The 132,936-nt window shown below is 42.3% G+C and overlaps 4 protein-coding genes across 6 annotated transcripts; 2 read left to right on the forward strand and 2 right to left on the reverse strand.

Moving 5' to 3' along the window:
* Positions 1 to 4,652: 4,652 nt before the first annotated feature.
* Positions 4,653 to 17,210, forward strand: GHITM (growth hormone inducible transmembrane protein). 3 transcript variants are annotated; one of them, XM_062579723.1, is made up of 9 exons: positions 4,653 to 4,742; positions 6,398 to 6,556; positions 8,253 to 8,352; positions 9,334 to 9,445; positions 10,791 to 10,932; positions 12,561 to 12,669; positions 14,253 to 14,441; positions 14,996 to 15,167; positions 15,924 to 17,210. In XM_062579723.1, the coding sequence occupies exons 2-9, from the start codon at positions 6,428 to 6,430 to the stop codon at positions 16,009 to 16,011; spliced, it is 1,041 nt and encodes a 346-aa protein (XP_062435707.1). In that variant the 5' UTR covers positions 4,653 to 4,742; positions 6,398 to 6,427; the 3' UTR covers positions 16,012 to 17,210. The 3 variants fall into 3 exon arrangements, with proteins under 3 accessions (XP_062435707.1, XP_062435708.1, XP_062435706.1); XM_062579724.1 differs by having other exon boundaries at positions 4,684 to 4,726; XM_062579722.1 differs by lacking the exon at positions 4,653 to 4,742 and adding an exon at positions 5,111 to 5,132.
* Positions 17,211 to 49,646: 32,436 nt separating this feature from the next.
* Positions 49,647 to 95,388, forward strand: CDHR1 (cadherin related family member 1). Its single transcript, XM_062580001.1, has 17 exons — positions 49,647 to 49,707; positions 50,441 to 50,536; positions 59,165 to 59,310; positions 60,150 to 60,200; positions 61,538 to 61,627; positions 62,136 to 62,222; positions 63,961 to 64,077; positions 65,758 to 65,901; positions 69,626 to 69,704; positions 72,540 to 72,640; positions 74,315 to 74,518; positions 77,449 to 77,601; positions 81,098 to 81,262; positions 83,417 to 83,484; positions 86,470 to 86,698; positions 87,617 to 87,871; positions 94,281 to 95,388. Exons 1-17 carry the CDS (start codon positions 49,647 to 49,649, stop codon positions 94,818 to 94,820), a joined length of 2,586 nt encoding a protein of 861 aa, XP_062435985.1. The 3' UTR covers positions 94,821 to 95,388.
* Positions 95,389 to 99,383: 3,995 nt separating this feature from the next.
* Positions 99,384 to 102,955, reverse strand: LRIT2 (leucine rich repeat, Ig-like and transmembrane domains 2). Its single transcript, XM_062580652.1, has 3 exons — positions 102,843 to 102,955; positions 101,680 to 102,461; positions 99,384 to 100,231 (listed from the first exon to the last, which is right to left on the reverse strand). The coding sequence occupies exons 1-3, from the start codon at positions 102,953 to 102,955 to the stop codon at positions 99,384 to 99,386; spliced, it is 1,743 nt and encodes a 580-aa protein (XP_062436636.1).
* Positions 102,956 to 110,620: 7,665 nt separating this feature from the next.
* On the reverse strand, positions 110,621 to 120,535 carry LRIT1 (leucine rich repeat, Ig-like and transmembrane domains 1). The gene is made up of 4 exons (XM_062580580.1): positions 120,414 to 120,535; positions 117,474 to 117,940; positions 114,087 to 114,392; positions 110,621 to 111,606 (listed from the first exon to the last, which is right to left on the reverse strand). The coding sequence occupies exons 1-4, from the start codon at positions 120,533 to 120,535 to the stop codon at positions 110,621 to 110,623; spliced, it is 1,881 nt and encodes a 626-aa protein (XP_062436564.1).
* Between the last annotated feature and the right edge of the window lie 12,401 nt (positions 120,536 to 132,936).

The following is a 132,936-nucleotide window of genomic DNA, read 5'->3' on the forward strand; positions in this document are numbered from 1 at the left end:
CCAGTCCCTTCGGGGCTGCTAGCCAGCAGTCCAGCCCCACAAGGGCACAGCAGCCAGGGACCTCCCTGCCTTATGCCGTGGCAGCAGCATAGTTTGGGAAATTTCATTCACGGGAAGCAGCAAGGCTGGAGAAGGAGGCGAATCGGTGCACTCTCACTCTGCTCCCCCAGCTCCTGCCCCGCCAAGTGACAGGGCACAAGGTCTGTCCTGCTGCCTCCCAGCTGCCATGCAGTCCTCCCGCATCAGGTTGGCAGGCTTCAAGGACTCTCAACTCCCTTCACAGTGGTGCTTCCTGCTGCTGCAAAATATATAATTACATATTAACCCTTTAGTATCAAACTGTGTTTGCTCCTGCCTAGATAAAATTACAAAATTTCCAGCAAATGCAAAACCTGTTGCGGGTGAAAACATGGTCTGTTAAAATTATAAGAAGTTGTAGATCACTAAAAGTTCTGGTTTATCCTTTTGATTTCTGAAGAAATGTTCACCCATTTCAAAGTATGTTTGTGATTTTTATTTTTTGAATATTTTGGGGTTTTTTTTCAGAAATGTCATCATTTCTATACATACTGCCTAAAGAAAATACGTTTAATATTTTCTAAGCACTTCTTACTAGTGCATATCAGCACCCCTGAAAAAAAAGTGTGTCCTTTAAGAATCACCTTTATCTTCACATTTCACAGAGTCATAGAATGGTTGAGGTTGGCAAGCACCTCTGGAGATCGTTGGAGAGGTCCAAGCCTCTGCTCAAAACAGGGCCAGCTAGAGCAGTTACCCAGGACCATGCCCAGTCGGGTTTTGAATCTCTCTACTGATGGAAACTCTACTGCGATTCTGGGCAACCTCTTCCAGCGTTCGATTACCCTCAAAATAAAAGTTTTTTCTTGTGTTTCAATGGAATTTCTGGTATTTCAGTTTATACTCATTGCCTCTTGTCCCATCACAGGTCACCACGGAGGAGACTCTGGCTCCATCTCCTTTACTTCTTCCCATCAGATATTTATACACATTGATAAGATCCATCTGAGTCTTCTCTTCTCTGGGCTGAAGAGTCCCTGCTCTCTCAGCTTTTCCTCCTGCAAGAAATGCTGCAGTGCCTTTATCATCTTAGTAGGCTTTCACTGGACTCACTCCAGTAGCTCCATGTCTGCCTGTCACCTTCCTCAGTCTTCTGGCAATACTCCTCCTAATGCAGCTCTGAATGCCATTGGCCTTCTTTGCTGCAAGGGCATGTCGCTGGCCTGTGTTCAACTCAGTGTCCACCAGGATCACGGGGCCCCTTCTAGGAATGCTGCTTTCCAGCTGGTGGCCCCAGCCTGTTCTTGTGCATGGGGTTATCCCTCCCTAGGTACATACTTTGCACTTCCCTTTGTTGAACTTCTTGAAATTCCTGTTTGCCTATTCCTTCAGCCTGTTGAGGTCCTTCTGAACAGCACAACCACCAGTCTTGTATCATCTGCAAATCGTCTAAGGGCGCACTCTGTCCATCATCTAGGTCATTAATGAAGATGCTAAACAGTGCTGGACGCACAGTGCATATGAACATAATGCCATAAGGGAACAGTGCATCAGAGTTGAAAAGCACATTTTTGTGTGTGTATTTGGCTGCCATCGCACCAATGAGCCTTGCTATCATGCTGCTATCCATGCTTTTTGTCAGCATGTGCTTGAACTACTACAAAAGCACAGCCAGCTGCTGTGAAGCTCTGCAGTAACATGAAGCTGCATGGTGACTGAAGCTATTGCGTCCCTGTCTGAGAAAAACAGTAATTTCACTGTGGCACCAACAGATAGGCTTCAATCTGCTGGTTTTAACTCAAAAGCTGTTAGATGATTTGGGACTTGGTTATATAAGAGGCCCTGTTTTCCCACTTGTGCACAATCAGTGATTTTGCTGGCTAGAGCTTTTTAAAACTGTTGACCATCTTGCAGAAAACGACTATCTGCTAAAACACACAAGTTTCTATGGCAAAGCCTCAACCACTGAATTTTCTGCACTGAGGCCCTTTATGAATTTGGTAGCTTCTGGCAAAACTATTTATTAAAGAAACAATTTGGCACAGAGCTGGATTGATGATCTTATTTGAAAGTCCCAGGAGATTTTTTTACATGATTATGATGCTGCAGTGAGAGAGATAAGTTTGATTTCTTGCATAAATTATTACTATTAATAACAGAATTATAAATTTAAATAGTAATTATTATAATGAATCCTTTAGTACATAACAATTACAGAGTGTTACAATCTCTAAAATAAACACTATAAGCCTCTAAATAAACAACGTATTTGTGGCCTGAAACTGGCAATTTTTTTTGCAATTGTAGAAGATCTTGCGGCTACAGACTTCAAAGTCCTGGATTTTCATTTACTAGAGAAGAAAGTAAATAAGCTGCACAGAAAATAAGAATCAGACCTTGAATCCCATTGGAACTGCCCCCTCATATGGAAGTTCCTCCCTGATAACAGTGCATTCTTCTGCTTCGGTCTCTTCATTCAAATTCTTCTCCAAGATCCTATGTGCTAGTGCATTTCTAGATCTCTTCCGCATCTGATCTCTCTTACCTGTCTTTCATTTGGCAAGCTAGCAGGTCAGTAGATTCCATTTCTTACTGTTTAAAAAAGGAAGCTCCAAGGTATGGGGAGGCTAGTCTCAGGATCCCTAACAGTTTTGCTCTAACTCAATCTATTTCTGTACTTCATTCTTTATTCCACACCTTTTCTGTTATATTTGTCTTTGATCTTGGCCTCAAGGCTCTCGCAGTCTGTTTCACTTGGCTCTGAAGAACCATGGCCATATGTAGTGTTAAGGCTGAAAGAAACTACAGAGCTGTAGCTGGAGTGGGGCTGGAAATGGGCTGCCAAAGCAAACTTAGGGCTGCCAAAACAGTTCTCCTCTGAAGAATACTGCATTTCTGAATAGTCAGTCCCTGACTCGTGGCTCAGACTAGGGTGAGGGTTAGCACTGAGAGACAGACAGAAGTGCAACTGCAATGGGGCTGGAAAAAAGCTGACCAAGGGGCAACGGGACTGCTAAAACAATTATCCTCACAGCGATATGAAGTCTCTGGATGAACAGCATCACTAGCCTTTGGCTTGGCCTAGGTTTGGGCTTAGGGTTAGGGCTGGTGGAAAGAAAAAGCCAGAGGTACAGTTGGAGTGGTGCTGGAAAGGAGCTGCCGCAGGAAAACGAGGGCTGTGGAAAGGACATGAAAGTCCTTTCCCTTGAGAAAGTCACAGATCAGAGAAATGCTGCAGTGCCTTGTCTGCAGCTCAGCCTGGGGTTAGCACTAATGAACAGAAAACAGCGCAGAGCTCCAGCAGGATGGAGGCTGGAAAGAGGCTGCCGGCAGAGACTCCATGGTGGTGAAAGGTCTCTCCCCAGGGGTCGGTTAGGCTCTGGGAGGCCTAGAGCAGCCTGACGGCCGGGCTCCCTGGGGTTGCTGCCACCACTGGAGTCACACAACCCCCCCCCCCCCCCCCCCCCAGCTGCAGGTTCAGTGCCGTTATTTTGTGCTTGACTGGTGTCTGCACACCCGAGGGTCCCCGCCCCAGAGCAGGTAATACATCTGCATGAAGACAGGTATAACCCCCAAATAGGGTTAAAAAGGCAGGAAGAACTACCTCCCAGCTCTGGGTAAACTGCTCAGCAGTAAAGGGAAGCAAACGGAAAGGCCCTGAGCTTTTTGTCCCCCTGAGAAGAGCAAGGCTTCAGTTCACACACGGGAAGCGGCAAAGGGGACCGCAGGCCTCGGCTTCCCAGAGGGGCGCTGCGGGCACCAGCAGTGGCGTGGCATCCCGTCGGCCGTCGCTGGGAGGCCGCAGCAGCCTCACAACCCTGACGGTGGCTGGCCAGCGCCTGCTGGTGTTCGCAGAGAAGCCTCTGCTCCCTGCCATTTTAATGCCTCTGCCAGCAAAGCCAGCCGCTGACAAAATGGAGGGCAAAAGCACACAGAATAACTCAGATTATTACACTCCTTGAGAGTAAAGTTAACTTTTATAGCCTTACTCTCATTTATTTTCACATAGCTAATGCCATCTGCTGGAAAAAAGGAGCAAATCCTTTACAAGTGAGAACACGATAGAGAGGAGACCGCTTTGCACAGGCTGGTAAGGGCAGTGATGCACGTGTGCTGAGCACTCTCAAACACGCACGGGAGAGTCTCTTAATAGTCAGCTGCAACCCATGAAGGGAGCAAACTGGGAACGAGAGACAAATCTGCCCGGGCGTCTCTTCCCTGCGGGGCTGCAGGGGACCGTGCCCCAACGCTTCCCCGCCCCCACTCAAAATGGCAGCGCCTGGGCTCAGGCGCCGCGACAAAATGGCAGCCAGCGAGCACTGCCATCTGTCGAGATAGCAACAGCCGGCCTCTGCCTCCTCGGCAAGCACCGCCGTGAGCCCTCGGAGCCAGCCTTGCCGAGCGCAGGGCCGCAGCCCCTGTGCGCACCACGCGGAAACGAACAGTAAATAGCGCAGAGCCCTAACGGGGAGGGCTTCCAGAAGCTTCCCTGGCCACACTTAAGATGGCTCCTGCGCCTTCCCTGACAACTGCGAGTGACGCTTAGCCCGGCCGCCTCCAGCCAATAGCGCTTGCATGTTCTAGGGTCACGTGGGGCGAGCGAGCCAGTCACCGGAGGCTCGGGCAGCTGCCGCACGTGACTTCCGCTACTGCGGTAGCGCGGCGTCTTTTCGGCTGCGGTGCGCGGCGGTGGAGCGGAGCGGGCTCGGTGGGGCTGAGCGGCGGTGCGTGGGGGCCGGGGCCGCCGGGCTGAGCCGCCCCTTTGGGCGGAGAGGGTGTGCTCCGGGCTGCGACCCCCCCCCCCCTCCATGAGGCGGAGGGAGCGGCGGGCCGGACCAGGCCGGGCCGGGCCTGCTCTGCGCCTCCGTCGCCTCAGCAGGGCCGCACGGCGGGGCGCTCCGTGGGCTGAGCCTGCCCTGGTGGAGTGTAGGGAAATAAAGGCTGCCGCTTCCCGAGCCGAGGTTATGCCCTTCGGCTGTGCTTTACTGTCGTGTCTGCCGTTACAAAGGCCTGTGGGAGAGTTTTGTGCGACAATAAAGCCTAACAGTTATCGTATAGTACCAAAACAGGCGTTTGGGGTGCTGTAGCTTGTGGGACTGAACTTTTTCCTCAAGGTACCGGCCTAGTTGGCCTCCCTAGAGTAGAACTGCCTTTCTTATGGTATGGGGTAGGAGTAACATTACAATCTTGCTGCTTTCTTTCCTAGGAGGAATGCTATAATGATGATAGTGTTTTATAGTATTAAACTTTTGCCATTGCCTGTTTTTATTCTTAATTTAATACTTGAAAATAATCATTTTCTTTTAAAAAAATGCAGGAGTAACTGTAATTTTTGAAAATTATTAGCTGAGTGGGACATTGAGGTTTAGTAGAACAAACGTGTCTCTGAAAATACTTGCCCTGAATAAGTATAAATAGCATTTCATAACTGATCTCCAAAGCAAAGTTTTTTTTTTCTTTTTGTAGTGGCAAAATTATTTTCCTCATTTTTTGCTTCTCTGCAGTTTGATCTGCAATGTCTACTGCTATGAGTGCTCCCTTTAAACTTGAATGAAAAGTTGTCTTTGTTCATTGTACTCTTAAATTATATTTGACCCTGTATGTAAGCTATGAACAGTTGTTAGAATAAATATACTGGTGGTTGGGGGGTTATGGAAAAAAGAGGATGTATGTAGATGTAATTAAAATATATGAAACTACAAAAACTTTTTCTTTGTAAGTGGCATGCAGTGTTTATAGAACTAAGCAAGCAGTTTGAATATCACCTGTAAGGTATTCAGACTGGTCTTTACTTGTCCCAGGATCCTCTCATGTTTCTGATGTTTACTAAATGTTCTGTCTATAAAGCTAGCTAATTCTTCAAAAAGATTATTTAAAAAATTTTTTTTAATGAAAAAATGTCTCTCTAAATCCTTTGCCACCATGTATATTATACTGTGTGCTCACTTGGCTTAATACTTAGGTGAAGGTTGTGTAAATTTGGAACAGTGTGCTGTTTGGCAGACAGAACGTTGATGCAGTAGTGTTTCTCAAAATGGAAATTTGTTGCCAAAGTAACTCAAGCCTTTAACTGGATGGCCTTTATGGGTACGTAATGATGCTTGTAAAGGTGTAACCCGTATGTATGAGAAGTTGTATTGTTCTCCTGTCAATTTATTTTATTTTATTTTATTTTTTTACGTGCCCTGTTGCGGTAGATAAGTGAGAGTGAAGTGGGAGACAAATACAGAGCCAGAGTGTTCTTGAGTTACAATACTTCAGCATTAGTACTGTTTCTATTATATAGTGCAGTATAGTCAGGCATGAGTACAAAGTATACCTCTTTGTCTGAAAACCATGTAACCAAATAATAAAGTATATTTTCCTTGTTCTCTTACAGGAATTTTGTGTATTAACCACTTAAGCAACCATGCTGGCTGCAAGGCTAGTATGCCTGAGAACGTTATCCTGCCAGGCTACTCGCCCTGCCCTTATTCAGGCTTCCCCAGCTTTAAGGAACACCAGTATAAAAGCATACAAGCTGTGGCAGCCTAGCCAGGTAAGGTATTTTTTTCTAATGTTTCAAATTGCTTCTATATTAGAGGGTTAAATCTTTTTCCAAAAGAATCACTTTGCAGATAGTATCTCTTGTGAATGAACATGAGCCTTTCTACTTGTTTATGGGGTTCCTGTGCTAAAGTGAAGGAAGAGTGTTAATTAATTAAAAAAGGGGATTTTAAGAGAAATTCAAGTGGTATTTTCTGTTCCACTCTCAATTCTTAGAAAAGTAATTTCACAGCCATAATTAGTAATAGAGAAACCTCACTAGATAAGATGGGTAGGAATGCTTGTCTGAGAACCCTGCCACCTCCATTTCCCATTTCTGAGTAAAAAACTGAAATTACATTTTACTTTTAACGAAATACTTATCTTCAGAGCCAGAGTGTTCTTGAGTTACTGTACTTCAGCATTAGTACTGTTTCTATTATATAGTGCAGTACAGTCAGTCAGTTGCAATGTGTTTAGAGCTCCACCTTAGGTTGGAGAAGTTTCTGAACTCTGGCAAACTACCTTTGGTCTCATCAGTAGTGTCAAAAGTCAACTGTTACTATATCTAAGAAACATTGTTTTTATTCTTAAGTGAGAGAAGATGTTTCATTTTTGCTGTCTGCACAGATAACTCTCAATTTCCTTCAAAGAGTTTCTTCAAAGTTAATCTTGTTAATAGACTGTTGCACTATGTGGAGACATTGCTCTTTTGTCACGAACTTGTCAAAGTACCTTTGGCAAATTCTATTGACTCCTTTCTTTGTCACATATTTTTTTAAAGCATGCTAAGCTTGCAGGTTATTTTAAAAATATTTGAGGAGTGTTGTCTAATTTTTGCCTTTGAGCTAGATGTTAGATGCCAACTGAGTACATTGCTAGTCATCCTGGATTTTATCACTCTTAACTGCTGATTCTAACAATATATGTATATTTCCATTTTTAGTTTTAAAACATAAGCTTGTAGCTTGAAGCTATCCCCCCACTGGTTAGGTGCCTGCATAATGATTTCAGAAGTTTCCTAGCTTAAAATGTGATTTCTGAATGTAATTATGAATTTGTTCTTGATTGCTTTTGCATCTTACTAAGAGTTTGATAGAGCAGCATACTATAATTTTTTGGAGTGTGTCAGCCTTAAGTTTTCATTTCACAGACCTTCATTAAACTTGTTCTCTACATCAAGCCTAGATGTGTGAAAATGGAGAATTTATGCTGTTCTCTCAAATGTAATGTCTGTAAACATAACTGTAAGTTGGAGTTCATCTCTGCTTAGTACAGAGGGCAAGAACATGTAGTTTTTTTTTCCCATAAAAAGGCAAAATAAAAACTGAAGGCCTTGTTTAGTACTGTGGAAATAGAGTAGAAGAAAAGCAAGTGTTTAATCTTTTTTTTAGCAAAACCTAAATGCTTTGGATATTAATTCACAGCATTGGTTCTATGCTTTCAGAATATGTAAATACATAGAACAATTCCCTGCGTATTCACCAAGGCTCTTAAACTTTCATGTTAAACTGTTCTCCTTTAGCAGAATTGTTCCATGTCTTAAGAGGTATGGACAGATGAGCAAGAGACCAACTAGCAGTTTTAATTGTAGCAAATAAATTGATTTGCCTCAAGAATCATTTGTCATTAGTCTGTAAATACAACGTACAAGAGATGTCTTCTTTTCTTTCACTGAACCTTTCTTATGTTACCTCTGAATCTAACAGTGTTATGCCACAAGAGTAAGAACAGGTGTGAGGCGTGGAAAAATTGGCCAAGAAATCAAAGCAGCAGCATTTGAACCATCTGCAGAAACTGCACTTAAAGGTAGAGTAGCTCTACTTTAATGAATATGCTTGAAATTTAAGCTGAGAAGGGGACACCTTTTCATTCAAACTGTTAAACAGACTGGAAAACAACTGTTTAAAGCTTGCTAGTGACCCCTCTCAAGTGTCTCAAGTCTGTTTGTCTGCTTGTCTTCTTGTAATGCTTAAAGTTGCAAATACCTCGTGGTACAGAGAAGTTTCCAGTTGTCTCTTTCTTTGAGCTTCTATTGAGAATTTTTTCTGTGGATTACAAAGGGATTGTTTAAATAGCAGTGTTCTGCAAAATAGACTTGCAAATCTTCTGCTATAGAACTGAATTGATAAATAGCATTTGTCTAGATAAAATCTTGTCTCTAACACATTAGAAAAAATATTCTTAAAAGAATCTTATAGCTGAAAGTATTTGGTCTCAGCTGTTCTTACATTGATTATACCAACATTGTATGACTGATGCTTTTAATTGTAGCCATAATCTGGTGCCTGTGACTATCAGGCAATGTGTCTAAAGAATCAGATAGTAGAAACTGATAGGGAATATGTTACATTGTTGCCTGTGAGTGTTAGAAATCACTTTTTGAACTGAGTTGGATCTAATTGTTACCAAAGAGCTCTTAACGGAGCAAACATTAAGGATAGGTCAATCAAAAAGACAAAGAGGTCTAGCTTTTCTACTGGAAGTCTTACCAGCTAGTGTGTGTTGGCATTTCTGTTATAGTAATGAAGGTCAGTGACTTTGGCTAGTCTCCTGTTTCTTGCTCTGTTTTACGAAGCTAGATTGTGTTGGCAAGCTATCTAGAGTGCTTCAAATCCAAATTTTTTTTAAGAATTGACAACACAATAACTCTTGAATAACTACCGAAGTTAAGTGAAGCTTTAAGAAGCCCACCTTGGATCAGTTATAACTGTTATGACTAATATACAATTTTTTTTCTACTTTATGAGAAAACGCATTCATGAGAGCATATTTTTTTTTTTCATACAGCTGACCGCCTGGGAAGATTAGTTGTTGCTGGAGGGGCTGCTGTTGGCCTGGGAGCTCTGTGTTACTATGGAATGGGCATGTCCAGTGAGATTGGAGCTATTGAAAAAGCTGTGTAAGAAAGATGGCTTATTCTTTTAAGACTGTATGAAATGATGCCCTCCCGTACTTATATCTGCCTTTTCTCTGTGTGGTGTCTTCCAACATACATATGGCTTGCCCTTTTTTAAGCACTGAACAAAAAGCCCTCACCTCTGTGCATGCAAGATCTTTAAGCATAAAGTCAAAAGCAAAATTTGGGTAACTCAAGCTTTTATTTGTATTGACTGACTTGAGTTTTTTTTGTATTGGCAAATTCGAAACTTCATTTCAAAGGCTATATACATACTTTTCATGAGGAGTGCCACAGGTAATTTAGGAAGGGTACTCAGTCTTTTGTAAACATACTGGTTAGGAATACATCTTACTAGTATTCCTGTCTGTTCATTAAATTTCCTTACAACATTGTGTAAGGAAATTGAGGAGAGAATTTCCTTTGAGCACATTGCTTATGCTAGCATAAAGCTCTGCTTGTGAAGAATTTCTGTTGTACTTAAAACTTGGATAAATTACTTCTTGGTTAGCAAAAACAAACTGCAACAAAAAGCTATAGTTTTTTTAAACCTAAGGTAGTGATAAGCTGGAGTTTGGGACAGATGAGTACTGGAGATGCTTTGATTTGCTTTCTTCACACTTAAGAGTTGGAAATGATCATCAGTATTTATCGTTAATGCTTGCTACTTGTAGCTGTGTGAAATCGTTCATCAAAAACTACTGTTTGTAGTTTTTTTTTCTTCCACAAGCATTCAAGTAATGAGTTAAGAGTAAATGGTAGAAAATATGTACAGCTTGTTTATTGGTGTTAGCTGGGGAAGCTTCCTGTCCGTAATATGATTGAATCATAGTGGAGAGACTCTAATGTCGAGTTCTGTTGCTATTGTTAGAGAGCTCTCAAAATGATGTGTGCATCTTGTGATGCCAGATAAACGTGTTCATTATGACTCAGCATTTGTGAATGGCTCAGCAGGGTACTTAATGCTTGATACACATTTTGTAGATTTTTTTTAAGCTAGTTTAAATTATGTATACCTCATTCCTTTTTTTGTAGTCAAAACATTTATTGTTTCCATATATGCTTCCTCCATAGAGTTGATCTGTAACTAGAATTATTATAATTAGCAGTGTTTCCAAAGAATTGATTGTGGTATATCAGTGTTATGGTAGGAAAGACTTAAAAGGTCAGCCTGTTCCGCCCCCCCACCCTCAGTAAACCCATGGCAGAAGCTGCTGAGCCACACCATTATGAAACCTCCCTGGTATCTGAATCTAATAATGTACTTAATAGCTTTGATCATGTTTTTCGTTGATCTTTATTCTGGTAATGATAATTGCACAACTGTACATTACTGCTTATTTTTCAGTATTTGGCCACAGTATGTGAAAGACAGAATTCGCTCTACTTATATGTACTTTGCGGGAAGCATTGGCTTGACGGCATTGTCTGCTGTAGCAGTGAGCAGATCTCCGGCACTCATGAGTCTTATGACGAGAGGTTCTTGGCTGGTAAGGTCATGTTAAATCTCAAGATGTTTACTGAGAAGCTGGCCCCCAAGTGTGGCAGCTGGTATCAAAAATGCAAAATATAAACTCCTCTGTAGAAGCTAAGGCAAAACTTGAGATACTAAACTCAGTAGTCCAGAGACTTGGAAGAATTCAGCTGAGCAAGGGACCCCTGGGCTCTGGAGGTGATGTTCCTAATTTTCCTTCAGCAGGCATCATAAAAGCCTTGGTAGCTACAAGTCATGGTGTTAAACTGCAGTGATAGAAGCAGTGGGAACTGGATTTCACAGTAATACATCAGTCAAGGTCGGCAGTGACAATCACAGTAATTCCATTACGTAGGTTCAGCAGAACTGTTGAAAGCTTAAACTCCAGAGAACTAGAATGCACCCTGCTAGCTGGCTTTATCAAGTGTTATTAATGTGCTTTTCTTGGTGGGAAATGTACTGAAAGCCTTATAGGGGAATACATGGAGACTTCTGAAATACATCACCACTTTATGCAAGTATTAAACTTGTGAAATAGTGTCCATTCATAGATCCAAAGAGAACATGGTTGTAGGTATCACTGGATTTCTCAGATAGAAGTTGCTTTCAGCATGTGGAGTCATTTTAAGGACTTGAGTTTCTTAAGAGCAGTAGGCATCTTTCAAGGCTTCTGACTGTTAGGACAGTGATTTATAGTTACATCTTTGCAAATACTGGGATCAAAAGCTTGCCCAAGTGGGTCTGGATGCCTTAGATGTAAAGACGTGTGAGTGGTATTGTATCTCCTATCTTAAATGATTCAGTAGCTTTGAGTAGCAAAACTGCAAATATTTTGGATTACTTCTTGCTTGTTTGAATTTTAAGAACAATTGCTTCCGAAGACAGGAGTGCTAATATACCAGAAGTTGAAAAGTACTGTCTTTAGTATCTGATTACATAGTGGACTTGCACCTTGTAGGTGCAGGTCACACATAACTGGGCACACTCTTATGCATTCCTACTCCAGCCTGTGCCCTCCTGTATACCTCTTTGAAAGCTGTCTTCTGTCTTTTGCCAAGGCCAAAATGATACTGGTAATCAAATCACACAGGCAAACTGTCTATAAGATGTCTGCTGAGTACCTATGCAGTAAGTAGTGGAATGGTAATTCCAGTATCAACATAATTCTGCAGAGATTAATTTAATAGTGAATCCTTCGTGATTAACTGGAAGCTGAACCTTTCAGATTAGATTGTTAGCTGCTGGAAAGTTCAGTTCAAAAGCAGCAGTAAAGGGAGGCAATGAGGTTTAAAAATCAGTGGCAGCAGAAGTGTGTGAACTGAATATTGGCTTTGGGTGGAGAAATGTACAAGAAAAGTAATGTTCATGTTTTGGGTACCTTTATGAGAATGAGTAAGAGGAGGTACTATGTATTTTCCGTGTTCTGTCTTGCACAAGTAGGACATTGTTGCTAGCCTATTCCTGAACTCAGATTCCTGAAAGACTGAGTAGAAGGAAAACGAAAGTTACTGCGAGCAAGGGTTTGCTCTTCTTTCAGAATTGCACTGTTAATTTATAGACTACAAGTTGGAACAGATTTTGGAGGAGAACAGGGACTGTGTGTCCTAATGCCAAATTGAGAAATGTAATGTTGTATTTTTACAGGCAATAGGTGCAACTTTTGCAGCTATGATTGGTGCTGGAATGTTGGTCAGGTCTATATCCTATGAAGATAGTCCAGCAGTTAAGCACCTTGCCTGGATGATGCATTCAGGTATGTGAGTTTTACTTCTCATTATAGAGATCTGTTTCAGAGTGATGATGTTTACTTCAACAAAGCTTTGACTTCTAAACTAAATTTTAGATACTGGTTTAGGAGAGTTAGTTTTCAGAGAGACCAGTGAGAACTCCTGGATGTCAGTGAGCTTTAAGTGTCCACCACACAATTCTGATACTTCATAATCTTGTAAAAAGCCATGCTCAAGTTAAACTTGAGATACAAATATGCCCTGCTGGGTAGAACTAAATAGTTTCATAGTTGTTCTGGCTTGCTGGCCACTTTATGGGACCATAGCTTTTATAAGCATTGTTGTGTACACTTACCATATCACCTCTTTTGTACAATGAAATTGTTCAAACACTGGAATTCTCAATTATAAGAATTGCTGCAGTGTGAAAGTCAAGTATTGCTTGGATCAAGTTCTTCCACAAAAACATACTATTAACACTAATATTTAGCAATAGTTTTGAACTTACTGTAAAAATTTTTCTGCCCTACCTTCAAGTTGTTTGTGCAGTCTTTCCAGTATGCTGCTGCTTGACTTAATAACGCAAGAAGGAAGGTGTTGAAGCAACCTTATGCTAAGATGAACTAGCAGCTGTTCTTGCTGTTTCATGAAGTGTCATTTTTGTGCTGCCCCTTCCACCCCACTCTCCCCCTGCAATCTTGTGAATGGATTGGTTTTATTCCTAGCAACTTTCCTAGAAAAGGAGACTTGTTTCCTAAAGCCTCCTTTTAAGGAGAAAGGCTGGATTTTTCAGCAGGAAATTCTGTTTACTGTATGTATGAAAGAGCTTTTTTTTTTTTTTTTTTTTTTTTTTTTTTTTTTGGGTCTTAGGATGAATCTGGATAGAAGGATATTTGAAAACTGACTAGAAGCAGGGGATCTTAGTATTTAAACTTCAGCTTCTTAGATGCATATGTGTATCAGGTGTATAAGACAGGACTACAGATCAGTTTCTTACTGAAGGTATTAGCTACTTCAGGTAATAGAGGCTTTCATTTTTTTGATCTATTTTGCCAAAAACAATTTATGATTCAGGAACAATGAATGTAAGGCAGTGAAATCGTATTTGTCTCTCTGGAGCTAAAGATTTTTATCAGCTGAGAGGAAATTTAGTCTGATATTAATGTAACAGATGGAGGTTTCATACAAGACATCAGTGAAAAGTCCAGCTTTTGCTTAACTATTTCTTGTAGCAGAACTTTGTCCTGCTTTTCAGTTTTGAGTGTTCTGTGGCTATTGTGTAGCTGATGAGTCTGTGCAAAGTATCTTTTCATTAACTGTGTTTTGAATGGATCGATATGCTGGCTGGTACTAAAGCTTTATTCCACAGACCACCTCCCTGGAGTATTCCCTAAAGCTAAATGAAAGTAGGTCACTTATTTTAAGATTGCTAGTCTATCATGTCTTCATACTGTTTAGATAGATACACAGTCAAGTCTGGTGGTATTTTTGTCATGTAAGTGGTATAGCTTGAGCCCCACACTATCTGACTGAGAAAACATGGTTTTGGCAGGCGGAGTCTTCAACTGAACTGTTCCTAATGAGTTTTGTTTTGTTTCTCTTTGACTAGGTGTGATGGGTGCAGTGGTGGCTCCTCTGGCCTTCTTGGGTGGTCCTCTGCTGATCAGAGCTGCCTGGTATACAGCTGGAATTGTTGGAGGGCTCTCGACTGTGGCCATGTGTGCCCCGAGTGAAAAATTTCTGAATATGGGAGGACCACTTGGAATAGGCTTAGGCTTTGTTCTTGCCTCTTCAATTGGTAAAATACTGTTTTGATACTGTCCCCAATTAAGGTTTGCCTTAAATAGCATTTGTAAGTCTAGCATAGCAGAAGATACTATGTTAAATCTTGTGTTGGAAGCAAACTGTGTAGTTGAAAATGTAGAACTACAATTCTGGCCAATATTAATTTGACAAATGGCTGATAGTGGTAGCTTCTATTTTTGGCTGCTGTGGGTGGGTAACTAGGGAAGGTAGTAAGCGTGAGCTTAGCTTCAGATCCACTCATTCTCCCTTCTGTGTTGCTGGGTGTTGTTGTATAAAAGTCACAGAGGCAGAACTACTTTCATATAAAGAAAAGTACATGATTCCCTAGAGTGCTTAAAAGTACTACATCAACTCATATATGCCTTATCTGCAGCTGTTGTGTGCTGGTGTGTGAAAGCTGCTGGTGTGCAAATGCACTACAAACTGTTCAGAATTTTTGAGTACTCCTTGAAAAATATTTGCTGTAATAGCTGAGGTTTGACCTTATCCAGAGTAGCAGAGATGCTTACAGTAGCTTTTGTTTAATTCTTGTACATGTCCTTTTAGGATCCATGTTCTTGCCTCCTACATCTGCTTTTGGTGCTGGCTTGTATTCAGTAGCTGTTTATGGTGGATTGATACTCTTTGGCATGTTCCTGCTGTATGATACCCAGCACGTTATCAAGCGTGCAGAGACTATTCCGTACTATGGAGTAGCTAAATACGATCCAATCAATGCGTAAGTATTCTGTGTTAGCACAAAGCTGGTCTCGGTGTCTATATTTGCTTCAAATAGTATGGAAGTATGCTTTCAAAAAAAGAAACAAAAAACCTTATATTTTGTTAAACTGTGCAAAAATGTATTGTTGCAAAATGTGACAAATTGTGAGGTTTTAAAATAAAATGTGGAAATAGCTGCCTGAAGTTAAAACAAAGCATCTGCCTGACACTAGAGAAACATGATTAAATGTTACGTGCCTCCAACAATATTAACTTTTTTAGAACACGTTTTTCTACTCAGAAGGGAATTTTTATAGCTGCTCTCTGAAAATACCTGTCAATATCACCTCAAACAAGGCATGTTAACTCTTTTGTAGTAAGAGTAAGTATAAGTCTTATTAAGCAAGTAGCTTCCTTGCTATAGGTGTTGTCTTTCTCATCTTAGGTGAATTGTTTACTTCCTCTGATTTCTGATCATTAAAGTGCAATAATACTACTGATATTTAAAAATGCTTGGAGGTGAGCAGCTGGAAGTACAGCATAAAAGCTGAGGGCTACTATTTGAATGGTATGATGTCTGTCAGGGCTTTAGCAAGTGTCTTTTATTGGTAAACTTTTGATTAAAACAAGGTATAGGTTTTGTATACCAAGTGCAGAGGACGCAGCACAGTTGAGTTTTGTCACAGGCCCTTAAGGGAGGCTTTTAACAATGAACTGTAATGGTGTGAGGCACCAAATACTACTTCTAGATTAACCTTAATTTCCTGTTTCTTAGGTGCCTGCGTATCTACACAGATACACTGAACATCTTCATTCGGGTGGCCACCATGCTTGCCACTGGTGGAAGTGCCAGGAGAAAGTAAATCAAGACTCCTCTCTGCAACTATCTGAAAGATCCAACTTCTAGGTTATCTGCCCAGTGCATATACTAAATAAAAATTCGTGGGTACAAGCAGTCTTGCTGCAGGAGTCAGAAGTTTAAAGCATCTTAGCAAATTATTCTTGGTTCAGTGCAATGTGATTCAGACTTGATAGTTTTTCCTCAAACTCTTTTCAGTTTTGTGTTTAAAATAGTGAGAACTGCTCCTAAGTGTACATTATTTTGGGAAAGTAATTTATTTTTAATATATGGAGTAAAATAATTAGTCAGCTTTTTAGTGGACTTGACAGCAGTTAGTTTCCTTTTTACTGTAACTGCTTAGTAAAAGGAAATAATCTGTAAAGTGTTATCCCTTATGCAAATAGCGACAAAAGCTACTTCAGGAAATGCTGTTGAGATAAAACATGTTTTCAGTTAAGATTGTGTAAAATGATCTTCTAGTGACACATGAAGAACTGAACAAACTGGATACAGCACTATCCAGTTGATGCCTTCTGGGCAGAAACTTCAGAAACGCTTAACTGTTAGAAATCCATTGGCCTGCATGGATGAGGTGACCAAAAATAGAAAGGGGACAGGAAGAGGAAACTATGCAGCATCTGTTCTGTATGAAAACTTCAGTCTTTCTGAAGCACATATGGAAACTACTTGTAGTTTTGGCAACTAGACATGAATTTTCATGTTAACTGGGTATAATAGTAGCTAAGTTCTTCTGATACTAGAATTCTCAAACACTGAATAGTGCTAGAGGGCTCTTTTCCAGTGATTAGATTTCAATATTGCAGGTGAAGCACGGTCTTACGGAAGAACTCCCAGCGCTCAGCTTCTTTCACAAGCTCATACAGTTGGCACTGAGAGGGGCAATTGAGGATGTCCTGTTGTAAACCCAAGTATCATAAATTTACCATACTATTATAGTCTTTCCTTCCTCTGTTTTAACTCTTCTTCAGATTGGTATATTTAGCTGAGTCTAAAATGTTCCCTATCAGTGATGTTGACTTGACGTTAACAAATACCTGCCAAACTCTGTTGCTGTATGTTGGAATAAGAGGTGAGTTCTTGGGCACAAGGAAACTTGGAGCAAATGTCAACAACTCAAACTTTCATTTTCTGATAAATATGCTATGCTCATGTATTGACTTGTGGAACAATAAAAATCTAGCCTCACGAGTTTACTGCTTACTTCTGTGTTAATGGAAGTCTTTCATTACCCTGCACAAATAATCTGGTTTTAGAGTGCTAATACATATGTCTCTAAAGAATCCACGAAGATGACTTCCAGTTTCAGTGGCTATTTGGGGTGTTTCCCAGACAAAGATGCTGATCAATGCTTGCTTGAAGTGGCCCAGTAAGTGTGACTTGTTGGGTACTGACTGCAGCCAGTGCTGCTTTTGTCTGTAGTATGCCGCAGTATTTCTACAGCCTTGGATCCTAAGGGAGGAGCAGTAGATTGTGAAGGACCTTGTGACAACTCTTTTTTTGTCCGTAACACCATCTAACTTCTGATGCTTTTACAGCTGAAAGAATCTCTGTAGTACTTTGGAGGAAGACGTTTCTGGATCATGTCAAGTGTAAGTAGACTGAAGGGTTTATCTCTTCAAGCAATTTCTTAATGCTTAATCAAATTACAAATACTGTTGCTGTAACTGAACACAGCAGTGTGCTTGTCCTGAAATTCTGTCTTGCAGTGAAATTCTCATATCTGTGCAGATACTTAAAGTCTGGGGAAAGTACTTTTTTCTGAATTGAGGACAAAGCTTTCAGAGATTGACTGTGTGAACCAAGAGGAGGTTTCTGGATTGTTTGAAACGGTGAGGTGTAGAACTGGTTTAGCGAGGGAAAACAGTTTGGAGCAACAAGAGGTGTAGTACCTTTTAAGAGACCAATAAGTCAAATAGTGTCTGAAAAAGCACTAGCACTAATGTTATTTTGAAAAGGAGTGTGTGTGTAGAAGAACAGACTTAAGAATTATTTCTTTATACATGCAGTCCTAAGTGCAGAATTAAGATTTATTTTGTCAGTTAAGACAGCTCTGACGTAAGGAGTGATCAAAATCTAAAATAGAGTGCTTTGAGATGAGCACAAGAACAGATGCCTGTTTTTTCCTAAGGGTGAAAGATGAGGGAGAGCTTCTGTCTGAGAGCTTGCTGTTGTGCTTTTCTACTTGGTGCTGCTCTATTGGAGTGTAAACTTTGAAAAAAGTGAAATTTTCTAAAGTTATATCAATTAGACCTAACTAGGTCACTGTTGTTTTAGGAATTTTATTTTGCATTTCTTGCTAAAGAATGGAGAGTTACAACTGTAAAACTGAATTTTAACTTGGGAGACTTTCAAGACTGTATTAAGATGCATGAAGTATGTCTTACTGAGCAACTTGAGTAGAAAATGCAGCTGAGGAAGAACGCCACTGTTTGTTTCTATCTTTCAGCCTTCCTTCCAACCACTGAGTAGTTTCAGAAAGAAATGAGATGTTTTAGATCTTACAACATCTGATGTGTAAAAAATGGCCCTGCAACTAGACTGTCCAATTTTAGTGCTGTTACGAGTGGCCCTACAAATTGGGAAGGGGAAAAATGTTGGTCAACAGTAGGTAAAAATTCAGAAATCAAAGCTAAGGTGTGAATGTGTATACTTTCTCTGAAGATGCTACTTTTTTTGCCCTTGGGGTGCTGTTCACTTTTTTGACAGTTGGCTATAAAGTCACAGAAACTTCTTTTTGCCCTTTGATTCAGTCTCTTGTCTCAGATCAAAGAGGGTTATGCATAATTGTATTCCCTTATTGACTGCTAGTAGAGACCTATATTAGATTTGCAGGGAACTCTTAAATAATTGCTTTAAGCTTAAAGAGAACGAGAGAAATTGGTTACAAAACCAAGCAAGACAGAATGTTTTCATGGTTTCCGCTGTTTCAAGTAAATAACAAACTATGTATTTAAAGAAAACGGTTTTCATGTTAGATGTTAAGAAGCTCAGTAGTGAGGAAAAAGTTTAAGCAGTTAATTTAAATTTTTAAAAGTTTAAGCTTAACTGTCAAATACAGGAGAAAGTTATGTGTTTTTATATAAGTATAGCAAAAAAGTTTCATTAGCCAGAAGCAGTTTATTAAAATCACAGTAAAATAGGGCAGAATTTGGGAACGCTGCTTGGGAGAGGGGCGGGGGAGGAACAGGCCTTCAAAACTCACTACATGTTACCAGGAAATACAGTTGGTTTCCTATTGCGAGAAGTCTTTAAGTCAAGTTTGGACCTCATAGTAAAATGTGAGGTCCAGGTACAGTGTTTAAGAAGCAGCTTTTTTTTTTTTTTTTTTTTTTTTTTTCCCCAGGAGTTAAACAGGAAGTTGTACTGAATGGTTGAGTTACGGCCTTTCTTAAGCTTGAAATGTAAAATTCCTTACAGAAACTGCAAAGCAGACGCACTTGAGGGTCTGTTTCGTCTCATAGCTGAAGCAACATCTGTCAGAACCACTTGTTGGCTTGGACTGGAGTCGCCTTCGTGAGTTACGAAGGAAGAACAGGGAGAGGAAGAAAAGTGGGTTGTTTTTTCTTTGTTTCTGTTCTCTCCTCTAAAGGCAGTGAAAGTGGGAATTTGTGCTCTATGGTGACAGTGAATTCGATCACAGTAGTAGTTCATACCAATGTGAAGGTGGACAGGGAAGTATGCTGTGATTCCAGCTTGATTAGTCCAAGGTGGTAGGACCTGTCAGGAGCAATATGTGGTTTTGGGTTTGTTTTGCCTATTGTGTTACTTCTGATGTACAGTGACACAGAGTTTATGGCTACCCATTATAACATTCCCTCTTAGTTCCACTGCCCGTGATGGCACTTGAACAGCCTGGTGCTGAATTCAAATAGGGCAGATAATCTGCCCTCACTTTGGGGGTGGCAGTTGAAGGATGTCGGGATTCATCCCTCCTCAGGTTCTTAACTGCAAGTGAAGGCTTATGTGGCCAGACTGCTTCCAAAACACTGGCTTGAGTTAATCCTGTCCACAATGCCTGCAGAAAGTTCTTCTGTAGCCTCTTGGTTTTCAAAGGGACTGCCATGTAATTAGTGTATTTTGAAAAGAGGGAAAAAAAAGAAAAAGAGTGTAGGGGTGCTGCCTACCTAATTGAGGCTTTGTGCAGTGTATCCTGCATGTGCCCTTGGGCACAGGAATGTGTGTGTGGGGGTGTTGCATGGTTGGGCAGCAGGGTGGAGGTGTGTGTTGGTGGGGGGCAGTACTTCCCTTGGTAGAGGGCATGCAAGTTGGACAGGGGCTTGCTGAAAGTAGAGTAGTTCCAGCAGAAACAGGTTGGGGAGAGTGAGGACCTGCTTCATTGCAAGGTTCCATTTGTGGTTTGGGGAATTGAAGAGTAATTAAAAATCTGTTTTAAATTCAATCTAGGATAAGATGGGAGAAGCAGAAAGGCAGAAAACATTGAGCAAGCTGGAAATGGAAGACTAGTAGCAATGAACTAGTGTCATCTCCAGAGTCACTAAGAAGGAAAAGTGCAACAAGGTCAAAGAATGTGTAAGTTTAAAAGTGCGTCAGGAGAGGGATTGGGGACAAGGGATTCAATTAAAACACAAATTACTGTAAAGTAAGCAAATCTGACTTCAGAGTCTATTACCTAGAAGTCTGAGATACAATAGCCTTTTTGTGGAAGCCTTTGTTTTATGAAAGTAGCAGCAAATGTTTTATTACACCTTTGCAGTTGAAAAGAGGTTGTTGTTGATTTCCGTGATGAGCATGGGGCTAGGAATTAAGTACAAAAGGAAGATTTTCAGTCATCCAGGGATCTAAGGGATGCATCCTTAGATTCATGTTGCTAACACTTTGTTCAAAAGTCAAAGCATGTCTGTCATGTAAAAAGTAGTTTGAGTTCTTATGATTAAGATATGTTCAAGGCTTCTTTTCTTGCAATTGCATTGGTAAGAGACTGAATGAACTCAAAAATGTAATTTTTGTGTAGTCATTTCTGGAGACAATATGTCAAAATATTACAGGTTTCATCAATCTTGTATGGTAGAATAGTAGTATAATTCTAATGGTAGAAGCTCATGCCATTATAAGGAAAACCTGTGCTTTACATGTGAGAGCGTTCTCTAAGCAGGTTGAAACAGCTGCTTGCAGCATGAGGAAAACAAAACAGTTGGCGCAAAAGATCTTGTTAAATTTAGTGATAAATAAAAACTCTAACTTTGGAGTTGTGGGAAAGTAGGAAGCATTAAGAAATTCCAGGGTACAAAGTTCATTTAATTCAGCTTAGACAAATTATGAATCATTGTAGTTCTATAGGAGTATATGCTGAACTTCCTCTTGAAAGGGTACGAATTGTAGAAACTGCAGACTGTGTAGTTGTATTTATTCTCTATTAGAAAGAGGTAATAATGACAGTGTCTGGGATATAGTAACGTGTAAAAACTGGAGTAAAGAGCAAAACCCAAGTAACTTCTCTTTAAGTTTATGGTAAGTTGAGAATCACTTCAGACTGTCCTGGAGCAGGGTGTAAAACCTTTTTCTCTTTTTCCACAGAGCTTTTACAGCAAATCAATAGTAACTTCCTGAGTCTGTGCCTTGTAATTAATCCTTCGGTATAACTGGCATCTGACATGCCTTTGAGACTCGTGTACTTTGTTCACTGTTGCAAGTTGTGCATATTTATCCTTCTCATAACGAGTCATTCTTTTGGATGGTTTTGCACTATTAGGTGAGGTTTGTAGCTGCATTTATTCTGCTTGTTTATAACTTTCCTCCTACAGGCGAGGTGCTTAAGCTGTTTTAACAACTTTGTCCCCACTTCCCCCATGTTTTTGTGTGTAATTTCTATTCTCTCTCATCTTTCAAGGCGGGATGAGGCCAATTTATTATCATGGTAGCTGTTGGCCTCTGAAGAAAGTATACCAGAATGAGCCAAGGCCTCAGTCCAGGATTACTGGTGTTGGATGTGGCGCTACATGTGAGAGAAATTATGTTTTCTTATTGCACTGATAGTTCTCTGGCCCACTTGCTCAAGCAAGATGCAAGTTAATAAGCTGATTTTGACAACTGCTGGGCCAGAGCTTCACACTTCTGACCAGATGACCAGAAGAGCTACAAAACCTGTTTATGGCAGAAGTTCTGTTCCTGCTGCAAGTCAGTTCTGCAGGGTGAGGGGAAAATGTAGGCACCCAAAAGGGGAAGGATCATCCTTATTTATATTAACTTTTGCTTTAAAAGATTCTAGTCTTTCACTCTCAGCTGCTTACGAAAATACTTTCTTTCCCTCCTTCCTTCAGAAACATGGAAGGAGAATACAAGACACTTCATCAGGTATTTTGTATAAAATAACTAGTCTGTTTACCTAGTGCTTAATTCCAGAAAACTTAATATGAGAAAATGAAGTGGTATGATGACAGATGTCTTGGCAGATATCATGCTTTTCCTGAATAGATAAGCCATTTAATTCAGCTGGCAGGCCTCCAAAGGAGAAAATACTGTGCAGCTGTCAGCCTCTAGGGCTTCTGGGAAGATTTTGTGATTAATCTACATATTGATCTCTCTCTTAAAAATGTAAATAAACTCTGCCTGTGCTGATCGGACATGAGCTGGTGGCAGTGCCTTGAGGCAGGGATGACGGGGGGAGTTACGTCCTTTTGAACAAGCATAAATGCTGTTGCTCAGCGGCTGTGGCTCTGTTCATGGTTCTTCTGTAGACTGTGGGCACGCTGATCGTTCCACACAACCAAAATGAATTTGAACTAAGACCTTTAGAAGCAAAGGCTAAGGTTGTCTACGCTTCTGGAACGGTATGAATTTTAACTCCTCCATCTCCCCCAGGCTCCTACAGAGAAACAGTTGTCCAAGAATGTTTCCTCGTTTGATTTAGTGGTAACTACTTGTGTTAGCTCGCAGGAGCTAACAGTGCCCAGTGAGGTGGATCGTGGCATTTTTTCAATGCAGTGAACACAGTCTGTTCCTCGAAGCATGTATGGTCATCCTAGTTGTATTTATATGGCTGCACAGGAACAGAAGATGATGCACAGTTCATGAAAAAGGATTTTACTTTTAGCCAGAAATTTGGTGGGCTAGCAAAACTGCAGCAGAGCTTTTATTGGAAGCTGAAGTTTTGTCTGAATCAATCTCACTAGGAGACTTAAGTCATGGAATAGTGGGCTTTTTGCATCTCTGTTCAGCTTATATTTCTCATTCCCTTGGGGCACCAATAGAATCAGCCAAAATATCTGGAAGTTAGTTTCATTAAATTATCTTTGGGGGGAGAAAAACTGTTAAATTATTTTTACAAGTTATTCAAAAATCCTGAAGGAAGCAACGTTCTAAGAAATGCAGCTTTTGGTTTTGCAGTTATTCTTAAAACTTTTCTTGTGATCTTTTTCTTTCTTAGAAAAAGATGGTGATGGGAAAGGAGGTGTTGTATTACCAGGAGGAAAAACAGAACATCTTCATCTCTGGACCACAGGATGGTAGATTGGTGTCATCCTGTGTCTGGCCTAGGTAGGATGATGTAGTGATTTTTAGTTTTGCACTTAGTACAGTAAGACTTGCAATTCAGCAGCCATTACCTTAATACAAATTATCATGCCTCTGTTGTCTCACCCTTGCAGTGTTGATGAGTTAGCATCTAGGAAGGAATCTAGTACTTCTGCAAATAGGTAGGTCACCTTAAAATTTACAGGCAGTAAACCTAGTGTGTTTCATGCAGTTGTATTCAATCTTAAGACTTTTCCAGATGTGTTTAGCTGTTTGTTGCAGATAAGTCAGACACTCCAGTTTTTCTGCTCCTGGCATATTGTCTGTTGGCTAACTCTGTTTCCAGGAAGATAATATTGTCATGCTAATTCTTTAAATACAACTCTTGTAATTATAAATTTTCAATAACTTACTGATGTCAGGACCACTGTCAGGAAGTGGCAATATGTAATACATTGACAGATTAGTATTTCATACAGAAAAAACTGTCTTTCAGTTGAAGTTTAGCTCCTGTGTGCAAGTTACTAAAAAAGACCGGCTTTACAGTAGGCCTAAAGAACTGCTCAAAAACTTAACACAGACACATGCAACAACTAGATTGTTTTTACTAGTAAAGTGCCACTAATGTTGTGGTACTTTAGATTTGATTTACTAGTAAAGTACCACTAATGTTGTTTCATGTTTACATAAAGAAAAACATCTAAGGTAGTAACCCATGCCTTGGTAAGCATTAATAATACTGTTTCTGGGCTTAAAGTATTAAAATGGAGGGGTGAGGAGAATTGATGAAGATGTCTTTTTGAACATGTTCTTGTTCGTATTTGGCTCCAAAAGCAGTGTGGCAAAGGATCTAAACATAATCAGTTGGAAACATGGTGGGTGAGAGTATATGAATCAGACACTTGCTCTCCTGGAGTGTGTCAGCTCTACATTATAATTCTGTTCAGAGAATGTTCTTTGCATAGTAAAATGAGTGGGCAAATGTCGGGTTACTGACTGATCTTGGGCTTTGCACTGGCAGGTTATTTACCGTCATAGCAATTAGTGTTCCAGTGCCAGACTACAGGTTTGAACAGCCATCCTCACTGAGAGTTTCCCCAGAATGATTTACTCAGTTGCCTGTGTTGTAAGACCCTTTCTCCCTGTTGTGATGTCTGAAGGTCACTGAGACAGTTGGGTGTTGAAATAAAAGCCCGGTTCTTACTGAAATACTGGGTGGAAGGGGTATTTGAATGCATCTTTTTCAGTTGCAGAGGAAGATCCTTTCAAAATTAAAAGGCGAAGCTATGAAAACTATTTTTAAATTGCTTGCTGCAGCTGAAGATCATTTATAAACAACCTGCCTTATCAAACTCTTCACGTATTTAATATAGTTTTGCTTTTTAATGTAGGCAGAAATAGGAAGGAATAGTCTGTCTTTTGGAGAGCAATTCAAGTTTTATAAAGGAAGCAGACATGCTAAGTGTTATTGTTTTATAGATGTTTTATAGATTTGAAGGCCAGAGCACATTACTTTGTGGTTTACAACAGTGTTGGATTTAGGGCAAAGACCAAGTTGGATGAAAGGTCCAGCGTTTATTACATTGCACCTCACCTTACAGAAATACTCCAATTTCATGCTCTCATCTGCTCTGCAGGCTGAAAATGTATCTGTGAGGCAGGTCTGGCCTTCTTGCTTATACTAGCCAATTGTAAAGACTACTTATGAAAAAAGCGTGTATGATTGCAAAAAGTGAAAATCAATAGTATTTTCCAGCTGCTTATTTAGATCATGACTTAAAGTAGAATTACTTGAAACATCATGGGAATCCTTAGAAGTATCAACTGTAGTCAGTACCTAAGATCAGATTTTAATTTAGTCACAGGGTACACATGTGCTCTGTTTGTTCTCTGGCATACCCTGCAAAATTAGGCATGCCTGTAAAGAAGAGAAAGGAAAATGAGCAGGGTGAGAAATAAGCTGAACGTGTGTTTTAAAGAACAAAAGTTACAGAACTAGCTAGAGCATGTTTGGCAAATACTATGAATGTCTCTTGAAAGAAAGCAACATAATCAAGGGTATAAGGCAGAGAATAGAAACTCTTGACAGGATTTAAGAATAAAAAAAAAAAAGCCTCAGCTACTGCCCATTAAGAAGGAATGGCAGGGATAAACCTTGGAAGGAAGGAAGTTGAGCCTTTAGCATAAAGACAAGGGTTTACATAATAGACCTATGGAGACTCTTGGCAATGGAGAGAAGAAGGGGCAGAGCAAGTGAATCCGCGAATAACTCAACCCCTTGCTGCTCTAGCAGGAGATGAGTGCCGGAAAATGGGGAGACTTCTACCCATAAAGAAAGGCGTTAACTGAGCAGAACGGTCTCACAAAAATCATAAATGAAAAATTTTAGTTTTTTCATCTGGCATATTAAAAATATAAACATTGAAAAGCAGAATAAGCATATAGTGAGCTCAGAAAAAGAATTTGACTGTTTCTCATTGGAGAGGCTACATTTTTATTTCCAATAATATTTATTTTGTGGGTTACTGTTAAACCATCCTGTTTGCGTGGTTATTACCTATATATGGTTATGCCAAGTAACAAAATTAACATTCTGCCAGGAAATCAGGACCTTTTTTTTGCCTTTTTCTTTTGGCAAACCAAAGCAATACAGCTCTTGAAAAATAACTTTGTCTTGTTCAGTGCACAATTTCTATTCCTAACAGATAAAGCAGACTTAATTGAACTACAAGTATGTATAGTGATACATCATAAAACACATGGGAAAATCACCACAGTTACTCCCTTTCTAGCTTTCAGACTCCATGTACTATGCCTGCTGCCTCATGTTTCCCAGACATTTTGGGAGGATCTTAGTTTCTTTAAAAAAAAAAAAAATTGTGGCACACACAACAGATTTGGCCTGAATCCACTCAGAAAGATCCTCACTGACTTTGGCAAGACCGGAATTTAAAATGAGATGTTGTGATTTTTTTAGGTTTTTACAGTGATAACAATTAGATATAGTAATTAAAGACTTCCAGATTTAAGTGAAGTTTGATTCAAATTCACAGGGCAGTAGACTGAACTTGCGGAATTAGTAGGGTTTTTTGTTGTTGTTTTACTTTAGCTCTTAGATGTATTGAAAATGTCTTACTGCTAACAGCTAGAGTCCCTTTGCAGTGTTAGTTATCTCCCTGTATTGGGCAGTGTCCTTCTATATATGTATGAGCTTGCCTAGAATTTCCCCAGTGTGATGGAGATAAAATACTGTAGTTTGAGGTGCTTACCTGGTTGAGCACTACAGTTACTCAAGCAGCCTGATTGAATATTGCAGAGAAACAACTCTTCCACCTATCTTTTTTCCTGCCTTTTTGACATGTTGGATGTCCTGCTGATCTTAGCAAGTAGATTGACTAACCCATGCATGTTCTACCTACGTGCTCTGTTTAGGTTGAATTTTTTTTGTTTTCTTGGGAAAAGATCATGTCTACTTGTTCTATCTGTGCAAAGATTTAGCTTAGCTGGTAAAAATTTCTATATGCTGGAGATTGTGAAGGAAAAAATGAAACATGACGGAAAACTGCCTTGTTGCTGTCATCTTTTAATTGCTATCTCAACAATTGAGAGCTGAGTGCTGAGCTATACCGTCAGCACAGCTTGACTACCTGTGCTAACCTCCTTGTGTTCCTGGTAGCTTTGCTGACAGTGAATACCACCTAGCCTGCTTTTCTCTTTAGTTGTTAAAGCTTGACTTAATACCTGGAAGAATTAAAATAGTTTGGCAGATCACATATTTAAAAATCTCATTTTCTTTTCCTCCCCTGTCTGCAGCTTTGCTGTCATGTGGAACTGGAGGAAGAGGTAACTACCATTGTCTTGGTAAGAGTATCATTTAGGCTAGAAAGCTGAGAGTTTCAGCCTTAATTTTGTGTGGTATAGTACCTTAGACAGAAGAGTTGTTTGCCACCTTGTTAAAATTAGGTGAGTACTTTTCTGGACAAGAATGGACAGAAAAGGCACTCAAGGGTTTTCTCGAGTTGAGGTCGAAGGACTGTGTTACAGCTTCCACAAGTGCATGTTTGAAATGCTTTAGTCACAAATAAGCTGTCTGCTAAAATGGAAGCTTACTGATGGAACTGAAAAGATTATTTCAGGAAAGCAATTCGGAAGAGATTCAGCTGTTATCAGCTTAGATTTTATCCTATATTCTTCCCAGTTCAGAGTACATCTAAAGCAATTTAATGTTTCTTTTGGAGCACTGAAGTCCTAAATTTGATTTAGTCAATAAAATGGATTGTATAGATGTTTTGAAGTCAAAAATTCTTCCTATAGCAATTCTGGTTTAAATGTAACAATTTATTTGTAAAATACTGAAACAAAATCAAATTTGGTTATAGTAATGACTGCTCTCCCATTAGAGGGGAGTATAAAACTTCTCTACAAATTTTACTGATTTTTAAAAGTGCATGATTAAGGCTTATCTGTATGTTTGAGCTCTTGATAAGAAGCCCAAGAACAAAAGCAACACTAAAGCTGGCTTGTTCCTTTTTCTCTTTTCTTCTACTTTGTCACTGACTGAACTGTAAAAGTACTTTCCGAGAGGCTTAGCAGCGTTATGAACCGGAAACCATACTGTGTTCTGAGATGTGCTAATGGTAAAGCAAGACTGTTCATAAAGTGCTTTGAAGATAATGCTACCTGTAGCCACATGTTTCATCTTGTAGGCTTGGTAATGTCAGCTTTGGCAAAAAAGACTGTTAAGCATTAGCAAATCTCACAATATTTGGTGATCACAAGGTAGTAATGTAGAAATAACAAGGCTGGTTTTAGCTAAAACTGGTAGATAAAAGGGTGATTTGATCTGGAAGGTTTTCAGTCCAGCACAAGAAGGAAAACAAATCTAGAACCTTAAATGTGAACTTCTGAATTTGCATGTGATGGGAGTGTACATGTATGCTATGTGTCAGAGTGAAGCCTCCTTTCTCATTGCAGTTTGAAGCATGAGCCGCTTGCAGATACTACTTGTACCTCAGAAGCTGCCTGACCCTCACAGCTTATTCTCTCAATTGGGAACCAGATCATCTCAAAGTGAGCTGATGCTGCCAAACCTAAATTTCTGCCTGACGTAGGAGACTGTCAGCTCTGCAACTTGTCCCTACTTCAAAGTTTTTTTTCAATACGTTCTCTCTGAACCTTGGTACTGTGTTGAATTTGATGGACTTCTTTATCTTGACTGTTAAAAGGAGTCTCTTAAGACTTAATTATGCAGATACAATAGATACTGAGAAGTTAATAATAAACTCAGATATGCAGCTTAGCCAGGTGTCTTGTTAATTATGTTAATGTCACATTGAAAATTGCTGTGATTTAAGCACTACAGGTTTGTTTTGCCTTTTCTAGTTACCTGTCCACACAGCTTCATTTTTAAGTGCTTTCTGCCTTTGCAAGCACACAAAAGAGCACATGAGGTCAGCTAAGAAAGCTGCTGTAGAACCACAGGACCCAGCTGCAAGGTGAGACTATGCCTCAGAGCATCCTCTTTCTTCGGTCCTCAAAGCCAGGCTCTCCATATTAACTGGAAGGACTCTCTTTAATGTAAGTTAATTGCTGCTTGATTTGCAAGTCAGCCACTTCCCGTAGTAGGGAGGGCTGTTTCTTCCCATCCCTTGAAGGGCAATACAAAGGCCAAATCTCCACCCATCCCGAACACAACATTCCTTCTGATCTACTTTATAAAAAAGTAAGACTCTGCTGGAGGCAGAGCAGAACACTGCTTTGCTTGCAGTGTCACTGGAGAAGCTTCCTGACTAGCTGAAAGGATGAAGCTGCTGGCACTCTGTAGCTTCTTGTTTGTCTTACTTCTGTGCTTCAACACCTTCACCGTAGAAGGTAGAGTACATTCTTCTAATGCAACTGCCTTGTTTCTTTTTCTGTTCTTTCCTCTTGTGATATAAAAAAATACTTATTCTCTAATTGTATGTTGATTTAATTCTAGAAAACAAAACTTGACAATTGAGAAGGAAGAGCAAGAATTTAGAGCTAGCAAGTGTGGCTGTGTATCAGTACTTCGTCTGGCTTTCACAATAGTATTTCCTCTCACTTGAAGAGGCCTCTTTTACTACCTGTTGCATGTAGTTCAGCATGATTAATTTTCCTGAAATTAATCCTTCCTCTGAAAAGAATTCTTGTTATTCTTCAACAAATATCCATCTGACGATATAAGAATATTTCTTACTAATCAGGAAGTACATTAATGGATATAGCTGCTATCCTCATGGGACAAGAGAGTATGAAGCCAAGTAAGATACCTAGAACTGGAATAAATGAGAAATCCTTTACTGAAGGAATTCTTTACTGTGGGCATAGCTCTTCTGACCCTCAGTCAGAAAAACTGTTATGTGGGGTTGTTTTTTTCCCCTCCTGATGGTACATGTTTTAATTACTATATTACTTTGTGCTGCTCAGCATTTTGCAGTATTTCAAAGCACAGAGCTTCACAAAGTAGTTTTAAATTTTAAAAGTTGGATCTTGTCTTTCTGCTGCAAGGCATTTGGAGATGTCATTGTGGATTTGCAAGGAGGCTACAGGAGTACAGGGAGTGTGGCAGGATTTTTAATCTGAAAGGTGTTTTAACTTCTGTAGCTATCTGTTCAACTCCTTAATGTTTGGGGTTGTAAATCTCATGATTGTTCCACACTATTTAGCTTTTACATGGATGTAGAGAATGAATGAGATAAGGAAAGACAAATGTCCAAAGGTCAGTGGCAGCAGATCTGCTGTGCTTCATATTTTCTAGGAACCTCATAGGAATCACTGTGTGTGTGTGTGACGAGAAACGAGTAGAAGCTGTCTTTAAGACTGGTCACATAAGCAGCCCTGTCTTCTTGTCTTTCTGCCTGTTAGAGAATGAACACTAGGGAATTAAAAGTGTATATGTACCTGAAGCATTTCTGCCCCTGCTTTGCATTTTTTTATTTATTCAGGCTTCCCAGTCCTCTTTGGGGGAACTTGAAGAAACAGTGCAAAGGGAGTTGCAGAAGGATCTCTAGAGGAGTCTTCAGGAGCATAGCAGGAAAGATGCGAGAAAACCACACCTGCTTAAAAACCCAAATGAAAACATGCAGGTTCCTGCAATAATGTTACCTTCTATTAGTGTGTGTCCTAGAGGTTTAGCCCTTCCCTATGTCAGAAAGGGGAGAGGAAATGTGAAAAGGACACTGTTTATCCATAAACATACCGACTGAAAGGACAGTTTCAGTAATATGTGTGAGGTTGCCCAAAACCTCTTAAGCACATCACTATGCTTGAGTATAGCTGGAGCAGAAATGAGGGAACAGTCTGGGAGAAACTATAGCCACCTCTTACTGTTCCTTGAGGAAAAATACCCCTTTTCCAGTTGGGGTTAGCTAAGACAAATCAACCCTTTGCTTTAACACTCAGCCAGGCGCCCTCACCCACACCTACTTATGCCTGCATTTGAAGGCATTGCCCAGTGTCTGTCCTTCCATTCTTGTCCGTGTAGTTTGTTCTTGCTGCAGTACAGTGTTTCTCGCTCTAGCTTCGGTAGAAGCACCTGGGTGTGCGTTTCGTCATTTGAAACCTGTTAGGTTGGAATGAAGCAACGCTGGTGAGAAACTCCAACCTCCTTGGATGCTAGAGCAGCTGCCATGGCTAGCTGCAGCTGTTGAGCCATACCACTGAGATTGCTGGAAACACTGAGCATATGTGATTCACAGTTTGCAGTCCTTTCTGCTCCATGGTCACTTCAGAACTGACCTTCCTTTTCTAATGTAGCTAGCACACTGTATCCAGCATTCGGTGTGCAATTAGTCTCACTTATTTAGATCTAGTACATAGGGAATAATAATCTATTCTACACCCTTGTGCATGTGACTACACACACTTTTAATTTTTATGCTTTCATTAGGTAACCATAAAAACAGTGCAAAGTCTATTTATTGGGTTAAGATAGTTGAAATTCATTGTGTTGTCTGCCAGTGTGTGACATTTCGATGGGTGAGAATCTCCATGATGCATCTAATGTACAGTATCCGCTAGCAATGATGGGAAAGAACAAATTTATACCTGTTTTGTGCTAGTGATGAGGTTGTATGCACTGACGAAAAATCAATCATGATGACCCTTTGTTTTGCAGATTGCCGTTCAAGGCTTTCAAATGCAAAGCAATAGTCAAAATGTTTGAGGAGTCTAGCCTGTTTGGTGAATGCACACAGATAACTGTGTCTTCTGCTTCTGTTGGTAATATATTATTTTTCACCCTTAGGTCGGAAGGTTAAAAAAGTCTGCTGCTCAAAACTACCCAAACTCAACAAAAAAGCACAGAAAGGTAATATCCACATTAATTCATCATCTATAATGATAACAATTTGTTACTGTAGTTTTCATTTGTAAACTTCACAGGATTTTCCACATTGGTGAGAATTACCTTCATTGTATTACAAAAATAACTTTTTTCCTGAATCATCTTACGTATCAGAGTTTCGATTGGGAAGAAATGAGAGTAGGGAAACCATTTAATGCTCACAGTGTAAAACAATAGTGAGAAGATAATCTGATGAAAACGCATTGTTCATATCAGTTCCTGCTTTGTAGAAGGTCTTGCTTTTGTTTTGAGGGCAGGAAGAATAATACCATACTGTGATTCCTTACTGAAGAAGAATAGAGAACCTGCAAAAGTGAAGAGCTTTATGGTGGCTTTCCTTGGTCCATTATGTCACCATCTATTTGTGGCTGCATCCATCTCCGTATTCTATGAGAGAACAACCAAAGTATGATTCTGTAAATTCAAAAGAAAAATCAAGTTTTGTTCTGGGCTCAAGAACTGTGTGAGGTAGACACCCCTGCTTAGGACAAACTCTTAAGAACTACACAAGTAAGAGTACACAAGTACTTTGGAGTTACTTTTAGCCAGTGTTCCCTGGCTTAAGTGAGTGGAAGGCAAGGGCTGTGCTGTAGTCTTTCAAGACCACCTGCTTTTAATGGGAAATGCAGAAAAGCCATAGCCTTTAAAGTGAGGGCCAAGTGTTTTGCTTTCTAAGTAGTCTCATTTTTTTTGGTAGGAACTTCAGATGGTGCGTTTGTACTTCCATAAAGCCTTGATTATAGTTCCCTTTTTTCCTAACTTTACTGGTGTTGCGCTGAGAGCTGGGAATCTGATGCAAATACTTCTAGCTACAAGCTCAGCATTCACTCTAAAAATGCTCAGATTGCTTCTTTCTGTATGTCTATAGTTTCCCTGGTTTTAGTGAGACCCTGGTAAAAAGGTAAACCATGAGTAAGTCTAATAATACAATACTAGATATGCTCTTTAGATACCATTAAATATTACAGTAGCATTTATACATGGAAACCATGTATGTTCTGCAGAGTAATATTTTAAATTTTAGAAAATTTCTAAGTTAAAAAGTTAGCTGGTACCTTTTATTAATCTTTAAAAATATAAGATTTGTGACTTTTGACTGCAGATGGATTGTGTCTTAGCTGAACCTGTCACTTTTCCAAAATACTGAGCTCTCATGAGATAAGCACAGCTATTACTTTTCAGTCTGAGGGACCTTCCACTGCCTGACAATGTAGCATGTGTTTCAGGCCTCCTTGTGCAGTGGGCACAAGCCCTTCCTGATTAGAACTGCTTCCAAACTAGAATATCTCCTTAAAAACAGGCCAGTTATTTCCCATGGGTAAAATACAGTGATACTGGTGTCCTAGGAGAGTGTAGTACTCTTCTGAGTTGGGGGAGAAATGTATGAAGGAACCTATTAAAACCCTGTACATTCACCACAAAAATCTCCAAGAAGGGATTCTGAAATACTGTCCTCTGCAATATTACCTGATGATCTCTGTACCCAGTTTAACTGGTTGCCTACCAATAGGCATTATTACCATTACCATACAATTACCAGTAGGTTGCCTACCTCCTGTGGCTACCATCAAGTCTTCCCTAAATCAGATATTGCCTTTTTTTTTTTTTTTTTTTTGCTTCTGTTTATGCTGCAAACCACTGCTCAACTCAGTTACAGATCTGCTTATATAAAAATGCTTGTTTTGAATCTTTGACTGCTACTGGGACAGACCTTAAAACAAGCCTAGTGCAGCAATTGCCAGAAGTTAAACACACGAGTGTTTTGTTTTGTGCTCGGTTCACTGTTGGAACTAAATGATGTAGGCTTGCGCTTTGAATTGTTATTAGGATTCTGGGTGATGTTTATTTCCATGTTGCTTTCTTTTCCAAGGGACTTCCTATAATCTGTAGGCGAGCACAGTGCTTTTAAGTGTTACTCTGCTCTGTTCTTTCTGCTAGACCTATGTAAAAGTGGTTGCAAAGCTGCTTAAAAGGGTGCAGTTCCCTTCCTAAAGAGGGAGATAACCAAACCATACTGGCTACTGCTTTTGTAGTATCTCTGTTTCCTGAAACTTAGCTCTTTCTCCAAAGCAAAAATGATTGCTGCCTGAGAAAGCAAATACTTGGTGCAAATGTCAGCCTATGATTTTTTTCCAGGAAAGCTGGTGTCTGGTGATATGAAGGGGATGATATTATACAGTTAGCTGTGTAAAGTCTCAACTGTAAGACTTGAACTTTGAATAGTGTAGTTCTGCCACTTTTTCAGTGAGACCTTCACCTGTCTACAGACACTGCCAACAGCAGCAGCAAGTATCGTGGTACCTTTGGTGATTATGCACCCTCTGTACAGGAAGAAAAGCTGCCAGGATTGAGTCATCTCCAGCAATCTAATGAGGAGAAGATTACCTCATATCCCTTTTGTTTTCAGCTCACCAGTCACCTAAGCCTGCCCATACAAACAAGGGGCAGCTCCACGTATTGAAGTTGTGTGCCATTCTAAGCATCTAAGTATTAAATGTCTTGTTTTCTCTCCTTTCCATCCTTGTCCTACAGGTATGAATCCCAAAATGACTCTGATGGCAATAAGGAAATATTGCAAGCCTTGTCCTCCAGTGATTCCTGGACCTCTTCCACAGTTGAAATGAGTAGACTCAGCAGGGTGAAGGGCATCTGCTTGCCAACACATTCAGTGCTTTACTTGGTTGAGGGTTCTCCTTTCACAAATTGGGCATGAGCGTATATTATTTTTGTTTAGGAAAAGTTTCATTTGGTGTAATGTTTTCTTTGTCAGGCTCCTTTATCTTGTTGATGTTAGCCCTGGCAACTGAAGGGTCAGGCAAAGCTGTCTGCCTGCCACTGGGCCTTGTGTCAGTTGTGTTCCATTCATCTGCACCATACCTTGCGTGTTTTTCCCCTCAAGAGGGTGAAGGAGGTTGCTGAAGAACTTTCCTCAGAATCACTTTGTTTTGCGTTTGTGGATTGCCTAAAGGGTGGAAAGGGCTGTTACTGTTTCTCGGTATCAATATATACAGTATATATGTCTGTTTAACCTTTTTAATGATTTTATATAGACAAAAATTTTGTTTGTAGCTGGCACATGATGACCTTGTTCCTGAATCCTTTGCTCTCAGTGCTTGCAATTCACTTGGAAGTAGATTTCTAGGAAATGGGAAGGAGCTCAGGCTTTATAGAAAAGAGCTGAAAAAAATAGGAAAGCAGATAGTTAACATTGTGGTGGAGGGCCAGATCCGAGTAGGGCAATAACTTTTCTTCCAGCATCTTCCCTGGGGTTTAAATCAAGCCCTAAAAGCAAAGGTGTCTGTCCTTAACTTCTCAGAATAATGTTATCAAGTGGTTGTTAAACAGTGTTCTGAGAAGGTGTTAAGACTTATTTAAGTCTTTTTTCCTCCTGAAGCTAGAGAGCAGCTGTTCTTCTAAGGCACTTGAATTGTGGTAACACCTCAGAATAAACAAAACTGAAGCTGGAGCATGAATAAAACAAATGCTAAGACTGATACCAAAGCTCTGAATAAGAGTAACAGAAGCTCCTTCTGCTAACGTCATAAGTAAGCACTGGGATCTTCGTTCATGTCTCCCATCCATTCCCCCGTGCTTCTACTTCTGTGCCTGTGGTGAGTTCCTGAGCCAGAATTACTTGGGTGCTAATAAACCTGGCTCTTCTTGTAGTAAATACGAGGTGTGGAAAGCTCTTTGCACTCTCAGTACTCAGTACTGCTGTTTCCCTAAGATTATTTCTTTATGATAGCAATGGTCTCATTGCCCTTCAGTGATTTGAGGGAGTTAAATGGGGAAAGGCATATGCTTGTTACAACCCCCACAGGCAAATGCAATTCCCAGGACTAAAGTTAATGGGCATTTATGTGTGGCTATGCTTTCTTATTGACAGTGTTTCTATTTTAGCAAGCAATTGCACTGACTTCTGGCTCTGCCATTCCTTTGTTATTACTTCTATTGCTTTTGAGATTAGATCTGACCATCAGCTTCCTAATTTTGAAGAGCTGTCCCTGCCTAGCAGTTTTATATCAAAGAAAAAGGAGCTTCAGGTCCTTGTAAACTTTGAGTCAGGAGGTTGGTGAAAGAACTGTTTGAATATTCTGCTGCTGCTCCCTGGGCAAATACATTTGTTTCTTTTTTTTTCCTTTTTTTTTTTTTTTGTAGGTCACAGAAGAAATCTGTAGAATACAAGTGACAAGTAAATGTAAAATATGATTTTGTAGAGTAAATGGATTTGGAACAGGGTTTGACTGTGTTAAATACGGCCATGTGTGTTTACAGATCTGTATAAAGAACTGCTGACAGGTATGGGGATTCTCTTCTCTAATGTGAACTTAAACATTTGTTTTAGATCTGAAAAATGCTAGATGATTCTTTCCCTGCCCCACAAACATCAGTTTCTTCAGGCAAAATGTTCTCTGGGGCTTATGCTATTGCTATCTGAGAGAACGTTAGCAGTACTACAGAGATATTCTGTTCCTGAATCCCCCAAAGGCCCATCCTCTGATGCACTTGTGAGTATTTTTACTCACCTCGTTACCCAGACTGGCCTCAATATAAGGTAAAAGGGCTATTCAGATGAAAAATACTGCTTGTTTGAGGCCCTACTTGTGACTGAAACTGAAGCAGGAATTATCAGGCTATTTCAGCATGGATGTGACTGCTTCTGAAGCAGGCTTCTTACCTGGCCTGGAGGAACCTGGAGCTGATGTGTCAGCACCTGAAAGTGATTCTTCAACAGAAGTTTGACTGCTGTTTCCTGAGGCACTTTCCCCATGTGGTAGAACAGAGCTATAGTCTGATCATGGCTCCACTTATAACATGCCTGTTCTTCCTTTTGCTTTCCTTTCACTTCTATATATGTCTGGCACTACCTGAGGAGAAAATGTTTACTCAGTGGCTTTTTCAAGTATAAAGGTGTGTGTTTGTATAAAGAAGTAAATCAAGCTTGTCTGAGCTGACAGATGCATTTGTCTGTATCTTGTGTTCTTGTGTGCGTTCAGCTGTTGAGCATGAGAATTGCACAGCTTTCAACTTCCAATAAAGATATCTTTGAAGCATCTCTGTGCCTACCAGCATAGATGATGGATCCTGATGGAGCCCTTTTCAACTGAGTGAGCCGTGTGACCCTCGCTCCACCAACTGACACCAAAGTAGTCTGTCTGATATGGCCCTGTGACAGGCAATTGTCAGGAGCACAGGAAGAACGTTGCTGCTGACAGGGAATATTAGGGCAGTTTTGAGGTTTTCCATTGCTTCAGAATGGGTATTAAAAATAATTGCCTGTTTTTTCATACAAAATGAGCTCCCTAGCCTGTTTGGCCCCCAAATGATGTCAAGGTCTGTCTCCAGTTGAAGAATGCAAAATTTTCTCTGAAGAATTTTTGTCAAGCCCAAGTGTGGGCTGGGATGGCAACTTCTTGTGATTTATGTTTGCTCAAGAAAAATAAAATCCTATCTCATTATACTAGACTTGTTCATGTGAAACAAAAGCAGAGGGTTAAACCTCTGCTCTTGTAGCTCTGTCTCATGAAAGTACTCTTACAGGATAACTACTGTTCTCCAAACTCACTGAGACTTAAAGGGCCATTGGATCAAGTTTGCAAATCTCATCTGGTACAGTCCCATTTGCCACTTCGCAGGAAAGCATTGCCAGATGGTAAATGCAGATTGGAGTTCCTATCCACTTTTCACTGAAGCTTATTCCAAGAAGAATTTGTCCAAAGCTTAGCAATGACTTTCTCCCCTCACTTGAGGAAGATGAGGGGAAAACACTCTTATGGTCAGTCTTTTTCCCCAAAGCAGCCAGCTCTTTCCATTAGATCTGAGTAGTTGTCTCTGTCACAACTAGTTCTTCTGCAGAGGTCATCAACTATTTTAAGTACTAGTGGGAAGCAAAGAGAGCTCCTTGCTTGTGCAAATTAAATGACACAAGGAATAGTGTTGATTCCAACTCACTTGTCACTGGTTCTTGGTAGCCCTTCGCATTGTAGAAGGGCAGGCACTGCTTAGTTGACCAGCTGTGCTGATTCTGGAAATGCTGGGATCGTCTCATCATACTTCAGTCTAAGATCCTGTGGGTGCAGAAGTGACTTCTGTGTTTTCAGTGTATTAGTGGTAGGAGTCTCTCTCCTGAAAGAGCAGTTGTCTGGAAATGGGTTTAGCCAATTCATCATTCATCTCTTATGCCAGTATGTGTTTCAGAGACATTGCCTGCAAGTATCTTCAGGTGTGGGATTAATTCTACTTTTTCAGTCTGATGCCTCTTTCATGAGGAAATGGATAAGGACAGGGATTTGCTGTAAGATAAGCACCTTACAGCCATAATGCCATCTGGCTAGCCTTTGAAAACGTAATCAGATAAATCAGGCCACTGTGTGTCTGGGGGATGCTAAACTAAACATAATTTGTCCATCTTTTGCAGCCTGACACACTCAAAATCTCCATGATTGCAAGTACTTGTCAAACCAAGCCCACTTTCTGTCAGAGACTTGAACTGTGCTCGTGGCATGTTAGTTCAAGAGCTGGTTAGCCTCAGCTGGCAGTACAGCACAGGTGCTTGCAGGAGAAGATTTAAAGCTTGCAAGGGAGACATCCAAACCCAAACATTCAAAAGTTCAGTGTACGTAAGAATGCCTGCTCAAGGGCTGGTTGTGATCAGCTGTCCACTAGGCAGTAGTATGATCTGCAAGCAGCACCAATGTGTATGTGCAATTGTGGTAAGTGTAGTGTGGTCAAAGTAACTAATATTTCCTGGGGTGGTAGGACCTCTAGTATAGAAGTTAAACAGTAGCAGGGCTTCCCTGACCTGACAGGCAAGGTGACGCTTGGAGGTCATTCAGTAAAGTGCTACTAGATTCAGTGATTTTGTTTGGTCATCAGTGGTGATCCCAATTGTAGCAGGGAAAAGACATGTTCTTGAGGTGCTGTTTGGTTAGTCTTCTGCTAATATAGCTTGCCCTGATCTCTGAAAATCAAATCTCTATAACATGTTTTCAGAATCAGCTCCCAAGACTGGAGCATACTGGAAAATACCATCTTTGCTACATGGACTCCTGAGACAAAAGTTCTCGTTTGTGTTGTTGCAGAGCCTGTGTCACAATCAGTGGATGCTGTGTGGTGCAAGTGTGCTGTTTGCACTGAGAAATGCTAAAACCTATTTGCATCTTGGAAGTTCCCCATGCCTGGGAAGGAAGATACTTTCATACAAAAAAGCACGAAGAACTCCATCAGTTTACAAATGCTCTTAGAGAAGCGTTGAGATGGTTTGAAACAAAACAAACCTCTGAATGAGATGAAAGTCCCTCTGCAAGTCCCTCTATAAAATACTTACTAACTCTTCAATTAAATTTTCATTACTTGGGAGACAACAAACGGTGGCAATGTCACTAGACTCTTATCTTGAAGTTTTTTGAATTTACTGAGGTTAACAATTAAGCCCTATCCTTTGGCTTAACTAAACATGTACCAATTCCTCTTATTTCTTCCATAAAAATCTCTGATGGGTGAAAGGTGAAGAGAGATGAAAATCTGAGATGAAGTTATGTCTAGCAAAGCAATATGAATATAGTTGCCCTTAACCTGGTAAACTCAGTCTTTGATAATCTTTGAAAGGAATTCCCCTAGACTTTCACAGAGAAAAGTCAAGACTGACCAGTTTTGAAAACAGATCCTGAAGTCTGAGAAGTTAAGTCAACTGTTCCAATGCAATTTTATTTTGAAATGTGCTTTGCACTTTTTTTTTCTGTCTATTGCACAAAACCACTTTCTCTTTTCTCCTCCATCTTTCTATGTTTTTCTTCTGTTTCTTGACATGTTTTTACAGTTTCTGGTTCAAGGTCTTCCTCGTGTTCTCACTATCTGGAAAAGTCATCTTACATTTCCTGGCTTCACTGTCCCCCACCTATTCCTTATCTGTGTCGGATCTCATCTCGGAGCAATTCCTCTGCTCTCTGAATTTCCCCAAGTTTTTCTCCTTGTGCTGAAATATTTTGACTCCAGGAATTTAAGTCTGTAAAACAGACCAGACTCCAGACTGTTAGAAAGACCAGTTGTAAAATAGCAGGGCGTTGTATTTGTTATTTCTAGGCATCTTTTTTTGTACTAAGGACAATTTCAGTCACAGGATGCAAGCATCTCTGTTTAAAAGTACCATATAATCATCTCAAAGTCACAGGACGAATAGGGAATTTTCTGACATTTAGTTTGGATTTTAGCCTTCACTGTGATAACTTTTGGATCTGCTAAGTCACATAATCACGATCTGAATCCTGCAATTACCACATGTGGAAGGCTGTTCCCTGATATTTTATCCATTCTTTAGATTAACACATGTTGTTGGGATTCTTTCCAAATAGCTCTATTGATTTATTTTATTAACAGGTTGTTGTAAAAAGTTATAACAGTACCTTGAGATAAGTACTGGAAGGAGTTGGGAGGAGAAGGTAATGGCACACTGCTTGTATGCAGAGCTAGTAGGCATGAGGTTGGCTTTGGCTCTAGCCAGGTTAAACTACTTGTTTTGACAGCTCTGAGAACCAATATACTTACAGGCTATTGATCATGTAAAAGTCTGTCCAGTCAAAGACTAGATAGTTGCTGGAGACTGTATATGGTGATAGTCCTATGTGTTTTTGAGGATTACTTCAAAATTGAATATTTAGTCCTCTTGTTCTAAATTACAATTTGTTGAAATGTAGTTTGTTTCTTAGGTTAAGGACAAGCACTACTGTGGTATAAGAGGCTCTCCAGTTACTCAGATTTCATCTTGTTACTGAGTTCCTAAGTGAATGTGGAGGGTCACCTCAGCCATTTGAACCTCCCAGTCCTCGCAAGATAACGTACCTCGGTAAGTTCCCCAGGGCCTAGTCTGAGAGCTGTTGAGCAGAAGGACTCTCTGGTGGAGTCTCTGCACCACTCTTCTGGAGAACGGTGGAGGCATATGCCTTGCTTCTTAGCAAGAAGCCACAGGCAGACCCCTCTGCAACCATGTTGCAGAGCATTTAGCTGCATAAAATCCAGGGTCTGCTCATCCTTCCCTCCACCACTGAGAGCGAAGTTATGCTTCTGTCTAGAGCTGGTCCTGTGGCCAAGGCTGTAGTTCACCTATTATCTTTGCATGTGCCATTCCTATACTCAGCTGCTGCCTTTGGTTATGTGTGGCAGTGAAAGGAGCATCTTTAATTTTCATATGTTCTCTCATTCATAAAATTATACTATTGTCTTGTAAGCAGAGTGTCTGTACAGTGATGTCCGTGGCACGTAAGCTAGCCAGAAGACTTACAGAGATAACACGAGCATTTTATTGCCTTGCCTTGACAAGTCCCATTACTTTCCTCAGCTACACTGACTAAATTGCAAAATCTTGATTCATTCATTATTCATACCCCAACTGTACAGACTATGACATATATGTGCTATTTCTACAGGCAAAACAATGAGCTATAGTAGTTCTTGCATAAATAACTTGGACTATCTGTCTGCTGTTAAATGGCCTCTTTCAAACAGGTCTGTGTCATGCTCCACAGCACCACATCTATCAGTGGTCATGCTGCCAAAGTGAATATAGGGCAGATAAATATACCAGGATAGTCTAGGGACTGTTCTCGGTTTATTATCCCTGAAAAAAGTAAAATGAGTAGCGTGATCTTTGTCAATGATAAATAGCTTCTAAAAGACCAAGGTTACTGAACTGTAAATGGATTTTTGCAGTGCTCTTCAATATTTTGTAAGGTAGAAAGGTGGCTTAGCAGGAGCTTTCATTACTGAGCTACTGTGGCAAATGTTCTCCCTTCCCTCATTGCCCACAGAGCCTTTTTTGCAAATTCTAAAACACCCTTTGGCCAACTGCAACCAGGAGGAGGCATATGTGAGATGAAGCGCTGGGAGAGTTTCTTCTCCTTCCCAGGAATTCTTCCAGACTTTCTTTGTGACCACCAACAGTGAATGATTGTATAATTCACAATAAACCATGCAGGCAAGTGATCCGAGGTTTTTATTTTGCAGATTAGTATTTTTTCCTATAGAAAGAATACAGTGTTTCTTTTTGCCCAAATTCACCTACTTGGAAAAAAAAGTCTGGTCTGTTGGGAAGCACTTTGACATCTGTATCTGTTTGAAAGTCAGTAGGGTAATGCTGAGATTGCTAGGTATTTGCTGTATGCTTTCTCTCTGATTTCCTCCCATTGATGTTTCTTAGTTGCTTTGGAGATAGGGACATGATGTGTGTGCTTCCCTAATGACCTCCTGGAGCTTTGTCTAAAACTGTAGCATGACACGTAGCGCAATTTACGAAATAACAGGGCTATCTGACTCTGCAGAATAGTGGTACTGGGTTTTCAAGGTGACTGGCAGTTTGCCCTAAAGAGCCTTCAGGTACCTCCTGTTCTTAGACTATTACCTTGGCATATTTGCTCTGCCGCCCGGGTGACTTTTGTTGGTTCCTGATGCAGTACAATGAGTTATTTCTTTCGGTTTGTGCCAGGCAGAAATACTATCAAAAGTCCAGTAAATTGGGGCCTGCAGAGAAGGAAAATAGGTTTTACATTTAGGTATATGTGTAGAGTTTGGCCTTTAAAATGTTCCCCAAGCAGGGGAGAATTCTATTCTGACTCCGTTTTATCGAGCAATTTGAGGAGCTAGGGACAGGAAAAACTCGCTTTATTTCTGAAGTACTGACCGTACACTCCTCCATAACGTGGCCTTGCTCTGCGTGTGTTTAAACAATAAAGCAAGTATTTCCTCCTTCAAGCTCTGGCTTGTAACTTCATGAGAACAGTTCACTGGCTGTTGTTGGAATGAGACTTCTGGCTTCTTTCTACCTTTTCATGGCAGTGGCAGCCAACACAGGTGAATGTTTTTACTGCAGGTAGACTTCCAGTTTTGGTTCTTTTTTTGTTTGCTTTTTAAACCTGTTACCCGAGAATTTGTTATGATTATGAAGAACATTTCCAGTGGGTGTGAGAGGAGCTCTATGGCTATGTACCTTGGTTTTCTCTTAGTAAGCCTTGCTATCCATTTGGAAAATACGAGAAGTTTCCTGGTATATTTTTTGCTGTATCTGTCAAGTTTATATGGGATACATAAAAATAACCTGGAGGAAGTTCAGAACTGAACAAAGGAACTTTACATATCTCTAGAGCTGTGCGTGGATATCCCACATTTAACAGTGAGACTGCTCTGAAACAGCAGGGGGCAGAGGATTTGTGATTATTCAGGGACATATTTTCTTTTTATTAATCTATTCCAGCAATCCTTCAAAAATTTCTGACAATGTGAAGCTTTCGTGGCATATGGAGAGTTGGGCACGGCGCTGTGGGGGAATGCTGGTCCCGCGGGCTGGGGAAGGCATGCCTGCCCTTGCATGTCCATGGGACGCCAGGTGGGGCGAGACCTCCACAGGGCCTCGGAGCTGCTCCCCTCCTGCAGGAGGTTTCCTCATAATTGTACTTGACCAGGTGTGTTGAGGCTGTAATCATGCATAATCAGAGGGCTAATGAAGGAGGTGCTTGCCGGGGGAAGAAAAAGGTAAATCTGAAAGGATAAGAGAGACTAACTGCTCTGGATCAAATATGAGATCAGCACCGTGAGGCTGGAGGGTGTGCGTAAAACATAACTTGTGCGCAGTGAACAGGAGACAGTGCAGAGCTGGAAGGAGCCAGTGATCTCTCTGGCTTTCCTGCTTGTTCCCACCACAAATATCCCTTTCTGTCCTTCCGCTCCTGCTTGCATTGCATCAGGGCTGTAAGAGAGCTGCATGAAGCGCGTGCCTGCGCCTTACAAATGGCTGGAACAGGGGCAAGGGTCTCACTTTTTACGGTCAGTAGAGCAGGATGAAAACCAGAGTTTTTCTCCCTAGAGCGGGTTGGATGGAATCCATGTTTGCATTTCCCCTGAAATTTTCGGTTTCTCTGTGGAATAATATTCAGGAAAATATTTATGTAAAATACTAAAATATTTGAAATAGCAGTATGATTTCAAGCCAATATGAACATTTTCCAAAAAAAGAAGACAGAAGTGTTTAAGGTCAAAAAGTGATTTCCGTATTAGAAAAAGAAGCAAATGATGACCGGAAATTTTTGACTAGTCATAATGGTTAAGACACTTCGTCAAAGCCCAAGGCAAAAGTTTTAATGTGCCAGTCTTCCAGTCTTTTTAATTTATTAGCTGTCTGGTTTATTAATGGACAGAATGGATCAAAAGTAGATCACAGTCTAAAATGGTGTGCAATTCTCAAAAACAAAGAGGAAAAAAGGAGGAAAAAAAAGGACTTCTAACACCTAAGAATTAAGCAACTTCCAAGAAACCTGGCTTTTGAGAGGAAATAAAGCCTTCTCATGCTGTGACTTTTGTTGCCATGATTTTTTGTATCAAGGAGGAAGGTGACAGGCTACATCCTTTCAAAAAAATTGCAATTCAAATGTGAGTTTAATTATTTGTTTGCCCAGACTTTGTCCAGCAATTTGGCAGGCAGCCATTTTAGGCACTCTCATTTTTGTTATCCAATCCAGGACACTTCAAGGGGGTTCAAGTAGAAATAACACAGACACTTGTAGTCACTTCTCAAAAACATGTGTTTTCTTCCCAAGAAGGAATAATGTTCTTCTTTGGCCCCTCTTTTGGGGGGAGGAGAGGAATGTCTTTCTGAAACAGTTGAATTACCAGTTTTCTTCAGAATATGTGTTTTATCCAGGCTTTTACCTTTCTCCTGTGTGCTACTGAGGTTGTCCAGTGGAACTGTAATATAGAAGAGGTGCGTAAACAGCTGAGTTATGACTCCTGTTGTTCTACTCTTCATACCAAACTGTACAGTATTGCTTTCTGTGGATTGCTCTCTTCTTAATTTTTCTTTCAGTTCTTGTAGCTGAGTTGAGAGAGGTTTATAAATTTGGCCAAAATCATTGATGACAGACACTGTCTTTTGATGTCTTTAATGTGAATTTAATGATCTTGGGCTGATTATTTGTACTTTGTCAGTGACAGAGATGAAAACTGAACTTAGACCTCGTGGGTCAAAACTAACTGTGAGATCATTTTACCTTTCAGATGTAAAAGTGCTAAACTCATTCAATTAGTACCAAGAGAATAACATAGTGAGGGAGAGAAAGAGGTCTTTATTGGCTTACGTTTGAATCTTACGGGGCTATCCAAAATTCCAGGTCATTTTATCAATTTGGCATATTCATGTCAACCACTCTCATCGCAGCCCCACAACAGCTCTGACGGAAAGTACCGCAGTGGGCGATAGCATGCTTAACGATTACGTATTCTGCCGATCGTGTTGATGGACCAGGCCCTTTATCTGCTATATAAGTAAGTCATAAAACTTCCTCTGTTCTTCCTGCTGTAACGAGCAGGCATTGCTTGTGTTACTTAGTTATTCCTACTGTGAAATAGTATTTCACCTCCTATAGGTGGTAATTCAAAACACGGAGATAGTGGCAGAATGTGAAGAGATTGAAGGGACTTTAGGCTCTGCTCTCCCGCCATCAAATTGGCTCAGCACTGGCCTCTCAGAAGCCAGACAGAAACTGTATTTCTGTTGTGCTGTGTTAGGAAAATGCAAAGGGTAGTTTGGGTAAAATTCTTCATAATTAAAATATGAAAACAGTCATCCAAAATAGTCATTGACAGTTGTTCTGGGATTTATAGAGCAATCATTTATGCTCTGTAGTATTGGAAGTTGGTGGACAGTGATGATGCTGTGCCCCAGTATAAATCATCATCCTGGGGATTTTGAGCGGAAGTGGTGATGCAGGCTGTATGGGCGAGGTTTTTAATGAGGTTTTGTTGGGAGGGAACTGCACGCTTAACTTTATCTTAACCATCTGCTCATACTGACTCAGCTTTGCTGAAATGAAGAGTGCTATTACCTGCCCAGGTCCTGGTCAGAAAGCTAACATCCAACAACAGTGTGGATTTGTTGCATTTACTGTACCTCAGCACATGCTGCTGCTGATAAAATATTTGGAGAACAGCTTTGCTCTCGCAGAATCAGTAAGGTCGGAAGGGACCTCTGGAGATCATCTAGTCCAACCTCCCTAAGATTTCCTGATGCTGGTTCTACTGGGGTTTCAACCCAGGACCATTCAGCATGTAAAGCAGACGTGATAACCACTATACTGTCCCTCTATCCCCAACTTGAACAATTCTCACTTGCATGACAGCATGGGACTTGCTGGTGACCTGACTCTTCAGAGGGCAAACATTGGCTTGGCTGCAGCCACAGCTCTGTCAAATTTGGGGCATGTGCGGCATATGTCTACCTTACCTGTTACATGTCTCGAGCCCACCCTTCTGCCCTTCCTCTGCCCACCACCCATAGTAAGTAAGTTCTTACTGATTATGTTCTGAGTTCTTAAAACACCCCTATCATATTTGAAGGAGAAGGATCTTAAAAATGACTCTGACTCTACATCTCTCCTTTGTGGCTATTGTATCTAGCAATTCTGAGTAAATTGCTCTGTGCAGAATGCCTCCAGGTATCACTGATCTCTCCAGCTGCTCCTTTTAGTCAGCATGTAATTTAGAGAGGGAAAAGCACAGTGTGATTTGGTCTCTTTCTGCACATGCTGGTTTCTATGAAGTGTAGAGCACTTTTTATGTTGACTTTATTTACACACATACATGCACACAAAAATCACTGAATGTTCTTTTCCAGAATAACTCTTTATGTCAAATTTACACAGCAGAGGAGGAGGAGCATAGGAAGGAAAATGACTTGAGTTGTTACTACATGAATATGAACTTGGTTACTGATCAAAACTATCCAGAGTCTGAAATAGAGGGGTTTTTTAACTCCACTGGAAACAGGCATAAGATCTGAAGAGCATACCTAGTTAATACAAAGCAGAGCAGGAGAGTGGAAGATAATTTAATCTCTCTGTTGTTATTCCTTTAATTTTATTTCACTTTCTACTTTTAAATTGTGTGCGTATGCGTAAGAAAACTGATTGAAATACAGAACAGTCAAAATCTCACATTTATGTGCCAGGCAGGCACTCCCCAGGGAGGCAGCTCTAACGTGATTGCTCTGAGGTAGAAGGGCCACCCACAATGTGGGAAGCATAATTTATTGGCATGCCTGCTCTGTCTACCCTCTCAGCTCAGACCGCCAACCTAGGTGGAAATTAGTGCCAGCTGGGATGCTGGTGACTGGATAAGGGCATTTGCAAATTGCCAGCTGTGAACAGGCCTCCTTCGACTCTCCCCATGGAGGCACCACTGAGCTCTGTATTGATATTGCTGTCTTAGAGACAGATACTCTTGGGAGTATGCCTGCCCCTTCTCCTGGCGAGAACTTCCTTATACATATTGCCTGGCATGGGGGCTGTGGTCGTACGGTATTTTTTGTTCCGGGCTGAGACTTCTGGAAGCAGCTGTTCCCAGGGTCATGTGCTGCTGTCTCCCTTTCCCAGGTTTTGCACCTCAGCACCCAACCGTGTGGTGCTGATGCTGTACCGATGACTGTTTTAATGTTGGCATTTTATTCAAGCTTGGTAGCCTGAGTGAGGGCTGATGTAGATAACACCTCAAGGCCACGTGTTTAGTTCTAGTGTTGGCATCTGTTGTTGGTTCTGGTTTGGTGCAGATTTCAGGTGGGGCTTTGAGCTTGAGAAACCTTGGAGAGGCCCAGGATTTCCATATTCCTTTGGGAGGCAGAGGCAGGAAAGGGGCAACTGTCACTACTGATGGAAGCCTGTTTTGTGCTGGCTGTACTTGATTAATGGAGACTAGTTCTAGGCTTAAGTCTGGGTTTTGGATGATGAAAAGTAACCATGTTTGGGCCCAGGTTCCTCCAAGATTCTTGAAGGCGCAGGGAGGAAAGACGGGCTGGAGCTGGCAGGAGGAAAATCATAAAAATGAGCTGAGTTTTGTCAATCCTATTAGCTTTGATGAAGGAATATTTTCTGTGAGAAAAATAAATCTGTCAGACTATTGATGCTCAACTGTACTAGGCGTATAACTAAGTGCATAAAGGCGTACTAGCTGGATTTTCATACTCTAGGGAGATTAAGAGCTCAAACTCATTGAAATTCAAGAGACGTTTTGCTCCCTTGGAGATACTGACTCTAGAGATTTAGATCGCTTGGGGCTTGCAGCAAGGGGAACAGGCAGGTGTTAACTTTGACTATTGACTTTGTCTCCCCACCATTTTTAGGAAGATACCCTGTAGAAAAGTGTATTATCAGTTCTGGCTTGAGGAGGCACGTAGGAGGAGGTTTAGGTACTGTTTATGGTTTTTCTTGAAGGATAGGTGTTGCACATGCCTCATGCTTCCCAAGTGGCTGATGTTTTCACTGCCTCCTCTGGCTGGCAGTAAAGCAATGGAGCTTCTTGGGCACCTTGCAGGTGTAGTTCTGTGCTTTTGCCAGGTGTACTGTGCTACTGTTGACAGTGGTAGCAGGGTTAGATCTGTATCACAGTTTGTGTTTTTTTTTTTTTTCTATTTGTGAACCCCTTTCCACCCAGTTTTCAGCTTTGGATCCCTGTACTGTGAATTTAAAGGCATTAACAGTAGATTTGGTTTTGTTAGTTGCTTGCTGCAGATTCTTCTGAGGTCTATAGGGAACTGTTGAAGTCACTGTGCTGGTTTGACATGGAGTCTTCGCAAGTGCTGCTGTATAAAAATGGTTAGAGAGAGTCACACCAAAGGTCTGCTCTTGTAGGAGATGCTTGGATAAAGAGAAAGAGGGCAAATACAGAGTGATCCTTCCCCTGGTATAACTTCCCAGCTTCCAGCAGGTAATAATTTAGGATTATTTTTGCCCAGGTTTGCATCAGTATCATCATGTATGATAGTCACTCATGGACATAATCTTCATGAATTTGTTTAACCCTTTCCTTTTAAGCTTTTGCTGTCTATGCCATCCTCTGGCAAGTCCCAATGTGAATGATGAGTTTTTTTTTTAATATTCTGCACTAAACATTTGCATGTTCCTCTTCTGGAGGCCTTATAGCTAACTTGTTCTGCAGGCAGACATATCCACGCGGAAGCACCTTAGGTCCTAGGGGCCTACAGAGATGGCGGGAATGCTCAGGAGCTTCACAGCAATGTGTCTGCTGCAAAGACTTGTCTCCCCACAGTCTCCTCCGTCATTCGTTCATGCTGTGGTTTTGGTGACCAGTGAATAAGGTATGCTATAAATTTGTACCAGGTTCTGACTGCTGAGGCCTTCTATACTATGGAGCCTGAGTGCGGGGACAGGGCTGCCAGGCAATTGCACCCATCTCGCCTGCACCCCCCGTATGTGCATTCAGCACCAGTGTAAATACCTTGCATCTGCCGGGAAGAAAGTGTAGCTTCTATCTCATTTAAAAGCATTGCAATAGAGAACTTTTAGAGTTTTAGAGTTTCTTCCTTTGTAATTTCTCAAGATTACCAAATATAAAATAAAGAAAAAGCCTCTGTCAGCTTTAAAAATATATAGAGGACTGTGAGAATTAAAGGCAGAGTTTGGAAAGAAAACAGCTTTCAGCTTTACCTTCTCTCTGACTTGCGCATTTAGGCAACACCAATACAATACTAACAACAGAACCTCTGAGAGTTACACTGATTCCTCCAAATCTCATCTCAGAAATGAGTCCCACTGCTCCCTGCAAAGTAATTGGTCTAATTAGGTGGTAGGAAGGAGCTTCTTTAAATTCCTCAGAAATTAAGACGTGTCATCCGCTTAACATCTTAACATCTGTTACTGCCTCTTGCACATTTCTCCACTACATCAGTCTGAAGGACACTTTCCTAGTCTCTTCAGAGAAAATAAAATAAAACCCTTGAAACAGAAGACTTTGGCCCCTTCTTCATTGGAATGACGCATATAAGGCATTTTACGCCCTCCTTATTTCTCAGTTTGGTGCACGTTTGCCTGGGTGAGTACAATAATCACTTTGTTAATTAAAAATACAGGAGGATACAAGCATAACCTTAAATCCTGTAGTAATCCTTACTAGTGTGGTAATGTGGTCCTGAAATATTTTCCTCAGAGACTGATCCCTTTGCAAATGTTACCCACTGTACTTATATACTTGCAGTTTTGTTTGAAATGGGCTATTTTGAATCTCTTAACAGTCAGTAGAATGACAACTAATTTGCTGTTTTTTGTTTTTTTTTTTTTAACTTTGCTGTTGTCTGGCAGCAAGTAAGTAATGATTTAATTATGGCTAATTGCTCATGCAGTAGGCATACTTTTAAGAGAGAATATGTTTAGAACATGGGGTCAGGTTGGCGTTGGGAAAGTTTCAGACTCGCATGCGTAGGGTAGGGGAGAAGTGTGCAGTCATTACAGGCTGAAAAGGTTAATTTTGCAGTGAAACTGGCTGGAACTGAATGAGATTTCTTAGAGACATACTGCTGGATGATGGTTCTTTGTTTTTTTTACTGTACTCTCTGTTTGCTGCTTTGTGAATACTGGTACAGCAGCATGTACAGGTAATTTAATACAAATATCTGTACATATATAAGTTTGTAAGTCCCTTAGAGCAACTGATGTCTTATGCACTCATGCTGTTCCCAACCTAGCTTAAATTTACTCAGAGCTAGGGTAGCAAGCCAAGTAACTGCCATCTATGAAATACTTTTCTTTGGCTTTTGTTTTAATTGCAGTTCAGGCAAATTATGCCCCCTATTTCTTTGATAATGGAGACAGAAGCACAAACGGGAACATGGCACTTCTCAGCCTTTCGGAGGACACGCCCATTGGTCAGTATTAAAATTATTTATTTAACTGAATAGAGAAACTGTAGCCACTTGCCCTTTTGATTAGCAAAGTACATTTTGTTGCAAGTGTTATTACATACTGTGGCCTTGCATGTATTTTTTTTCCCTCCAAGTATTAATTGCCCTCAATTTCAAATGATAGGTTTAAATTGTAGGTGTAATTTAAAACATGTATTTCAGCTTTCCTGTTCATGGTCTCTTAAGCTATTCACAGTACCAGAGCACGGACCTTTGAGATCAAAAAAAAAAAAAAAAAAATTCTTGGTGATAATGGTTTTATCACCAATTCTGCAAATGTTTATGCAAAGAAAGCAAGGTTCCTAATAATTTTTTCAGACTTTGTTTGCCCCAAAGCAAGCTGTACATTGAAAAATAAGAGGCAGATTTTTCTTCAAAAAGTTGTTATGTGTTTCATGTTTGCAGTGCAGATGGTAGAAAATGTTTCTGCTTAGAGTGAAAATTGCTTTCTCTAAATGTTTGACTTTTTTTAAAAAAAAAAAAAAAAGGTTTGGTTGTATTATTGAAAATTCATGTTCTTTTTTTTTAATTTGATTGCACTAAGAAAAGTTTACCTGAAATCAAAAAAGGTGGTTTGTAATCAATAGTTTCCCCAGGGTGGAGGGGACTATAACTATACAAATTTTTATGTAAAGTACATTACCGTGATAAACACCTTTTTTTCTCTGCACAAATGCATCACTGAGGTTTTGTTTTAGGATTTGCTGCCGTTTGTTTGCGGCTGTGAGCAGCTAGATCAGAAAAGCGCTCAGCTGTTGCAGAAGGGAGCCCCAGAGCAGCAGCGTGGGAGCCGCCCGGGCCGAGAGGCGCCGCGGCTGGGCAGAGGGTGCCCCCGGCGCCCCCGGGGCCTGGCTCCCCGGCGAGGCCGAGGTGAAGGCGGGCTCCCCGGGCTCAGCAGCCTGCCGGCGCTCCCGGGTGGAGGAGCGCCTGCCGTCCCTCCGGGTGAAGCCGTGCAGGACGCGGCCGCGGAGGTGGCCCACCGGTCAGAGACGGAGCGTGGGACAGAGGGAAAACAAGCGCTGCCCCTGCAAGGCCTGGCGGTGCCGCTGGGTGCCCGGCCTCCCCACTGGGTGAGGCCGTCTGGGGTTCACTCGGAGTCTCATTTTTGGGCCTGGGGATGCAGATCCCACCCAGGATCCACACTGAGACAGCAGGGGCGAGGAGAGGGTGGTTTGGAAGCAGGGCCATAATGGGAGCAATTTTTCAGCCAGCGAGGTGGGGGGGAGAGACGGCAATGCCTTGGAAAGCAGCACGCCGCGCAGAAGTGACGCATCGGGTGGACAAGCGTGAGGAGAACTTGCTTATGATGCAGCAGGGCTTTGCTGTAAGCCCAGTCAAGCTCAAGCGGAAAGCTCAGCTGAAGGCCAACGGCAACGCGGTGGCACGAGGAAAAGCCAGAGGCAGATGGGGAAGCTGTGATTTGCGCGGTACCTTTGCCCGTGTTCATGCACATGGAAATCACACTTGCTCAGCTTTTACAATAAGGACAGCTGTGCTGATTTCTAGAATAAGATTAGCCAGTGGAACCACTTGTCTACTAGTGTTGGTGAGACTTGTAATGCTGGGCAGTCCCAGGCACAAAACGAGACCCTTGTTGCAGCTCATCTGAGGTGATGCCTGCCAGCTCCAGCACTGAGACCTCGGGCAGTGAAACTCACTTGCCATTAGACTCCCAGTCCCTGGTGCAGCGCCAGCTCCCAGGCACTTACAGAGCATCAGCCTCTCCACGCCACAGCTGTCAGCCTGCGCGGCCAGCCTGCAGCCACCTGCATGGGCATGGGGAGCTGAAGACGATGTGAAGCTGCAGCGCAGTCTTCCTAGCAGGAAGTCTCTCAGATGACAGCACTGACAACAGCAGTGAAGCACAGCAGGTGATTTCCTAGTGCCAGGACCCAGCTTGTCTGGTTTGGAGCTGCAGGCAGGCAAAAAATGAGTGTACATCCCTACACAGCAAAATGGTGGTGTGGAGGAGCATAGCCTATGTTAGCATACCTGTAAGCAGCCTGAGTAAGAATAGTGATAAACATGTGGTAGCAAGGGCTTTTGTAACATTAGCAACCAGACTAAGTACATGGCGGTCCCTGAAGAGTTTATGTTTTGGTTGCTATCATGATACAGCTCAAGCTGCTTGGTCTTTAGTGCTGTTTCTCTTGTGTGCTAGCTTCAGCCAGAATGTGTATTTACATTGGCTGGTCTGTATTTCCAGTTTGCTGTATAAAAATGTGCTTTAGAAGACAAGAGGGAAGTAAATTCTGGCCTGAAGGTGCTGCCAGAAAGGTTTCTCTGTGGTGAACTGTTAGGATGTGTTGAGTTTAGGCTGGAACTTCACAAAGGACCTAGAAGAACCCTTGGAAAGGGGTTAAGATAAGAACTTACTTTTGAGAAAGCTCAGTGTGGTGGCCTTGCCACACGATTGCCAGTGCTGCTTTGCTCTGTAATCCCTAAACCAACCTGACTAAAGTCTGGGAGTACTGTGAAGTCCTCTCATCATCTGGGAAGCTTCTTTCCAGCTCCAGCTTTTGCTAGTGGCAGAATGAGAAACAATTCAACACCATAGACTTGCCTGCAGCCCAAGTCAGCACAGCAAGCCCTCCTGGGATGCTTTGGAGGAAGACTCCCAGAGGAAGGCACACAGAACACAGCAGCTTCAGTGTTACTGTGCCTGGGTGACAAATCCAGGAAATTAAAACTTCCATACATTTGACTCTGGATCGCCTCAGCGTTGGTTTAGGCATTGCAAGAAATAGGCTTATAGCTCTTAAGCCTTCTCTGTGCTTAGTTAAAAGTTGGAGTCATAGTTGGATACTTCCCTTGGCTGTGCTGCAGCAGCAGCCAGTGTCTGATCTGAGCAATGCTACGAACAGCAGCTTAAATAAACCTCTAGGAATTTTTACAGTCTTTGGCCTTGCTGAGATTATAAGCAGTTGGTAGTGTTGTGATACTGTGATAGGTTCCCAGTCATCTGTGGGCAGGAAACATCCAACATCTTGGAGCACTGAGAGAGGAGAAGATGGGCTATGTATGTGGTTGCAGAAAGAGCAGTTGCAATGCTGCAGCTGCAAGAATGCGTCAAATTCAGGAAAAGGAGTCTTTTGACCATATCATCCTTAACTTGACCTTCTTTTCATTTTTAATGTACTTCCTACTTAAGATAGTGATGATTTGTCATGTTACATATCTAGTGCCATAAATTATCATAAACACAGCAAATGCCATTTCTATGTGAAAGTTTGGCGCTGTCTGCATATTTCCAGATCCTGTTTAGAGGCCCAGAGCATGAGACCCCATTGAAATGAGAAGGGCCATCAGCAGAGCAGCAGCCTCTCCCAGTGCTAAATTTAAGAAGAATGGGAAAAGTTATAGACTGAAACACCAGTTGCAGTTTATGTGGTTGTTGGGCAGAGCAGGTGGGGATATTTGGTGATTAGCTCTTTGCTGAGAGTTGCCTGTGTACATACAAAATATACATGTGCCCCTAATCAAGGTCTTAGGGCTTGTGCAGGATGCTATTTCAGGTTGTTTGCTTCATCCTGCCTCATTAATCCCTGTAAGCTGCCATAGCGGGCAATGAGAACAGCTGTGAAGCAAGGGATTGAAGCACAGTTGTGAGGCTGAAGTTCATTACTTTTCCAAAGTCCAAGCGTTGTCTGAGCTCTGGAGATCTTTGCATGCCTCTCATTCTTGCATTTTTCTTTTCCATTTTACTCTATGCCAGCAAATGTGCACTCTCTCCCCAATTCTTCCTTGTGGTGAAAGCTACAACTCCTGGCTGCTTACCAGGTGGCTTATTTACCACTTGAGATCCCTCCACCCTTCAAGCTTCCCTTATTGTTCCTATATGCTCCTGGTCTGGTTCCTTCCCACTGTCTTCTCTTGACTGTGGAGATCTGCCTCATACTCTTTGGTATCTGGCACACCTTCTCCATTTCTATTTCCTTGACCCAGCTGATGGTTCCCAAACTGGTAACAGTCCCTGCTGTCATATTTCCTGGTCCTTCCTTCAATGCTCAGAAATCCCACACTGGCACTCTGCTGTCTCCCACATGTATTTCTTTATCTCTTCCATCATAGGCATAGCTGAACCTGCAAGGAGTGTCTTCCGCACACAATTTGTTTCCCAAACCAAAAAATATTTTTGAGTGAAAGAAATTACAGTTCCTTGCTAACTAGACACACTACATGGTGTGGTCCTGGTGTCCATGTGGACATGGACGTTTTAATGCAAACTTTGTCTTGAAATCTGGAGACCCACCAAGACTTCACATTCAGATGACTCCAAAAAGGCCAAATTGTTTTAAAGCCAGTGACACAAAAATACTCACCTTGTTGTAGAAAATGAAGTCTGCCCCTAGGAGAGGTAAGAGCTGCCAAAACTGGGTTGTTAAATACAGCCCATCTTCTGCATCGTTGTAGCTGAGCTCACGCCAGGCAAAATGGAGCACCCCCTGCAGAGCAGCCTTTGACAGAGATACACTGACACTTGCAGGTCATACAGCCTTGTCCTTTGCTTTGATGCTTTTAACAGAAATTGTAGGTACGTCAGGACATCAGCCTCAAATTGCTTCTCCTTGGTCCGACAAGGCCACCACCGTGGGTTGGTGTTTTGGGCCCACGGGTGAGCACTTGCCACTGTTTCCTCCTCCCCCGGCCACACAGGGTTACAGCCTCAGTGATGAGATTCAGCTTGTGGTGTAGCTGCTCCTGGCTTTCGCGCTGCTGCTCTGTGGCCATATCTCTCCTTCATCAGTCAACACAGTGTGGTGGCAGCCACGGCAGTGATGCAGGAAGGGAGCTGAAGCAGCTCAGAAAACAGGATTAATTGGTAGTGAATAGAAAAGGGGTAGTTTTTGAGGTAGTCTTAGTGCATGATCCATGTTCTCCAGAAGCTTGAGATCCTCTTTGCTCAGGGTGAACTTGCAGTGTAAAGCAGCCATCTGTAGGCTTTGCATTAGCAGCTGTTCGTTGCCTTTCTAGGTAGGGGAACAAGCGGGCTAATAGCCCCTGGCTAGCTGGTATTTTCTGTGACATTAGGAACAGAGATACTTGCCTGGGAGCATGCCCATGGAGGTCCCTCTCAGCATCTTGTTAACAGATGTCAGCTGCGGTGGCAGAGGAGGACCAGGAGAGCTGAACATGAGTCCAAAATGTGTTTGGCCTGTTTAACTTGGCTGCGAAGGGCCGATTCTTGAGCACTGGGCAGCAGCAAGGGAGAGTGTCTCTTCAGCAAGAGGGCAGTGCTGGCTCAGAGCATGTGGATAAAAATTGGCTGTGAATAAATCTAGGCTGAAAATGAAGTAAGATGGGGCACTGCCATCATGGGACAGCTCTGCAACCTAAGTGGCTGGGCGAAGAACAAATGACTTTTAAGATGGAATAGACAAATGAAATGAAAATCTAACATGGCTTCAGGGAACATGCAGTAGCAGGGAGCAATGTGCAGCTCCCCAGGAGCTTCCCCGGTCCCATCCTACTGTGCCATCGCAAAGGTACTCGGGGAACTTAGAGCTTCAGACCTGGGCTTGTGCACAACATTTCCCATATCCCCAGTAAAGACTGCTTTATTTCCTTATCTTTCTGACAGAAGGAGGCTGTTTGCTTGGTACTCTGATAAGATTTTGGCTGGGTTTTCATTTATTTTCTTTTCAGGAAGTGGAGGCAGCATACAGAGAGGAGATTTTTAATTGGCATTAACACTGTGCTGAGACGTGTTCCCATGGTGTTAATGATATGAGGAGTGCTGTGCACTGAAATTACAATTCTGTCAAAATTAGGAACTCTAGTAGAGCTAGAAGAGAAATTTTGATCAACAGTCCAATTTAATAGGCACACAAATGTTGTGCGTTACAAAAAATGGAGCAGTATCAGCTTTATCTAGAAAGCAAAGTGTGCTGTGTAAAGATCAATGATGCCCTCCATTACTTGCTTGGAAACCTCAGTAAACTGAGTATGTGCCAATGTCAATGTTTCATCTCACTTTTAGAAACAAGTAAAAGGAAAACTCCCGGAAGATGCAAGTGAGAAAATTGATAGAAGAAGATTAGAATAAGGCTATGCTCAAATGTATTTGCCTGAACTTTTGCAATCCATTCTGCTCTAGCACACACCTTCTGATTTATGAGGACTCTTTCACAGCTTTTGGAATACCAGCATTTACTGGTTTTGGGATAGCCCCAGTCATAGGAGTAGAACATGTTACTGGTTATTACTGGTGTGCTGGGAAAACTTCAGACGCAGGATCATAATGCCCATTCCCTGTTTCCCTGCTGGACAGATAGGACTGCTCCAGCAGCTGCATGTGCTAGAAACATGTAGCCAGGCATCTCAAAGAGACAAGGATGTCAGCAGGAAGAAGGAGTAGCGTTTCCATGCTTACAGAAACGGACAGGACAGCCAGCGGTATAAAAAGTGGAAGGGATAGGAAGAATGACCAAAAAAAGGGCAGAGAAGCAATTAAGAAATAAAAAAGTCCCAGTGGCTGAAAAAGAATGAGAAGGCACACTGTATTGACAAAACCATCAATGAAGTTATGAGAGTTGATACCTGAGTTCTCGGTTTGGTCCTGGCTAGGCTAGGTGTTAAGATGAAAGCTTTAGAGAAACAATAAAAAGTGCAGTCAGTGCTGGTGCTGCAGGGCCTTCAGCAGCCTTGACGTTTCAGTCTCTGTGTGGTTTTTTATATGTGTGTATATATATAAATGCACACACACATATATATGCGTGTAAATAATATATATGACAGCTGTATCTGGAAGTTCTGGAAGTGAATGTCTACTTAGGACACTAGATTTTGGAACGTTCCCTGTTTATTCCTCTCCTTGCTTTTCTTTGTGCTAACATTGTTCCGTTGTTACAATTGGAGAAATGTCTCATAATTCTGCTCATTGCCTTTCCCTAATGTTTTTTGGAATCTCAATTTTAGATTTATTGTTATTTTCTACTTTGATTTGTGGGAAAAGTCTAAGAAAAATGTGAAATTTGTTCGGCAGTTTTGTAAAACAGTTCTGCAAATGCTGAATGCTTGTTGGCTGGCTGAGCCAGCTCATAACAGGGTCGAGTTTTTGTGTTCCTTGGGACCCATTGGTTTTCGCAGTGTGAACATTTTTCTCTGCAAAGTTGCCCCATTTCTGGCAATGATCAGAAGGGAACTCGCACATAACTGAGCATAGATCCAGCAGGGCTTGACAGAGTCTCTCACTCTGTCACACACGTTTTCTAAGTTGCCATGTTTTCTTGTATCCCCTCTGATGTCTGGATGCTGCATTTCCATTAAGCCTGCTGACATTTTTTATGTCAAAAAATAAGCAAATGAGGTGCTGAAGATTGTATTACAAAACTGACAAAACATTAGGATTACTGACAGGACCTCAAGCCAAAGCATTAAACAGAAATTCAGGTTCTAGTAAGTCAAAATCCCCATTGTCCCTGCAGAGGTTGTGCGAGAAAAAGATTGTGACTTTTGGTCCTAGAGTTAAAATTGCTTAAACTCAATGTGTCAGAGTAGTTTAAAACTGGAGTCTTCTGGGTTCCCTTTGATGATGTTATGCTGTAACTGTTAACTTTCTCAGAGAGGATTCTGCCAAGATATCATTGTGTCCTATGTAAAAGCAGCACTCAATACTAAGTAGTCAGTAGCTTAGCTGCAGCAGTGTGCTTTGAGTGAGTTACCTGAGATATTTGGAAATTGGATATCTCAGGTAGCTTACCCAAGGCACACCAGATTACTATGATTTAAAAGAAAACAACAGCACTGTTTCATATTTCAGACCCAGTTAACTGATTCTTATAAAGTGCTTAAGGTTATTTGGATGAAGATATTAATGCACAGTAAAATGATAGACATGTGAGTCAGAAAAATAAATAAACCCTCGCCACGTTCTCCCTCAGGCATATCACTTCCGATAAACAAAGTCGTTTACTGCAGAAACTGGCAACAATTTCTCAAATGTTTAAAAATAGAAGTAACAATCTCTGGTTTTTGCCAGCTTGTGAAGAAAATACATTGATGAGTTTAGAGGATTTATTCATTGGTATGTGCATGAGTGGGTGTGTTAAGTAGGGAATTTAATGAGGGGGAGCTAAGTATGAAGGAAGACTCTTGCATCTGTTTATTTCTGCAAGTGGAAAAGTCTGGAAATGTCCTTGCATCTTCTGGGCTCCAGAGCTGGGGCGCTGTCCTGCAGGGGTGCTGCCGTCAGCCTCGGGGATCCTCCCCCTGCTAGTTTGCAGCTTCATTGTTCCCGCAGAACAAAGCTGTGCGAGGGCGTTTCGGTGCTGCTGGGGTTATCACCTGAGAGCTAGTCAAGAACTCCTCATCTGTGCAAACACTGTGATGGGAGTTGTGTTGCGTTTTGTGCAGTTCTACAGTAAAGAGCCCAAAGTGATAGAAACCAGCACAGATAAACTCAACTTAAGCATATACTGAAAAGTGACCATCTATTGACTGTCTACTTACCCGTATTCCCCAGAAAGTGGGTCTGATTCACAGGAGCTTTGCCTGCCACACAGGAGCTAAATTCCTAAGGAACAGACCAGTGAAAAAATTCACGACTGAAGCAAGCACAAGGAAATGTTGTTGAACGGCCCAATTTTTCAGGTACCCACGTGTACACTCTGAACGGAACTGACCCAGAAGGAGATCCCGTAACATATGACCTGACCTATGAAGCTGGATCAAGGCGCTACTTTTCTGTTGACAAGCACCTTGGAAACGTTACTCTGATTGAGGAACTTGACAGAGAGGTAGAGTACAATGAAATGGAATATCCTTGAGTCCTTAATTTGGTCAGTAATTCTGAGGAATAGAGTGAACTTTCTTGCCCCTGAAACGTGATTAAATATGCAGTTGCAGACATTGTATTTCATCCATCATGTTGTTTTCCCAGTTCACTTTCACCACTGACATTACTGCTGAATTTTGGGCAGCTGTCTATTCAGTATTTGCCAAAATAGAAATTTATTCTTTATCTCTACCTTTCCTCCCCCATGCTCCACCTTCCCCCGTCAAGAGCTTGGGGACAATTACAGTCCTCCAATTCTCAGAGAGAATTTCAGTTTCTTTAGGATTCTGCTGTCATTAGAAGGAAGTAGAGGTTTCTGTAAGCAGTGTTCCAGTTCACTTTTCTAGTTACATCACAGCCCTTTATGTTGGTTAAAGATTTTCCTAGCAATAGTGACCTGAAGGTATTCCAGGAACGCAAGCATTGAACCAATCATGTTTGCTTTTCAGGAAAGAGTATGCAATACTCAGTAAGCCCTTCAAATTATGGTATACTAAGACAGAAGAATTTGTACTAGAAATATCTTTTTAGGAAGTGTTTCTTGAAAGACAACTGGTTTTCATTAGCACAACAGGGATTCCCAGAGCAACCATCTCTTGCCCATGGCTGCAGGAAGTCCAAGAAGCCCTGTAAGAGCCAGGTGTGGAGTCTGTGAGAGGGTTTCCTCGCTGCTGCTGTGATGGCTTTGTAGTATTAACTGTTACTTTGCTGTATCCACTCAGACCTGTTTAAATCTGCAGACCCTGTTTAAATCAGCACAAATGACCAACTCTCTAACAAAGCAATTTTCCTGATTTGCAGAAGGAAGATGAGATTGAAGTAATAGTCAGCATTTCAGATGGCCTGAGTACAGTAAGTATTTACTCATGCCATAGCTTGTCATGCTGTCACCCCCTGCACCTCTCCCCCATTAAACTACCTTTCAGGGAATGTCTTATTTTATCAGAAAGCATAATTCCATTAGAGTCTTACCTTCTGTTTCAAGAGCCACTGAACTCCCAGTAATGCAGGTCTCATCCCTGCTCCTTGCTCAGCTATTTGAGGATAATTACAACTGTAGGGTGAGCTGAAAGCCTGACTCAGTGGCCTACAAAATAGTAGCAGCTGCCTATGACATTTCACTGCCCACTTAGTAGGGTTCATACCTAAGAAAGAGCTGGAGGCTTTTAAAAGACATCAGAGGAGCTAGTGTTGGACACCCAAGAGCTGACTTTCTCCCCGCCCTCACCCCCCTGCAATGTTTCTGTAACATGACATTAAGATTTGCTTATGCTAAGGTTTTGAGATTTTTCTTGTCTGCTGCTGAATAAAGCTTTGGTCACTTCTAATCATTCAGGGCTTATCTGGGGCAGTGCACCAGCATATGATCCTATGTCTACAGTTTTCTGTGGCATTTTCCATTTACAAACAGATGCTGTCACAGTCAGGATATTAGTCTGCCGAGATGATCTGGGCTTCGTCACTAGAGGTGCCACAAAAGTGGGACCCTTTTACTAGCCACAAGACTGGATTAACTACAAAGTACTTCCTCATGTCAAACACACACAGTAATATCACTACATTGAATATTTGGGAAGTGGCCAGGTCTTACAGTCTCAACTGCCCTGACAATCTCTGTAAATAAAGGAAATAATGGGATCACATCCACATCTCTATTTTGCAAACAATAATGAGGTTTTGTTGGTGAAAGGTATTTGCTTGTGTGTTTTTAGAAAGCGAACAGAGGCTGCTATGTTATTGTTAAATATTAATAGTGTGCATTTGTACATCCAAATTATATAGATCTTTAACACTGTGATATCAAATGAGGCATTAATGAATGCTTTTAGCTGTCAGGTGCCAACTTCTGCACAGTCATTTATGTATTCCCATAAAATATATCATGGTATCTTGAATGCCATAAAGAAAAGGAAAGCCACTTTTGAAAATCAACCCTATAGTCTGTAATTTATAAAGTACTCTGAGATTCCTTATTTCATCTAGAGGTATCTGTGTGTTCTCCTTGAAGCCAGTTCTTGTGGATAATGTGATATTCTGCATTTTCTTTCTCATACTCAGTTTTTGTAGTGCAAGGACGTTCTATTAGTACACAATTTTCATTGCATTTAAATACACCTTACTAGGTAAACGAACATTTATATGTTGTAAATCACCTTGATTCATAGTGTGTTCTTCATATTCCACTCCAGGTTTCTGAAAAGGTCAGGATCCTTGTAACGGATGCTAACGATGAGAGCCCAGAGTTCATCAATGCACCTTACATAGTCCAAGTCCCAGAGGTTGGTTATATTTCTTTGTATGCTACAAGTATATTTCAGTAGAGTATAAAGAGAAACTAGTGTGTTTTCGGTAAAATAACAAGATTTGCAGGATTAACTTGCAGTCCTTTGTTTCAGGGTTTTGGGTAGGTATTTAATATTCAGTGAGCACTTAGGGACCATGTCTGGTAGGGTTTTCTTGAGGCTTGCTATTTTGTGGGTAAGGTCCAAGACGTGAGTCAGTGGAATTTTTAGAACTAACTTAGGTGGGAATAGGATGCACTTTATTTCAGAAGAGATTTCCTGTCATTTTCATTCCAAGAATTTTTTTTCTATCTTGTTCTTCTCCAGTTTCCTCCATTTTTAATCTCTTCTCTATTTTTTCCTCTGATTTTTGGTTCATTCATTTGTTTATATTCTTTCTACCCTTAATCCCTTTTCCTTCCCCTTGCATGCTCCTTTTTCATTTCTTTTAACTCACATTGCTTCACTGTTTCTTTCTGACTCTGGTAACTCTTTCTGATCACAGAACACCCCCTCAGGCAGCAGTATATTTAAGATTGAGGCAGTAGACAGAGACACGGGTTCTGGAGGAAGTATCACCTACTTTTTGCAGGTAAGGTGTTATCTGTGCCTTCAGAAGTAATTTCAGTAAATGAGATCTCAGAAACCAGGATTTTAAAAAAAGTTTTTAAGGATTAAGCCTGCTAGTAGTGTCTGTAGGACCAATTTTGCATGGTGTGTGAGAGAAGAGGCTCTGACTTCACTGACATTGCCTGACTGCAAGCAGCTGAGCATAGTCCAGAAGGTAGAGAGAGGGGCTGGAACTGCCACCAGCACTCCTGTGGTTGCCAACAGGACTTCTCAGAGCAGGGCTTCTACTAGCCCCCCCCCTTTTTTTTTGTCATGACAGCTCCTAGAGATGGGGAGAGCAAGTGTATCAAAGTCTAACTTGTAATCTTGTATGTGTATGGGATTTTTTAAGTATGAAATAGCGTTTTTTGGAAAACAAAGCGCTCTGGAAACCCAAATCTGTACTTGGATGTCGCTGGTTCATGTGTAATTGAGATCTGGATCACAGTGTGATATATGGAGTACTAAGTCTTCTCACCTCAAGACAAAGCTGTACCTGTTTGACACCAGCCTTTCAGGTGTAGCCCACTGGTGAGGAACAGGAGAGGGCTTCATCTTTAAAGCTGAATTTCATCTTTATTGTGGATGTTCTGTATGCCAAAAGTGCAATCTTTTGCATAATGCTTTTCAAATTCCTCTGTCTTATGACCAGCTTCTCCAGATTTGCTGCAGTTTCCCTAGTTTCCCTCATTCAAAAGACAACAAAAAAAAAAGCCAGAAACAATTTGTTCCAATATTTACTTTAGTACAAATACGGAAACAAGTTGGAAAATATTTATATAGCACTAAAGCTAATCCTGTTATGAGCTTAGGCATACTATGAAGAACACCTTGAGAGCCCTGTTGAAATTTAGTTTGGATTTGACCAATTATTCTTTCAAAATACAGTGTGTGCAGGATTCAGTTTTGCACAGGATTTTTTCCAGTAAGCTGATACAATACGACACTAAGGAATAGCTGTTTCCAACGTCTATGTCTAACTAATATGTTTGTGTACCAAAAGGTTACTTGATTTGTGTACTTGTTGAAGAAATGTTGCCGTATCTTTTGGCACAATCCCTGAGAACTGTTACAGTGCACAAAAAAGAAAGTCTTGTGTGGGCACGTAGTGTTGTCTACCAAAAGGCCAAGATTATCTGACAGAAATTATTGCTTATGCTTACCCAAATTGCAATGAGTTTACAGATATCTCTGGTCCGGAAGAATGGAGAGAGATATTTTTAGGCCTCTTTTGGAAATAAGATATCTTTTAGGTCCTTCAGTTTGGACACCGAAAAGAATACTAAAATGTCACTGTAAAAGTCTTTGACAATAGTCTATGCATGCAACATTGCTGTTTTTTGAAGCCAGTAGAATTCAGAAGGGATAACACCTTTTCTCTTTCCATTTTTTCCCTCATCTTTTTTGAGTTAAGCCTTGCTATTTAATTCCATGCAATAACCTGTGCTAACCACAATTTTAAGATTTCGTAATGAAATACTAAAAGGTTTAAAAAATCTACACTGAAGTTACTAGTTTATCTGAGTAATGAGACACTTGTGATTGGTTCATGAATTGTTCATAAACACATAGAGGTGAAATTCATCAAATACATTATTCACCCAAACCATATAATTATTCTAGTCTTTTGCCTTAGCAGATGAAATAAAAGATGAACCCCTAACAGCAGTCTTATTTCCATACCTATGATCTTTCACTGTTTTTTCTCTCTTTTCTTCTAGAACATCCATGCTACTAAGTTCACAATAGACCGTCACAGTGGTGTTCTGCGCATCAAAACAGGGGTCACCCTGGACTATGAAAAGTCAAGAACCCATTTTGTCATCGTAGTAGCCAAGGTATCAAGCTTCTCTTCTGAAATGGGAGGAGAGGGAGGCTTGTATTTGAGTAGGACAGCTTAGGTCAAATAGAAGAAGGGTGACCCAGAGTTACTGAAGTGAAGCCTAGCATTGGAGCAGGAGCAGTCTCTGTCACGTATGGAGATACAGCAGGTAGCAAGGAAAAATGAGTGAGGAAAGGCAACCTGTGTCTAGCAGCAGGAAAGGTGCTGCCGCTGTGCAACAGCTGGAGGCGTTTGGGAGTGGGTTTTCCTCACTTAGCCCAGTCCACAGTGCCAGGATGTTGAGCTCCTCTGCAGAAAGTCAGCCAGGCATGTGGCGGATCGCCTAGAAGGGAAGGTTGGTGTATGCAGCCTCACCTTTGGGAAGCGTCAGTCTCAAAATGCAAATGCAGGTGCCCCGGGCTCCCCGCGCTGTTGCGGGATGGCCTGGCACAGTCGTGGCAACCACTAGCAGCAGCTTGTGTGGATTGCTGCTAGTCACTGCAGTGGTTAGCTGCAGTCAGACAGCCAGGGGTGACACGCTTATTTTCTGGATTTATCTTTGGATGTTTCTTTCTTTCACTTCTCCACTGCCTTGTGGCAGGAACTTACTCAAATCACTCAAATATTGCCGAACATCACTCCTTGCCGCTGTCACCCTCAGCAGTGCTGGGGATTCGTAACAGGCTTTATAAGTTTATGGATTCTGAAATCAAGTCTCTCAGGATCCTTTGGGGATCTGTCACACAGACACATGTGGGTGAAAAGAGGATGATTTTGCTTCTACTTATGCTGCCTTTCTGGGTTTCTTGTGTTTTAGGAGGTGTGTGTGGATTATTTTATTTATTTATTTAGCCAGGTTTCATCTGAGGAGAAGTAGCAAAATGTGGATTAGTGCTGTGTTTTCTGTAGTAAGGATGAAAAACCTGAGCATATCTCTTGAAAAAAGATGAGATTTTTAGAATTGGTACAATGGACATTCTAAACAATTCACATTCTCTTATATACCAGCATAACTGCTGACCTTCAGCTGGTGCTCTGAGACTGAAGGTGTTAAAAGCTTCTGAAATTGTGAATCGTCTCTCTAACTGGCTCTACTGTATCACTAGCACAGAGTTGATTGTAGTAACGTCCTCAGAGACTGTACACTGCGGCTACCTAACAGCTTCTGGCTTTGTGCTCCTCCGTGCTATCGCTTACATCGCGTAAGAGTCCCTGGGAGACTTTGATCACATGCATTGTGTAATTTTCCCCTAGAAATGCATTGCCTTGCTGCTGTGTATCATCTTGTTTTTATGGCAAGACTGCATGGGGGATGGAAATCTGTAGGTCTTTGTGGCTAACTTTCTGCGTCTGCTTCTAGCTTTCTTCTGTCCTGCAAAAAGCTTGAATCCCCTGTCCCTTGTGTCATTGATAAAAGATTATATATGACTGCATATATTGGCACAACCACTTTTAATGTAAGAAATGACACTTGAGATACTGAGAGATACCCCTCTGCTTAATCAGAGAGGGATTAATGGAAGTGGAAGGACAAATGGAAAAGAGAAGGAATAGGACAGCAGAGATGAAGCTGTGTTGAGAGAGAGAAGGAATTTCTGGGACTGCACCTATGAAGACTTACGAGATGCGTGCAAGGCCATTAACTGATTTACAGACATGTTTCAGCAGAGGTATGTGATGATGCCTTCTCTCCTAGGATGGCGGTGGGAAGCTCAGGGGAGACAACAAAGTGTTTTCAGCCACGACAACAGTTACTGTCAATGTGGAGGATGTTCAGGACACTCCTCCCATGTTCATCGGGACTCCCTACTATGGCTATGTTTACGAAGATACACTTGCAGTAAGTGCTGTTTTTCACCTGTGGTAGAACAAGTGCAGTCTTTCATATGTTGGTCAAGCTGGCACCATGGTTTATGGCACAGGTTTTATTAATAATGGAAACTGGGACCTAAACTCTGACTTGACTGCTAGGAGAAATGAGCTGAGCAAATCTCACACTTGTTCTTATTTACGTCCTTTGAAAGTTCCCATGGAAGTCTTGCTGCTGCTGTCATTAAAGACAAAAAGATTTTGCCCCTTTGTATTACTGTAGATACAGACAATGACTAAGAGGTCTTTGGTTGCTGAGATCTATAGAGACACTTGCTTGAGAGCTTAACAGATTAACAGTTACCTCACCTGAACCTGAACACATCTTGTTATAAGACTTTGTGTATGTCCATAGTATGTGAGCTCATGGTGTTTTTATTTCCTAGCTGATTATTTGTGTAAGGTATAGATCAAAGAAGATCAAAGTTCATGATTACTGTCCTGTTGCTCAAGTGCTGTAGGCTCCATGTGTTGTCCCCGTGGAATCATCTGAGGAGTTGTAATCCTGCGGTTCCCATAATGAAGGATGTTTTCTGCTCCGTGATGACTAGATAGACAGAAGGAGCCAAGACGTCCTCCCAGGCCTAAAACCCAACAGAATGTCCAGCTTGGGAGAACTGTTTATGAGTGCGGACAGTGAATCTGTCCGCATATGTCTGCTGCTAAAGATAGATCAGTTAATTTCTCTGTCACAGACAAAGAATCCAAATAGGACACTGAGGTCCTGGCTGGGCCATGCCCTAGAAGCTCCTAATGGCAGATTTGCCCCGAAGAGCATGTACAGCTTAGCAAATTAGTTTATCATATCCAACGTGGGACTTCCAGCAACATAGAATTTGTGATGTGACGAAAGAAAGAATTTTCCCTATATCTAACCAGGTTTCATCCAAATACATAAAACTTTAATTAAAATTTCCTTCATACGTAGGATAGGAAATGGTACCTACTCATAAAATTACCCAACCTTAAACTATTGATCTCTTTGGCAGTGCAGCTGCATTCTAGTCACCTGAACTTCTCTTGAGGTTCGGGAAAGGTTGTGGCTTTGCTTTCTGTCCAGAACTCCAGTGTATCCTGCAGCCCTTGCATAACTGTGTATTGCAGCTGTGTGTAGACTGTTACGCAGAGTGAAGTAACGCTTGTGTACTTTGGAGATGTTTGGAATGAACGTTATTACGCGTACTGATTTACTCTGCATAATTACGTATAGACCTCAAAATAATTCTCAGGAGTACACAGGGGTTAGTGTTTACCAAGGAAATCAGAAGTCAGTAAATATTAACTGCATCTGGTCTGAGCTCCTAACTTGTGCCATTATGATATTACAATGATGGAAGCATGAACCAGCCCTTCCTGGTGTGGACTCAGCTGTTCAAATGAAGTCCACAGAGAGATGCATAAGCTGATTTTAGTGTTACACATTCAGCATTAATCTCATAAACTTGCTTTTCTCCTTCATGGATTTGTTCTCCAAATACACATTTTTAACCAAGGTCAGTATTTACAAGTACTCTGTCACCTTCAGGGGAACAGTAGTGGATTTTGTCAGGTAGGCACGTTTTAATGCGGCTTCCAGTAGAAACGATAATAAATACAACTCGATATTTCCACTTGCTCTAACAGAATGTTCCTGCTGTTTGGAAAATTCACTTGGGGATTTTCATGAAAGCGTTCCTTGTTGCTGTTTGTGATCAGCTGACCGTTACTTCAAAGGTCCCTGTTATTGTGGCCCAAACCAGTAAGGTGTTAGTTCAAAGAAGCCCTGACTCTGCAGCTCATTGTCACTTTGGGGAGCTTGCTCACCCTGGGAATCGTCCGTCTGAGACGATGGGAATAGTCATGTGAGCAAGTGGTCTCCAGCCCGCTGTGCATATGGCCCAAAGCCTTGTTACTTGCACAGAAAGAAAGAAGGAGAAGATTTTAAGGGTAATGAAGTCGTCATAATTTTTATCATAGTTTCATGCCGTAAGCATTGCATCGGGTGCATTGCTGTGGGATCCCTGGCTTGCTTTTGCTGTCTGTCTCAGCTTAATTGAGTAGGACAAAAACGACCTGATGATGCTCTCAGCAGCTGCCCGTTCCCTTGTGCGTGGCGCGGCCGCCGGCCGCGCTGCGAGTCCAGAGCCCGTCGAGCCCTTTCCAGCGTGCGTCGGCGTGGTGTCGCGAAAAGCGTTCCAGGAGGAAATTCAAGGCCTGGCTCAGAGGCTTTGCTGCCAGTGGGAAGAGGGAGGAGGCCTTGCAAGGCAAGCCTGAAGAAAAGGGGGTTGGTTCTTCCTTTCCTAAGGAAAGGGAGAGCCCACTGTTAAGTGAATGAAATACCTGTCTGAAAAATAGTAGTGGTGTTTCTAGTTAGAGAGGTCCGTGACCCAGATTGCCGGGCTTTGGGGTGGAAATCTCTGTTCACCTCTGTTTTGTAAACGCTTCTGCCTTGGCAGTGAACCAAGCTAAAGCGCAGGTCGCGGATTAGTTTCTCACAATCCTCTCTCCAAACACGTGGCTTGCGCCAGGCTCCTGCGGCTGCTGCCGCCTTGCGCCCCCGTGGCTGGCCGCCCCTGGGGACGGAGGGTGCCGCGGCAGCGGGTCTGGGGGCTGCTTTTGGCGGCAGCAGCCAGGGAGTCCGTGAGGAGCAGGGCAGCGTTCTCCGCTCGTGGCTTGCAGGAGCTGCGTGGGAAAAAAAGGGGCGAGAGCAGCTGGGAGCTGGGCAGACTGCAAACCGGCGCAGCCTGTTAGCAGGCAAAGGCGGTGCCGTGAGCCTGCCGCTCCTCTGGGGACAGCTGAGCCGGCGTGTCAAAGCAGGCTGTTCTGCCTGCTGCACGGACGGCGGCATCACGCAGAGAGCGGCTGGTGAGCGCGGGCTGCGCCACGGCTCCTGGGGGAGCGTGCGGCAGCAGCGATGCCCTCACTCTGTAAGGGGTTACAGCCCGTGGGTTGCACCCCCGGTGGGCTGCAACGTCACCGAAAGCAACTAAAATTAACGGCGTAGGGACGATGCAGCACTGACCTGAGGAGTAGCTGCTCGCGGTTTCACAAGCACACCCCACTGTGTACCAGTTAACTATCAGGAGCTGTCCTTGGGTTAGTCAGTTCAGGGTTTGACTTGGCTTTGGCAGGCTACTGTGCAAAGCCAGGAGAAATGCGTTGAAGAATCTCGGAAAAAAACTCCAGCAGCCCCTAGATAGCCCCATCCCTGCCTCCCAAGCTGGGCAGCAGGGACTTGTCTGATTTAATTGCCAGGTAAGCAGCCTCTTCCCCTGGCAGGAATTGTCTAATCATCAATTCTGCTTTCCAGTGAGGCATAACGGAGCATACAGGCACAGACAGCATCTATGTACAAAATATGATGCCATTAACCTGAGCCTCCTGCCACAGCTGGAGAAACTAGCTCAGCACCATAACGTACGTCTGACGGAGGGAAAGAGAAAGCTGGAGGCCAGAAGGCACCAGACCTTCCTTGTCTGGAGCATACCCAGCTGCAGCAGCCAAACTGCCTGCCTCGCAAAGCCAGACGCTGATTTTTCTGGCTCAGAGTCAAGGGCTCTTGCTGCATCCCCTCTGCAGCCAGAGCAGAAGTACCCACTCTTCCCCCCACGCCTCACTGAGGAAAGACTTTCTGAAGTTAGATTTATTAATACGTGGTGGCAATTTCATTGCTCTTTGATCTTACTCACAGACTGTAATTCCCCATTTCTCCCCAGGGCTCCGAGGTACTTACTGTTGTTGCTCTTGATGGAGACAGAGGAAAGCCTAACAGTATTCGTTACCGCATCATGAACGGTGAGTGGACTGGGCTGGCCTGAAATCTGAAGGGGAGTCGAAACTAGATCTGATGTTAAATTAGGATGGAACGTACTAGAGTTTAATAAAGCTGAGGCAAACACTCACGAAATAGTGTCAGGTGCCTGAAACAACTCCAGGATCCTGTCTACGAGAAAACAGCCAAGATACGATTCACTGTGTTTTAGTATCTGTTTCATGGAGGTATGCTGTTCGTCTTGGAATTGTTAATGTTGCTTATTCGTTAAGCATCAGTAGCCTGTTTGTCATTTTAGAAAATGTAAAGGGATATGCATTTGCTGTCACTGAGCATCTCTATCATTTAATTCAAAAGCAGGAGATGGCATTGAGAGATCCAGACATTTAGAGGGATGTTTGTATTAATGTTGTGATTAACGTGGCTAAATGGTCAAACCTCTGGTTTCTTGGAAGTAGTGATATTTATCAGTGAAGAGAGACTGGCTGTCCACTGCACTGGGAGAAAGTAGATATTATCAGAAGATTAATGTTTTCCATCAGCTATTCTGACGTTGTCTTTAGCTCATCTTTTAATAGCATAAATGTGAGGCTTAGTTAAATTGATGACTCATTATCTGGTGAAGTCAGCAACTTAGCTCAAGGTACAACTTTGAGTTTGGCAGTTTTGTTTGGTTCTTTCTTTCTCCAGAACAAGACTTCAGTGGCAGCTGGGCACCCCAACTCCCAGGTACTAGAGACACTAAAATTCAGTAAGAGAAATCTGAGGTGTAGTTGCAGAGCTTTGCAGGAAGTTCTTCACTGTTACCTCATCTGAACAGCAAGGTCTAGAGAGGCTCAAGAAGGTTGTTGTTCAGGTTTTAGTTTTACTTGAGGTGGGACACATGCCAAGGTTCCTTTTCCCCTGATGCAGGGGAAGAAGAGGGTGAAAGGAAGAAGGGGTAAAAGGAAGGCACAAACATTGAGAAAAAAAGGTTGCAGAAGAGTAGATGGAAGGAAAGATGAGAATGAGAAGCAGAAACAAAAGAGTTGGAGTAGAAGATGCTAGACAAGGAAATTGAGGAAGAGAATAAATGAAGGCAAATGAAACAGGAAAAATGTCAAAGGGAAATAGGATTAATGAAAAGAGACAGTAATTTCCAAAGAAAATGGAGGTGGAACAGAAAGAGGCTATGGGGGAAAATGGGCTAAAAGAGCGAAGGGGTTTGGAAAGAGTGGAGACAGAAGGGGGTGATATGAAAGCCATAGAATGTGACTTCTTGGGGGTGGATTTTCCTTGTGCCCATTAACACAGGATTTTGTTAGCAGGAAAAGAAAGTGGAAAGGAGAGAAAGTGAATATGCTTTAGTACACAGAGTGTTGAAGATAGAGAAGAATCAGATAAGGAAGAGATGATGGTAGCAGATTTCTGCCCCTACTGTGCAGACCCTAGCCTTAGTCATGACAAGCCATTACTTCAATACCTACAGGCTAGGCTGCAAAGAGCAAGAAAATACTAATAACAAATATGGAAGTAATTACTCTTTGTAAGCATTTTCAATGCTGGATAGTAAGGGATTGTTTTAGAAAATACTCTGATCCTCTAAACATGCTGTCCTAGGGAAGACACATAAGGGTATGTACTCTGAGTTACCAATTTCCATGTGCTAATTAGACAATAACATGAAGTATTGTAGCTTGAAACCACTATTGACTTCAGCTTTTTCTCAGTCAGGATGCACTTTCCAGGCCGATGTATCTTAATAATTTACTACCGCATGAGTCAATATCTATTCAACATTGTATCTAGTGTACTTTAATGAAGTTGCAATTATTGCAGGTATTAGCAAAAGGGGACAATACCGGATGGTTTAATTATTAGAACTGAAGATGAGATAAAGAGAAATGGCTGGGCTTTCATGTCATCATACATTATTTCTGAATGACTGATCTCCTTCGTTTCAAGGATTTCCTTTCTATTCTTTTACTTTCAGCAACAGGCTGTGCTGCACATGTGGGCTGTGGGCCATTTCTGAGCCGAGGCAGCATGCCTGTGCAGAGCAGGGCAGGTCCCCTGAGCTCCCAAGGCATCAGCTGAGGTGAGGTGGGTGCCAGCATCATGCTGAGACGCTCCTGCCTCTCTGAAAGCTGCCACAGCCCTGTAACTGATTTTCTGCACAAATTTTTGGAAGTCGGGTGGGGGGACCAGCATCAGCAGACAGCTGTGCCCTGCCTGCGGAGCAGACTTGGCCTCAGTGCATAAAGCATGGGTTTCACCCTCGATCCTCCAGAAGTCTTTTTCGTTCGGGACGGCATAGCAGGAGGCTGAGAGTTTGTTAACAACTGAATGTCTAAGGCCTCCAAAGATGCTGCCTGCAGAAAGAGTGACTATGTTTCTTTCAATTGCATTGTCAGACTTTTCACATTAGCTGATATTAGTGAGAGAAATGTTCTTATTTTCTCAGAGACTTAATTAAGTATTTGCTAATTAAAATGAGGAATGTCTATTTTTATCTGAACCAGTGCATAAAGACGACAGCATAATGGAGATGAAAACCAAATTTGCACACCCAGCCTCAGAGGTTTAAGGGAACATGGCCAGGCTGGGGCAGAGGAAAGTGAGGGCAGCTGCCTATAACGCCAGGGCTCCCCCAAACCATTACTTATTGAGGAAACTCCTGTTGCCCTTTCTTTGCCCATTCGCCATACTGTAATCAAGCATAGAAATGCCTCATTTTTGGAAAACAGTTGCAGATCTACTAGTAGATATAGACACATATATAGACATAGATGTGCTTAATGAAGTGTATGTTTGATTGCTCGTGCCTTTTCCGGACACAGGGCAAGGCACATAATCAGAGCTTCTTGGTTTTATTGCAGGAAGCGAAGGTTCATTTGAAATCAGCAACACAACTGGAGCCATTTCTGTTATAAAAAGCCCAAATCAGCTTAACAAAGAAGTGTATGAACTGAAAGTACAGGTATGTTTTGTGGCCACTTGAAAGCTGATGGTCTTAAATACTGTGAGTGGGCATTATCTAAAATAACGCAATTTATATCACACTTTTTTTTAGGAGCTACCTCCTGTATTTGAGCAGACTGCCAACTAGTCAGAACAAGCTGCATTTGTTTTCTGGGATATTTAGGGTGCCTCCAATTTCTCTTTCAAATGAAGTTGTCTTGTCACGATTTCATTCCTGTGTCTAGAGAATTAATATCCTGTACATCTGTACCTGTAAATAAATGTGCTCTGTGTTTTAAAATTTTGTTACTGGACTGGGAATCAAAGACTTCTAGTTTCTATGTGCTGAGATAGGTGACTTAAATCTATGAGTAGTAACGGGATTGAAGTAGATCATGCTATCATATTAGTGTCCACTCTTGAAGCATAGATCAACCACATAAAAAGACATGCTTATACCTTAGTAAGTTGAAAGTGCTACCTTGCCCAAGTAAGGACTGAGTAATCTGAAAACAGTTTTGTGGCCTGGCACACTCCTAGAGCCAGTGTAGCATCCCCAGGGCACTTGCTCACTGGTGGGCTCAAGTAGGTTGCTGAACTGGCAGATTATAAGGTTCCTTGCTCTGACTTAGACTTGGGCGCTGTTTCTTTTCCTAATCTCTCCGGTTTCCTACAGCCTGCTAGTGCTTCACGGATGCAGGATTAGTCAGGCTCTGCTGACCTCTGAGTGCAGCTCTGGCAACCCCGAGCTCCAAGGCTCTCTGAGGAACCAAATGGGTGTTGTAGTACCCAGCATGGGTCCCAACAGGTGCCTCAGTTACAGGACAGAAAATGATATGTGGAACTTAACTGAGCATTGCTGTAAACCTGATATCCTTTAAGCAATTGAATTTGGCTAATCAGAGATATTTAGAAAATCATCTATTGTCTTTGGTTTTGAGCGCTTTGAGTACAAAGGCTTCTGTTATGAAAACCTGATACAAACACAAGTCAGAATTCCTGTCCTGACAGAAGAAATATCTTATGTTCAATCTAGTGAACCAGTTTGCATGTTGGGAATGTTGAAACTTAGGCCAATTTGATTGTTCAGCTCAGATAAGTGCCAGCAAAGCTTGCTTATCTGTCCAAACAATACCCATTTTACATTAAGCTCATCTAGATAGCAAAGCGGAATTGTGAATCAGAGAGTAGATCTCCAAAAAAATTTGTCAGTTTCTATTATTTCTAGTATTTCCCTGCAAGTACGGTTTTCCTTACAGTATTTTAACACTGCTATCCTTTCAGGAATGGGTAAATCAGCTACATGTGGGACCTCAGCAAATTTAAAATTCCTCTTCCTTTTTTATTCCAGCAATAGTTTTGGCCCGCCATTATTTTGTCAATATTAGATTGTCTGAAGAGAACTGTTTTCACCTAGGATGAAGTACTAAGCTCATAAAATCAGGAGAGTTTTCTCATCAGAGCTCTGTTTTGACTGTTTATTACCATAATCTTCTAATCATCATAAACTTCAGGGGGAAATGTACTGAGATTTCTAGACAAACGTAAGGCTGTGTGTCTTTGTGTACAAAGTTGATGTGTTAGGGTGATATGTGCTCGCAGAACAATACCTGGACATGGAATTGAGGGAAGAGCTAAGTAAGAAGGGAAAATTCTCTCATCATTTTTTTCCTCTCTCTTGCTCCCTTTACAGGCATCAGAAGTCAGTCAAGAAGGTGACATCTCAGTGCATGCTTTTGCCGCAGTGACTATACGGGTGGTTGACCTCAACAACCATCCTCCGACATTCTATGGAGAAAATGGTCCCCAGAACCGATTTGAACTGACTATGTATGAGCATCCCCCAGAAGGTGAAATCTTGAGGGGACTGAAGATTACAGTCAATGATTCAGATCAGGTAAGTGAGAACTACGGGGGCTTCCAGTTTCCTGCCCTGTTTTCTCCAAAGACAAGAAGCAGCTGTCAGATTGGCAAATGTCACTTTAGGAACCCAACTGTTTCACCTGCACTCTCGAACAGCTGACAGAGTAAGTAGTTGAGAGGTCCATTACCAGGGACAGTATGGACTCAGAAGCATATTTAACCTGCATTCTGCTGTTGTTATGCTGTCATGATAGCCCATGAGAGGAGTGGTCCTAAACCTGTAGTCCAGCTCTTGTGGCCACTAAAGTTCAACAGTCTTTATCTGCCTCCCCTTTCTGTTGGCTATATTCAGGAGTTTTCAGTGTAATGCCTGAGAACTTACTATCTTTGAACATTTATTTCGTCCAGACACTTTAGTAACTTCAAGTACAATTGCTGTCGGTATCTCCTTGGGCCCCTCTGGAAAAAATATGATCTGTATCCTTACATTATCTTCATTACAAGATGCTATCCTTCTGGCCCTTATTTTACAGCCAGAATCTGCAGTCCATGCTTTGATAAATAATTCCCACTAGAGTGGTATTTTTAAGTAATCTTAAAATTATGCTGGAGGAGAACTAACTCTAACCAGATAAAAGAAAAGAATAGAGGACTTCATTCATCTCAGCCTGCTACTTAACTGACCTGTGATGCCCGTAGATACTATGGTGATGGTTGCTATAGGGATCCCTAGGCTAAAAACTGTATGAATGGCATCCATTTGAGTTAGCCTGAGGTTAAGGAGTGACAAGAGAAAGCTTAATGCATCTGAGTATTACTACTGGAAAGAGTGCTCTTATATAACTGCACTCAGTATTGTGCTGTTTTGCCTGTATTGTTGTATTCTATCAAACCCACCAGCTTCTTCCCCCTCCCTCCTGCTGCTCTGCAGCAAGCAGATAAATGACTGCTTTCAAAGCAGTGCTAAGTCTATCCCACTGTTGTCACAGAGGCTATTGCTGCAGAAGGAAAGAAACAAAACACATCTCTGCTGGCTTGTCTTCCGTTTAGAGGCAAAATGTGTATGTATTATATATAGGCTGACAAAATATTCAGGCTGCACGTTAGGCAGTAAAATAAGGAGAAAACGTTACTGAATATTCTGCATAGATTTCTAAAGAAGCTTCCTAATACAGTGATACACATCACTGTAGAGGAATTGGATTGGTTTTGTTTTAAGGTATCGAAAGTTATGGTTGACTATATAGGAAAGGAAATTAATCATTTATCTGTTTTCATCACAGTCTTTGGTATTTCTTCCTTTGGACGAATGGATGGTGCTGGTAGGGAAGCAGGTTTGAGAACAGCCTCTCTTAAGGCCTACAGTCAGATGGAAATGCAATCTTTACTTGCAAGAATATCATGCTAAAACTTCTCAAACCCTCCTCATCTGACAGGCCACTGCTTAGGGCTCAGTGCCACTGTCCCGTTGCATCATCCATATGTCCTGTGATTGTCCACTTGGAGTCACGCAACCTGGCTTGCTCTGAGCGTATCTGGGTTTGGTTGACATCGCTGTCAGCCTTCGGGGTGGGTGGTTCACTCCACCCCAGAGCCACTGTCCCCGCAGTCATGTACAGTGCAGAGGATTTACTGTGGTTGCAGGGCCAACCTTCCCCATCAACACTATTCCCCACAGTCCGGCAGTGCTGCCTTCACTTGTGTGTTTGGCTTTACTGCCTCGCAAAAGGGAACCTATTGCCTCCTGTTGAGCTGTGAGGGGTTGTATTCCCAAGCAACCCAAACCACTGAACTTGAATCCCAGCTCATTCTGGTTCCCTTGGGGGACTGCAGCTGAATGTTTTTTCTCTTGATACGGGCTAGCATAGAAGCAAGAACTGCTCATAACAAGGTCTGCAGGGACACAGGTGAAAGTGAAAGTTATCCTGTCTGTAATTATAGAAATTTTTCATCTAAAGATTCTTCCTAGGGGAAAACATGGCATCAAACAGTCAGTGAATAGGCCTGGTTGTCATAGTGTAACTGTGACATTGGGAAATTGGTGAACTGAGAGAGCTGATCAAGTGAGGTCAGCTCATATTCCCTTCTCCCCTGTAAGACAGTGATAAGAAAAGATAAGAGCCTCTTTTTGCCATTTATCTTCCATGCTCCAACGTGGTTTTAAAAAATTGCCTGGCCTTTTGGCTGTAGCTTGCTATTCCCAGATTGCATGCAGATAGTGTTAATTTTCTAGGTACCGCTATTTTCCTGCTCCTTTCTGTCTAGAACATTTATCTGTATGATGGGATTTAGCTTCTCACTTCACCTGGAGCTCTCTGATGTGTGTGTCTCATTATAATATGCATAGGTGGAGCGCTGCTCTCCTTCCAGGTTCATGAACTTCCGTAAGTTTTGGTGTTTGTAACCCTGGGCTAATTAATTCAGTCAGTGCAAACTGTTGAGTATCATCTCTGTGTTGAAACTGCACATCTTAGTGGCTCAGATTCCTTCTAGGCTGTGAGCGGTTCGGCCACAGGCTGCGTTTTTAAGAGGTCCGTTGTCTTGGCTTTGGCAGTTCAGTTGTCTTTCCATAGCAGAAATCAGGAGGAGGCAGGTATGATGCATCTGCTGATGCGCCTGTGGTTATTCAGCTGCTACTAGCCTGCAGCGTGAGGCAGGAAGCCCAGGACTCCTTGCCACAACAGTCAGTCTCTTAGCCAGACCTGCTGCAGGGTTTTTCCATTATAATTGAAAGAATAACCAAGCTTGTCAATCTATTTTAAGAAAAGCCCCGTCTGTCTTGTGACCAGAGCTGGAGAGATTATACAACTAAGCTTCTTAGCGCTCTCTTACTGCAGGGTGGAGAACGGAGGGCTTTAAGCAGTAAGACTCACGTTTTACACAGCCTGAAGAAACAGAGCCTATGTAAGCTCTAAGAAATACAATGGCCGCTTTAAACAATGCAGTATCTGCTTTTCCTTACAGGGTGCCAATGCTAAATTCAACCTCCGTCTTGTTGGACCTGGTGGCATCTTCCGAGTTGTTCCCCAAACTGTCCTGAATGAAGCACAGGTTACAATAATAGTGGAAAATTCTGCTGCTATTGACTATGAAAAATTCAAAGTGTTAACCTTCAAGGTACTTCTGCTTTCCGTCTCCTCTCTGGTTGTATATATGATATATCTCTGATGGCTTATGTATATGATAGTATTCAGCTGATAGTCATTTAGACTGACCCCTAAGGTTGTTATTTCTGCTCTCATGATGATAAATTCACAGCATGAAATCCTAACTTCTCTGGAGCCAGGAATTCACCTGCTTAGTCCTAAGTAATTTGGTCCATGATCATGCTTTTGTATCTTAGTTGGCTGAAGACACCAGCTGACTGAAAGATAATTTCCCAAAATTGCTTGCTGCGTTTGTCAGGCGACCTATATGACCCTTTTCAGATTGATTTGAGGCCACTTTACCCATGCTCCAAGCCAGCTATACAAGAACCATCTTTTGTCCAAAATCTAGGAACTTGCATTGGCAGCTTCCCTGATGGATTCATTGGCTTGTCAACAAGATAACATAATTATGTAGTTTCTGGTTCATGTCAGCTGCCTCTGCACGTGACTATAGAAAGCTCAGAAAGTTCTTTCTGAAAGAATGGTGTAGATGATCCCTGTGGGCATAGAAAAGATTGCTGAAACTGTATAGCTAAGTACTAGCATATGCTAATCTTGGTTTTGTACAGAAAGTGGATTTTTCTGTACGCTCCAGAAGCCAGACTTCCTGGATTTTGTTGTCATCCTTGCCACATGCTTTGCTTTGTGTCCTTAGGAAGTCATTTCACTGCAATATGTCTGATGTCCCTCTTGTAATGTTTATCAGCGACTTTGAGTGTAATAGGTTATAGATGCTACAAAAATACGATGCATCATTATTGTGTTGAAATGGAAGATTCAGAAAGGGTTATGAAGTGCTACCAAAACTAATTATAGTAAGTGCACATTTATTCAGCTTAAACTATCAAAAGACCACTAAAGAAGTTACACATGGCCTCCTCATGAATACTAATAGAAATCAAGGTGGTTAATGTGGTTGCCAGGAACTGAAAGAATTAATTAATTAATAAAGAATATAGATATATATATATATATATATATATATACACACACATACACACACACACATGCATATATAACTTAAGCAGTTATTTTCTTTTTTTTTAATTAAATTATGTCTACAGAAGAAAGACTGTAAAGGCGCTGCTGAAAATGCAGAGCCTTTGACTGTATTGTAAATGTAGAAGGTGCAGTTGGGTGATATAGTAGTAATATATGGCAGCAGATACTTTATAAAGTCCTCATTACCTTCTCCATTTCCCTGAGAAGTTCAAATCACTTACTACCCCATTTTAGTTGCTAAAGTAGTCCTTCTAGTTGGAATTTTGGATGAAGTATGTTTTTATTTCTATTTAACACATATTCCACAGCAGCTTTGAAGAGTTATTTTCTGGTAAGCAGCGATCCTTTCTCTCAGCTTTATTATTGACCAGTAACAATGCCAGAGAGGAATTAAAGCTAATTTGACTGGAACGTGCACTGAAGAACTGGCCGAGGCAGTGGCTGCTTGAGAAAATCTGTCCTCCAGCTACAGCTTGCCTTTAAATGCAGTGGGTAGCCAGGACCTCCTCCCTTTTCAGCCAGCCAGGAGCTAGAGCTGATGTCTCAGGGTATGGCAGCTGTGACCACCTGTGCCTCTGACGCCTCCAGTCTGCCCTCTTAGAGCGAAAGCAGGGTTCAGGCTCTGCCACGGCAGCTGGGTGTTGCTGTCCTGAGGGCCAAACTTCCCATCTCCTTGCAGTGTCCCTCCTCGGCCATAGCGAGGGCCTTCTGCAGGCACCAGCGGCTCCTACAGTCGGACCCAAATAATGCTGGATTGTGTTTGGTTGCCAAAGTCAGAATTTGTTTTAAAAATTCATCCGCCACTTCGAAGATGGTATCTCAGTGTGTTGTTCAAGCCTTTGTGTTAACTGCTGCTGTGTAGTCTTCTGAAGAAACAGCTCTATGCAGTTTTTCCTCTCCCTGTGTATAACAAACAGTGTAGCTCTGCACAGTGCATCGCAGGCAAGGGAACTGCCAGAGACCCTGCCCTGGAGGGAGGTGTCATTAACCTGTTGACATAGCTGGACTATGGTTGCTAAAAGAAGAGAAAATAAAAACAAATGTAGAAATAAAATCAAAATACTAAAGCCCTCAGAATTTTCTAAGACAAGTGATTCTATCAGCAAAGATTATTTCACTGTAGACACTGTAATTTAGTTCTAAATCAACATACATGTTAAGCAATGAGGTTTTTATCTGTGTGCTGCTGTAGGAGCTGAGATTGCTCATGAGGAGATTTTTCTCATGATGTTTGTGTGACTGGGCCTTTAAAAATTTCTTTTGCTGAAATCCTATTATAGACTCCTAAGCACAGTAGTTATCAGAGTTTAGTAACGAAATTCCCGTTTTAGAACAAATTTATGCTATATAATTTCAAGCAATCCTTACAACTGAATTTCTCCAAGATCCTTTCAGTGTTTATTTCTAATACATTAAAATGTTTAGACAATGGGAACAGCTCCAGCAGATGACACTTGAGATGGCCTTATCCCTGCCTACTTAAACTGAGCTTCCCCTGCCCCCCACCCCAAAAAAAACCTGTCACCTCTAGGTGATATGAATGTGTCTGAATTGAGCAGCGCAAGCACCCGAAGGCTGTGGGTGCTCCAGCACCCAGCAAGTGGTGTCACTGCTGGTGTTTGTGTATCACACGTTCCTGACGTGGCTGCAGCAGGAGCGAGACCGCGCGCCCAGCAAAGGGGAAGAAGAGCTCCAGCAAGCCGTTGTCTCCGCCGGGTGCAGCAGGGATTTAGCAGGGGCTCTGCAAGAGCCCTGCTCCACCGCCTGAAGCTCAGCGTTCAGCTGATCATTCATCTTGTTTGGGAGAGCCACTGTCTACTGGGAATTAAAACCCATCCAACTAGATTTTCAGTTGAGCCTCTTGTATCTCAGTTAAGTGCTCTGCCTCTTTCTTGCTCAGTCTCGCGCCACACAAGTGGCAACGGAGGGTTGCTGCTCTACCAACTCAGGCTGAGGAGTAAACAGAGATGCAGCAGATACTCTACTAGTATTTAGTGTTAGACCGAGAATACGAGAGAAAATGGACAGTGCTAAGTAGCGGAAGTCCTGTGGGAAAATGCTAGTGCAAGACTCTGGGGGTGAATTATCAACTATGGGCTCAGGCCGGTTTCCAGGCAAGTTGCCTACTGAGGACTCTTCCTTGCCTGAGCTGCCCATGGGGGTCTTTGCAGGTGTTTGTTATGTCCTCTCTGAGCCATGCTGGCTACTTTGACTGGTCACATCTGTCGGGTAAGGTCTAATATGTATACACAGGTTTGAAATCTTTACGCAGCTGGATTGCCTGTTGCAAGCATGGACGAATGGTCATACGTTGTTCACTCGTGTAGCTCATATTCTCCATGTTTCTGGCTTGTCTGATCCAACCAGGTTAAAATGCACCAATGTGAGTAGTGAAAGGAAGCTGCTTTAAGAGGTAAAAACAGCTGCTTTGTAGTAATAAATTCCATATGTGCTCTTCTTAGCTTCTTGCAATAGAGGTGAACACACCTGAGAAATTCAGCTCAACAGCTGACGTAGTGATACGCTTGCTGGATACCAATGACAACGTCCCGAAGTTCTCCTCAGACTACTACATTGCCAGGATCCCTGAGAACTCCCCGGGGGGCTCAAACGTGGTCGCTGTAACTGTAAGTTTTGTTCAACTCCTAAGAGATTCATCTGTCTTGACCAGCTGTTTGTCAAAGCAGTCAAAATCAGTATACTGCCAAATACCTTAAAAATAGTTGGCAATGGCAACCAGCAAATCTTACTCCCTGTTCAACTTCTGGACTAAGCTCCAGCTTTCCAGAATCAACAACAACAAAAAAAACAGTTCTGATAAATATTTCAATAAAACTTTATTTTATCAGAACAACAATTTTACTTTTCAATTAAAGGCCACCTGCTTTTAAGACAAATCACATGGTGAGTAAGTACTAAGAAAGTCCCAGTCAAATCAGTGTCTAGCAGGAGGATCAGTTGTGACTAAGTGGAATTGGATTTACTGGATTTGCTTGCTTAAGTACGGGTAAAAAGAAAACAAAATGGCTGCTTAGCAGAGTATTAGCCTCCTCCTCCTGGGAGGAACCTGGCTGGTAAATGCATAATTAGACAGTTAACGAAGGCAAGAATGTAACAGTAAAAATCCCTGTGTAAGGATCTTCTCACAGCAGGGAGAATATGCTTATATATTTTCTAGTATCTCCCATTGCCCTAGGAAGAAAATCAGGTTGTTACATGAGCTGTAGAAGTGCTGGAGAAGCATTTCCAGCCGTTATGCCCAAGCTGTATGTATGTTTTAATACAGCAGCTGGGACTGGAGGCAGATCTCATATCACAGAGCCGAGAAAGCTCCTAGCCACGTGGGAATCTGGGGGTGACGCAAGCCACCTCGCAGAGGCCCCAGAGGTGCGGGGGACGGAGTCAGGTTGTCAGAAACCCCAACGTCGGCTGGCCACAATTCACAGAGAAAATGAAATGACCAGAACTAAGGGCAGATTTTAAGGGCAGAAGAATGAAAGAGGAAATGAAACAAAAACAATACAAGAAAAAGAACATCAGAGGAAAGCTATAGAAAATGGAGACTCCAAAACACCATTGTGTTTGCAGGAGGAGGAGGAAGAAAATTCCAGGAGGTGGCCAGCAAAAAAAGAAAAACAAGAAAAATAAAATAAGAAAAGTTGCCAAAACTAGCCCTTCTGAGCCAAGATGGAGAGGAGAGCACAGCTGAAGGGTCCATGTAGAAGTTACTGCCATGTGGTACCAGCTCATTCCTTGACCCGTATTTGCCAGCCAAGTGGGATACTCCAAGTACTCAGGGTGACTATTCTGGTAGGAGTCCCAGCTGTGCAAGCTGTTTTAGGCAAAGTTAGGCATTTCTGGAAAAACAAACTGCAGTCAGAATTAGGGGGTGAGGGAAGCTGCCCAAGCTCACATTGAAGAACTAAAAGCACATGCCCGCAAGGCTGTAGCTGTGTTACATCAGCCAGACAGGAATCGAAGACCTTGCTCCAGGTTTCAAAAGAAGCACCAAATACTTGAACAGGAAGATGAACAGGTAGTCCACTGCCACTGTGAATTTTGGTGGCCGAGTACAGTGCAATCACAGCGCCTCTCAGACTATATCAAAGGAGGAGGTGCTTAGAAAAAGCTGTCACCAAATCAGTGGCTTTCCTGTTCCCGAGCTAACAGAGGAAGCCAACAAGAGTTCAGAGCAAAGATAGCATCCGATATAGCATCTGCATTACTAGAAGTCCCACAGGCACAAGAGTGATTAAGACGTAAGCACAGCTAAAATATTATGTATAGATTGAAATAATTGCTATGCATTAATTTCAATTAAATCAATTAAACAAGTAGAGACTTAGAAAAAATGCTGTATTTAAAGTAAATAATTTGGCCAGGGTGTATACATTAATATTTAATTGATAATGAGGGAGACTTGAGAACGGGCAGTTTGTTTGGGTCACTGAGATTGGCTTTGCTTCTATTAAAGGAAGGATCTGTTAAATGTCAACATTTGGAGCCATCTAGTGGCTTTCTCCCTGCTATAGCCTCCAGGCACCAGCCTAGCAGAGAGATGGGCATCTCAGCAGCTTTCCTGGGACACCCAGAGGCGTTTGCTTGTGTTAGATTTTGCAGTTGTATATGTGCACGTTTGGGTGATTTCGCCCTAAAAGCGTTCTGGCAAAAAGGAGGGAAAAGCTTTTGGATTTTGAAGTAGCCTGTTGTTGAGAGAAACATGAACATATTTCTTTTTGCAATTTAATGAAGGATGACCCTATTATTTTCTTTTTCCTAAGGCTACAGATCCAGATTCCGGACTTTGGGGAGAAGTCAAGTATTCTATCTATGGAACAGGAGCAGATTTGTAAGTTAAAAAAAAAATCCTAACTATATTTGAGTGGAATTTTAAAAGAATTAAAAAAAAAAAGGAAGGGAAAAACAACAGCTGATGTCCTGACCTGCTCATATTCAAGGACATTTATGTCATGTTCTTTATGAGTTCTATGAAAAAAACAACAGGAAAACTAGTGCAGTCATTAAACATCTGCTTTATGAATTCATAGAGTTTTACTCACAGAATATTTCCTCCCCTCCAAGACATAAGACAGCTCAGGTAAGTACCACTGCACAGGATCTGTTCAAATCACCATTTGAAAAATGCTTGTACTAGGAAGAGGAGGTTTCGGTCTGGTCTGTTGTTGTAAAAAGTCAATTCTAGGTAAAAGAAAATCCTTTACTCTTTTCCTCTCCTTTTCCATATAGCTGTACAAATAGTTCAGTTTCAACTCTTGTCAAAATAAATCAAAGATGACAGGACTTCCAAGGATATAACCTTTAGCTTTGGAGGACAGCTTCATTGGGTGTTTATCATTGGGTGTATAAAGCATTTAAACCTAATAGCTCCAGGTCAGAAAAGAAGGGAATCTCATGCTTGCTTGATTTCGTAATGGTGCTTAGCTCTCTGTCTTTGTTCAAAGTGTGGTGGGAAAGGCGTATGACGCATCATTTTCTCCCACACTTCTTTCATCCCCGCAGTTGCCCTGGCCACCACAGATATTGCTGCTGGAAGCCACAGCTCCTGGACATAGCGGGCTGCAGGCAAGAACTTACAAATGAATGAGCTGCTCAGGCACTTAACCCCAGAATCTGTGTTTCTCTGTACATTATCTGTCTGGACTTAAAGCTGAACTGCTCCTGTTAAGGTGAACACTATTTAGGAGACACAATCAAAATCCAGGATTGTTAAGGGTGAACCTCTTCTGTAGCCAGAAGGATATACATATGGGAACATTTCCAGGATGGATTATTTTGACTTTCTCACTAAGTCTTTAAGCGAGCTGCTAACTGGGTAGAGGCAAACAGACAAAGGTCATGTCATACAGTCCAGACCTCTCAGGTTGAAAATGTAACAGCTGGTGCAAAGGAGCTTGTGAAGGTTGTTGACAAAGGATTTAGAAAAAAAAAAAGTGCAAGTTTATTCTGATTGATGTTATAGGGATGTTCTGACTCACTGTTCTCATGCTCTTAAATGAGTAAATTAAGCTGTGTGGACCTTTTTTCCCTGCTTAAGTATGATTTTTTCCCCCTTTGCTTTTGCCAGGCTGGCATGGCTCTCCAAAGCTGGACTGATTTCCTGGCTCTTGAATTTCTAGATCTGCTAACAATTCATATGCAGATTTAAGAGTTTCAGCTAGGAGCACGATTTTGTGTCTCAGGGGCTACATCAGTGCATTGGCAAAAAGATGAGTTGTACTGGAATAAGAGGAATAGTGATAGCTTTTTAAGATACAGCCATTACATCAGTAATCCTATGTCCAAGCTGTCAGCAGGAATGGAGTGCATTGCTGTAATCTCTTTACATCTCAGTACCTCCATTCTTCATCTCTAAAGTGAGGATGAAGAGAGTCTTCTCTGCATGCTTAGGCTGAACTGGGCTGTAAGGAGGTGCTCAGCACAGGCCTGTCTTCTACCCTGAGCTGGACAGCACTTTCCACCTCAGCATCTTGGTTTTCATAAGGACTTGTATTTGTATTTAACAGGGTAATTCAAACAGCTGATGATCCTGGATTATTAAGGGCCTCTTTGTAATCATGCTCAATTGAGCTCTCAGTTGGAATACAGAAAATATTTTGTTATCCTTTACACTAATTGAAGGATATATAAAGCCTTCCATTTCTTTAAAGTCCCACTGTTTGGAGCCTGTGCTGATAGTCCATTTAAAAAAGACACTGTGTTACTGTCTTCTCTGTAAATGCAAGCTTTCGCCTGTCACTCTTGACAGTGTCTCGTTAATTACAAGTTTGTAGAATTGCACTTGCTGCAGATAAATCTGAACATCCACTCCACCCTATTGCCAGTCTGTGGAAATGTGATTATTCTGGGGGGAGATATTTTGCCCTGTACTTCCTGAGATTTGAGAGCAGCCATTTTTCTTATCCATTCTGAGAAACTAAGAGCTTAAATATGACATGCAGCACACTTCCCTCAGCTATTGAGGGGGATATAAGTCAATCTTAATTTATTAGGACATGATCTAATACATTGTCCTTATAAACTGAACAAATAGGCAGTTCTTTGTGTTAAAACATTAAAGAAATCACTGTGGGAGAAGGCCATCACACCGAACACTTCATGAGGACAAAGGCTTTCACAAAAAAACTCTGCTAAAATGGCTAATGCACAATGAATAGAAAAGCTTCACTAATCATTTTCTATTTTTCAAGCCTAAAGGAATGAGCCAAAAATAGATAAAGTGATTTGTGAACTGGCAGCTTTTTAGGTCTGTTTTCACCACGATGCATGAAGATCTCAGCTACTTCTCAGCCCAGATCCTCAGAACAGCTCATCTACATTAAACCATCTGGGCTCCATTCAGTTCCCAGCACAGCTGAGGTGGTAGTGAAGAAAGGTATCTCCAAGTACTTTTCCTTTACCCCAGCCTTGCCTTGATAAGGCTGTTTGTTACTATCTAGAGGAGAGACCAAAGATCTAGTGAGCTGCATCCTTCCAAGTCCTGGACATGCACCTCCTCCTCTGAGCCTTTTCCATGTTCCCTATTTCTATGCCACTTCATTAGGCAGGGAAAGCTGGGCACAGAAACAGCAAAGGCTGCCTGAGGCCTGTGGGTTTCCAGCTTGCACAGGCTCTTTTTTTGGCAGGAGACATATTTCTGAGGCTTTCACTGCAAGCCAAAATAGCACTCCTAAGCATACAGTCTGTCAGCCAGACGTAAGTTCAGTGTAAAGTACCAAACTGGGAGCAAATTCAAGGTTTACAACCTGGAACATAGGTGGGCTCTAAACAGGTTTAGTGACCAGAAATTCCAAGTCTCTCCATGCTTCTCTTCCAGGTTCTTAATCCACCCATCAACAGGTATAATTTACACCCAGCCTTGGGCTACATTAGATGCTGAAGTGAACTCCAAGTACAATTTCTACGTGAAGGCAGAGGACACAGATGGGAAGTACAGCTTGGCTGAAGTGTTCATCACTGTGCTAGATGTCAATGACCACTCTCCAGAGTTCAACGAGAACATCCAGGAAAAGACGATGATCATCGGGTCACCAGTGAAGATAGAGGTGAGAACACCATGCGTCACAAAGCAGAGTGCTTTGGAGAACCCCCAGCTCTGACATTTATTGCGCTGGGATCATGATGAATGCCTGAAAGTTGGCTTTTTCTGGATCTTTATTTTGCACATATGTAACATGGATTAAAACACAATGACAGTATTGACAGACTGCTGAGAAGAGAATATAGGCAAAAGAAGTTCAGTTACAGTATTTGAACAATCTGCTGCAGGATTATATAGTCTTTGATCAGAAGCCCAAATAAGATAACTGAATAAAAGTACAGAATTTTGAATACTTGACTTCCTGTCATGCCACCGTGGTCAACTCACAAATTCCTTTCCTTTCCCTTTGCAGAAGGTTATATAGTGATCCACTAAAGCGATCTCTGGAACAGAAGGTTTGGGGTTTTGTTTTTTGTTTCCCCCCCCCTTTCTTTCCAAAGTGCAATTCACAGGCAAAGGAGCAAACCACCCTACATTACACACATTTAATGCATATAATCAAGCTGATTACACAACACCTAACCTAGATAAAATAACTCTCATAGCATAAAGATTAAGGTAACAGTACTTTGAAGAGAGTGGAGCTAATCACATTGTCCTCTATTTACTTAATATTTGTCCCCATTCTGAATAGGAAACTCCCTGGTAATAAGCCATTTCCATTCTACAGATTGGTTATGATTCAGTTTTTCCACTGCTTTAATCTCAAATAGAAATCATTTATACAAGAGCAGCTCTACTCCTGCTGTTTTCACTAGAAAATGTAGCACAGCTGATACTGGGAAAGGCAAAATTGTTTCTAAGACCACACAATAACAGCCCAGTGATCTCAAAGCAGGGATATTATCAGAAACCTTTTGAGTTTTGTCTTTAGGCAAGATACAAACAATACCATCTTTGTTCTGTACCTTTCCTCTATCAGGCTATAGATCAAGATGCAGAAGAACCCAACAACGTTGTGGATTATTCTATCATGCAAGCAGATCCAGCCAATGTATTTGATATAGATCAAAGCACTGGGGAAATCAAGCTGAAATCCTACATCCGTTCTCTGGACATCATCCACAACATCACAAGGAACAAGGACTGCATATGGTCGCTGGTGGTGCAGGCCAAGGACCGAGGCTCTCCTTCCTTCAGTACCACAGCAGTTCTGAAGATTGATATCACAGAGGAGGTAAGCAAGTATCTTAGAAAAATCCTCATGCAGGATGATCCTTGAGCAGCACCAAAGGGAAATCCATTTTTGCTCCCTTTGAGCGCACTTTACAAATGCTTCAGGAGCTGGAGTCAGACAAAAGGTTGGCAGCCATCACTTCCCCCATAACATGTGGTGTTTCTAGATCCTTGTGGTGAAACTGGATTCTACAGCCACAAATGCTAGAGACATTTTGATCAGAGAAATTGCAAAGGTAAGAATGAGTAGTTCAGAGATGACTCCCTTGCATCCGTTTGTTAGAGCTAGCTGCAAAGTAGGGTCTGCACATTCCAGAGACAACTGCTGAATTTGTGAGGTTCTTTTTTGTTTTTGTTTTTTTCAGTTGGAGAGGTGGGGAAGGAAATCCAGTCTTTTCCCCCAATGAAAAGGGAGTGGAAAGTAGCTGTGGACAGCATGAAATATACCAAACCAGTTTTGCAAGTCAGTGTAGGTTAAATCAGAGAAATGAGCTAACTTTGTAGAAATGCTTTAAAGTTCATAGAAATTTGGATGCGAGTTTAATAACTGCAGTATTATCAGCAGACAGCACAAGATGACTTTAAAAAGATCATGCACATGGGATGAGAGTTCCCTGTTACCCAGCTTTTACATCCACCAAAGAATAAGTATGATGAACAGTATTATGGTGAACAGTGCATATTTGCATGACTTATTTTAACTGCTTTGTTGTGCCTTTAAGTGGGTACCAGCAAGAGGGAATGTGTTTTAACCTGAGTGAGAATCATCACTAGCCTGACAGTCTCTGGACCACATGCACAGCGAGCAAAGATACAAATCTCTTCCTACAGGCAGCAGTTGGTCTTCTCTTTGGTTCGTAAAAATAAACCCAAGGCTTCTTCATATATAACCTCTCTCCATTTTCTCTATCTCCTCATATCCCACTGACATTCCCTATTAGGGGCATTTAAATGACACTAAATTCAGCACCTGATAAAAAAAGGTGTCTGCTGCAGAGTGCCCCTCCTGCCCCCATCTTTCCTCTCCAGGGTCACAGATTTGGCAAAAGCTGTGGGATGCCCCCTCACCCTTGCACAGTGTGAAATGGAAGCAGGCTGGGCCCTGGAGACATGGTTTCCACTTGGATACAGCTATTCCCATCTTCCCATTCTCTTCTCCATGCCAAGTCCCATCACATAAGCTGAAGTAGCAACAGCTTCTTCTCCACTTGAGTAGGTCTCTTCAGCAAGGCCTGCAGTAGTGATCTCATACTACATTCTCCGTAAGTTTCTGTACTGTTCTCTATTACTTCCTTCATTGCTTGTAGTTATTTGCTTTCTCTTTTTTTAAATTCAAGAGCATCACAGCAAAAAAAAAAAAAAATGCTGTGTGCTCTGGCTGTCTACAGTTTGAGAAAGCCATTTGGTGGGCATTTTTATATTGCTGATTTTGGATAAGGAGGATTTTCTTGAAGGCATCCTCTGGAGGTTTCCTGCAGTGTTAATCACACCAAGTAATTAAACAGGCATATTTTCTGATTAACATTTACCATTGCAATTAGCACAAGGCTGTGCCCTCTGAGATAGATGCCTTGCAGCTAAGTTCAGCAGTATTGCACATCAAAAGGACCTTTTGCTCTTGGAATAATACAGCAGTAGAGATCCAGGGGCTGTTTAAGTTAAGTCTGTTTTTATGGAAATTGGTATTGAGTGGTGCTCAATGCATCTGTTAATCTTCCATCCTTTCTCGACAGAATAAGAAAGGCATGCTGAAAAAGACTTTTACCATTATGGTCTTACTGAAAAAAAAAAAAATCTATTCCTGCTACCCAAGATTTTTCAGTGATACCTGATCCCGCTCTTGATCCTGAAGCTTGGTCTGATCAAGGGAGACTGCTGTGTCTTCATGGCTCCCCTGAGGGCCTGCAAGGATGTGGGGGCACTTATTTACAGCTCTTCACTGAGGTTTAAGTCCATGTTTAGACATCATGATCTGTGAAATCTCCCCTCCTTAATAGCTTTGGCCACTCCTTTAGACTTCTAAATATAACTGGTAAGTCCTAGTTTTATATTCCCATGACTGTGAAGTACAAACAGTATCTTACTGAGAGTTAATTTGGATGTTTCCTCATCTCCCTTACCAGCTCTGTGGCTGTGGGATTTGCAGCATGCTGATGACACTAGACATCCTCTGCCACATTTGCAGGGCAGTTAGCCTGCTCTTTCCACAGCTATGTGGCCCTTAGAGCTGGGCAGAGAGAAGGTTTATGCGATTTAAGAAGTCCTACCCTGTGCTCATTTTCATATTGCAGAGTGATGTAAATGCAGCCCTTGTGCACACACTGCACTTTGGGGTGGGCGCCAGAGGGGGCAGCTCACATTTAACTGTAGATGGGGAGCGCGTGTCTACCGCGCATGTCATCGCCTTCGCCCCGTGCTCCCGCTGACACGGCCTGCGTTGTCTGTAATCAGCGCTGGCACGGCTCCTTAGCTGCTTCACCCACTCACTCAGGCTTCTAAACATAGCTGGAAAGCCTTAGCTCAAGGTGCTCATGGTTGAATGGCTCAACTGACTGCATCTACTAGGTCCCAGTTTGGGATGTGCCACCCACTTGATCTCCTCAGGGAAACACATGCACCTGAAAGGCTCTTGGAAAGCCACCAGGAGGGGTGGATGCTGCAAACTGCTGTGGTGGGAGGGAGAAAAGCAGCAGCAAATGGTGAGCTAGAAGAGCCCTGGGAATCCTCTTCAGTAAACACAGGGCTTGAGGGGGCTGCAGCTCTGGGGGAAGGATGGCAAGGGTAAGTCCCATGTGTTGGGGATGCCCCTCATACGCAGCCCAAAAGTGTCCTGAGAGCCCTCAAACTGCAGCATTGAGGCTGCAAGGATGCACGTTGGGGTGGGCAGCCCCTCGCAGGCTGCCAAGCCCCCCTGGCAGCCAGGCACCTCCACGCGTGGATGTGGGAGCTTTGCTATAGGGGATGGGGCAGCTGCAAGAGTAAGAGCAGGGCAATCCAGGTAAAGCAGCATGCTAAGTGAAAAACAACTAATGACATCTTTTCATCCAAAAAGGTGATTTTTTTTTTTAATGGTATTCTTGTTCCTAGCTTGGACTTTTCTTTCTCAAAGAGAAGACAAACAGCTTAGTTATATCCAAACTTCTGCCACAGTTCTTTAAACCCTTTAATTGTTTCCAGCTCTTCTCTGGGCCAGTTCTCATTATAACTGTGAAATCACAGCAAAAAAACATGAGTATTATCTTTTGCAAGCAGTGGTATTTTAACCCTTCTGACACCTATTAAAACAGAGACTTTTCCTCCAGTTTCTGCCTCTGAGAGATGATAGCACTTCCCATACCAGTTTTTATTTCACAGTGTATCTGCCCATGTTTAATGTTTACAAGAAAAATCAGTACTCTTCAAAATGCAATATACCTCTTAGAAAAAAAAGAGCTAAATAAATTACAAAGTGGTGCTGTTTGGTGACCCAGTTCTGATGTGTAGTCACTAACCAATGACAAGACTTGCAGGTGTGCCAAGGGTACAGGGCTCAGAGCCGAAGTGCTCCAGCTCACATGCCCAGATGCCCCAGACTTTCACTGTAGCAGGGTGCTCAGACCCCTCTCAAGCCCAGGCCACATGTTAATCATCTGGGCCACAGTGATTACACAGACAAGCTTTTTGGTGACAAACACTTACCATAAGCCTCCCTGCAGGCTGGCCGAGATGCTGCTGCTCCAGGGTGGTTTTGCAAGTCTCTGCTCCCAGTTGTCCTGCAAATGTCACACCAATGGCAGACAGCAGGTTTTCTACTATACACCTGCAAAATACCTAATGTTTTTACACAAACATCACAAGAGAATCCAAGGCTGAGTCAGTACTGTCCTTTATATAGTGCAGTAACTAGAGTATGGGCTGAACCACCTAACTCTTAATGGTTTTTAGCTTTGATGTTAATCACCTGTGCATAACTAGAAACTCAGACAGGTGCTGAGCTCTGGGGACACAGGTGGAACTGAGCTCTGAAACTCCCCGTATGATTCCCCATCAAAACATCCTTGGAACTGTTTTTCTTTTCGGGGGGGGGGGGGGTTTACTCTGACAACCATAGACAGATAGTTATATCTAATCCCAAATTGTGATTTTCAAATAGCTAGTCAAATAATTGCTGCTGATACTTAGCCTCTTCTTAAGTATATGTCATCTCTCTCCTTGTGTTGGCCCTATACTATTTAGCCTTCAGTGCCATGCTGCAGAATAGATCTTGACAGCAGCTATAATAAATGGACTCATCTCGGGTCATGTACTGCTTAGCAGGGTTTATCTGACATTTAATTCATCAGACTTTCACGTAGAGTTAAGTGAGCTAGGGTAGAATTTCTGTCATGTGATGGGATTTAAGTGCACAAAATCCATGTAATGCAGAACAGCAAAGCTGATCTTAATCGAGTCTCCCCCAAAATTGTGGGCTGTTCAGCTTTGGGCTTCTAGCTCAGATCCATCACTAATTAAATAATGGAAAACTCTTTGCACAGCAAAATGGGGAAGATCATCTTTATCAGTAAGATAAGGTTGTCCATGAATTTCAGTAACATCTCTTTGCCCATTTCTCTTGGTAATAGGAAACATTCAGGATATGGGAGCAGTGGTCTTGGAAAAGGTGTTATAGGTAGCTGTGAAAATAAATAGGTCAAGTGAAGCCAACTGGGAGTGTGTATTAATGAATTTAATTGCCTGATTTCAGGGATCTGATTTTCAGATCCCCTGGGGTATTCTTAGTCATCTCGCTCCAGAGATGAGGGAGGCTGAGGAGATGAGTCTCCTAACTTAAAGGCATTCGGTGAAATCCATCTCATCTCACTTTAAATATCTAAAAGCCAAATGTTCAGGTTCAAGCTAGTCTCAATGCTCCCCGTATAGTCACTGTCTTTGACACCTATTTTGTCAAAGACAGACCAGTGACTGCTTGTCTGCTGGAGGTGCCCTTTTCTCCTCACTGACCGAATGCTGGGAGCCTAGACCACTAACTAAGATGCAGACTACCTGTTGTTAGACGTGCAGAGTTTGGGCGATGATTCCCTCCTGGAGGGTGCCATTTTCTGAAGGATCTTCTGGCCTTTCTTGACTCTACTGTCCACCCAAAGAACATTGCAGGAGCGTGTATTTGTCGTGAACTCCTCCGGAGATGTATTCTATGCAAGCCTCCATGCATTAGGGGTGCTCTGTGCGTCTTGCTGCTATCCCTCAGTCTCTGGTCAACCAGGTGTTCGTAAGTTTTTCCTATGTTCTTTTTTTCTTAGTGTTTCTGGATTTAGTTCCACATCATTACAACTGTCTCATCTCCTGTGGCTAATTTAAACGCTTATCTCCCCTTATTTTACATATTATCTCTTCCATACATGTTCTACTCTACTTCCCTGGTTGTATTTATAATACATACCTACCTCTTTCAAATGTAATCATGCTTGGGTTGACCATTTCTCTTATTTTTGACATTTCCAGATCAAGTCCAGGGTAAAATCCTATATTTTAGGCCTCAAGAAACGTCCATGGACAATATTTGGAATTTGCACGAGTGGCGTCCTTTCCGCCATTTCTGTAACAATGGTGATCTCTACCATCATGTACTGGAAAAGTGTGAAAAGATCCAGGCTCCACCCGCAGGGCAAAATCCGCAAAATTATACGGGGACCTCCAAGACGCCCAGTGTGCTCAGCTGCAAAGTGAACTGTTCATTCATTTGTCCTTAATATGCCATACGTAGCTTATGTTAGTGCTTATTTCTTTTATTATAAAAGCAAAGCTCTTCAGCTCTGCTCACGTCCCCCACGTCGAAGAGTTTTGTTATGTCTGTAAAAGAGTACTTGAAAACAGAATGCAGCACAGACCTGCTAACTACTTGTTTGTACAATGTAATTTAAAAAGCAAAGTTTTCTCAAAATCTTTTCAATGCTAAATTCAGTAGCAGTCCTATAAACTGCATCTTTGTATCACCTGCAGCTGGTTTTGAAAGATCATTTTCTATTCATAAAATTCTATTTCAACACAATAGTTCAGCACTATTGTTCTTTGGAAATTAATTCTGAAATGTATTATAACAATGCAGCTGGAGATCCTAGTGCCAATTATTTTCTTGCTCAGGCAAGTTAAACAAATACTATGGTGATACGCAGCAATCTGTCCTAATTTGGCAGTAAGATGCCTGTAAGCTTTCATTTTTGACAGTCATTTGACAATACTGTAACGTTTGCCCAGGCTGCTGCTGTATCTAAATTATCCAAACCCAAATCGGTAGTTTGACTCTCACTTCTTTTTTAGAGACAACTTCTATTAGCCAACCCTGCCTGTTACATATTTTGGACAAATGAAATTTCTGGGTCACTGTCTGTCCCGTAGCGTAAGTCACATGTTTTCTTTGTACTCTTTTACAGACTCTTCACAAAGGGCCTATGGCCGCCTTTTTGATGCAAACTAAAGATAACCCCATGAAAGCCTTAGGGGTGCTAGCTGGCGTCATGGGCATCATGGTGATGATAACGGTCATGATCTCCACCGCCATGTTCTGGCGCAATAAGCGGTCCAACAAAATCATGCCAGTGAGAAGGATCATAAAAAAGAGGCAGGCGCACCCGCCCAGGATGGTCCGGATGGAGTGGCTGAAGCTCAGGAGGCCCAGCAGCGCCGCCGAGAAGTTCATTGTCGAGGAAGACACCAGGAATGAGAACAGCAACAACAACGCCCAGGCCGGGTCTGCGCCGCCGCCTGCCCCCGGCCCACCGCCGCCGCCAACGCTCAGCTCCGTGGCGGCCGCCCCGGCCTGGCGCGTGCCCACTGTCTCTGGCTCCCTCACCCCCACGTTTATCAACAAGCAGAAGAGAAGAGGTCCAGGAGGTGCACACAGTGCCCTGGTCTCTGAGCTCAAAATGAAGTTTGAGAAGAGGAATGCAGCTCTCGGGGACCCACACATCTAGGAGACGCAGCCAGTGGTGGCTGTGTGTGGGTACATTTGTGTGCTGTGGTCTTCCCCATGTCGTCCAACACCCAGTGAGCTACGAGTGGCTCCTTGCCGCAATGACCGCCCTTCACCTTGTGCAAGTACCGTGTGCCGCGGAGCCATCCCACCATGGCCAACGTTGCGACCGCGGTTCCTGCAGGTTGTGTGTCCTCCCTGTGGCCATGTCACCAGGGCACTAAGTACCGGGGTTTCACCCAGAGTGTCCTAAAGTGACCGGTGCTTTAGGTTGCCTCCGTTTTGGAGTCCTGGTTTTTGGACAGTGGCGCCCTGCAGTCAGGGCACTTCCTGGTGCCAGATCTCACCTGGCCCGGCAGATGGGCTTGAGGTGCCTATAAACCGATCACTTCCAGTGACCATCTGTGGCGAGAGCATTGCCCGTCAGAGAGGGTACGGCGTTTTTTGTGCGTAGATAGCTCATCGGTGGGTTGCTCGTATCAGTTGTCCTAGGTGCACTGCGTCCTTCGCAACACCCAGCAGTGCAGTGTGCATGTGGCTGAAGGTGAGCTGGCACTGAAAAGTTTCTCATTCCCTGCAGCGTTTGCTGGATTTTTTCAGCATACATTGACGTGATGCTCTCTGCTTTGGTGCTAGACATGCCTGCTAATGAGAGAGCGGAAGGCCGCCCTGGTCTTTTATAGCCCAGCTGGGGCAGGATGCAAGTGTGGAAATTCAGTAACGGCGCTCGCGCGACGCTGCCTCCTTCCCGCACTGCAGCCCCTAACGAGGGGGAGGCCAGCAGGAGAGAGGCATGATTAAAGCAGCAGGGAAGGCAAGGTAAAACTGCGAGAAAAAGTGATATGTGAAAAATACAGACAAGTGCTGGAGACTCAAATATGTTGGTCAGGAAAGTGTCGGGGAAGATTATTTGTTTCTGTAGACTCCTGGCAGGAGGTGCTGGGGAAAGTATTTCATCACCTCTCCTGGCTTACCCTAGGGACTGGCAGGTACAAAATGAGATTCCCTTAAAATATTCTGGTTTGTAGTCTCAATATTTTTGGCTGAATTATGCAACAGTTAAGCAGGGAGAGGGCCTGTGGTTTTTGGAGACCATTTTTTCCCTGTTACGTGGCAGTAAGGTGACTCAAGGCAGAGCATCTTTCTCGCTGGATCTGCTACACAGTTGTGCTCGTGTTCGTTTTGGGGACTTCTTTTCCTCGGGCAGGGAGGGCCATCTCGACGCCTTGGCACCCTTGCTGGGGGGTGTATAAAACATCAGCCTGGTTTCTGGCTGATGGAAGCAGGTGAGAGCTTGACTCAGCGGCTGGGGCCGGCTGTTCCCATCTCCTGGCAGAGGTGGCGAGCGGTGGCCGGCTGGGGGGGGCGTTTCTGGGAGCTGCGTTCATTGAGGAGTGTCATCAAGACTCTTCTTCAGCTGCTTTCTGTTGTCATTTCAGCCAGCCCAGCAGCTCCTGCCAGGGCTTCTTGCTCCTCTTAACCCATTACCTGGCCTTCTGGCCTGGCCACGGGGACCCCGCACCCTCCCTCCACCCCGGCTGCCCTTTTGCAGCAGCTGCTTCCCGGCTTCTCCTGCACCATCGCCTGATGCCGTTGTGGTGCTGCTGGGAGCCGTCGCACCCTCGCAGGGCTTCACAGTTGCCTCCTGGACAAGCAGGAGTTAGGAACAAGCCGTGGCCCTCCAGCTCCGGCTGACTTCATCCTTCCCCCTTAAGGCCTATACGTACGTACACTGTATATATATATGTATGTATGCGTGTATCTATCTATCTATCTCAGGCCTCGCTTCCCTTCATTTGCACCATGACTTCATCAGCTTAGGGGAAAGCTGGTTGAAAGAGAAATTAGTCAACTTACGGGGAAAATCCTGTATTTTTTTTACTTTAATTCAGTGTTACCTGTTGGTTTCCCAGAGGCAGAGGGTGAGCTGGTCGAGACGCGTGGCGGCAGGGCTGTGCCGGTGCTGCGGGAGCCCCGAGCTCCTCCCAGACGCGCCGCTCCCGGGCTCCTGCTGCACGTGGGCCAGGAGCGGAGCCGCGGAGCGCCGAGGAGCAGCGACCCGGGCGTTTTTGTGGGGGGGGCGACAAAGCGCCCCACGCACGAGCGTCCCTCAGATTGGGACTGCGCAGGGGAGCAGGCAGCTATAAAATTCGTCTTTAAAGACGCGTGATGCCCGGCGCTGGGCTGAACGGCAGCAGTTTCCTGGCGGGGTCGTAAGGGAGAGGCTGAGCCGGCAGCAAACTGGGCAAGTTGCTGCTTGTGCATTTTCCCATCGCGGGCGCGCTGGTGCTTTGCTCGCCTGCCGCCGCCGCTTTTCCTGCTGTTTCTCTCCTGTCCTCCTGCGCCGGCAGCGCACGCCGTATTCCCGCTCCTCGGGCCGAGCGCCCCGCAGCGCGCAGGCGCCCGTGCCGCCGCGCCGGCCCGTCGCCCCAGCGCGCTCCTGGCACCGGTCGTGTCCGAATCGATTTCTACCGAGCTTCCTGAGGAACCAAAACTTGTCGTTAACCTCCGTGCTGCTACTTTCCTGGTGGTGTATCAAAGCCAGTATTTAATGTTCGTTCTCAAATGAGGAAAGCCTATAAGGACTGCTCCATTAGGTGAGATTTAACAGGAGTTATAGGCTTATAGTCTTAGAGATGTATTTAAGAGGGAATAAAGATGTTTTATTACTATGTTGTGAGACTTTTTTCCCAGTTTTTCTGTGTTTCAACTTCAGGGGGTTTTAATAAATAAAGAAAAAAAAATCTGTCAATATTGCTAACGCTGACGTGGCGTATTTCTGCTGACAGTGACGTCTCTCCGGTTGCTCTAAGCGGATGAGACACGGGGGCGGCCCCGGTGGCAGGAGAGGAGGGAGCAGAAAGCTTCTCTTGCGAGGGCAGTTCACATGCACATTTACAAATTGCCTTCATAACCGTAAGCGTGATACTGATGCATTTTTTTTTTTGCGCCGCTGATGCTCTCTGGGTCCGTTACTTACCGTCTGCTGACGTGGTGCACGCGCAGCGGCTGCTCCGCCGTTCCCTGGGGCGGCGGTGGGGGAGCCGCCGCCGAGGCGGGACGAGGTTGGGGCTGCAGCCCCCGAGGCCCAGCTTGTCTCTGCCCCCCAGCGCGAGCCGCTGCTCGCCGGCCTGCGCCCTCGGTCGGCCGCGTGGCCCGATTTCTGCTGGGGGCTCTGGCGTGAGGCTGCGTAACGGTGGGAGATCATCAGCCTCCCCACACACATGCTTTTGACATTTCGTCTCAAAGTCCTTTTCCAGCCAGAGACACCAGCCTGCTTAAGTGAGCTTATGCTTGTTTTCTTAAGAAGATTTTATTTAATTAACTTTTTAAAAATTTACAGAGCAAATGCAAGGTTATAAAGTGTCAAGTTTTTTTTTTTTTTTTTTTTTTTTTTTTTAATGGTTGTATTTGTGCATACAGAGGCAAGAAACTACTACAGGTGTGGTTTGGACAGTGTAACGCAGACAGCCCTGCAGAGAGGTGCCCTGACCGGTGCTGGCCCCCGGCAGCCGGCGCTGGTGCCACGGCGGTGTCGCGGAGCCGGCCGCGGCGTGCCAGCCGCGCGGAGCGCCCTCGGTGCGGGCCCCGGGGCCGCCCGCGCTGAGCCCGGCCAGGCTGGCGCCCTATGCGCTCCCGCGGGCAGCCTCCAGCGCAGTTTTTAACCGCAGACGCATAGAAATAAAGGAGCGGCTGCACCTTCTGAAAATTGGTCGTTTATTATTTTAACACTAAGAATTGCTTGCAAGGGTGTGAATGCCAGTGGAAGTCAGCACAGGCAAAACACGCAGCTGGGCTAAAGCGCTGTGCGCGGAGGAGGGACGCGGGAGGAGGGGGTGCAGGTCGGACGCACGGAAACAGCACGGAAATAAATAGGGACGTCTAGCTTGTGCCACCAAAACGCACCTAGCAAGCCACACTGCTACAAAGCAAAACCTCACGTTAGGCTTTATCGCTGCTTAAAGCTGAGGCGTCTGCTCGGGTTGGCTGTTGCTGACGGCAGCACGTGGTGACCAGGCTTGCGGGGCCCTGGCCGCCCGCTGTGGTGGCGCTGCAAAGCGTGAGCCGCTCCGAGAGCAGTGGCCTGGTGCTTTCACAGGCTTTTTCCCACCCTTTTTTTAAATTCCTTTTTTGTTTTTTGCTTCTAAAGAGAGATACAGAGATTCTTTTACTCAGTGACTGCATGGTTTATTTATTTTTTTTTTTAATGCACACACGTGTATGGAGCAGTCACTGCAAAAAAAGAAATCTCACAAACACTTGAATGTTATTAGAAAATATATACTTATATACCGAAAAATATTTGTAATCATCTGTCTGAGCTTGAGAAATATTTTAGAGCCCTTAATGTTAATTGGCTGCTTAAATCTGACAAAAAAAAAAAAAAAAAAAAAACAGTAACCCTCCCCAGAGCTGTAGTCCTGGTGATGCTGAGTAGTGTGTGCACACGCGCGTGTGTGTGTGTGTGTGTGTACACACACACACACACCTCTACTTACAGATAGATGGATTGATATCGTGAGCCCTGCAGTCCCCGCAGCAGCAGGGCGCGTGGCCGGCGGGGCTAGTAGAGGTCAGCGCTGTTCCTGTGGCCGGGCCGGGCCTTGCCGGGGCGCTCGGGCTCCTCGCGCGCCCGGGGCGGGTGCTTGCCGGTGCCGGCGGCGGGGCCGGCGCCGGAGCCGGGGCGGCAGAGCCCCTCCTCGCTGCCGGCAGGCAGGCTGTCGAGGCTGCTGTCGCGGCCGCCCCGCGGCGCCCGGTCCCCGCGGCGGCCCCGGCGGCAGGGCGCCAGCCCGCGGGCCAGGCAGCCGGGCCGGGCCTCGGCGGTGCAGGCGTACATGCCGGCGGGCACCGCCAGCACCATGGCGCAGACGATGACCACGATGTGGATGAGCTTCTCCCGCTGCTCCAGCTGGCTGACGTCGCTGCCCGTGACGAAGACGACGCACTGGCCCTTGCGGGGCACCTGGTCGCGCACGGCCACGCACACCTCGTACTTGGTGGCGGGCAGCAGGTCGCCCACGGAGTAGGTGTGGATGCCGGGGCCCACGGAGACCGTGTCCTTGCGGGCGGCATCGTAGCGGCCCAGGTGCAGCGTGTACCAGGTGTCGCCGGGCTCGGCGGCCGCCGCGCGCCACTCCAGCGTGATGCCGTACACCGTCTGCTTGGCGATGCGCACCTCCACATGGGCGCCACTCTCGGCACCGCCGGGCCCCGGGGGCCCCACCGTGGCGGCGGCGGTGGCAGTGGTGCCGGCGGCGGCTGGCGGCGCCCCGACCTGCAGCGCGATGGCGACGGAGGCGTTGCCCAGGAAGTTGGCGGCGGCGCAGGTATAGCTGCCGGCGTCGGCGGGCCGGGCGGCCGGGATGCGCAGCTCCGAGCGCACCGTCTCCTCGCCCACCAGCTGCGTGGACACTGCAGCAGGGGGGGGGGGTCAGCACCTGCCACCCCCCCCCACCCCCGCCGCCAGCACAGCCAAGGGGCTGCCGCCGGCCTCTGCCCACCACGGGCAGCATGTTGAGCGCAGCGTGACTCGTGGGGTGCCAGGGTGCCGCTCTGGCCACAAGCCCCAGTTGCCATCAGAGCCACGCACGGGAACCGGTTCACTCTCAGCAGGCTCCGGTCCGGGGGCCGGGGCGAGGTGACAAGGGGCTGTTGGCCCCGAGACGACCCGCAATTTTGAGCCACATATGAAGGCACCCTGGCAGCCATCCGCATCAGGACACAGGGCCAGAAAAAGCCTGTATGTGATCGGCTCAGGCCGTGGCTGGGGAAATACGCACGCGGGCTGCTGAACACCGAGAGCAGAGCAAGCGCGAGGTGCCTGGCTAAAGCTGCCCTGCGCAAGGAGCGGGCACGTGGGCAGCGCTGCGCTCGGGCGCCTTGCCCTGGGGAGCAGCGCAGCCCGGCCCGCCGGCGGCTCCGGTGCAGAAGGACAGAACCGCGCTGGGGGCCGGTAAGGGCCTGCCGGAGGGAAAGGGCCTGGTATCACGCAGCCCCGATGAACCACATCATAGGTAACCGCCGGGGTTTCCTGCAGACTGGCAGTACCTATGGGTGGCTGCAGAACGGCCGAGTGGATGCTGTCAGGCCCCAGGGCTTTGGGGGCTCCGTGGCTTGGATTGTTCTTGAGAAAGATACAGGGGAATAGTACAGCAGTACACACGCATTGGGGTGTGCATGCTCACACACACACACAGTACATTCATAAAGGCACACGCGCGCACACACACACACACACACAAATATATACATAAACACACAAGCATGCATGCGCACATGCGCGCACACGCGCACACACACACACACACACTATATATGTGTGTATGTGTGTGTATATATATATACACACACATGCTTGTGCATGCATGTGTATGCACACACACACATGCTGAGCTGCACCTAAATTATTTGTATACAATACATAACTATTTACACACTTATCCATATATGTATATATATTAAACAAAAATACCACATTTATTATAACACACACACACACGTATGTACATATATATATATGTATATGTATATATATATATATAAAATATATACGTATTATTAATAGTTCTTGCATCATGTATTACGCTGAAGGAGCTACTAATAAAAAGCCACACATCATAACTACATAAAAAAAGTGAGGCCCTGCTCCTTCAGTGTTTGCCCAAGCCCCTTCTTGAACCAGCTCTTCCCAGGCCAGTCAAGGAGCTCAGACAGGCCACATGGGAAAGGTTGTTTGGGTTATTGTAACACTCAACTGTAATGCTCCAGACAGCCTGGGAATTTGTGTGGTGAGCTAGCCTGAAGGCCTGCATACTTAGAATAGCAAAACATAAATTAAAAAATAATATGGCTGTGCTTACCATTAAATGCCCTTAAAAGTTTGAGTGCGTAGGTCCACCAGACAGCTGGAGAAGGGCTGGCTTGCACATAGCAGGTCAGGGTGACGTTCAGCCCCACGGGGACTGTCAGGTTGGTGTCAAGGGCTGAGGTGAGCGGCTTCATGCAGCTGTTGAGCTCTACTTCATGGAAGAACTTCCCTGCCCTGAATTTCGGGCTTGAACAAGTTAAATAAGAATTCATCAGAATAATAGGTGGGCCAATGGATTTGATAAACTGGACAAATCCCCTCAAGCGACAGTCACAAATCCATGGGTTGTCATGAAGGGCCAGGACAGCATTGGCAGTATGGTCCATTCTCCCTCCTGCCTGCTGGCTCCTCTGGTAGATGGGCCAGCTGGAGAAGACATCCCTGGAAATTACAGTAAGCTGATTTGAGGATAGATCTAAATAGGTCAGGTTGGCCAGATACCTGAGTGCGTGTTCAGGAAGGACATCCAGCCGGTTGTGCTTCAGATCCAGGATTTTCAGAGCTGGGGTGTCTTGAAATGCTGTCCATGGCACTGAGCTTAATTTGTTTCCTTGCAACCGGAGCTCCTTCAAGGCCTGTAGATCTTCTAGGCTCTTCAGGTGCATAACCGTGATGTTGTTAAAATTGAGCCAAAGGTACTCCAAGGCACTGACATTTGAAAACGAACCGCGAGGCAATTCTGTTAGGTGAGAGTTTTCTATTCTAATTTTTCTGATGTCTTGAGGTATGTTTTCAGGGATCTTTGTCAGCAGTGCAGACATGCAGAGCAAATTCCTGAAGAGGAAACCAGAAATTTCACCAAGTCACACACAGTGGTCATGGCTAACAAATCAGTTCTTGGTACAGTTCAACTGGCATTCAAAGACCTGTAAGGTACTACATATAGGGCAATGCATTCTCAACAATACATCCTCCAATCTGTTTTTACATGCAGTTTTCCCACAAAGAATGCAATTAATGCATAAAAATTAGTACATATGCAACTACATAACTGAGAAATCTTATTATATGCTCAAGCTAATAATATACAAGTATTAGAGGCAGCATACCATGCAGCCATCTGCTTGGTTTTAGTTCTCACAGCAGTAGTGAATCTATATGGGGAATTTCCAAAGGGTTTCACTGAGGCTAGGACTAGGTATCTAGCTTTCTTACCTTCCAAAATTGTCTTTAGAACAAGAGCATCCAGCGACACAAGATGAAAGAGATGATGGGTTTATCTTGTGAAAGGCCAGAAGAAGAAGAAAAATGTGAAAAATACGGCCCATATTCTCCTTTAAGAAAGCACTGTGCGGGTTTTGCTCCAAACATGCCCACAGCCTCCAAGGAGCAAATCCTATTAGCTGTAATCTTCCCTGACGCAGAAATAAATCCTGCCAGGGACCAGACCCTAAAAAAAAAGCATGTAATATGGTTCGTAGCCTGTGCCAAGGTGCTAAAAATCACCTCTGGGACCACTCTTCGTATTTATTCTTTAGCCATAGAGGTTTTGACCAAAAAGTGTTCATTTGGACATTAATACCTAAATGGGTACCTGGAGCCAAAAGTACTTCTGTTACCAAGCATACACAAGTAGTCAGCACATCTACATGCTATTTTTTTTCAATAGATCTCACGCAAGCTCCAATATTTCAATGGCATTCCTAAAAATAGAAAACCTAAGGGCCAGACTTCACGGCTATAATTTGGCTTTTGATAGTACCTTATTTCATCATCAGTCCCCAAAAATGACTACAGCCATTTGCAGGGTGTACTATTAAACATGGTGAGCAAGACCCTTATTCGTAAAACTTTTAGTCAGTGCAGTAGAGAACACACTTCTTTTTTTTTGGGGGGGGGGCGCTTTTTAGCTATCCCCACTCTCAAGTGATGATTCAAAAAACAACAACATAGTTGTAGCCTGTTCTGTTTGGCCTCCTCTAGAAAAAGCATATTTTTTGAAGTTCATATCTATGATTTAAACATAAAATATCAGTGCTATTTCATCCTTTTAAGTTGTCTGGATTCTTCTGCAAGATGTATGCCTAATGCCCTTCAGCCACTTTGAAAAATTCAGTTTAGATTTCTTAATTTCATGAGAAGGTATTTGGAGTACCTAGTTTTTTTTTTTGTTTGTTTGTTTGTTTGTTTGTTTTGTTTTTTGGTTTTTTTTTTTCCCTCCCCAGAAACAGCAGTTTTCACTTGTAATTTCGGGTGACAAGGTGTTCTTCTGGGGCCATCTAGCGTGCAGGGGTTTTATTACAGCCTGCTGAAGGCGTCACACCGCCGGAAAAAGGGCTTAACCTCATTGCCAATAAGTGTGAAGCTGGGTCACAAATCAAGATTAGCCTGAACCTACTTAACCTCTAACCTACACGACCAGGATAGAAAAATATTTATAGCATCCTGTGACAGCTTAACACTATACATGGCTTCCAGGCACGGGGCAATAACGTGGCCAGTGTAATCACTGAAGATATAGGATGGCGGTTGCAACTTTTAAATGAGCGAGTGCTTCGATTTCAGCAGTGGCAGGAACAGCAACAAAATGAACTAGGGGAGACCCGATCTCCCCCCTGGACAATTTCTTGATTGCCTCCAGGATCCTGGCAATAGGCTGGGCCGTGTCACCTGCCATTGGCGTCCCTCCTACAGGGCCTGGAGGGAGGGTCCAAAAGTACTTTGTAATTAATGATACTCTGCTCTTTTTCAAGAAAGACCTTTTTGAACACATGAATTATTAAGTATTAATGGATTTATAGACAGAGTACAAAAACTATTGATTTTTTTTTCCCCTCATGTGTATTATTTTTGGCCACGCTACAGGGGTATCATAATGCCCAATGTCCTGAAATGCAGCAAGTAAAATTTTAATCACACTTTTCTGATAGAAAGAAATGCATTAAATTGAATAAGTTGGTTGATTAGCAAAAAGAGAATTGCAGTTGTTTTGGTCTCATCTTCCACATGAGCTCTACTCCCAGTCCCGCCCATCTTCCACAAGGCTGGAAAAGAACCTTACAAGGAGTGGTCTGAAAGAAAAGTCTCTTACAGTGAGAGTCTGAGAAGAAAAGAAAAATAAAAAAAATCCCCTAACAGCATTAGCTGCAGCCTTGCTGTTTACGCTCTACACCTACAGGACTGGGGTTCTGTCGTCTCTTCAATTCAGCTCAGTTTATGCCTGCTTGTAAATTTAATGGTCACTTTTGTGACAGCAGATGTCCACTCAGTTCAGCTGCTCTTTAATGTCATGTGGCATCTTGGCTGAAGCCAAAATGCAGAACAAGCTGTCTAAAACCCAAGCTGTCAAAATAAATTTCCATAGAGATATTATCCACTAATCTATGGGAAGTGGAATTTAAAAGATCACACATTGCCAAAGCAAACGCCAAAAGGGAGCAGCACACACTGTGTGCTCTGAGCAATGGGGAGAGATTCAAACTCCTCCAGCTTGAAACAACGAGCACTCACAGGTCTGTAAGAAATCAAGTCCAGGCTGCTAATTGAGATTTGCCATGCACATACCAGAGCTATCACCATCTAAAATCCTTGCTACAGAGGCTATATGAGGTGAAGGCTGGGGTAGGGCCTAATAGTTCAGCTATGATGTGTGTAACACCAAACAGTGCAGGACTGATAAAAGCAGCTTTGATATAAAGAATAAGGTGAAGTGAAAAGGAAAGGAAAATTAGCTACAGAGGCTGCGACTTCTCCAGGAAAGACTGCTCAGGATGACGACGGGTGATGCAACTCCATGTCATCATCAAGGCACAACATGTGCCTAAAGTTGCTCACAAAGCCAACACCCAGGAAAGGACGAGGTGAAGGAAACATAACCTTTCCCAGCAAAGCAACACACCAGCTACACGAATGTCTTCAACAGTCCTCAAATGTGTTGGTTGCACGTGTCGAATGGTCCTTGTCAACAGGAGGCTGTTAGCAGTTGCATGTGAGGGTTTCGTCTGGGCGCTGCTGTCAGGGGAGGCGCTGACACGTGGGACCAGCTGATGTGCAGCACCGGCTTGATCTGCAGGTTGTGCAAACATGCACGGCCTCGGGGCCAAAGGCAGGCTCAGTCTCTGACGCCACTGCGAAGGCCACCGCTCCTGGCCTCTCCAGCAGCTTAGAGCAAGGCCTGCAAGACTTCTCTTTCACAGTAGCAGCTGTACAAGCCTGCAGCTCTCTTCCCATCGCCCCAGCCAGGTGCCTCCACGGTCCTGCAGCTCCAGCCCAGCGTGTGTTCGGCCATGGCGAGGCCAGGAGGACATCAGCAAGTAACGTATGAAACTCGGTAGAGGCACAACACCTTCCTCCCCTGGCCACGGTTGAGCAGAAGGCAACAGTATTCCCTCCAGCTGGTCTCTCACGCCCGGGGGCCTGTGCACTCATTTCTCAACAGTTTGACTTTCGTCGGCGATTTTAAAATACTTTTTTTCATTTTGACTCAAAGGAGAGTAAATTGGGGGCAATTCTTTTGCTCTGTTCTGGGCAACAATCTGTTTTCTTCTGACAGACTTTGAAGCTGATGCAGCTCCCACTGAGCCACATATTACTTTAGCCCTGAATGATGTTTAAAGACATCCTGAAGCTTGCTAGATATTCCCAGAGCACGGCTGATATTGAGGCACTTTGATGTCAATTTTCAGGGGCTTTTTAACCTTTAGGTTTTATTTTACCATTTGAACACTTTCAAAATCATTCTTCAATGATGTCTTCAATTCTTCAATTCATTTTTGAAAATGTATTGAAAAATGTTTTACTCTCCTTTCTTGACATTTTTCAGTTCCTCTCTGTTTTCTTTTCACAAGTCTTTTTTTATATATATGCACATGAACACTTTTATGTCCTGCATTTTCCAGTCATTTACAGACCTTTTAGACTAGTCTCTCTGGGCAGACAGAAATAAATGTGAGAGTGAATGCATCTAACAACATTACAGCCCTTCCAACATGTTTAAATCACATTTTGGAAATAAAGTGTTTATCAGCCTGGACAATACTTTGCATCCATGGAATTTGTTTTATACATATATTCAGTTAAAGTTATTTGAAAAAACTTCACAATTTAGAGTCCCTATTAGCTTATGTTTGAATCTATTACTTGTCAGATAATCTGAATACTTTTTTAGGATATTTAGAAAAACAGTTTTCAAAGCCTTAATCATTTTTTTTTACATTCCTTCTTGCACTTCAGCTACTTGCAACACACATTTTTAATCACTTTGGGCACATTGGTTCATTTATATTCTGCTCTCTTTCCCTGTTTTGATAGCTGTTTTTCTCCAGAGACTTTTTAACACATAACTCTAAAACAAAACCAGCACAGTTCAGAGAGCTATTTGGTTGCATTTTTAAAACACTATTACATTCTCTTTTTTTGACAATTTATCCTTAATTTTTTGGTTTTATACTGATCTGACTTCCCCAGTATCAAAAGATACCATGGAAGGAGGCATTTGTCTTTGCCGTAGCCCTTCGCTTCGGCAGCCCATCGAGGCGCCCCGGTTCTGCTCGCCGACACGCTCGGCCAGGCCCTGCTGGCCGTGGCGGGCAGCCAGCACAACCTCCTGCCTAATGCAAGCTGACAGTACCTATATTCCAGAGCACAATTAAAGTGATTCAAACCTAAGCTGAGAAGAAATCGAAAAATAGTTTTAAAGTGAGAAGAGAGTAGGGAATATCGTATCCCAGGAACTCCCAAAATATTTTTCTTTTTAAGCAGTGCCAACGCATATGAAATAAACCTGAAAAGGCAACTAATTGATCAAAATCTTATATAAAGGGCCTATTAACAGATGAAATATTATACAAATAGAAAGAAAATCAAAGATAACCAAAACGTCAAAAGACAGAGAAAAAATAAAGGGCTACTAATGTAGTAATTCCAAAACATGTTCAAGATTTTATAAATATGTTTAGGAGTGATTTCAGTTCTCACAGCATATGTGTGTCGTAGGATCGACTTTAACTAAGTAAGAAACTATGTCTCCAGGAATGAATGTTCTCCTTGCCTGAACTCTGAGTGTGCTCCATTCCAATGCCTTGCGACCAGAGAGCAAAGCTTGCTGGAGCTAACCCTGCTGAAGAAGGTGTCTAACTCCCCTTAGCTAACAAAAAAAAAAAAAGAAAAAAAAAGAAAAAAAGAAAGAAAAAAGAAAAGAAGAAAGAAGAAGAAAAAAAAAAGAAAATAAGAAAGTAAGTATCATCTGTCTTTTTACATTCCTCATATCACTGCAAATCTGACCCAAAGCCTAAAATTTCACATTCCATCAGTTCAGCAGAAAATCTATATACTTTATGGCTTGAAATTTCACTCACAGTTTAGCAAGAATGGTGTTTCTTTTCTGACAGATATGACAGAGCTCATACATGCTTTTACCTACCTATTGCCTGTTGTGTGAATTACCAGCCAGCAGAGAGGGAGGTTGTTTTTGAGCAGCAATAGCAGTTCAGGTGCTAAAATCTTATGCCTCTCCTATGAGTGAGTGAGAATCACCATAGGAAATTGAAAATAAAAATCACATTTATTCTATTTGGGATCACTATTTATTCAAAGTGCAAAAAATATGCAATAAAGCTTATTAAAACTTTACACCTTCACAAACATGCCAGGAAGATGCATTCCTCTTGCATCCCAGCAAGCGCAGAGCAGCGTTGGCGCTGGCCCAGGCGGTGACTTTGTCCCTCGCTGAGTTACAGACAGTCTGTCGGGGCGCCCGTGAGCTCAGAGGGAGAGGACACCTGACAGGGACACACTCACCCACCTCACGACTCCAAGCAGTTGAAAAGTAAATTCCTCTTGCTGCCAGTCAGGTCCCGCAGACCTTGTTTATGGGACAGCCCTTGGCTCTGTTCGCTAATTTATCTCCATTCACCCCTGGAGAGCTTACAGCATAGTTGTGATTCTTCTGGGTTAAATTACACGTCCAGTACCATGGCAGCCTGCACTCCTGTTGCAGATTTCAGTAGGGATCATAGGGGCACTGCTGCAAATGGGAGCAGAATCAGGCCTAGTAAAACAGTAATCCTGGCAACCCATTCCAAACATGCTACTGGAAGAGTATTTTTGTTCTACCTTGAAGACAGACTCTAAAAATCACCACAGGAAATGCAACTGCATAAATTAATAGATCTATTACATGCTACATATTTCATCAGATACTCTATTGTGTTAAAATACAGCATATAGCAAAATGCTATTTGTAACCCTAGCAATCTATGCAGTCCAGTGAGGGAAGCAGCATTAATTATTATATACAAGAATCGACAAACTATTCCAGTACAGGGGAATTCCCTTATTATTATTGTAAGGTATACAGGGATTACAGACAAAAATTATTTTAATGTACCTTACATAGCTAGTAGTTAGGCTGAGATCAAATGACTCATTTTTTCCACCAGGCCCAGTAACCTGACATAACTGAAATCCTTTTGGATGAAGAGGACTTGCAAAATGTGTAGGAGATCTATTGCAGTTGGTGGATTTTGTTAACCCACATTGTACATATACATCCAGAATATGCATGTAGATCCTTCCAAATACATTTACAAATATACATTTCAGAATAGTTCAAAAAGACTGAGGCTTCATCAGTTATCGTTTCAACTTGACTGGATTCCTGCCCTTCAACATTTGGCAGAACATGTATATTTTCTTCATGAAGATATTTATTACAAAGAGAAAAACCATCATATTCAGTATTCATACATAGGGGAACTGGAGTGGAAAATTATACATCTGGGAAGTGCTTCATGATAAGCAGTCATATCCAAATTCCAGTAGATTTGCAGGACTTTGATTAGTTTATCCAGTTTATGAAAGTATATTTAGATGAATATAGGATGTCTTTTTACCTTTCGTGAACTTGCAAAATGCTTAAAACCATCAGCACTGAGACTATGCTACCACTGGTGCCATGGTGGACATATACTGAAGTCTAACCAGGTAGAGGCCTTATTGCTGCATTACATGCGCCAGCTCTGCACAGAGCTGAGATATTTTTATTCCCAAAGCTCAAGCAGCCGGCTGGACTCTTTTCTCTTCACTACTAGTTTCATCAGGAGAGTTGGCAGCAACGACTGCTGCTCCAGGAACTTCTTGCAGAATAGACTAATGCAACTTTGTCAAACATGGCTACAAACCATTATAACATCCACACACTATTTGCAGAGTAGGTTACTGCATGGTACAGTACTAGTACAAGTGTTACAAAACATACTCTACTAATTACAACACTGCAGCAAATGATAGCTAGGCCTGATACTGAAAGATCTGTGCAATACTGTTGTTCAAGTAAAACACAACAAAAAAAGCATAGTTAGGTCCAAAACATCATCACAAAACACTCCCTATCATGTATTCTTAAGAGTGGGTTGGTTTTGGCTCTTAATTTGTATCTTAGCACATTTCTTTGAACTTAGAGCATAAAGCTGTTATTCTGTTGGAGTTGCTGCACAACTTCATTTAGTGGTCTATTAGACATCAAGCTGCATGTGTCATGTAAAGGTGGTGGGTGTAACAGATAAGACTATCAATCTTCACATTTGTAGATACATTTATATGAAAATTATTAAATGCTCTCCAGGCTGTCAACCTAAAGAGCTTCAAAAATCCAAGCACAAAATACTTGTCATGCTTCAGAGCAGGTACTAAACAACATCATGTGCTCAAAAATGTTGCTTAATGTTCTCACACTTAGTGTGCACACGTCATTTTGCAAAATTAAGAGTCACCCAAGAGAACATGGCTGTTACCATGAAGCTAACCCCAAACTGGGAGAGTAATATGTTCCTGTAAAGCTTGGGCACCATCAACCTCTTGCATCATCTCCAGAGCATGTCAGGAGATATTAGCATTGACATGACAACCTGTGATGCTAGGTCTGTAGAACAGAGTTGTATATACAGCCATGTGTGCTTCCACACCTAACAAGCCAACAATTGGCCTGGTTACAATCAGCAAAAGTATTCATTAGGTTGCCCCTCTATCTTTGGTATTGCTTCTGAGTCCACACTGGAGCGGGCAGAGAGCAGCCTGTTAGACTCATCTGGGGTATGTCTAGTCAAGTATTCTCCTTCGACCCCTTTCGCCTTGGCCCCAGGAGACAGGCTTTCAAAGGTGACATAGGAGTCCTGAATTTCCTTGGGTTTCCGCACTAGGCACTTCTTGCAGCGCCTTTTCAGTGCTCCGCAGCAGACCACTAGAGTCAGAGGAACAGCAATGACACAGGCCACGCTGATCACAACCACATTGATGAGTTTCTGGGTTCCCCCTGCGCTGGCAACTTCATCTGTGGAAAATATGATGCACTGCTCCTTCCTGGGGATCAGTCCTTTCACGCAGACACACATGATGTATTTGGTCTTTGGCAGCAGCCCATAAATGGTGACTTTGGTCTTCCCTGGCTCCACATTGATCCGACGCATCTCTCTCTCTCCAAAAATGGCATAGAGGACACTGAATACTGTCATGTTCTTTGCCAGAGGCGCCTTCCAGGCCAGGGTGACGCTTTGGTCAGTGTCTCCTATCACCCTGACCGACCTCACGACTCGCTCGGGCTCCTGCTGACCCGTAGGCAGACTCACCAGCAGGTTTTGTGAATTGTCATTCTGTGCTGCATTTTGGAAGATGATGTTCTCTTCAGAGCCTGTTCTGGTGCCCAGGGTAGGCACAGTCGAGGTGGTGATAATGTACCTAGCCACTAACTTGTCATTGTAGGCAGCTGCCTCCATCCCGCTTGCCTTCCCACTCCAAACACCTTTAGCATTAGAGCTCGGGTCATCCGTGCTTTCTGAATCAGTGATGATGAGGGATATGAATGCCTCTGTTGCCCCCAGGAAATTCTTTGCTTTACAGATGTACTCTCCAGAATCAAGATAAGAGACCACAGGCAAGCCCAGAATAGACCAGCTCATCCCATCACTAGAAATTTCTTGGTGCACTGCGAGTGAGGAAAAGTGCAAATTAAAATGGACAACCAACAATAAAATTAATGGCATTTTTTTGTAAAATATTAAGATTCAATCAGCCAAATGTCTGCCTATGCAGCAGATTCACTATTTCTTTTTGCCAGCAGGTAGTTACAAAATCAAAGTAAACCCAAGGAAAGGACATTAACACCGAAATTAGGGTACACTGCAATTTACACTGCTTCAAAGCAAATGGTTGTGAAGTATTTCCTACTTTTTTCCTCCAAACAGACATACAACTTGAAAACAAAACAGAAAAGCTTCTTCCATTTTCAAGAAAAAAAAGTTTAAAAGCTCTTATGTAGGTACAATACTTAAAATAGTGGAGAGAGTGAGATGTAACACAATCTAGTCGAACAGTAAATGCACTTTTCTCTATCACAGGACAGAAAAATAGTGGAGATTCTCTTCTAAGAATGACACGTGGACAAGAATCACACGTGAAACATAAGGAGAAAAGTCGCTGGAAAATAGTATCATTTTTACTCTGAAATCAGGCTTTATATCACGCCAAACAAATGAAAATGTGACCTCTTACAAAATTAGACAGCTCCACTGAGCAATATGCACACTGTTAGATGTTGATTTTCTCTCCTGGTTTACCAGCAGGCTAAAACAAGCTTTTCTTGCCTTTTTCTATTTGGGGGCAGGGAAGAAGGGGAGAGGAAGGGAAGGGAAAGCTGGGATGAATAATGTCTTTATTTAATTAGCCTCTTTTGGATGAGCACATACTGCTTCTGCCCTTTTCTATTGCAATGTAAACCAGGGAGAAGCCTGAAAGGCAATGATAAGACAGGACGCAAACTTCTTCAGGGCCTGAGTGAGGTCACGTTCAAGCCTTATGTATCAGGACTTATTCTAACAGAAGAGAAATGCAAGAGCAGCAGATGTTATCTTCTGAGTACAATTATTATCTGAACGGGTGTATTAAAAAAAAAAATATAAAACTTCCAATCTTCCCAGGGCACTTCCCTTTACACGTAGACGGTGGGCTGTTCCTCACTTCTTTCTATTCAGAACACCTCCATTTCAAACAGTTACATTGCAGCACTGGCACAGACACTGCTGTTGCTGAGAAATTGTGTATATTTTCAGGCAACTTTTTATTGAAAAGTGCTAAAGTCAGATTTAATGAGGCACAAAATACATCAATCTCAATTATAGCTTAAAGTAAACTCAAAAAAATGCTTTCAGGAAAGAATTCTCTATTTTATTTTTTGTGGCTCTCTTTCAAGTCTAGAAGGTATCGTTGCAGCAAAATGGGGGACGTTATCATTACACGGAGCTGCTCCATCACGTCCTGCACATTGTGCACAAAAGACCAACAACTTATGAAGATCCCCCCCAAAAAGATGTTTACTACAAATGGTTATTACAAGTGGTTCCACTGCTGTGAATGAAAAGCGCTCTCTCCCTTGTTTTTGCTGCAGCGAGGAACCCGGTAGGCCTTTGAAGACCCAACATTTGGAGATCTATCAGCTGGGTTTAGACCTTCTGTGAAAGTCATGGCTGGACCAATGAGACCGTAGCATTTGTGGGGTGAGACTTCAGGTCTTGATCTAAGACCTCTAGGGAAAAAAATAGATAACTGACTTGAATGCAGCAAAAATTTCTCCCCTAAACTCTTCACACATTGAAGGACTAACTCACCTTGCAATTTTGTGCCTAGCCATTCTTGTGAATGGAAAGGAAAATATGATCGGTCACAAAGACAGCAGTATTTGAAGGCTTCCCCCACAAGACAGGAAAGCACAAAAGGGTGAGCTGGTCAGCATTTTTTGCTCCAGAGTATTTCTCAAGGGAGTTTGTCAATCCATCAAAAATGAACCATTTCATGGACTCATGGCATCTTTTACTGTATCCTTTGGCAGTTCAGTGGCTTTCCTCTCTTTTAACATGTCTGTGCCTTAATGTTGCATATCTGCAACACATCCTTTTTTGCTACTGCAGATTTGAATTCCAATTGAATTCACATGAGACAACTCTCTGCCAGAAATATTCACTAACTTAATAGTAGCTCTCCCAAACTGATAAAATAGTTAAGTGGGAGTATTTTCAGGGACTAAATCGCTAACTTTAGACAGCCTCTTACTACATCTGGACGTATTTCCTTTTTCCAGCTCAAGCAGATTTGCTGAAAACCACCTGAATCATCTTACCACCATGTAATTGTTGTGAAACAAAAATAAAAAAATTCTTTTACATGCTAGTTCAACTATATTTACCTGATGACATTTACATCAACATGTGAGTAATTTTATAGTCTGGAAAAAAATCATAATATTTTTGTGAATTATAACCTTTATATTGCACTTTTTTTTTATCCTTTTTCAGTGGGAAGGATCTATTGTCATTTTCTTTCTTTGGAAGCTTCCATATGCTGCACAGTCTATAGGAATTACAGATGCAGACCTCATTCAATTGACATGAAAAAAAATCAAAGAAAACCCACCTGTGCCATTCAACTGAGCACCATCAGCCCTTCTCCAGCTGAGCTCAGGAATGGGCACTCCTGTTGTTCCACATCGCAGTAAGACGGTGCTGCCCAGGATGGTCTTTACTTTGGCTACAGACGTATGTACAACCGGGCTTTGACACTTCCTTAGCTCAACTTGGCTGAAGAAGACTCCTGCAAGACTCCGGGGGGTGAAGCATTTCAGCCTGGGCTCTATAAATGCTATGTTAGGCGACTGGAAATTTAGGAAATGGACCATTTCATATAGACTGCAGTCACATACCCAAGGATTGTCTTGCAAACCTGTCAAAAGAAACCAGAGCATTAAGTTACTCCAACAATACAGGATGGCAAAATCAACTAGCTATGGGCACAGAGTTGGGTTTTTTGTTTGTTTGTTTGTTTGTTTGTTTTTTGCTATACCATCCAGCATGGCAAAGAACTGGAGTGTTCTTCACAGCGAGCTTTGGGACACCCCCTCCAGGCAGATGACTGCCCAAGGTTAAGCAGTATAAATATTTCTCCTTAATTACCATCAGGAAAATAGAAAGGTTGCCCACTCTTGTTCCCACCTGAAGTGCTCCAGCAGTACTTAGGCAAGCAGTAGGTTTTCACACAAGAAGCAAGTTTTGACACAAGAATAGAGATATACAACAAGGCCCTCTGAACACCAAGGGGCTGCTTGAATTTGCTAGAAGCAGTAGAAATGCAGAGTAGATGAAAAGTCACTGATGCCTCTAATAAACTTGTCTAAAGACTCTGCTAAAAAAACCTCTTCTGCTTATACCCTTCCATACTATACTCCTTGGGCTTACAAGGCAGATGGAAAGTGGCAGGCCTTGGTGGGAGGGCCCTTCTTATAAATGAAAATATTAAGGAGACTAAATAAAGACTAAAAGTTCAGAGCTTGGCTTTGTTGTTTTATGGCATTTTTGCTCACTGCACATTTCTGACTTCACACAATAGATAACACCGTCATTTATTCCAGATATGCTGGTGAAATAATTGCTTTAACTTTCTTTGCTGATGCTTTAGCCCCTGTGCTAAAATCATCCTGCATTAAATAATGAGTAGGGTCATTCTTCATGACACTTTACATTATTACCTCTGAGATCTGCTTTTTCTCTCCCCTTCACAGTTTGAACGAGGATCTCAGGCGGGTTGGGGGAAACCCTTTGACTGTCCTGCCAGTGCCCTGACACATCCTCTTTTGCTATCCTTGTCTGAAAAGAAAAGGACTATTTTCTGCCTTTCTTGTACACAGGACATCCTGCCATTCCCCCTTTCCCACACTGGTAAGCTTTGTCCTCTCTGGCTGCCTCTTTGCATACGAGAATAAAATGTATTTTTAGCCAGCCAGGACTGGAAGCACCAGGGTGGAGAGGGGCTGGGGCTGTGCCTGGGAGCCATTACAGTTACTGACCGCCTTCCACGCACATGCAGACCGTCCACGGAGTTTTGCCCTTGAAGCTAACCTAGAGCTGCAACTGCTGCAGTGGCCCCCAAAGTGCGGGTGACCCCCTCATTACCCCACATGATCCAGCCTGTTGCCTCTGGCAGCTCATGCAGGCAATCGTCTCACACACACACACGCGGCCTTGCTGCCTTGGCACACCACAGCTGCCAAACTATTGGTGAAACTACTTTTTCTTGTAGTAAACTGCAAACATGGGCTCTGAAGAGGATTCATAATGATGTGCTCTAGAAAACTGAAGGGACTGGGCTGACTCTTTGTTATTCATGAATTTTTTATGCCTCCGTGAGAAACAATCATGAGCCGAAAGAAGTCGAAACATGCAGCTGTGTCCTCCAGTTCTGCTCCTCCAAGGGATGCGCATGTCATACACTTGGGTGCCTAGGGGTGCCAGCAGGACTTAGGTGCAGGAGTGTTTATACCTTATGATGTGAATCTTAACATTATATTGATTTCCCTGCATAAATTTTTTAAAGATCCTCATGCAAGTAACCTATGTGCAACTGGCTATACAAATGCTCAGGTTGGCCAGAGCATCAAGACATGATCTATCCTTCCTGACAAAATACTTTCATAAACCATATTGAATGTAAAAACAGTTTTACATGTTAACTTGACGCTGCAAAATAAATAAAGAGTATGACCTGGGCAGTGCTTCATCATGACACAAATGAAATGGGAAGTCTTTAAGATTTGGCTTAAAGAATCTGATACTGCACCTGGCACCTGCTCCCCTTCTAATGCTAATCAAATCTTAGAAATATCTGCTAAGGGCACTAAAAACTTTGTAGACAGCAGTTTGTTTGTTTTTAAAGTACTGGGTCTCTCTCCACCACAGTCTCTGCCTCCCTTAGGTTTACCCAGAGAACAGGAGCAGCAGCAGGAGGTATTTCTCTGAGCTACGGATAGCGCTTTCTGGAGTAAGAAAGAACTTGTGACATCTCTGCTGAGATAATCAGCAAGTGCCTGAATCCACATCCAACCCGTGGTGGCTGAGGATGTGAAACACACAGTCACATACGCCCCAGGGGTAAAACAGAATTAACAGAGCTAGGTCAGTTTATATCAAATGAGGACAGCAGATGGCAACTACTCTGGACCGTCAGTGACGTGATATGGATTTGATTCAGTGTACTGTTGCTAAAAGGCTCAATAGTAATCCCCTGAACTACTAAATGTGCTCGAAACTTCATCTGGGGACAGTGCAACTTAGAAGATTCACGGTGACCATCTGCACCATACTTTTTGACACAAAAATTGACAATTCCTCCACATTACACTTCTGAAGAGCCAGGAATTGTCACCAAAAAGTGGATTTGCATAACTTTATACCTCTCTCCTTGGAGGCAGTACTATCTTGGTGGCTGTGGGGAGACTACTCTTTAACTCTTTGTGAACAGATTCACAAAGATTCTAGAAAGATGCACACTTTGGGGCAAACTGGTTCTCAACAGCAGTTTTTTTCTGCTTGAATTTGGACGTAATAAGTATCCATCTTTTTATTTAAAACTGCTTAAAGGTGATCAGTTCTATAGTAGTTATTGTTAGAAAACAACACACTAATGATTTGTGTTTGTGTCCAAAATGGCAATGTCAGTAAATAAAGGAGGGTTTGAGGATGTGTCACTAAATGTGTCTTACAAAGATTTAAGCAAGTGACCAAGTTTTTGGTGTAATAAGATGGGTGTGGAATGCTTGAGGTAAGATGGTTGAGATTTAAATGGATTTCCACTAAAAATATGCTTCATTCTGAGTGAAAAGGAGTTCTGAGGCACTGCTACTGCACACTTTATATGGGATATTAAATTAGCCCTGCATGTGGTACAGTAACCACTGTCAGCAGAGGTGCTACAACAAGATTTGGATCTCTTGCCATTTCTGCCCCACGCAAAATCAATTATTTCTCTTACCTAAGATGATCTTGGAATTATCATTGGGAAAGTAAGGAACTGCCTGGAGGTTGGCCCAAGTGGAAATAAGAGCTTGAGGAAGAGTCATCAGTTTATTGCTAGACAGGTCCAGGTAGGTGATATTCTTGACATAACGAGCAGCATCTGGGGGGACTGAGGTGAGTTCGTTATTGTGTAAATCCAGAAGCCTTAGCTGGGGCATGTCAGCAAGGGCTTCCCAGGGAAAAGATACTAAGTCATTTCCATCCAGCCTCAGCTCCTGTAAGCGACGGAGGCCCTTGAAGGTGATCATGCTGAGGCTGGCCAGGGAATTATAGGGCATCCAGAGGTACTCCAGGTTGTGGAGTGAATGCAAGGCTTCCCCTGGCACTCTTCTGATGGCTGTCTTTTCTATCCGAAGCTTGGATGTATCTACAGGAATATTCACAGGCGTGAGAGTCATTTCAGGGTCATTACACAGCACAGTCCTGGTGGGGAAATGCAAACACAAATAATGACTTCCTTATATTTTGAAACATTTTTACTTTAATACAAGATTTTGATCTACCTTTTTTTTTCATGAGCCTTATTCTCTTCATATCTTTCTTACGTCTATATATCACCACTACAATTACATTAACTTGCAATAATTTGCAAATACATAGGCCTTTGGGAAGTACTGCAATGTTCTGCCTCCGTTGGACTGGTATGAGTCTGAGTCCAACATCTACAATGTTCCTTCTTTCTTTCTTTCAATATTTTAGAGTATTTATGACAGACAGCATTTATATATTCAACAGTAGATGCTAGTTCACATTTTAAAAAAAAGATCCATAAATTGGGCAATAAAAACGTATTAAAAGTTTCGCTGAAATGTGGGATGGGAAGAAGTAACACAGATTAAACACAGCACAAGATCTCTGGTTCATGAAACAAAGATCAGAAAGCCAACTAACAACTCACTGGAAATGTACTACAGCAAGCCTTGCTTTACTATGAAATAGTCTGGAAGTTGTGCAGAGATGGAGCAGTTCATTTCACTGCAGCAATGTACAATTAAGAGAGCGAAAGCACAGAAAATTAACTCTTTGGAAAATGCTATGCTAAAAGCAGAGCAGATTTGTGTAATTAAACTGTTCCTTCTAATTTCTGATCTCTAGATGTCAAATCCTGAAAATCCTATGCTGTATTTTTTGCAGCCTTCGCACACAAAAATATGACTCTGACTTCGCCAAGATGTGGAATTGTAGGTAACCATGAGGAGTGAAGGGAGACAAAATAGACCTCTCAAACTGAGCTTTAATTTGCCTATCAGCAAAGAGAGAAAGGTAAATTCTTAACAAAATAGAAAGCTACCTTGCAAAAGGTAACAGGGTCAGATAGGCATGTTCCACTCCACATGTTAAACAAGGTATTGCAGGGAATGTAATGTGATCAGTCAAGTACCATTTTCTTATCACACGGCTTTGCTGATAAATAGAATATTGCAAAGCTGCCAAACTAGATTGGTTTTGGCTGAAAGCAATTATTCCTCTACTATCAGCAAAAATAAATAACATCACTGAACTGCTCATGCAAGTTTCCTGGAGTTAAATGGTTTTTGAGCTTTCAGCTAAAATTGTTAATTTATAATCAAAACACAGTATATTACTTTCATCTAGCACTTTTAATGTGGTTTTAAGTCCTGCCCATCTTCAGCTGAAGGTTGAGATATTGAGGAAGAACAAAAGGTACAAAATAAGAAAAGTCAGAAATCTTCTTTCAATATAACATTTTTTGTGTAGGCATGACACAGAAATCCCAATAGAGACACTATTACTGTAAAGCAGTGTGCTCTAATGCTTCTCTTCATGTCCCTAAACTATGTCAGTGAGCACTAAACAATTAATCTATGAGATAATCTCCCTCTGCTAGTGAGAAATATGAATCATAATGCAGAAAAAATTGTGGCATTATGTTCCTTAGGGGACCTATGGGCATTAGCTCTTTTATGTATCTTCTAAAAGACACTACAGCTTTTTCCATTCACTGAAAGGAAATTTCACTGGGAACTATGACATTTATGGAGTAATAATAGGCTGTCTCGCTATTGCATTCCTTTTTAAAAATTATGGACTACCTGTTTCTCTACCATGCTTCTGCCTGGGAACACTTTTGGTATTAAATCTATATAGCACCACAGAAGAGATGAGAAAGTAGATCCATTTCATGAGGACCCAAAATAGACAGGACAGCCTTTCATTCCTGTATTTGATCTCTGGAAAAAAATATTTCTTCCAAAGGAGTTTGCAAATACTCTCTGTCACAAAATCTGTTCTACTGTGAATTGCACATAATAAAAATTTAGCCTGTATTTTATTAAATCAAAGTACTGTCCGTCTAATGGTACCGCACTCCAAAACTGATGCCCTTCTGGTCTTGTCATCTTTTTCACCTGGAAGTTTCTAGTCTGTGAACTGTCTTAGCTTCTTCTTCTTATCTGTCCATTTGCTTCATTCTCATCTAGGATCTATTTCTAACTGTAAAAACTCCAACTGAAGAATTTTTTAAGTAAATAGAATGGATTGCAGTTTCTGATACCACAATATAAGTCAAACCTAGTTGCACACAGGAACAAACCAGCAGAGCAGAATAAAATCTTAACCAGCATTTTCAACATGAATATATAAGAAGAAAATTTTGTTTAAATTGTATTCCTTTTTGCCTTTGCAGCACTGGTAATTATGGTCATTCTGTTCTTGCAGAGGAGATGCCCAAAAGCTTTCTCTGAAATCAGCTTACTGTGTTTTCAGAAGCTAATCCTCTGCAAATAAAGCTAGAGTGCAAAGTGACTGGAAAAATAACAGACATGAAGTCTGGTCACAGTATTTTCTCCTCCAAGCATCCTCACCGAGCAGAACAAACAAGAACCTAGCAATAAAAGAAACAACAACAACCCCCCTCTGGAGAATATCAGCATACCTGGTTTTTGTTCCTTCGCTGAGACTATGGAAGGTGCAGCTACACTGAGATGGACAAGAGCCGCTAGCCCGACGTAGCCCTCCAAAGACTAAGCAGCAGACCAAACCCACCGTGATCCACATCGTTGTTACCTGCACATGAGAAGGACACCTAGATACTAGACAAAGTAAACGGTTTTGCCTTTTGTTTTATCCATTGACTGGTCACATCTTGTTAACTCCCTTTCGTTTTCAGCCACGCAGTGATCTTCCAGCCCTCGCTGAGTCCATCAGATAAAAAAGGATAGGCAGGGATTAGGGATGGGGACTTGAGTTATTTTCATGAAGGTGCTTATTGCTTCCTGGAATCATACTGACAGCATTTCTTCCCTTAGGGAGCCATATCAAACCAGACTACTCAGGAAATCTGTGACTCTTACATGAGAAAAAACAAACATATTTTTGGGGTTCCTGCATCAGAGGCAAGATAAATGTTATCTGATCAGGAATTAGAAATAATTTACTTTCTTACATTGATTTGGGGAATAATTTTAAAAGAATTTCTCGCGTTACAGGAATTTAAGCCTCCTAGATAGGAATATTGAAAATATATAGCAAAATTTTTCTTTTATTTCAAAACTCCTGGTTCAGTCATGTAACTAACTGTTGGCAACATGTCTATATTAATAAATGAAGAATAAACAGAAAATACACATATATCCCAGTTTATATCAGAGCTAGCACATGACTGAAGGACTGACCACTATGATTCCATTTGCTGATATGCCCAAAGGAGGAACTATTTTTTGGCACCACCATCTTAACTAAGATACAGGAGAGCTTCAGGAACACTGAGTAAAACTCAGTTCTATCTTTACGACAACTCAGTTCTGGGTGTCAAACTATTTTTATCCACATCTTTTTGAGATAATGGCTTCTTATTTATCAGCAAAGACACTCATAATAGAAAAGCTGACTCAGAAGATATGTGTTCTCAACAGTCTTCAGCTAACTCCAGAGAATGCAATACATGTCAGAGAAGAAGAGCCCAAATATGCACAAATATAACACATGAGAGGTTGCTATTTTAGATGGAAGCAGAATCAGATTCATAATAACAAGGCTATCTCATGCTTATAAAGCAATTATTTTCTGTTGAATGGGAAAGTATATAAACCACTCTCACAGCAGTTGTACAACACTCCCCTAAAAGTCAAAATCTTTGGAGAAGCTAATAGCTGATTACTTTCAGCCTGATCAGACTGCTTCTCCCTGCAACTTGACAGCTACACTGCATTATATCTTTGCCAGAAAATATAACCCTTACATCAGACATGAAACAGAGAAGGTAAAAAGTAATGGAAATGAGGAGTGATTGAATGGACCCAAACAGCTAACAATAAAGCACTAACCAAAAACTACTCTTTCAGAGATACTTTAGGAAAATGTTTCTCTTTTAGTTCCTTAACTCTGGAAAGCCTCTGTGTCCAGCATAGTTACAGGGTGAGCCCAAGATGCCCTACTATCTTTTAAAACAGGAGCAATTCTAGTTAACTCCTGGATCCCATTAACTCAATGGGAATTTTGCCATCAACTTCATCCAGAGAAATGAGGTGTGGGATAAAAGGTAGCTGACTGCAGTAGAAACCACGTGGCATTCCTGTGCGAGCCCCCATTTGCCTTTCACCACCAGTCACTTCCATCTCACTTCCCACCTTTCCCCTTCTTTGCCTATGGTCAGAGGAGAAGGGGGAAAAAAGTAAAACCACAAAGATTTTCTCTAAAAATTTGGTTTTCTTAGATCTTAATTGTAGTCACATTGGTCAGAGTTTCTTCTGACAGTGTTTTGAAGAAGCCATGGCTCTTTTTCTCACCTCTTGTGGGTAACCATCCAAATTCAGATTTTCCTGGGAGATCTTCTCTGGGAGAGAACTACAACACCACTTTTTCGGATGGCTGGTTGTACCTACAGCTGCCCCATCTGCACAGACGCTAACTATAAGAGCTGCTATAAAGTCAAGGAAGAAATAGGAACAATTTAGGCCAGAAAGCCTTTGGAGTTAAAAAAAAAAATACAGATATTTCAACATGCAAAGCTTCCATCCGAGAACAGTATGAAAAACAAATGTGTTTTGAAGAGCTCCTACAGATATTACTCCTTAAAACTCAAGTCTTCTCTGTGCTTCCCTGCACATAGAGAAAGCATGAAAGGCTGATGAAAGTTATGCAGATGCCTGGATCTCTATATAGCTTTAAGGTGTCTTCTAGAACTCAAATCTTTGAGGGTCCTAAGGAGTAGGGCATTCATGCCATCCAACCATACACAGCCAAATCAGATCCCTAACAAAAGACTAATCTCTCTAGGTTTCCTAGGTAGTTGTAGAGACAGAGAAGATTTTCCAGAATAAGTATAACAACAAGTGGACGATCTGAGTTGCCTTTTGCTAAAGTTTCTCTCTCTTCGCATTGACAATAGAATTTAGGGAGCCCAATTTCCCACAGGAGTTGGATGTAGAAGACAAAGTGGTGTGCAGGAATACCCTTACATTTCCATGTTTTCCCATTGTCACCTGCTTTCCTGCCCAGGCCGAGGATCAGTGTGTGCAAGGAGAATTCCCTGTGGACTAAACTGCTAGCTGAAGTAGCTTCAACTCTGGAGTACATCTGCCACGGCTCCTTTCCTACAATGCTTCCTGTTGCAGATCTGTTGCTTTTGTTTTTCAAAGAATCAGAAGTAACAAATCAGAAGTGCATGAATAGCATAACAGTCGTAAGTACAAATTACCTGAATGTTAATTAGTATGTTACAGGAACAGTATAGGTGTTTCTAATAAAAAATGCTCACCAGGATTGCTGGTGTATAAATGTTTTCATACAGAATTTATCTTATGTTCTTCAGTAGAATGAAATTTCACTGCTAATTTTTCTATAATTCTGAGTAACAAACTCTTAGAAAATCAAGGTAATTTAGATGTGGCTTGGGGATAAATATTAAACAGATATTTTAGAGTTTTGCATAAGCTTGTTTCACTAGTAACTGTGGTAATTAATTAAGGTTTGTAGAAATCACTTACTGAGAGGATGGCCCAAAGGACTATTTTTCTCCATGCTATTTTCACATCCTACATTTATTGTTGTTCAAAGAGAAACTCAGGTATCTCATTATCTATTTCTGAAGAGATGAGAACATGATGCAATGCCACTCATTAAATGTCTGTAGTCATTTTCTCTTTGACTTCCATTAGGTCCCATTTCTAGTTGTAATGATTTCTCAGTTCCCTTAATGATCTCCAAGCTAAGACCAAGATCATTGTTTTGTTTAGTGCACTCCTTGCTCAATGAGCCTTGCTGCCCAGATGCTCTGCTTCAGCTCAATATTTGCAACATTGACTGAAACACTTCACTCCCCACTGAAGTTAAATTCTACTTGAAAAAGCAATTCAGTGAAATTAACCTCCTTTCTCTATTTTTTTCCAATGCACCTGACAAAGTGGTTTCCCTCAGTTAGAGCTCTGGAATAATAAACTTCTAGAAATTAGGCAGTTGCTATATAGTAGGATTTGCTTTCATGAACCTCAATTTTGCCTCACAAATGAAACATCCAAGTTACAGCTAAAGGCCAGAAGCAGTAGAAGTAAACTTAATTTATAAAAATCAAGAGCAAGCAAAAAAGCATTCCTTGGCAGCTATTAATCCTGTGCGTTCTGTCATGAAAGTTGTTATTAGTTTGCATGATAGATTCATCCTGAACAAGAGAGCAAAAGACCTGATGGCAGGCTGATGACTTAATAAAGAAAGATAAACTGGTAACTTTTAAATCTTTCTTACTTTGGAGTATATTCTTAAGCATGTCAGGCTAAAGATCAGTAGAAACAATGACTCATAACCAAGAGAGAGGGAGTGACCTTAGCCTGAAGAAACTCCTTGAAGGCCCATCAGGAGGTGAAGAGATCAGCCCTGGAGAGGGAGCAGTGCCCTTGGGCAGCGGTCACCAGCACCAAAGAGAAGCAAGAGCGGAAAAAAGAGAGAACAAAAGGGAATGAAAAGAAATGCCCCCAAATGCAAGAGCAGATGCTATTAGTCTTGCACCTTGGGGACTGTGTAATAAGAGCTCAGGCCCCGTGTGAGGTGGCTGCGGGTGAGGGAGCCACAAGGACTTTCTCCTCCTCGATATATCCACGCTTCTGCCCTAATTCATGAGATGGCAGAGGCAAAACTGAACTAAAAGTCTGGCTAGTTTTCAATATGCCCTGTTGCCATGTATTTACTTTTTCTACGTGGTTCTGCTTGGTCACAGCATTTCTTTGCAGTGTAAGAACGTTCTAGGTCATCACAGTATTTATAATGGTGAAGTGTATTATTTCTTCCCAAAACTTTACAGTTATTCACACATTAGGCTACATAATTTAAAATGTACACTCATTGGCTAATTCTCTTCATGTCGTAGGTGATACTTATATGAGAGTTTTTTAAATCAATGTGAAATTAATTTAATTTATATTCAATTTAAATGAATGTGACATTTTCCAAGCACCAAAGGTAGCACCTAATTCTGCTCCAAAATGAAACTAGTGGGAGTAAGGACCTTAACTTCCACGGCACGATTCTGAGCTCCAAATCACAAAAACTATGATTCTTGTTGCTATTTAGGTTTCTTCTTTGTATTAAACTAAAAATATGAGATAGAGGAAAAAGTATAATAAGAAGCAGGGAGTGTTACTTGATAGAAGTGTAAGAACTTGTTTTTCATTCTCGAGGACAGCCAGGTCCCCTGCCTATATTTTTGGCGCAAGTGCATGCCAAGCAAATGGGGACAAATTCTATTGTCGGTAACAAAGTCAATAGCATTCAGCACGTGGCAATCTCTCCTACAGCTTAACAGTTTTAAGGTGGGATATCTTTTAGAGAAAAGTTAATAAGATTAAGTTAATTATTTGACATTACAGTTCCCATTTTTTTTCCCAATTAGACTTTTTGACCAGAAATGGTAGACTCTGTTCATTCACTGACTCAAAAGCAAGACTCAAGTGATAAATTCTTAGCATATTCTACTGAGTCTTTTTATAATAAGGCCATTGGACAGGATTTATTTTTACTCCTTTTCCCCATATACTTAGAGAAAGATGGCACAGAGCAAATAAAGCACCATATTTTATCATAAATGAAAGCCATAAAATGTCTTATTATCATGATTTTGTCTGAAAGGTTTTATTAGCGGGTAACACAAACCAGACACTAAATCAATTTCATTAGGTAAATGCATCTTCAAGAAGCTTCTGGCAGGGCACATCTCATAAAGTGGAAAATCCTTCCCACTGATGCAGGCTGAGAGCATGTTAATGCATTACGTCGCTCTAAATTAGATCCTGCACTTAATACCGATGAAGAAAGCTCCTCCAGACATATAGGACTTAAGTCATTAAGTAGACCTCTAGGTGTGTTGAAGAAATAACAAGAAACTTAAATAAAACAGTTTTTGTCATGAGACATTAGAAGTCTATCAATAATGTTTCTTTTGGATATATTTACTGCAGTAACAGGCAGTATTGAATAGCAGAAGTTAGTGCAGACCTCTATGCCAAGCTGGAAAGATATGTATGCAGCTCCCTCACGAAAGCAGCATTTGACTCATTTCCATTTGACCAGTAGCAGCAGCTTCACAACTCCACATCCCAATCCACAGTTCTCAGCAAAGTGAAGTCCAGGAAAGCGCACAGAGGAGGACCTGGCCGCCTGTGCCCACCCTCCCCGGCCTGGCTGACACAGATTAAAATGCTGGGGAGACACTGCTCCACGTGTCCCTGGCACCACTGGATCCCAAGAGCATGGGGCTCCCGAAGCAGGGATTTATCCTCTGTAAGCCCTTGGGTCACCAGTGAGGTGACCTTCGGCCCCAGGATTGAGGAGGTGATATGAATTCCTGTCCTACAAATCTAAGGGAGAAGAGGGGTAGCCCCCATGACCATGACTGTACTACTTCATTCCTCTTTCAAGTCCCCCTGCAGTGGGAGGTAAGCAGCTGCTGGAGGTCAGAAGTACAAGATTACAGAGCAAAATTTTCCAGGACAAATGCTCTGTTAACTCCTCTGCATGGGGAAAGCTCCATATGAACTAATCATTTCTTTCTTAGAGGTCTTCTGCAGCCTTTCTTCAGGGATATTACTCTTGAGTACTAATACAAAAGTGAACACATTGTCCACTCGATGGAATTTGGAAGATATTTCCATTTAAAACCTATAAACACTCGTAAAATGTGTATAATTCAATAAATGCCCTAATCATCCAAGTATCATCCACCAAGGTAATATGAAAAAAAAAAAATCAGAAAAATGCGAAAAAAACAGAACTGAGTTGCACAAGGTAGAATTTTTTGAAGCTAATGATGTTTCTGATTATTTTTGTTACCCACATGGAAAAATCTATAAAACTCAAAACAAGTACCACCCATACATGTGACAATCCCTTATTATCTTCCTGCTACACCAACTCTCTTTACCATTATAGCTGAGAGTAAGAGGGAAAGAAAAAGAGGAAAGAGAAAGGATTGCAGTGATTTTTTATCATCATTATATTTGAATTTTAATAGGAGTTTGCATTCTGGAATGTACAGTTTATAAAGTGCTTACTGTTTCTCATTTATAGTGATACAATGCCCAGAAGGTCTAGTACGGTATAGGCCCTCTAAAAGTTTTATGAAAGACCAGCAGCTATACGTCGCACAGAGTACAATCAAGAAGACATTACACACAGAAATTAGGGAAAGAAGGCTATAACCAAATCAAGTGTGTCATTGTCCTGTTGCATGTGTGCATGTACATATAAGATACAATGTATGTATGTATATACACATCTAGACTTAAATCTTCTGTTATTAGAAGCATAAAAATCAATATAGATGCCCTGCTGGCCATCAGTTGTTGACTGATTTCTGATCAGAATAATATCTAAGGTGTATTTTTACAAGTCTGAAAGAGCGAAACGAAACAAAGTGGATAAGAGTGGAGAATTATTTAGATGTCTGTACACATGCACACACTTACAGAGTTACCAAAACATACTGCTAGAACAGTTTAAATCTGATGTTCAGTGGCATCACTGTCTCTCACAGAAAGAATTGGAATTCTTCTTCGAAGTGCCACAACCACTTACCACTCCACATTAGCCCATTTTGACATACCACAATCGTATCTGTGCAAAAAAAATTAAATGAGCAAAAAAATTTTAAGGTTAATATTCTTGGCTCCTCATCTCTTGCTTATGCCTTCATTCCCTAAAATCCACTAAGGGTCCTGCAATTTAACCAAAACAGCTAACTTTGGGCTTAGCATCCTTAGCTGCTTGACAGAGGGGGTCATGCAATAATATTGCTGACTGCAACAACCTTTTCTGATTTGGACTTTAATAGTATTACTCTAAGCCCTGCAGAGTCACCTCTGCTTAGGGAACAGTGCTTGTTTTATTTTGCTTTCTCAGGCATGCAAGAAGAATTAAACTTCCCACACAGTTTATACAGTTTCTGGATGTAGATAGAGCATGATGTGTTTTACCCAGCAACCCTCTACCCTCTTCCCAGTCTGATAATCATCTGCTTTCCTTTTCTGGTTTACCTGCCTACAGCCTTCAGATTTCACAGACCAAATACATGGGCTTGTGGCAGTTCTAATAAATCTCTTGGAACCTGCAAACCAGGTCTTACACAGAGGGACCAAGAAAAATAGAAAAAATAAAGAAGAAAACAGAAGAAGGGAAAAAGGTAGGAGGAAAGGGAAAAGGAACATTTCTGCTCTGGTGTATTTTATTTTTAAATGTTATTTATCTCAGAGCAATAAGTTCTTTTCAGTCTATTATCTTCAGTGATGCAATGTACATATATATATGCATGTGGTGGGGTCATAATAGAAGAATTATACTGCCTATGTAATTACACTACTGTGATTATTCTTTGACTAATGCCTGATTATATACATTTTTTTCAAACATGATCAATTTGACTGCTTACTACAGTTATTAGATACAAGAGAGAAGAGTCTTCTGGGATAATACCAGAAATCAGGGCATGCCCCAGCTATGTCTTGTTGAACCAGGTGAGATTCCCACAGTGAGCTACAACCCCAAAAAGAAAAAGCATCAAACTTTGGCTATTGTTTCTTTTTATGGTCCATTTTTTCCACCCTTATTTCTTATTTGTTAAACCCTTTAAGACATATAACTGGCTTAATTTTCATGACTTCTCCTTAACAAAGCAAGTGTGAGAAAGAAACCTGAGACAATGAAGCAAGCATGTGACAGTTAGGATCTTCCTCTCAGTACCAACTTTCCTAGCCCGACATTGGCTGCAGACCGGAAAGTGCAGTAAGATTATACCAGTGCAGAGCCATCTTCAGAGAAAATCCACGTACTCTGCAGGCTCTTTGCTAGGGCAAAGTGGTTCCTAAAGTCCAACTCAAACTGAAAGAAACATCAGGAAAGCTGATGCTTCCTGTATGATATTTGGAAGTAGTTCTAATTCTGCAGCCTCCATGAAATGCATCAGAAGACAAAGTTTTGGTGAGGGCTTTCCATAAGGAACAAAGAGTTATGTGAGGTCATGTGCAGATTCTGTGGAGGACTCAATCATATATAATAATGGACATTAAGCTGTTTTATGAGTATATCGGAAATAAATATAAAGCTTCTCTTGTATTCTTGCTCGTTTACTCATCAGTGACTGTATTTAAACTCAGCAATTGCAGGCATTTCTACACTACTAAATAAATGCATCCATTAAAGTACTAAAATTACCATTTCTATTTGCTTTAATGTCTTACATAAAGTGTTTCACAGGTTACTTAATTTTGCTGGAGGAACATCATCAAAATAGTTTGGTTCCTGGGCACTCTGTCTTGTTCCAGCTTGGTAGATTAACTGTAAGATACCTATGTAACATATGATTTATATTCTTTTTCTGTCTGAAAAGCACTTTTCTAATCATTATTTGTACTTTATAGTGACAATCTACTTACCAAAGATTTGTTCAGGAGCTGATTGTTTTTCTGTAAAAGGAAAAAAAAAAGTCCTCAGGAATGAAGTAACTGAAAGAATAAAATGGCCCGGAACTCCAATTTTAAGATGATACATTATGAAAGCTCCTCTCCTTCTTTATTAGCTAGCCACAAAACAAACAAAACAAATGTTCAGCAACATTCCCAGATTAGAGATGTCAGCAAAAGCTTTGCCTTCATCATTATTAATTCAGTTTTGTGAGATAACAAAACCTAAGTTTTACAAGTCTTATTTGACTCTGTTACAAAAGACAACTCAAATTGAAAAAAAATGCTTATCATGCTGAGCTCAAAGAATTGGATAACAGAAGCTAAAACAATTAGGCAATCTTTTTTTAAAAAAATCAACTTTTTAAATGGAAATGCAAGGGAAAGCTCTGGTTAATTCTCAGGTGTGGTTTATAAACAATTCTATTGATTCTCCCTATTGTGCATTAAAATTTGCACTTGGATAACACAAAAGGCCTTCATACATCTATTATAAACAAGAATTTGGTCAGGTTTCTGTAACAGCCTTCAACAGAAGAAGCCTAAAGAAGAGAGCAGCTGGCAATGAATGAAGTTAACCTCAAACTTCAAGAAGTGGAAAGCCCCAAATCTTTCATGTTCTGTCACAAATGCCAGGATTGCTCCTTTAATGTAGCTACTTAAATGGCAGAGAGTTAACCTGAACCAGCCCCTAGGCTCTTTCAACAGCCAGTAAACAGGAGAGATGTCTTCAGAGCATGATCTGTCCCGCTGTAAAACAGATGATAACTTGGGAGCCACCCAACTCCTGCCAGTAACTGTAGAGGAAGCCTAGTTTAGATTAGATAGTTTACACCTTTAGTTTTTAAGGGAAAATTTTGATATGATGAATCCCTCTCAACATAAACTTGAAGTCAAGAAAAGCTACACAAAATTCAGACTAAAGTAATGTTTGCAAGGGAAGTATCAACAGAAACTTTGGGGAAAATCCTTACAGAGAGACAGTGGCAGTAAGACTACTAAGACAAGTATGCTGAAAAATACCGCAGTGACAGAAGAAGTGAGATGATATTGTCATACGTGGCCTTGAAGTTCATTTACGTATACTATAAGTAGCATGATTTCATTAAGGAATTGTATGGATAGATCCCTCTTGTTTTTTTACAAGAGCAATAGTAAACAAAAGGAAAGCTGGTGTGCAAATCCTGTCTTAATATAACTAAAGCCTCTCTTAAAAGCAGACTCTTTTGAGAACTGTACACTGGTCTTTGAACTGTAATTCCTGAAAGAATTACTATTCTTTGTGCTGCTTCAAGGCCTGAACTCTGGAGGATAAACTAAACGAACAGTATTAAGTATATCCTATATTCTATAGGACTGGTTTCTTCTCCAAAATCCTGAAATATGCCACTACTCAGCAGAAAGTGATAGCATATTTCATTATGCTGTATGACCCAAACGGTAGTATAGTAACAATAAAATACATTATTTACAGTTATCTGAAATACATCTAAAGGCAATAATTACACAGTCTTGATAATGATTGTAGATGATGTAGCCAATGAGTAATAATTCTAGGATGTAATCATTATTTATTAACTTTATTTTCTGCTCTAAGTGGATATACAGATATTTATCAAATACACATTAAACTGAATATGAAATGAACTACCTATCTTTAGAGAGAATGAATGGTAACACTTCTTAACTCTACACTAAGTTTCTTCTCACTAATGCCTGAAGCACATGCGCATCCAGGAGAGCTGACTCCAGCATCCGTCTTGTTCTTTAGGCAGCTATGAAGTACGCAGATCAGGCCAAGGAAGACTGGGCATGAACAAATGCCTGTATCCCTAGCAGGGTCATATTCCTCCAAAGTTCTTGCACAGCTAAATATAGGGCTAACGCATGCCAGTTTTGTGGAGAGATGAGGAAGCTGCATGCTTTTTTGAATGGATTTTCTCACATCATCATTCCAGCTGGTGGTTTTCTGCAACCTTGAAGATGCCCCTCCTTATTCCCCACCAGAATTTACAGCTTATTGACTTCAGCTCAACAAGGCCGAGCAGCTGTCCCTTGCTATGCTCTCCACACTGGCAGAGCAAGCCCTTTCCCATGTGACACAGACAGGGTTGGACGAAGGCAAGCCAAGAGCCTCGGCAGGGGAACAAGGGGTGAGCCAGTGTGTTGGTGGGACAGGCTGTGAGCTGGCAGGAGAGCCACCACCTCTCTGCTACAGACATTTCCCAGACCTTCACTCTCTGTCTTCAGGGCCTGATGTGAAAGCACAAAATCCCAGCTCTCAGATTTCTTACGCCTTGCCAGTAAGGCTTTCGCAGGGGTCAGCCAAGCTGATCCCCTTCACGTGACACGTGACACGGTGACGCTGCTTATGAGGCTGCACTCACCCAAGAGGGAACCTACAGCTGTTTCCACCAAGCATCCTTCGTCATCCTGAAACCTTCACCACTACTTCATTCTCCAAACAGTGTTGGAGGAAACCTCAGACAAAATTAGATTAGACGGGTATATTATACTATCTGCTTGTTTTGAGCAGAATGATTATCGACTGGCTGCAAATACGTCCAGAAGGTCAACACAGTTAGCCTTCCCGCACTCTGACTGCAGCACCATCTCCTACGTCTTTCCTCACACAGACAGAACCACAAACCTATTCACTGTCTGAAACATATTCCCAATCACTGTTACCAAATCAAAATAAATTTAAGCAACTTAAACTAGCAGGTCTCCAGACAACGTGCTTTCTTGTTTCCTTCCCTTCATGAGAAGCATTTCCAGTGAGATCCAAGGCTACCACTCACCTATGTGTTACTGAACTGAAGTCCTGTGTGTCTGCATTCCCAGACTGCAGAAATGCTGCCGTCTGTCATTTAAAGGCATTTTTTCAATATAAAAAAATCAAAGACAATTCGGCTAAACATGCATCAGAAGAAAGGATTAGGAAGACAGAGGAATAATAAGACATCAATTTAGCAAAGTTCTTGCTGTGAATATAAAAAAGTATGTCAGCAATCTGCATTGATTGTGTGGAGAAAATTCATAAATGCATGAGTGTTCTGTTATCTCTGCACTGCACCTTTTTTGCTGTGCTTGTAGCAATGCATATTTTACAAAGATTAATCTGCTCCCTCTAAATCCATTCTGTCTTATGAAATCCATGGGGGGATCTGGCAACAACATATCAGATCTATTTCCCATATGTTCCTTGCAAACAGATTAGTAACCAGGGAAGCATCCTGAAGTGAGAGGGTAAATTGAAATAGATGTTTTACTGATGCAATGAAGAGATCACCGGGAGTGCAGAATATAAGGTTGTAAGGTAACATCAGATTAAGTGAAGTACTTCTTCCCTTGAATTTTGAAACAACAAATAGCTATTGAAAAGAGTACATAAAGTAAAAAACATCACTAAAAGACTTCATAAATTAAGGAGTTAATAAATACCTTAGGTAAATCTGTTATCCTTTGCATGGTTTCACTGACTTCACATGAATACACAATGTGAGGTTGTCTTGC

Source organism: Rhea pennata, chromosome 7 (genome assembly GCF_028389875.1).
Source record: "Rhea pennata isolate bPtePen1 chromosome 7, bPtePen1.pri, whole genome shotgun sequence".
In the NCBI taxonomy this organism is placed as follows: domain Eukaryota; kingdom Metazoa; phylum Chordata; class Aves; order Rheiformes; family Rheidae; genus Rhea; species Rhea pennata.

Excerpts from the sequence above, each read along its gene's own strand:
- GHITM (XM_062579723.1), top strand. The coding sequence starts at position 6,428 with ATGCTGGCTGCAAGGCTAGTATGCCTGAGAACGTTATCCTGCCAGGCT. Across the intron at positions 8,353-9,333 it reads TGCAGAAACTGCACTTAAAG|CTGACCGCCTGGGAAGATTA; the intron begins GTAGAGTAGCTC and ends TTTTTCATACAG. Across the intron at positions 9,446-10,790 it reads GGAGCTATTGAAAAAGCTGT|TATTTGGCCACAGTATGTGA; the intron begins GTAAGAAAGATG and ends CTTATTTTTCAG.
- CDHR1 (XM_062580001.1), top strand. The coding sequence starts at position 49,647 with ATGACGCATATAAGGCATTTTACGCCCTCCTTATTTCTCAGTTTGGTG. Across the intron at positions 49,708-50,440 it reads TTTGGTGCACGTTTGCCTGG|TTCAGGCAAATTATGCCCCC; the intron begins GTGAGTACAATA and ends TTTTAATTGCAG. Across the intron at positions 74,519-77,448 it reads CAGTCAATGATTCAGATCAG|GGTGCCAATGCTAAATTCAA; the intron begins GTAAGTGAGAAC and ends TTTTCCTTACAG.
- LRIT2 (XM_062580652.1), bottom strand. The coding sequence starts at position 102,955 with ATGGGCCGTATTTTTCACATTTTTCTTCTTCTTCTGGCCTTTCACAAG. Across the intron at positions 102,462-102,842 it reads TCTAAAGACAATTTTGGAAG|GAATTTGCTCTGCATGTCTG; the intron begins GTAAGAAAGCTA and ends TTTCCTCTTCAG. Across the intron at positions 100,232-101,679 it reads ACTTTTAAGGGCATTTAATG|TGTCCACGCAGCTGGTGGGC; the intron begins GTAAGCACAGCC and ends CCCCTGCTGCAG.
- LRIT1 (XM_062580580.1), bottom strand. The coding sequence starts at position 120,535 with ATGTGGATCACGGTGGGTTTGGTCTGCTGCTTAGTCTTTGGAGGGCTA. Across the intron at positions 117,941-120,413 it reads AGCGAAGGAACAAAAACCAG|GACTGTGCTGTGTAATGACC; the intron begins GTATGCTGATAT and ends TTTCCCCACCAG. Across the intron at positions 111,607-114,086 it reads TGCTCAGTTGAATGGCACAG|TGCACCAAGAAATTTCTAGT; the intron begins GTGGGTTTTCTT and ends CCTCACTCGCAG.